Raw genomic sequence first — 122,450 nt, forward strand, 5'->3', positions numbered from 1 at the left:
GGACAACGAACGGAGCAACGTCCCCCTCCTGAGTGGACAAAAAAAATCCACTCCTGGTACCTAAAATTTTCTCCAGCGGCGGGCTGGGAGTCTAATCATTCTCCTGGCCGAGAAAAGAGCACTTTCCCTCGGACACCAAACCACGTCCCCCTCCTGAGTGGAGAAAAAAAATCCACTCCTGGTACCTAAAATTTTCTCCAGCGGCGGGCTGGGAGTCTAATCATTCTCCTGGCCGAGAAAAGAGCACTTTCCCCCGGACACCAAACCACGTCCCCCTCCTGATTGGACAAAAAAAATCCACTCCTGGTACCTAAAATTTTCTCCAGCGGCGGGCTGGGAGTCTAATCTTTCTCCTGGCCGAGAAAAGAGCACTTTCCCCCGGACACCAAACTAGTCAACGTCCCCCTCCTGAGTGGACAAAAAAATACACTCCTGGTACCTAAAATTTTCTCCAGCGGCGGGCTTGGGACGAAAATCAATCTTCCTCCCGAATTTAACCACTATAGGCGGACGCCAGCCCCAAGCACCAGCCCCAAGCGCCAGCCCCAAGCGCCAGCCCCGACCGCCACAAGGCGACCGCCACAAGTTCGTCACTGTATGTCACCTTAAATGGCGACCTTGCAGCAGTGAGAAGACCCTAAGCTATTTTTGCAGTACAGAGAAGATCTACTAGTTTCAGCAATGTGTAGGTACTTAGAATATGGAAGGGCCATTCGTCCGTGACTAGGAAGACCTTTGTCCATGCCCTTTTAAGGGCATCGGAAGTAACCAGTAGAGTGAGACTCGGACCGCAGCTGTTGTCTTACGAGGTACAAATGATGGGGGAGAACAGATAGAAAGGGGGGAGAGCGCGGGGCGCAAGGAGCGCGCAGGGCGCAGAGGCGCGAAGGACAAGAGCAGGGGCGCAAGGGGCAAGAGAAAGAACCGCGAGGGCCTTTTTGGGGCGAACATCTGTGCTGTCGAGAGCTGAAACATCTTTGCTCTTGGGGCCACTCTAACTGTTAGGGTTTGCAGAATATCTTCATCGTATGATTATGTTGGAATGTAACCTGTAATAATTTAATTAGTTTGTCCTGTCTAGACAAAATTAGTTTACCACTGATTGACTAAACGCAGAGGAAGCAATCAAAGTTGCTTTGTTTACAGAAAGTCGTAAAAGGCCCCCTGCTATGCTTTGATCAGCAGGGGACCGTCTTCACCTTATCCTGTGTTCCCACACCCCCACTTTCAACCCCACTCTGTTTCTCTCAATAAATAAGCACCTGACGAGGCCTGAGTCAGACTTCATTCGACCATCGCTGTAAGCACAGCGACGAGTGAACTCTCCGCCTGCAGGTGTCTAAAATGACTTGCTTGACTCCTGTGTGGTTCTTGCAAAATAAGTTAGAGTGAGCATCACCCTAACATTTTGGTGCCGAAACCCAGGACCCTCATACCCGCCATCTGGCTGACGGAGGAGGACGTGCTGCATTGTCGACAAGCCAGCGTCCTTTAGGGGGACCTGGAAAAGAAAGTCCTGGGAAGAGAATTTCTTCGCTGGGCCAGCATCTTAGGTCAGCCTTCGTCTGCCAGAGGTAGATTGACGGGTTCCCGCAATGCAACGGACCAGGGGTCAGGTAAGTTAAACAATTGTGTTGTTGTGAAACGCGTAAAAGGTGCACGGGAGACAGCTTGGGTTCAAGTCCCAGGGGAAGAAACAGGCTAAGAAAAGCAGAGCTTGTTTTTCGTTCATCGAAGAAGTGTGTAGATAGATCTTTGTCTGTTTTTCCAAGCTGAGGGATCTGGCTTGGGTTAGAGTCCCAGTGGAAGGAACGTGCTAAGAAACACGGAGCTTCTTTTTTGTTAGTCAAAGAAGAGTGTAGATTTTTCTTTGTACGTTTTTCCGGCCAAAGAACAGCTTGGGTTCAAGTCCCAGTGGAAGGAACGGGCTAAGAAAAAACAGAGCTTCTTTTTCTTAATTGAAGGAGGGCGTAGATTCTTTTTTTTGTCCGTTCTTCCAAGCTGTGTTGGAGGGTTTTACACCCATCTTGGATAGGCCTAGAAATAAAAAGCACGGGAGACAGCTTGGGTTCAAGTCCCAGAGGAAGGAACGGGCTAAGAAAAAGAACAGAGCTTATTTTTCTTAATTGAAGAAGGGCGTAGATTCTTTTTTTTTTGTCCGTTCTTCCAAGCTGTGTTGGAGGGTTTTACACCCATCTTGGATAGGCTTAGAAATAAAAAGTGTTGGTGTTTGTGTGGTTGAGAGAGTGCGACTGGTAGGATAAATTGACTGCAAAGAGAATTTGGTGGAAGGTCAACTTAAACCTGCATTGAGGATCCTCAAAGAAAATTAAAAAAAAAAGAAATAAAAAATTGTATAAACCTAAAAAACCGAATTAAGATGGGAAATAAGAACGGTAAATCCCTAGCTCTTGAAGGAGATGAGAAGTACATGGCAGGTGAATTTCTTAATTGTATGCAATACATGCCAAAGTGGAGGAAAAAGTATGGAGTAGAAGCAAAGTTGAAAGTGGAAGTCTGGAAGATAGTGGTTGATGTTTTGGAGGAGAGTGTGAATAGGAAGTCAAAGGGACTGAAAAATAAAAGTAAAGAGAAAGAATTGATTTGTGCTAGAATGTGGTTGAATGCTTCGCAAGAGAGAAGAGAACAAATCCAAAAGACAAAAGATAGAAAGTTGAGAAGTGATGAGGCTGCATCTATGTTTGTCAGGCCGGAAGACAATGAGGCCACAGTGCGCAGGCGCACTGTCCCGGCCACGGCTCCAGCCGCAGCTGGAAGTACAGCTCAAGCGGAGCAAGAGGGATCTCCCGCTCGTATGCAAAACTTGTATCCAGGTTTAACAGACCTGCACCCTCCCCCATATAACAGGAAAAAAAGTCAGTGTCACATTGCTAGAAGTCCTGTACAAACAAGAAGTTTGACCACTGCTGCTAGGTTTTCCCAAAATTTGGACAATGTTGATGTGTGCCCAATGATACAGGTGCCAAACCCTATTGTAGGGGAAGGCCAACCTCCACATACGTATGTTTTTCGGCCATGGACTTTGGAAGAGGCAAGAAAAGCAGTTGAAGGGGTTACACCTGTTGCTGAAGACCCAGATAAATGGGCAGAAGACATGGCTGGAATCATACATTCCTATAGACTGAATGGGCATGAGGCAGGAGAAGCTGCAATGTCTTCTTTGGGAAAAGACTGGGCAAAGGTTAGAGGTCATTATACGGGTAGAAATAATCAAGGGCCCTTTCCCTATCCCGGTGAGGGAAATCAATTGGTAGGGGAGTATGCAGCACAATGGAATGATCTTGTGCAAAGAGTGAGAACTACCGTTTTTTTCCGTGTATAGTGCGCAAAATTTAACTAATTTATTGTCCTAAAATCTGGGGTGCGCATTATACATGGGTACAAAATATTAAAAAAATTTTTTTTTTTTTTTTTTTTTAAGTCCCAATGATCGTCACACACGCAGGGAGGCAATGGGTCCCATTTTTATAGTCTTTGGTATGGTCTTAACTAGGCTGGATGTAATTTTTTTTGTTGGCGTTGATTTCTCCGACTGCCCGTAAACGCACCACCGAGACGTTGAAGAGGAATAAAAACACCCTTGGAAACCAAAACTTGCCCCTCGTCGTGACTCGGAGCCGCAACAAATGTTTCGGATTTGTGTAGGGTACATTGTGACAGACAGCAAACGAGCAGGTGATGGAGCAAGCCTTGTCTGATACGAGAGCATTGCGCTCGTATGGAGCGTGTTCGAAGTGAACAGCAGAGACGAAAGGAACAAGGCAAAGTGTTGTGAAATAAAATATTACCTGTAATACGGATTTAGGTAGAGAACTGAACTCTCGCTCTTTATATAGCTGACGTGTCTTGCGCATCCGTTCTGCGCATCTGTAATGGCGGCCTCCGTATGATATCCGGTTTGCGTGTGTGCGCGTGTGAGCGAGAGCGAGAGAGAGTGCGAGAGAGAACGCTCAACCGTAGCGCGCCGCCGACCGCCCAACTGCACCACGCTGGTCGCATTATTGTGACAGAGCCGTCGCTGAAATTTAGAAGATATTTTTAAAGTCCTGATGTACTTTCTAAAATTTAAGTGGACCTCAGTGCGCACTGTGCAGGGAGCTTAATTTGGTGCGGTCGTGCAATTTGGACTGGAGTATTGAGGAAAAACCTCAACTTCACTGGACGTTATTGCTTTCATTGTATTTTCTTACTTATGTTTGATTGATCGAGGTTGACATAATCATATGATAAAACAGGAGGGATATGTTAGGGTTTGCAGAATATCTTCATCGTATGATTATGTTGGAATGTAACCTGTAATAATTTAATTAGTTTGTCCTGTCTAGACAAAATTAGTTTACCACTGATTGACTAAACGCAGAGGAAGCAATCAAAGTTGCTTTGTTTACAGAAAGTCGTAAAAGGCCCCCTGCTATGCTTTGATCAGCAAGGGACCGTCTTCACCTTATCCTGTGTGTTCCCACACCCCCACTTTCAACCCCACTCTGTTTCTCTCAATAAATAAGCACCTGACGAGGCCTGAGTCAGACTTCATTCGACCATCGCTGTAAGCACAGCGACGAGTGAACTCTCCGCCTGCAGGTGTCTAAAATGACTTGTTTGACTCCTGTGTGGTTCTTGCAAAATAAATTAGAGTGAGCATCACCCTAACACTAACTTTTGGAGAGACATCACTTTGACATCGGTTGAATAAATCTTTTCCCAATCAGCCGTGTGTCACCGAAGTGCTTCCTTACCCGGACCAGCCATCGTCCACTGAGTGTTTTTTTGGAGACCAGCGAAACAACAAAGACCATTCACCACATTTTTGGCGTCACGAACAGGATTCGTGTTCCCCCGGGGAATTCCCGCCCGCTTCCTGAGCGAGAATCCAGCGGTCGGCCAGCGGCTGTCATTAAGGTGAGATGCTTCGCCCACAGTCGCCGCGATATGCTAGATTCTTGGAAAGGTGGGGGGTTGGCCACTTGAGGGGGGCAGTTACAACCGAATCTGATGTGGCCATGAGCTGTCCCAGGAGTAAGTTGTCTCTCCTAGTCAAAAGTCGTCATAATTCGACTTTCGAAGAGGGAGTGGCCCCCAAATAGAAACAGCAAAGGAAAAGTAAAATAAAAATAGGAAAATAAATAGAAAATAAAAAGTGAACAGTAACTTAAAACTTAATGGGGAACGTGCACAGCGGAGTGAGTGACATGTCTGGTGAGAATGATGAATGATGAAAAAGAAAGAAGCCCGAAGTAGTGTGGCTCGTGACGGGACGGGTTGTCAGGGACATCACTGTTGACCGTCACAATAAAAGAATAGTAGAAAGTCCCATAAAACGTGGACTTGAGTTTGGCGACAGATCCGATGGACGATAGAAATTTTAGCTGTGTGAATGAGGCGAAAACACAGATACGATTGAACACTGTTGCGACAAGAGATAGCCACCCGCTTAGCCCCCAGACGGTTAAAATTCCTGGGACAAGCCGGGACACTGCAGTCGCACCTAATGGCCGTACGGGCCAAGTGCGGTTGTCGAGCTGTTCGGCGGACGTAGAAGTCTCTGTCAGAGTCGTACAAAAAAGGGAGGCTTGCGCTGACCGCGTTTGGCAAATAGGAAAAGTGCACAGCCTTGGCATCCGCAACTGTGAGCATGAATGTGGAAGTGACCCGGTCAGACCCTTTTTAAGGGTGCCGAAGTGGTCCGGCCAGACCCAGTTATGGGTGCCGAGATCCGGTCAGATTTTTAAGGGTACCGAGGAAAATAAAGCGCGCGTAAGCCACGTCGTTTGAAAACTGATCGAATTAGAAGATTTAAACGCTGGTGCAAGGAAATGACAGGTAAACCCGGTGGGCTGTCATTTTTGAATACCGAGGCAGCTGGTGCGTTTTTGCGGCAACGGTCTGATCCCGATTTTACCATGCAAAACTCCCGCGCCAACTCTAACACACGAACGCCGGACTCATATTTTGCGATTAATAATTTTTTTAATTCAACCGTTTTGCGCACTACTTTCCTCTTTTCGCCATGATCAGCTTTACTGCTCCCACTTGCTTCCTTTGGAGGCATGATTAGAGTTGATGCAATCCTCAGAGTAACGAGAATGTAATAACGAACGGAGTCAGTTGGGATGCGGGTCCTCTCGGCTAATTTCGCGAGGTTCGACAACCGAAATTTCGTTCGACGTCCGAAGCAAAAAAATCTAGAATTTTTTGTTCAAATACCGATTTGTTCGAGAACTGGGACGTTCGAAAACCGAGGCTCCACTGTATTTGGGATAAATTTGGTTCCCTTAGATGGCTGTATAAGTGAGCCCTCTAAAGGCCAAACCACAACAAGCATTTTAAAGCGAGAACGGGAAATAACTTGAAGTTGTTTTTCCGTGGGCCATGAGAAATTTGCGCTTACACAGATTCAACAAATGCCTTTGGAAAAACGGAAGTACAATTGGGCTTTGTAAAATTTTAGATTAAAAAGTCACTATATTTATGGTCAAACAAAAAAAGGAGGAATGCCCACAATAATAGCATGCAGGAGGTCTTGAGGTAAATTTTGGATTCTATGCGTGTCTGTATGTCACCTTAAATAGTGACCTAGCTGCAGTGAGGAGACCAACCATAAGCTATTTTTGCGGTACAGAGAAGCTCTAGTTTCAGTAATGTGTAGGTACCGTATTTTCCACACTATTAGGCGCACCGGATTATAAAGCGCACCTTCAATGAACGGCCCATTTTAAAATTTGTCCATATATAAGGCATAGATAAGGTATTATAAGGCGCATAAAATAGAAGCTATACTGCAACAAACTGAGGTTGACTAGGGTTGCGGTATGCATCCACTAGCCAATAACCAACGAGCCCTCTGTAAACAATCGCGTTTCTCAAACGATCTCCTATAAAATGATCGGAACTGACTAAAGTTCGATCTAACGCATTGGTACTACCGTTTTTTTCCGTGTATAGTGCGCGAAATTTACCTAATTTATTGTCCTAAAATCTGGGGTGCGTATTATACATGGGTACAAAGAAAAAAAAAAATATTTTTTTTTTAATTTATTAGTATTTTTTTTTAAAGAAAGTCATGGTACAACAAAACCAACAACAGGACTGACCGACAAAGTCGTGGAACAAAAAGACAGGGTGACATTACCAAAGACAGGAACAGAATGACAGTAACACATGCAATGATCCAACGGTGAGCGAGGGGCAGACAGGACTTAAATACAAAACACGTTACATCGATTGAGGTGACACAGGAAGAGAGGGGCGACGCGAACAGAAACTATGGCAACCTAGACACATAGCAAAACTGGGGACGAGACATGACAAATCTCCCCCGAAATAAAACTCACCTTTCTTCTTGTTTGTTGTCAATCGCGCATCGCATTCAGCCATCCTGGCCAACACACTTAGTCAGTAAAATACATAATTGACGACACATCGTTTGATGCGATGGTGCAATCCTTGAGGGTGTGTTATTGTCAAATATTGTTTGTTTTTAATCTCCATCGCGGACCGGACGTCATACGGAGGCCGCCATTAGAGATGCGCAGAACAGATGCGCAAGACACGTCAGCTATATTAAGAGCGAGAGTTGTTTTCTTCCTATTAGTTTCAATTCACCGTTTAATTAGCAGTTTCAATCAGCAAATAACAAAATGCGTATTACAGGTAAAATTTTATTTCACAACACTTTGTCTTGTTCCTTTGGTCTCTGCTGTTCATCCTAAAACACAAAGGCGCTCTTTAAGCAATGCGACAGTGAGCGCCCGACGCGCTGCGGTTGCGCGACCGCACCAAATTAAGCTCCCTGCGCAGTGCGCACTGAGGTCCACTTAAATTTTAGAAAGTACATCAGGACTTTAAAAATACCTTCTAAATTTCAGCGACGGCTCTGTCACAATAATCGACCAGCCCGGTGCAGTTGGGCGGTCGGCGGCGCGCTACGGTTGAGCGTTCTCTCGCGCGCTCTCTCTCTCGCTCTCGCACACACGCGCACACACGCACACGCGCACACACGCAAACCGGATATCATACGGAGGCCGCCATTACAGATGCGCAGAACGGATGCGCAAGACACGTCAGCTATATAAAGAGTGAGAGTTCAGTTCTCTACCTAAATCCGTATTACAGGTAATATTTTATTTCACAACACTTTGCCTTGTTCCTTTCGTCTCTGCTGTTCACTTCAAACACGCTCCATGCGACCGCAATGCTCTCGTATCAGACACTTGCTCGATCACCTACTCGTTTGCTGTCCCGTGCGCGCACGGAGCGCGGTGGTGCGTTTACGGGCAGTCGGAGAAATCAACGCCAACAAAAAAAATTACATCCAGCCTAGTTAAGACCATACCAAAGACTATAAAAATGGGACCCATTGCCTCCCTGCGTGTGTGACGATCATTGGGACTTAAAAAAAAAAAAAAAAAAAAAAAAAATTAAAATTCTTTTTTTTAAAAATTCATAAAAATTGGGTGCGTATTATACATGGGTACAAGCTTTTTTCCAGCATCAGCATGCCATTTTTAGGGGTGCGTACTATACATGGGGGCGCACTATACACGGAAAAAAACGGTACTTACCTATGTTTACTTACCTATATTTAGGTTAGTCACCTAAATGTTGAACAGAGGGTGTGTTTTACCGAAGTCAAATTCCTTGTTTGGCATGCTCAAACATGGCGAACAAAAACTCTTGAATCTTGAATGTTTCCCTTCCATATCGATCCGTAGATTTACTCGAAATATTAACAGAGCAGCCTGTTTTGACATGAAATAGCCTGGTGCGTATAGCAGCTCTCGTTATAGCATTAGCCATCCGCAAATTCCCATGAGCCTCAGCTCGCAATCTCCCATGAGCCTCAGCAAAGTGTAAACAATCGCGTTTCTCAAACGATCTCCTATAAAATGATCGGAACTGACTAAAGTTCGATCTAACACATTGGTACTGCTTACCTATGTTTCCCTTCCATATCAATCTGTAAATTTACTCGAAACATTAACGGAGCAGCCTATTTCGAAATGAAATAGCCTCGCGGGTACAACAGCTATTCGGTGACGCCCCCTGACTACAGTTGCCGTAATGTTGGGAAGCGATGCGACCTTGTAATTTACTAGTCGTACTAAAACGTACTGAAACATTTTGGCAGAGCACTGTGTACAACCAGTATGGATCAACAAATTCATCAATTGATCCATATATAAGGCGCTCTGCATTATAAGGCGCACTGTGTTTTTTTTAGTAATATGTAAGTTTTTAGGTGCGCCTAATAGTGCGGAAAATACGGTACTTATTTTAAGAGCATCCGAAGTAACCAGTAGTGTTAGGGTGGTGCTCACTCTAACTTATTTTGCAAGAACCACACTGGAGACAAGTTAGTCGTTTTAGACACCTGCAGGCGGAGAGTTCACTCGTCGCTGTGCTTACAGTGATGGTCGAATGAAGTCTGACTCAGGCCTCGTCAGGTGCTTATTTATTGAGAGAAACAGAGTGGGGTTGAAAGTGGGGGTGTTGGAACACACAGGATAGGGTGAGGCCGGTCCCCTGCTGATCAAAGCATAGCAAGGGGCCTTTTACGACTTTCTGTAAACAAAGCAACTTTGATTGCTTCCTCTGCGTCTAGTCAATCAGTTGAAAAGATCTTAGCACTTTGGTCAACTACTTTTGTCTAGACAGGACAAGCTAGTTTAATTATTACAGGTTACATTCCAACATAATCATACGATGAAGATATTCTGCAAACCCTAACAAGTAGAGTGAGAATCGAACCGCAGCTGTTGTCTTACGAGGTACCAATGATGGGGGAGAACAGAGGAAGAAAAGCGGGGGCTTTTTGGGGCGAACATCTGTGCCGTTGAGAGCTGAAACATCTTTGCTTTTGGGGGCCACTCAAACTTTTGGAGAGATATCACTCTGACATCAAGTGAATACAATCTTTTCCCAATCAGCCGTGCGTCACTGGAGTGCTTCCCTGGGACAGCCATCGTCCACCAAGTGTTTTTTTGGAGACCAGCGAAACAACAAAGACCATTCACCACAGTCTTTTATTGAAAATAGTACACCACACTTTAGGCTGGTGTTGTGTATTTTTATTCTGGTATCATGCAATGGATATCTCACTAGTAACCCTAAATGTGACCGGGTCATGTTCGGGTCAGGTTTGTGTGGGATTGTTTGGTGCTTGGTCCAGGAAGGTAGACTCATTGGCGCCAGACACATCTGGTTTCCATTAACAACTGCTAAGATACACACCGTGTAGAGATAGCGAGGCGGGCTGCATAGGTCACCCAACATGTGCGCGCTCCCGCGTGGAGGTAAGCTCTTCACACCTTTTTGAATTTGTCTACACTGTTTTTGCCATTATTCACATGTCCTGAATGTTGTTAGTCACCTAAATGTTGAACAGAGGGTGTTTTTACCGAAGTCAGATTCCTTGTTTGGCACGCTCAAACATGGCGAATGAAAAACTCTTGAATCTTGAATAAGGTTTAGGGCGAGAGTAGACTGGGACTCAACATCTTGGCTAGGGCGCGAGACACTTCTCTCTGACATCGGTTGAATAAAATCTTTCCCCAATCAGCTGTGTGTGACTGAAGTTTTCCTTCCCCAAGCCAGCCACTTTTTCACCATTTTGTTTGGAAGACCAGCTGACCATCGAAGAGAATTCACCACAATTTTTGGCGTCACGAACAGTTCTCTTGACCTTCGGGGAGCCCTCGCCCGCCTGGGTGCGAGCATCAAGCGTCCGGCCGGCAGGCTGAGTTTGAGGTGAGAAGCTTTCACTCACAGTGTTGCGATGTGCTCGTGCCTGGTGTGTGTGTGTGGGGGGTGGGGGTGTGTGTGGTGGGGGGGTGGGGGGTGGGGGGACAGTTAATGGGCCCGGTGTGCCAGTGGCTGGCGAAGGGGGGGGGCGGTTTGTCTCCCCTAGCTGAATGTCGACGTGATGTGGATTTTGAAAGGGGGGAGTAGCCCCAATAGGAAAATGAAAATGTTAAGAAAAATAATAGAAAAAAGAGAAAAGGCAAATAAAAATGGAAAAATAGCATAAAACTTAATGGGGAATGTGCACAACAGTGTGAGTGACATGTCTGGTGTGAATGATGAAAGAGAAAGAAAAAGAGAGAGAGGGCACGTGTAACAGGACAGGATGTCTGGGACATCGCTGATCGGCTGTCACGAGAGAAGAATAATAGAAAGTCCCATAAAACGTGGACTTTATTTTGGCAACAGATCCGATGGAGGATGGAAATTTTAGCTGTGTGATTGAGGCGAAAACACAGGTACGATTGAACACTGTGTGCGACAAGAGACGTGCACCACCAAGCCACCGGAGGCACAATTCCCGGGGTCGTGCTGGGACGTTGAGATCACACCCAATGTGGTCGTTGAGATGTTCAGTGGTGGCATTTGTCAAAGTCAAAGTCAAAGTCAGCTTTATTGTCAATCTCTCCACATGTCACAACACACAAAGAGACCGAAATTACGTTCTTCTCTATCCCACGGTGACGAGACACATAACACGATAGACATACATGTACGCGACACAATATAAAAACAAGAAGGCAAAAATTCTAACAATCAATAGTAAGAGTGATGAATAAATAATAAATAAACAGATAACACAATAAATAACGGAGCCAGCAAGCATAGCGCAAAAGTAAAAAACATCATAAACAAAAAGGCACAAACAATAAATAAGAGTAATAACAAATAATAAATAATAAGAGCCAGTGTGCATTCAGACAGTTCAGACAGTAAAAGTACAGGACGCTACGCAGAACGGGGGAGCGAGTTCAGGATCCTAACAGCCTGGAGTATGAAGCTGTTTGAGAGTCTGGAGGTGCGGGAGCGCAGGCTTCTGTACCTCTTCCCAGAGGGCAGAAGCTCGAACAAAGAGTGAGCGGGGTGACTCGCATCACTCACAATCGTGGTCGCCTTGCGGGTGAGATGGGAGGTGTAAATGTCCTTCAAGGAGGGGAGCGAAGCACCAGCAATCTTACCAGCAGTGTTCACTATGCGCTGCAGGGCCTTCAAGTTGTAGTCAGTGCAGCCGCCACCCCAAACAGCAATACAGCTGGAGAGGACGCTCTCAATGGTGCCGCGGTAAAATGCAGTCATGACGGCCGGAGGAGCGCTCGCTCGCCTAAGTTTCCGCAGGAAGTACAGGCGGCGCTGGGCTTTCTTTGCCAGTGATGCGGTGTTGGTGGACCAGGAGAGATCCTCACTGATGTGCACCCCCAGGAACTTGGCGCTGCTCACTCGCTCCACCACAGCACCGTCGATGGTCAGCGGCAGGTGTTGGGTGTGACCCTTCCGGAAGTCCACAACAATCTCCTTGGTCTTGTCGACGTTCAGCAGGAGGTTGTTGTCCCTGCACCACGTGGTCAGAAGGTCAACCTCCAGCCTGTATTGAGTCTCGTCTCCCTTGGTGATGAGACCCACCAGAGTCGTGTCGTCAGCAAACTTCACGATACGGTTGTCGCTGTAGGTTGCAGTGCAGTCATGCGTCAGGAGGGTGAAGAGCAGCGGACTGAGCACGCAGCCTTGGGGGGCCCCTGTGCTCAGCGTGATGCTGGCGGAGATTTTGTCGCCAACACGTACTACCTGTGGCCTCTGACAGAGGAAGTCCAGTAGCCAGTTGCAGAGGTAGGTACTGAGGCCCAGCGCGTCAAGTTTGCTGATGAGGCGTCTCTATAAAGGTCGCACGAAAAAAGGAGGCTTGCTGCAGACCGCGATTGGCAGAGCGGAGGAGTGCGCAGCCTTGGCATCCGTAGCTGTGTGAACGAATGTGGGAGAATTACCGGCTGGGTCTGGGACCAGGGTGCCGAAGAGAATGATGCGCGCAGACCACGTTATTTGAGCACTGATCAGATTAGGAGTTTGTGCGGGTTGCGCGGTTCCCCCGGCTAACTGCTGGCGCGTTAGCCTCTTAGAGAGATACTCTTCGGGCAACTTACCGGGGCGAACTGGTGCGCTGCGGTCGTACCCAAAGTCGACACGGTTCGATTCCGATTTTGCCCGGGGCGAACTGGTGCGCTGCGGTCGTACCCAAAGTCGACACGGTTCGATTCCGATTGTCGAGGGCCACTGTAATAGCACACACTCCTGTCAAAGTCTGATAAATTTTACGGCTTGCAGCAGACCGCAATTGGCAGAGCGGAGGAGTGCGCAGCCGATAGAAATTGGAAAACGTGGACAAAGAGGCCTCAGGGGGTTTAATTTTGGTATACCATGTAAGAAAAGTAATTTGTGTGCACACTGAAGTTAAAAATCTGCAGTATGAGGGGAAATGCAAAGCGCTTTTAGGGGAAACAAAGACAAGAAATGAAAAGGGCATGTTTGTAAGTGCACTTGCGCACGGTAAGGAGCCACAGAATGACCGGAAGCGGTTAGTAAGAAGCTACATGAGGGATGGATTCGAATCCCTTTGTCTGTGTTCTATGTTCATGCGTAATGTCTGTTAAGTTTCTGTCAGTTGTCGTCGTTCGTCTGAGCTGTGTGCGCGCTTGGTTTTGGGCGTGCGCGCGCGCGTGTGGATGCGTGTGTGCATGTGCGGTTGTGTGCGCGCTCGGTGTGTGTGTGTTTATGTGCACACGCATGGGAAGAGGAAGACAGCATGAATCAGAAAATGTCCAAGAAAGGAGGGGGCCCGTGTGTGCTCCGAGGCGCGGAATGGCGCTATACCGGCAGGGGTGGGGGCCGGCAAGACGCACGGGCCTGGCCAGACCGTGGCGTCAACATTGATACGCTGACCCCCCCTTGTCCGGGGGCGCTGTGCCGAGGAGCCCGCAAAGGCGGGGCTGGGTCCCCCCGGGTGAGGTCAATGTCGATGAGAACTGAGACAAGACGAGGGGAGATCAAATGTTGAGGAGCAAAGGGTGCATGACCAACGGCGAACGTGCATGATTGAAATTGAAACATCACTGGCACTAATGTTTAACAGTTTGCAAATAGGCGAGAGAGCAGCGTGCTTGCAATACTCATTAAAATACTAATGTATGTGTACCTGTGGGTCTTAGGAAAATAGTTGGGCCGTGGCAGCACTAATTTACGGCAGGACGCCACAAATACGGCCCGAGACAGATAGAAAGAGGGAGTGAGAGAAGAAAGGGGGGCTAACTCGTAAATAATGAGGAGATATTGGGAGTAATCTGTTGGTCCTTTCTTTCAGACCCTTTAAATCATTTCCTGGAGTAGATAGGTTAGCAACACGAGAGATTTAGAGGTTCAACAGAAAGACAGTTAAAACAAAATAACATTTTTGGATTTGAACAGATGCAGGCTAACAGGAGCATGAGAAAGGAGAGCTGAGAAGCGGGATCCACTTTGATCGGGGAGATTGGAAATTCACAGCACCATATTCTAAGTCGCTTTTTTGAGCAAGCATGATCACGGCTAGTTGTGGGACGCAGACATCTGAGTTAATTTTGAATAATGTTACTGAAGACACAATGTACTGTCCCATTAAATTGGAACTATAGACCAAACGTAGCTTGAAAATAGGATGAGTTGCAGGATTTACAATATAAAGATGACATTGCTGTTACTCGGAGAATTTGACATGTGGTAAACAAACGTTACTAGTGAATGGATGGCAGCAGCTACATTTGGAGATAGTCACATACAAGTTTGATGTCCCAGTCTGTCACTCTCAGTGCCAGGATCCCTGAAACTCGATACCGAGACTCCGCCTGCAGCCGTGGACGACTACATAACGGTGCCTGGCTTTGAAGCACCTTTGACCTTTGGCAAGGACAAAGAAAGACTGTTGTTGTGCTTGGAGGGGGCAAGTACACTCCGGAGGAAAGACGACATCCTCGGGGACGAGAAAAGACAGTGAGAAGTGGAGGAACTCACAATGTTGAAAAAAAAAATGGACTCATTTGAACAATGGACTCATTCGAGAGTGATGGATGGGTTGGCTCTGAAGCAACAACAAAAGAACACCATCTTGAGAGGGCGAGGTGCGGCAAAAGATATGGACTTGAAATGTCAGACGGCCAAATCGCACTCCTTGCTGTGGCGTTGCTAAACTTGGTGGGGCTTGGGTCAAAGTGGACAGGAGCGCCATTGTGCACTGAGTTTGACAGAACTGAGGAGAGTTGATAAAAAAAAAAATTGAATAATGCGTAGAGCTGCAGAGAGAAGCATCATGGTCAGAGATTGAACAGATTTGAATAAAACAAATAGGCTAAACCGGTAAGAAACAAGAGCAAGATCTGATGTTTTGGCTCGTCAGGCATAAGAAGAAAAAATCGAGTGAGATAAATTTTAGAATAGGACATTTGGACTAAAGTGGATTCAGTCAAGAGGAAGCTAGGACGCTCAATGTACCTACTCAATACGATAGAAGTTTGTTGCACCATAGTGGAGGTTGGGTAGTCAGAAAGTTGGATACGTTAAATTTTTGACTTTCACACAATCATGCATAGGAGTCGCACAAGGCCACAAGTAACAAGAGAATGACTGAGATAGCGCTCAATTTCAACTGCACCGACATGGCAAAGTAGAAGCAAGAGAGCAGGGTAAGGGATTATATGCTAAACAGTCCGCTCTAGGGTTACCAATAGGAGATTCTATCAAAAGAAGTACTAAGAGGTGGAGGTGAAGATAACAGGAGGACGTAGATATTCGGAGGTTGGATAAGGGCAAACTCCATTGTCAAAGATCGGATTAGAGCAAGTAGGAACGGGGGTATTTTGGCATTTTAACAGGGATTGACAGCAAGGCAGACTGAGGATATAAGATCTGGACAGCAATGACGTAGATTACATTAAAAACTGCTCATTCGAGGGAGAAGGGTTGGCGCTCCCTGTGTGGAATTGCAGCTTTGCAGAAGGGGGGCAGACCACGCGAGTGAGTGGATGAAAGGAGTGGTAATAGGCCACGATTTAAGGCAGCAGGGTGAGGTGCTGGATGGTGTGACAGGCAGGATTTTTAGGAAGAAAAAAAAAAAGGGGGGGAGTGAGACTCGCCAAGAGGGGCAATAAAGAGAAGCAGACCGAGAAACATATTTGAGCAAGACAACAGGAAAAAGGGGGAGAACCAAATGATGACGTAAAAAGCCAGAGGGAATAGTCTGACCCATCTTTATTGCATTTAATTAGGATAAGTGTTAGAATAATTAGTTTTGCTGAAGCGCTGGTCGGCCTGAAACCGGAGGTCACATATCTTCGCTCAAGCCAACATATCTGCCAGCCAGCCTTGGGGAGTCCTTATACTCCTTTCCTTGTCTTATCTGTGAGAGGCCCTCACTAGTTATGAACAGAACACCTTTGTTCTTTGTTAGTTCAAGAGAAGTCCTTTCTCTTTTGATTGTGTTTGTCCAAGACAGTTTTTTAGTTATCCCATATTTACTCAATGTTTGTTTAAGTAGACTTCACGCAAGTTATCTCACATCTACTTAACGTTTATTGGAGTGTATGCACAAGAGGGACACGGCATCCAGGTTTGGAGATTGCAGCCGGGAACGAGGCTGCCAACCATCTAAGAACAGACTCTGCATTCCTGGGGTCACGGATCGGCCAAGGCCATGCGGCCTCGCACCACACAACATTATTAGCTAGCTGAACAGCGTTGCTACAGTCCCACTCTCCCCTCCCTTTAGTGTAGCAACGCCTCTTGTAACCAGGGCAACCCAATATAAAAAGAGGAGATGACGGTAGGGCAGGTGAGAATTGGTGGAGGACTGTGAACTGGGCCCTCTACCTAATTCTCCTCGCGAGCAAAAGAATACTGGTTGTCTTCTCCTCTTTGTTTCCAGTGTGTAAATAAATGTCTGATGGTATTTAGACCTGACAATAAGTAATAGAGATCGAGTTTGTAGGAGCATTATGAGTGTATGGAGGCTCCCTCAAAACGCGGGTCCCACAGTTAGCCCCTCAGATAGACATATATGACAATTTGCGATGAATCTGATGGGCGAGTTTATGGAAAATTGAATTGGAGATTTTACAATAGGTCATGTTGACGAGTATGTCAGAATGTGAAGAGTTACTATTAGGAGTCAATGTTTGCCTGCACACTAACATACTAACTTTGCTTGGTGTGGGAGGAGAGCTGAGTGATAGAGACGGATGAGTGTGTCTGTGAGTGTGTGGATGGGTGCATGGGCGTGTGATCGTCTATGACTGTGTGTGCACAGTATGATTGGCCAGAGAGGTCTGAAGTTGGGGTGATGTGTTTGCAGTTGAGAATAAAATTCCTCTCACCTGAAGGGGTGGTACAGATCGGAGGGACTGGAACTGGTAAGTGATGAGTTCTGACCGGAACCATGGTTCAATGATCAATCAGGGGCACCATCGACAACAAAATGGTTCGAAGGAGAAGGCCCATATGGTCAGACAAGACAGAACTAGTATCGAACATCAAGACTTTGGACGATTTGACGCGTGACGACTTTGAGCTCACCCGACGGGGTGACGGACTAGGTGGACAGTGACCAAATGTTTGACGCTTGAGCTCGCTTACGACATGAGCGAGCTCTGCTTTGTTTTTCTGTGTGACTTGATTTTTTTGCAGCATCAGCCACCATCCAAGGAGCGGATTGCGCATTGCTTGCGTAACTTGTTTTCGTTCTTGCAGGTTGTTGATTGCGTTCGTGGAACGTTTGTGTTGAATTTGCAAGAATATGTTAACCCTTGCCCTTTCGGTTTTAATGATGAACTTGTTGATGACATGGTTTTTAGGACAGGATCCGCGGGCGCCAGGATCCATTTTATGACTGTTTTTATTTTGATACTTGATGTCTGTTTTTGTGTGTACAAATGTCCGCTGTCAGCAGGGCTATAAGCTCACTGATGATTTTTGTTTGTGTTGCCGAGTGTGTGGTGGACAGTCAAGTTTCAAGAACTTGGGGTGACAGTCCCGGGACCCAGATGGGAGCTAGAGGTTCCGCGGGCCTGGCTACAATGAGTGTGGTGATGAGGGGGGACACTTTGCAGGTTCCCTTTGATACGTAATGACACATTGGGTGAATGTGTCAAAAGGGGGAGTGATAAAACAGAAATGGGTGAGTACATTGCAATTTGTAATTGCAATCCAAATTCACTTGTTTTTAAGCTTTAACAGGACATGCCAGAATTCAACTAGCAGTGATGGAAGAAGCAGAAGAAGCATCTTGAAAGAAAGGGAGTTAACGGGAAACAACAACCTGGAATGGATACGAAGCGTGGTAACAATTTAGTGACAATAAGGTTTAAGGTTTTTCAATGTCAAAGCACGAAGGACAAATCATACAGTGATTAGGGAATGGACAGTGGCACGATACACAACAGAGTTTGGAAGGTCATTGAATGTCGGAGGAAGACGGGGGCCAGAAACAAGGAATGGGGAAATTTCTGAACGCATGACTGCATTAAAGCTGCTATTGCAAGGCAAATGTTTAATTATACATTTAGGACGATTAGTTTGCATAACGAATAAGGAAAGGATTTGAGTGGTTGTACCATTTTGGAAAGATTACATGAGCGTTGTTTCAGAATGATGACTGATTTGAATAGTGAGGTGGCTCGAACATAAGTACAGATCTAGGGAACTACAGTGTTGTGAGGGGTACCGATTTGAGAGTGCTACGCATCTTTAAACCGAAGAAGGAATTTGGGGGTGAAAAATAGTATTTGGACGGGGAAAAGAGCGATTGAAGTGACATGACTGACGGGACTTCAAAAAGATGACGGTGTGATTGAGACAGTGACAATCTGCGGCAGGAAAGGCTACCAGGAACAGGTAGAATTTCCATTGTGACTGGGGGGATGTAGCAACGCTGTCGGCACGACGAGAAATGAAGGGAATGATTTATAAGTCCTGGAGTGTTTGTTTGTTTGTTTGTTTGTTTGTTTCAGGGACTGCGTAGGCCTCTGGAAAAGAGGCGTAGGTGTCGGGAGTCCTCGGGCGTTCTGATGAGATTTCGATGAGACGATTGACACAGGTTTTTCTTCGTTGCCTCATCATCGCAAAATAATTATTTGAGGGGGCCGGTAACACTGGAGCTATTGGGTTGTGTTGCCCTGCCAGCGGTGGCCGACGGGGCCGGAAGGACGTCCGGCCTGGGCTGCTGCCTTTGCCATTATGACTCCACATGTTCGCACTGTTAACGTCACTTGATACAGACAGTAGCTTTAGCTTGTCATAGGTCGCCTGGCTGCTGACCGGGGCCTTGCACGGGATTCAACGGCCATAAGCAACAGGAGGACATTGAACGGACAGCCGGCCCGGGACAGTGCTGTCTACTACTAGTGCTACTCCCCACTGACGGCTCAGTGGACTGAGTTTCACGTCTGAACGCGCTTGTGCATGCAAGGGGGGAGCGGCGCAACAAGGGGTTTAATTTTCTTGCATGCTTTGATGATTCGTTTTTATATACATCACTGTTACCTCGTTTTTTTGTCATGTTATTTACTTTGTTATGTGACCTCATTTGTTTACCCCGTGGCATGTTTACCATACGACATTGCATTTTGACTGATTTGTATTTGAGGGCCGTGATTCTGTCTATTGCTGTTTTGGGGGCTTGTGCTACGCTTTGTGGAATGTGGTGTGTGCCGGAGCTCCCTTCACCTGGCTCTCGCCGGGTGGGAGGTGTCTCTGGGGGTGTAGAATGGGCCTCCCTCTTTTTCCTCGTCATTAGATTGGCGAGGTTTTTTCGACGGCGGTCCGGCAGCTTTTTGGGGCTTCTAACGGGCCACAGCAAACTTTTCCTCTCCAAATTGATGGCGTTGGTGATACCGAAGGGGGGTGTGCGGACGGCGTTAATCAGTTATTGGGGTTGGGGGATACAATCTTGGTCAAATGTGGTTCCTGAGAGGCCTCAGATTACTGTCAGGGAGGAATTTGATATTAAATTAGGTTGAGCTTTCCTAGTTAATGTAACCTTAAGTAGCATGCCTTGAGCATGATTTAGGATGAGGAAAGTAGGTCCAAATTGTAGACGAAAACCATAAAATGGTTGGGGGAAGGTTTTTGGATGTACCGATGTCATTTCTTGTCGAGTTGTTGCCGGGGAACTTGTTGTGCCCCGTCAGGGGGGAATGTTGTGTATTTTTATTCTGGTATCATGCAATGGATATCTCACTAGTAAGCCAAAGTGTGACCGGGTCATGTTCGGGTCAGGTTCGTGTGGGATTGTTCGGGGCTTGGTCCAGGAAGGTAGACTCATTGGCGCCAGACACATCTGGTTTCCATTAACAACTGCTAAGATACACACCTTGTAGAGATAGGGAGGCGGGCTGCGGGGTCATAGGTCACCCAACATGTGCGCGCTCCCGCGTGGAGGGAAGCGCAAGAGTATAAGGTTTAGGGCGAGAGTAGACTGGGACTCGACATCTTGGCTAGGGCGCAAGACACTTCTCTCTAGGGGTGTAACGATTCATCGATTCATCGCGGGTTTTGTCACGATACGGTTTCATATCGATACAAAGAAACACGATACGATATTTGCCGATATCTTAAAGCCTGCTGTGATTCATTCACAATACATCACGATATAGCGCTCTACGATCGATATTTTTTTCTTAAATAAAAAATATAGAACAATATCCTGATTTATAACAATTCATACGCAAAATCAACAAGGTACTGCAAACTCTTTATTTAGGAAATTAGAAGAGTATTGTAGTATACAAAGTGCTTATTTTAACACTGAACTTTGATGTTGTGTTTTTTCTTTAAATATAAATATAGAAATTTGTGGTCCCTGAATATTTGATCACCGCATGGCAGGATTTACAAACTGCACGTGTCTTGTCCCTTGAGCCATCTTTTCTTTGGAATCCAGAGTGCTTCCAAACGAATGACCTGAAGCCTAAAGGGGAGCAAATTTCCTCGTCTTTTTAGACACTAGCCATAGCACCAGCCCAGGAGCCGCGTACTAGTTGTCGACTCCCCTTTCACGTGCCTGCTCTGCTCACAACACAACACGCCGCGCACTGCTTCCGGAAAAAGGAAGCAAGCAACAATGAACTGGATTTCAAAATAAAGTCGCGTCTAATATCCGTGGTCAAACACGGCGATATAAATCGATGTTTACGTTTAGCATCGATGCCAATAAATCGTAGAGCATTATATCCATTAATCGATGTGTATCGATGAATCGTTACACCCCTAGTGACAAGCCGTTTCTGTTTATAACGCGCATGCGCAGTTGTACTAATTCCGCTTTGACTTTTGCAAAGCTTCTCGCATACACGGGTGGGGATTCCCCGCGTGACAAAAACAGCTCAGCTCTTCACATGTCGTCTCTTCCCCTTCTCGCCTTGCATTGCTCATATGCACCCCACCCTGAGGAGCTCGCCCCGCTACCGGATTTCTCGACGACAGACAGCCGCTTTGCAATCCTCTCACGTTCGTAATGAGCGTCGAAACATTTGAAGGCGCCAGCGCAACACGTCACAATCGGGTAACCGAAGCTTTTAACCAACGTCTTTAGTCGTCCAGTGGCATGAAAGGCACCAGTTCTCGACTTCGGCTTTTCCCACAACCAGTGGTCTCCTCGTCCTTGGAGTCCCGGTTGCCGTCGGCGACACCCGCCACCAGCCTTTGAATTCTATCTGGAAGTTAGTCAGTGACGGACCGGGGAGATCTACAATGGCGAGCGGCGACTATCGAAAAGATGATTTTCTGGAGGAGAGTCGTGTGGACTCGGGCATTAACTCTTGCTGCTCCATACTGAAGTCTGGGGATCAGAGGCGGGAGTGCAGCGGCGAGCCCAGCGAGCCGAGGGACACATTTTCAGCCGTGGAAGAGCGCTTGGATTCGGCATATGCGTCCTCGTCACTGACGGTAGAGAGCCTGGCCGAAATCGTGGAGGGCCTCACGTTTGACACCAAGGAGGCACCAGCGACCAGCCCTGGAATTTCAGAACAGGAGGAGAACATTCTCACGTCCATTACGGAAGATGGAGATACGTAAGTTTAAAGGAAAAAGGCAAACAAGGAATACGCTGATAAATGAAGTGCAACATTTGCAGCTTAACACATGCCGTGATCAAATAAAGAGGCTTAAACATTAATGAACCATTTTACGTTTTAACGCCTTACAAAACACGTTTGCACATCATCGCATCAATCGCATGCCAATGACGTCGTCGGGTGTTTGCAAGGAGAGCCCCTGTCGCAGGTGCATATTCATATGTTTACTGAGCAATTTTTTACTAACAGTCAAAGACACAAATATAAAACGAGAAGACTGGGTGCTGCTATTTCCTACTGAGATGCGCACACTGAAATAACCAGCCAGTCCGTGTCAATCATCAGGTCACACCTCTCGAAGGCACACAGTCTTTTTTTTGTTTGTCACAACATTCAGCTCCTATTCATATTATTATTATAAAATATATTCCTTACAAGCACGTATGCTGAAAACATTGATTCTGGTTTTGAAGGGGATTTCATCTATTTAGTGGACATACTTGTCATGCATATGCCGACAGACTGCTATGAGGCTCGCGAGTGAGAAAACAGAAGTGAAAGAGAGTAGCCTGGACTTCCCCACGCACAGACAAAGCGTGCGCTGTGAGGACAGATCTTTTTTTTTTTTTTTTTCTAAATCCAAGAAACTTGTTTATCAAGATAGCACAGTACTGCTTCTGTTCATTTTTTTCTCGTTTTAAACGATTATTATCATTGGCGGATGTTATTGCCAGCCTACAAGATGGAATTTATTTGAATGGCATTTTGTCAGTCTGCACCTTTTTAGTTTGCCACAGCCAATGTTACCATCCCATGCAGGCCTCTTATGCATGTCACCGGTTGGCCTCGATTAACAAGTGCAAACTGTGTTCCAGCAGTCTAATAGTTGCAGAATTATTGATGTGCGTTCTGTGACCTCATTTGGCTTCCGCTTGTTGCTCGTCAGTTATGACGCCATGCGGTTTCACTCATATGGAGTGTCTATATTTGCGAGGGGAAGGAGACGTGTGAAGCAGACAAACAAACGCATTGCAGCTCAGAGTAAAAGCCATGTAGGCTTTAGTTTTTCCTCTGTGGGATTTCTTTCTGTACTTATTTATCCAATGCTGACTCAAATCAGGAAGTCGTATCTTTATGCAGACATTTGCTCTCATGGCTGACCCATTCATCTGTGGACTTTGAAATGTGAGCCATTAGCATATATTTGACCCCATGTGAATGCAATGCTGTATGTAATGCATTTGGAGTATTTTTTAAACCACTAATAATTTTTAAAATTTGGCCATGCACCATTGCTTAACTAATAATTGAAATGATTTTTTTGAAACAAGAGCCATTCACTTACAGTGTCAAGACACTGTCAAGTGTCACGTATGTTTTGCAGAAAAGTATTTTTACAAATGTATGTGCCAATCTTTTGGATTGTTCTTTAGTCTAAAATAAGCTTGAATGATTGGTTCCATTTCTGTCTTTCGCCCACAACACATTTAATTTTCTATGACTTCCCCTTCAGGGTTTGAGTTTAGTTTTTTTTTCTGCTTGTTAAGCGTGTGAATGAGTGGTGAGTAAATTAGATAAGTGTATTGTCTCTGTCTGCTGTGATTTTTTTTATTTACTATGTATGTATGAGTGTGTGTGTGTGCGTTTGTGTGTGTGTGTGTGTGCGCGTGTGTGCGTGCGTACGTACGTACTTATTGATTAAATAGACGTAAATATAGTATTTATTTGCTACTTGCTTAGAATCCTGCACCTGGCCATCATCCACGAGGACACATCTATTGCAAAACAGTTGATCCAACTATTCCCAAAAGAAGTCCTGGACATTCAGAACTATTTGTATCAGGTAAGTTTTTTGGGTGACTGTTTCTTATCCCTAGAAGGTTCCAGTGGGTGTCATGTGGATTGTGGAAGTTGTCCAATTTTATTTATTTTTTTAAGCGATATACTTCCAGAGAACTGGTGTTCCTCTTTTATATACAGTCAGCATCAGCCTCCCTTTGGGATGTCCCTGTCAGTGGTTCCAGTGTTGGCTCAGTAGTGACTTCTTTAGTGGAAACTCCCGTGCTCTTCCTCAGTAGAAGGGGGAAAAAAAGCCGCGCAGTGAATTGTTAGTTGTACAAGCTGTGTAGTCGGGGTTCCTGCTTGTAGTTTAAAGCTGATGTGAAAATGGAGCAAAGCGACACAACCTGTCAGTGGAAACCTCAGAAGACTCAGCAATGACTCACTTAGCCCCCTTCTCTTAGCCAGGCAACTTTGTTTGCCTAATTTCCTCTCGGTAGTCATTCAAAGACATTCTAACATTTGCACATATAAAAAAAAAAAAAAAAAATCAGTCATGTTTTTTTTTAAGCCAGCACCCACACACATTTCCTAGTTTGCAATCTTAACAGCATGATTCCAAATCACCACTGTGATTTATCTTTGTTGCTCAAATAATTGAGGAATAAATAAATCATTTGTGGTGTCAAAAGTGGCTTTATTGTTTTTTTTTGCAGAGTCCATTGCATCTCGCCACCTACTTGAACCTGACAGAAGTGGTCAAGAGTCTGGTGGACAAAAGCATCAGCGTTGAGTTGCAGGACAGCGACGGAAACACAGCGCTGCACGTGGCCTGCCATCACGGCCTGACCACGTGTGCCGTCGAAATGACCAGCGGGATGTCCCCCGGCAAGCTTGCTCTGGTCCTGGAGACCCAAAACTGGAGAGGTGAGCTACAACAACACTCGACTGCCGCACCGCCTCATGTTTTTAACCAAATCGCTAATGTAACTCTACTACTACTTGCTTTGTTGTCGTTTTGGAAAAACACCGACATTGCATCTCTTATTAAATTTCCGCATCTCAAACCACAAAAATCCACTTGCAGGTCTTATGTGTCTTCACTTGGCAGCGCTCAGCAGGCAACATCAGATAATGAAGCTGTTGATGGCAAAGGGCGCAGACCTGAATATCAAGGTTAGTGTCTTCTTGGTATGTCCATCCATCCATCCATCTTCTTCCGCTTATCCGGGGTCGGGTCGCGGGGGCAGCAGCTTCAGGAGGGACTCCCAGACTTCCCTCTCCCCAGCCACTTCATCTAACTCACCCCGGGGGATCCCAAGGCGTTCCCAGGCCAGCTGAGAGACATAGTCTCTCCAGCGCGTCCTGGGTCGTCCCCGGGGTCTCCTACCGGTGGGACATGCCCGGAACACCTCCCCAGGGAGGCGTCCAGGAGGCATCCTGATGAGATGCCCGAGCCACCTCATCTGGCTCCTCTCAACGTGGAGGAGTAGCGACTCTACTCCGAGTCTCTCCCGGATGACCGAACTTCTCACCCTATCTCTAAGGGAGAGCCCGGACATCCTGCGGAGAAAACTCATTTCGGCCGCTTGTATCCGGGATCTCGTTCTTTCGGTCACGACCCATAGCTCGTGACCATAGGTGAGGGTAGGAGCGTAAATCGACCGGTAAATTTTGAGCTTTGCCTTTTGGCTCAGCTCTCTCTTTACCACGACGGATCGGTACAGAGTCCGCATTACTGCCGACGCTGCACCGATCCGCCTGTCGATCTCGCGCTCCATCCTCCCCTCACTCGTGAACAAGACCCCAAGATACTTAAACTCCTCCACTTGGGGCAGGATCTCATCCCCGATCTGGAGAGGGCATTCCACCCTTTTCCGATCGAGGACCATGGACTCGGATTTGGAGGTGCTGACCCTCATCCCAACCGCTTCGCACTCGGCTGCAAACCGCTCCAGTGAGAGCTGGAGATCACAGCCTGAAGAAGCCAACAGCACCACGTCGTCTGCAAAAAGCAGAGACGCGATGCTGAGGTCCCCAAACCGGACACCCTCAACGCCTCGGCTGCGCCTAGAAATTCTGTCCATAAAAATTATAAACAGAATCGGTGACAAAGGGCAGCCTTGGCGGAGTCCAACCCTCACTGGGAACGAATCCGACTTACTGCCGGAAATGCGGACCAAACTCTGGCATCGGTGATACAGGGACCGAACCGCCCTTATCAGTTGGCTCGGTACCCCGTACTCCCGAAGCACCCCCCACAGGACCTCCCGAGGGACACGGTCGAACGCCTTCTCCAAGTCCACAAAACACATGTGGACTGGTTGGGCGAACTCCCATGCACCCTCGAGGATCCTGCTGAGGGTGAAGAGCTGGTCCACTGTTCCACGGCCAGGACGAAAGCCACACTGTTCCTCCTGAATCCGAGGTTCAACCTCCCGACGGACCCTCCTCTCCAGCACCCCTGAATAGACCTTACCAGGGAGGCTGAGGAGTGTAATTCCTTCTTCTTGGTATGTTGCGTGTAAAATTCTATTTTGGGTTTGGACGGGCATCAGTCGTCTAATGTGCTGGTAATAAATTGGCAATTGTATACATCACTAACGTAAACTATAAATATACAATAATGCAAACTATGATTAATAGTACAGTAATCCCTCGCTACTTCGCAGTTCACCTATTGCGGCCTCGCTCTATCACGGATTGTTTTAAGCAAATATTGTGGATAGATTCGGTGCATCGCAGATTTTTTATTTTTTTTTCCAGTCTGACACACATACATCCACACATTCTGAGCATCATATGCAATGAAGCACACAAGCCAGGCAACAAGACATGCAAGTGCCCCCCAACACCATCAGTGACTCCCTGATGGTCGCGACTTTTTGCGGCGTCACTTGGAGCGCAGTGCTTTGTCTGCCCACATGACACCAATGGCCAATGGAAACATGTTGATCCGTGTCCTCGCAGTGGATTGGCTTTGCAGTTCTAACAACATTCTATCTCAGCCTCCCGCACTTTATTCACTCTGTCTGCGTCAACATATCAGCAGCACCACAGACTTGCACTTCATTACACGCATACTATCACGTCTCCGCAGCGGAGTAGAACTGCGTGTCTGCTTGTCACTCCCGATCGGCTCATCCTGTTTGCCAGTTATAGGATTATAAAAGTCTTGTATGGAGGCCCTCGTGCTGGGCAGCGGGGGCGTGCCAGCCGGTTAGCACGGTAAGAAATAGAGCGGAGCCGTTGCACGTTTACACTGGTCAGCGAGCTCGCGTCGTGCAGGCATCTCGTTACACAGCGGGTCAGGCTAACGAGAATCAGGTGGCAGGCGTGCGTGTCAAAACAGGCAAAACTGTGAGGACTGATCGTAGCGCAAACGGACATCATCTGATCAGTTCCGTTCATAAAGGTCTTGCGCGGATATTGTATATATTTACTCTTATGTATTTTCGTTATTTTCCTATATTTATTTAAATGAGTATTTATGAAAATTAGTTTGACTTTAAAATGTTACAAAAACATTTAAAAGTACATTATACAATGTTTAAAAATACAATAGAGGTTCATAAAAGTCCTATGGAAATTGTAAGAATATATCTTCTCTACATCGTGGATTTTCACCTATCGCGGGTGGTCTTGGAACCAATTATCCGCGATAAACGAGGGATTACTGTATACATTTCTGCAAGGATCCGCTGTGTGCCTTGAATGAATTTCACCAGTATTTTGAAGTGCACCCTTGCTTCCATACAGGAGGGAACAAGTGGCAAAACGGCGTTGCATCTCGCGGTTGAAATTCACGACACCACGTTGGTGAAGCTGCTGCTCAGTGGCGGTGCCAATGTGGACGCCACCATGTTCAACGGCTGCACGCCGCTCCACTTGGCTGTGGGGCGGCAGGACACGGCCATCGCCAATCTCCTCTGCCAGTCTGGCGCAGACACCATGTTGCGCAACGTGGAGGATGAGACGGCGTTGGACCTGGCTGATGGCAATAATGATGTAAGGCGTTGTTAACTGCAGCAGATGTCTGTTTGCGCTACAATTTTACTGCAGCACTACTCTGTCTTTCAGATTCTGGCTCTGTTCCCATTTGATGACATCCAAATCTCTGGCAGGTCGGTGGTCGGTGTGAACTTTTGAGCTACTGTACAGAGCTGCGTCAGGCTGAGCGACTGTGTTTGAACTGTATGATTTGTATTGTTTTTGATTTAAATCTGTATTTATAAGTTCTATTGACAAACTGCATCACTTGGGATAAGGACACCATTCTGCTTAGCAATCCTTGACTTGAACACTGAAAAAACAATCAGCTTGATACTCTTCTCTTCATGGTCAGGTTTGCATCTCCACATCCATTAAATTTTTTTAAAAGATCTACCTCTTTCTCAATATTTTAAATAGCTATTAATCAAAATTTCAAATAACTTTATTCCTGTTTCTTAGATTTCAGTGGTGCAGAAGTCATTTCGGTGTCTTTTTTTCTTCCAAGCTCAGCTTTTTGCAATGAGACTGCATAATTCCACATGGATGAATCTATGACATCAAATTGTGTTAAGTTTCTGCTTTACTCTTTGTTGTTAATTGCACTGGCCTGTTGTTGAAAATAATTTTATGCTCATTTATTTTGTAATAAAATGATTTGAAACATAATTGGATCGTGTTTCTTTAGTGTGAATATGATTCTATGACAACTGACTGTTTTAAAGACTCATTTCCTGGAATGTTGCGCAAAATCTAAACTTCATTTCATAACACTTGTACTGGGATAACACTTGTTCAATACTTATGAGCTATAGTCATGTACAGTGGATATTAAAATAAACATCAAAATGATGAAAAAACACTTTTACTGTTTGTACCATGTGATTAATTCAAAGTTAAAATTATTTATTACATGCACGTTAAATTAGGGGGCGGCTAGGTGGAGCACTGGTTAGCACGTCCACCTCACAGTTTGGAGGGTGCGGTTTCGATTCCACCCTGTGTGGAGATTCCATGTTCTTCCCTTGCCCGCGTGGGTTTTCTCCGGGCACTCCGGTTTCCTCCCACATCCCCAAAACATGTTTTGTAAGAGGATTGAGCACTTCAAATTTCCCCGAGGTGTGAGTGTGGATGGTTGTTCGTCTCTATGTGTCCTGCGATTGGCTGGCAACCGGTTCAGGATGTCCCCCGCCCACTACCCGATGACTGCTGGGATAGGCTCCAGCACGCTAGTGATGTGCATTCCAGTTCTTTCTTTAGAATCTAATCTTTAGAATCAGTTCACTCAAAAGATTCGTTCAAAGGAATCGTTCAATGAATCCCCCTAACACACACACACACATACCGATACGTTTTTGTTTTGTTTGTTTTTTTTACATCCAGTGGAAACAACCCATACAAATCAAACAATACTACACAACTACACAACCCCCCCCAAATTACCGTTTTTTTCCGTGTATAGTGCGCCCCCATGTATAATACGCACCCTAAAAATGGCATGCTGATGCTGGAAAAAAGCCTGTACCCATGTATAATACGCACCCAATTTTTATGAATTTTTTTTTATGAATTTTTTTTTTTTTCAAGTCCCAATGATCATAGGGAGGCAATGGGTCCCATTTTTATAGTCTTTGGTATGGTCTTAACTAGGCTGGATGTAATTTTTTTTGTTGGCGTTGATTTCTCCGACTGCCCATAAACGCACCTCCGCGCTCCGTGCGCGCACGGGAAAGAGGCGTGCGGACGTGAAAAAGGCGGCTCTGTATGGGAGAGACGTTGAAGAGGAATAAAAACACCCTTGGAAACCAAAACTTGGTGATTTCAAGTTTCATTTCGAGGGACATTTGTCACGTCTCGTCCCCAGTTTTGCTATGTGTCTAGGTTGCCATAGTTTCTGTTCGCGTCGCCCCTCTCTTCCTGTGTCACCTCAATCGATGTAACGTGTTTTGTATTTAAGTCCTGTCTGCCCCTCGCTCACCGTCGGATCATTGCATGTGTTACTGTCATGATGTCTGTTTGCTTTCTGTTCCTGTCTTTGGTAATGTCACCCTGTCTTTTTGTTCCACGACTTTGTCGGTCAGTCCTGTTGTTGGTTTTGTTTTCTAAAAAAAAAAAAAAAAAAAAAAAATTAAAATTTTTTTGTACCCATGTATAATGCGCACCCCAGATTTTAGGACAATAAATTCGTTAAATTTTGCGCACTATACACGGAAAAAAACGGTACTATATCTAATAATAATTGGCTCGGGTAATTAACACAATTTCCTAATGCATTCACTCATGAGAATTAATTGTTCAATTCCAATATGAAGTTGAATATTTACATTGATAAAGTTTTCAAGCCAATCAGATGAAGCATCATGAAAAAATAAACAAAAAATAAAAACGGGGGGAGGGCGTGAACTGAAGAAATCATCCCATTCCCTGTCTTGCTGCTCTTGCTGCCTTTCTAAAAATGCACCCAGTATTTTCAACAATCATATTTGTATCATCTAAGGCAGTGGTCACCAAACTACGGCCCGCGACGTGACGTTCAGCCACATGAACGTCAACATCAACCCGTCACAGATCGAGGTAAACGGACCAACACCTCGGATCTCGCCTAAGAATTGCCACAACAAATTTTACTCCAGACTATGACGCACTAGCAAACTTTAACAAAAAAGACAGCGGTGTCTGCAAGCCTACTGGAACCTACAAAAGGATTATAAGGAAGGAACACAAGAACTTTAAGAGACTGCTCATATGTGTCAGAGAGATTCTGCTCTGACAACTGAGCTGAACTTTTATCTGTTAAGATTGTGCATGGCACAACAGAAAGTTAATGTTCCATGGCTTTTTTTTCTATGAAGAACCCAGAGAGAGTTATTTAGTTATTATTTATTTCATTAATAGTGCTATTATTTGTTTCCTGACTTTTTTTCTGTAAAGAACCTGGAAAGGGTTATTAAATAACCGTTATTTGGTTATGCGTGTAATTTTTTTAAGCTCCCCTACGATCGTCACTTTTTCTGTTACAAACTGACACCGGCCTCCCATCAGAGAAGGGAAAAGTTATGTGGCCCTCACAGGAAAAAGTTTGGGGACCCCTGTCTTAAAGCCTGCTGCGATTCATTCACGATATATCACAATATAGTGCTCTACGATCGTTTTTTTTTTTTTTTTTTTTTTAATTAAGAAATATAGAACAATATCCTGATTTATAACAATTCATACGCAAAATCAACAAGGTACTGCAAACTCTTTATTTAGGAAATTACAAGAGTATTGTGTAATGATATGTGGTTGCAGACGATCACCCACAGAGGGCTGTATAGCCTCAAGGGAACTCTGTAGGACGGAATGTATGCACAGGCAGTAGAAGAAGAGTGTTAGCATGAGACGACGTGAGTGATTAAATAAACAACTAGCTGAAGCTAGTATAAAGTTCAACTGAAGCCTTATTTAAGGAGCATAAGAACTTTACATGGTACCAGGAGTGGGGTTAAAAAAAAAAAAGAAGCAACACAATGGATGCAGTAAAACAGCCAGGTCAGTTAAAACTAACTGGAAACGTAGAGGACATTCAAGCAGCAGTTCCTGCTGTACATCGCCGCGGTCGGAGTGGATCGAAGAGCGGAGGGAAGAAAAATAGCAATGCTGCTCACCATCGCCGGCCCAGAGGCAATTGAAGTCTTCAACACCTTTGTGTTTGCTCAACCCGAAGACGGAGAGAACTTTGAAGAGGTCTTAAAGAAATTTGACGAGCATTGCATGTCAAAGAAGAATGAAACGTACGAGAGATACGTATTCCGCTCACGTGTGCAGCGCCAGGGTGAGTCATTTGATAATTTTCTCACCGACCTAAAGATCAAAGCTCAGTCCTGTAATTTTGGAGAACTCAGAGACTCTATGATAAGAGATCAAATAGTTTTTGGAACAAATGAAAAGAAGCTCCGGGAGAAAATGTTGAGGGAGACAGACCTCACACTTAGCGGTGCCATAAAAATATGTCAAGCCAGTGAGCTTGCACGACAACAGGTACTGACTTTCAGGGAGCCTGCTCACGGAGCTGCGCACCAAGATAACGAGGATGTGAACGCTGTGTTTGTGAAAGGAAAGCCACAGAGCAAATTTAAGAACAGTGACACCAGGAATAAAAACAAGGACAAGGAGATGTTCACTTGCAAGAGATGTGGTGAGCGACACAGACCAAGACAATGTCCTGCCTTTGGAAAAACATGTGTAAAGTGCAAAGGACAAAACCATTTTGCCAGAATGTGTCTCTCTAAGAAGGGACGGGGTGTGCACACAGTGCAGGAAGAATCAGATGACAGTGATGATCTGAGTGACACATTTTTCATAAAGATGGTGTCACACGATGAAGATGTTAAGACAGTGTCTTCCAGAATTAATGGTTCAGATCAGGCTGTAAATACAGTAACAGATGACAAATGGACTGCTTCACTGTTAGTTAATGGGACAATTGTAACATTTAAAATTGACACTGGGGCTAAAGCTAATTTGATCAGTGAGAAAGATTTAAATGCACTGACTGAGAAGCCTAAAAAATTCACAGAAAGAGTCACACCCCTGAAGGCTTATAATAATCAGCCAATACAGACAAAAGGTGGATGCAGACTTAAAATAATGGCAAAAGGCAAACAGCATAACCTGTTATTCACCATTGTGCCAAATGGACACGAGTCTCTTTTAGGAGACAAAGCCTCTGAGGATCTAGGTCTAGTAAAGAGGATCTATCAGATTAATACTGACAACATTAAAGTAGTCATGCAAGACAAAGGACAGGAACAAAAACAGTGTGAGGGAAGTGCAAACATAGTGGAGAAGTTTTCTTCTGTCTTCAAAGGACATGGGACTTTACCTTACACTTACAAAATACAACTCAAAGATGATGCCAAGCCTGTTGTGCACGCCCCAAGGAGAGTGCCAGCTCCACTCAGAGCTGGCTTGAAAAAAGAACTTGAAAGAATGACTCAAATGGCGGTCATTGAGCGAGTGGAAGAACCCACAGATTGGGTCAACTCAATCACGTGTGTCAAAAAGAAGAACACAGGTGCCTTAAGAGTTTGCCTTGATCCCAAAGATTTAAACGAAAACATAAAGAGAGAGCATTATCAGATCCCAAAACGGGAAGAGATCATTAGTGAAATGACTGGTGCTAAGTTTTCTAGTAAACTAGATGCCTCTCACGGATTCTGGCAACTGAGGCTTGACCCGGAAAGCAGCAAGTACACCACCTTTAACACACCATTTGGACGTTACTGTTTCTTAAGACTCCCATTTGGCATTAAATCAGCGCCAGAGCTCTTCCACAGAGCAATGGAGTCCATGATAGAGGGTCTGGACGGCACCAGAGTTTACATAGATGACTTGGTCGTCTGGGGAAAAACACAACAACAACATGATGAAAGACTGGAGAAACTCTTTCAGAGAGTCAAAAAGCATGGACTAAAACTGAATAGAGACAAGTGTCTCTTTGGTGTCAAAGAGATGACTTTTTTGGGAGACAAAGTCACAAGTGAAGGTGTGGAACCGGACCAGTCAAAAGTGCAAGCCATATTGGATATGCCTGCCCCCACTGACAAAAAAGGTGTCCTGAGAGCCATGGGGATGATCAACTTCCTGGGCAAGTTCATCCCTAATCTTACCTCTAAGACGGCATGCCTCAGGGAGTTACTACAGCACAACACAGTATTTGAATGGACTTATCGACATGAGAGGGAGTGGAAAAAATTAAAGGAAACTGTAACTACAGAGCCAGTCCTCACATTCTTTGACCCGTCAAAACCCACAAAGATCTCCACTGATGCCTCAAAAGATGGTTTGGGAGCAGCACTGCTACAAATGAATGAGGACATATGGCAACCTGTAGCATATGCGTCTAGATCAATGACAGAGACCGAGCAGCGCTATGCTCAAATAGAAAAAGAGACTTTGGGGTTAGTGTTTGGATGTGGAAAGTTTCACAGTTATGTGTATGGACTGCCAACCTTTACAGCAGAGACCGACCACAAACCGCTCATCACAATCAGAAAAAAGAACCTTAACGACATGTCACCCAGAATTCAGCGCATGATGATGGCATTGCAGCGCTACGACTTTGAACTTATTTACACACCTGGAAAATATATTGTACTGGCAGATGCTTTATCTCGAGCACCAGCACCAAACAGTGACATGCTGGTCACCCCGGTGACTGATGAGTCTGAAACACACATAAACATGGTGACTGCTTCACTCCCAGCATCGGATGGTATGCTACAGAAAATTGTACAGGAGACAGCAAAAGATCCTCTGCTGCAGAAAGTTTCACACCATCTACAGAATGGATGGTCGAGAGGAGTCTGCTCAGGGTTTTACCCTGTGCGAGCGGACTTGTGTGTGGCGGATGGGCTGCTACTGCGACAAAACAGGATTGTCATCCCACAATCCATGCGCCAGGACATGCTTCAGTGTATACATGAGGGACATCTGGGCGTGGAGAAATGCAAAAGGAGAGCAAGAGGAGCAGTTTATTGGCCGGGCATCAACAAAGACATTGAGGAGATGATACAGCACTGTGAAACGTGTCTCAAACATCATTACAAACAAACAAAAGAGCCGATGCTAATCGTAGACCCACCCACTGCACCATGGCAAAAAGTGGGAACAGATTTGTTTCATCTGCATGGCAAGGACTATCTTCTGGTGATAGACTATTATTCTAACTATCCAGAAGTTGCACAATTATCCAGTACATCAGCACAGTCTGTCATCACACACATGAAAGGTTTTTTTGCCAGACATGGAATTCCGCGATGTGTTGTCAGTGACAATGGTCCACAATATGACTGTGGGGAATTCAGTGAGTTTGCACAGGTATATGGATTTCAACATGTCACCTCTAGCCCGTTGTATCCACAGGCTAATGGACAAGCTGAAAAAGGGGTGCAAATTGTAAAGAGACTGTTGAAAAAAGCAAAAGACTGTAAAGCTGACCCTTACCTGGCTTTGCTAAGCTACAGGTCTGCAGCTCTGGAGTGTGGTGCATCACCTGCTGAGCTACTCATGCATCGCAAGCTGCGTACCACACTTCCACACATTTCAAGGCACAATGATAACAAAAACACAGATGGACTGACTGACAAACGAATGAGACTCAAGTACAGACAGAAAATGAACTATGATAAAACCGCAACACAACTGGAACCTCTTCAGGAAAGGGATGTTGTGAGGATTGAGGGTCCTGAGTCCTGGGACAGAAAAGCCAGAGTCCTCAGTGAAGTAGGTCCCAGGTCTTTTGTGGTCGAGACAGAGAATGGACAGGTATTAAGGAGAAACAGGAGGAGTCTGTTAAAGACTCGGGACATTGAGAATCAAGCTGAGGAGGTTGGATCTGAACAGCCAGAAGGTGCTACTCCAGATGTGCACCACAGTGAGCCTCCTTCACCTCCCTCAATGACTGTGACACTCAGAAGGTCGACTAGACCTAGAAAGCCCCCTGGGAGGCTCATAGAACAAGAGTGAACTGTTCAACTAATATAAAGTGAAAGAAAGTTGTTGGCACTAGGCACTGTTACATTAAAAAAAAAAAAAAAAAAGGTTCATACTTGTACTGAATTTGGTATGTTAAATGTGTTATTGACTTTTACAGTGGTGTAAATGTGAAGAACAATTCAGTGTTTGATATTCATTGGATTTGATCCAGAAAAGTTAATGGTATGTTGTCATCATATCGAGTATATGGGTTAGACGACATTTTGTGTTGCACGATATGTTCATGTTGTGTTTGCCTGTTTGGAAGGGGGATGTAATGATATGTGGTTGCAGACGATCACCCACAGAGGGCTGTATAGCCTCAAGGGAACTCTGTAGGACGGAATGTATGCACAGGCAGTAGAGGAAGAGTGTTAGCATGAGACGACGTGAGTGATTAAATAAACAACTAGCTGAAGCTAGTATAAAGTTCAACTGAAGCCTTATTTAAGGAGCATAAGAACTTTACATATTGTAGTATACAAAGTGCTTATTTTAACACTGAACTTTGATGTCGTGTTTTTTCTTTAAATGTGCGGCGAGATTTGTGCTCCCTGAATATTTGATCACCGCATGGCAGGATTTACAAACTGCACGTGTCTTGTCCGTTGAGCCATCTTTTCTTTGGAATCCAAAGTGCTTCCAAACGAATGACTTGAAGCCTATAGGGGAGCAAATTTCCTCGTCTTTTTGGACACTAGCCATAGCACCAGCCCAGGAGCCGCGTACTAGCTGTCGACTCCCCTTTCACGTGCCTGCTCTGCTCACAACACAACAACGCCGCGCAGTGCCCCCGGAAAGAGGAAGCAAGCAACAATGAACTGGATTTCAAAATAAAGATGCGTCTAATGTCCGAGGTCAAACACGGCGATATAAATCGATGTTTACGTTTAGCATCGATGCCAATAAATCGTAGCCCATTATATCGATCAATCAATGTGTATCGATGAATCGTTACACCCCTATCACACACACATCTGGGTGTGGTGAAATTTGTCCTCTGCATTTAACCCATCCCCATGTGATTTTGATCCATCCCCTGGGAGAGAGGGGAGCCGTGAGCAGCAGCGGTGCCGCGCTCGGGAATCATTTGGTGATCTAACCCCCCAATTCCAACGCTTAATGCTGACTGCCAAACAGGGAGGCAATGGGTCCCATTTTTATAGTCTTTGGTATGACCCGGCCGGTGTTTAAACCCACAACCTTCCAGTCTCAGGGCGGACACTCTACCACTAGGCCACTGAGCTGGTGTTTGAATAAAAGGTTGAAAAAAAACCCCGTTATGTCCACATCTGTTAATTTTGGGGACACCAACTCATATAACAACGTAAAACATACATATTGTGTACGTACGTACATATTGTCATATTGTCAGTTAACCAAATGTCTGATTTTTATGTTTTGAATGGCGAATATAAAAACAAGGAATAAAACACCAGACAAGTTATAACTTAAATGTTTATAATAATAATAAAAGTACATTTCAAACCAGCACTCTAATGTGGAACTGCAGTTGATATATTGGATAACAACATTTAGGCACATATATCAGGCACGTGCACTCATAGGAGGCAGGTGAGGCAGGGCCTCACCTTGCCACCAGGGGCGGTAAAGAGCTCAACATGGTTTCCTCAGCTGTCAGGTAGTGCCTCTCAGGGCGTGCGTGTGAGAGTGCGCACCACTCACACACTGTACTGAGCGCGTGCAAACGGCGCGTGCTTGCATTCAGCGGGAAAATACGGGCCTTGAGGCAGCCAGTACCTTTGCCTCAACGATGGGGCGATAGTGAGCCTGCGAGTAAATGAGAGAGTAAATTAAGAAGAAAAAACAGAAAAGAAAAACAACCAACAACATTCGGTGCTAACGCGTTGCTGTTTGACTGAATGCAAATCTCCTAGAGAGCTTCTCAACTTTTTAGCCCAGAAGGATCTGATTGGGACTGTTCCTGAAGCAGCAAAGTTACTCCAGCTAGTGCTCACTATACCTGCTACAACGGTATCTGTGGAAAGGTCGTTTTCTGCATTGAAAAGAATCAAGACATACAGTCGGAATAGAACTGACCAAGGACGACTTTCTTCCCTGGCAATTATCTCAATTGAGAAAGAGAGACTTGTAAAACTCAAAGAAAAGGACAAAAAGGAGGACTTCTACAACAAAGTCATCGATATCTTCGTCCAGAAGGACAGGAGAATGGACTTAATTTACAAGTAAAGGTAGGAATACTGCAGTGGTGTGTTTAAATGTACAGTGGTGTGTTTAAAATGTGATTAAATTTAATCAAGAATGAGATAACAACCATGTATGCTTGTAAATCTGACTTGTGAGTCAGTGGCTTAGAGTCATCCGGTACGTTTGTAAATCTGACTCTGAGTCAGTGCCTCACCAACCCTGTTGTGGCTTTACGCTCTGATACACTGTTGTAGTGTTGTCACTAACCGTGGGTTGCTTATTGGTTGTTTCTGCAATAACACACGGAGGCAAGGATGCAGTACGAGCCGATCTTTACTGCCTGCTCAGTCATGACGTCACAGACTCCCAATACAGACAGACCAACACAGTCGAGCGCAGAGTGCTCGATCCAATCTACCACATCCCTCTTTTCCAACTGAGAAGTAGCTTATCTAGTATAATTTACCTTAACTCTTTGGTATCAACATTGATCATAATTTCGACATGCATCTATCAATTACAAACAAATCATGTTTCAATAAACCAAATGGCTTTCAACAATCTTTTTTTCTTTCTCTTCGAACCTATAACATTTTATAACACTTCACGATAAACACAAAACATCCACACTTTATTTTCTCCATCCCTTTCTTTCTTAACACTGAGTAACAACATCACTTTGTCACTCAGTGTACCTGGCAGGGCGCCTAACTGCTCTGCCACTCCTGGTATAGCATGTGGGCATGCTGTCCACAGGCACAGGACAAGGGTTGCGTGGTACCGGTTCCAGTGGTGGTGAGTCCACTGTTGCAGTAGCCTGAGTATGTTGAAACTCAGAGTCCAAATGTTTATCAGGGTGAGAGTCTTTGAACAGGCTTGGGTGTATCTTTCTCAGATGTCGCCTGTTCCTCCTGCGTGTCCTCCCTGCCGGCGTCCGCACAGTGTAGGAGCGTGGTTCATCTCGCTGCCTGATGACAACCGCTGGCTCCCAGCCGCGTTGCGTCTGCATGTGTACCGTGTCTCCTGGGGTCAGCACTGGCAGTAGCTTTGCACGCTGGTCGTAGTGTTGCTTTTGCCGGAACTGCAAGTCCTGTATTCTTTCGAGAACATGCTGTGGGGCTGACTGTTTCAGCACAGCACTGGAACATGGAAGTGTGTTGCGCAGGACTCTACCCATCAACATTTGTGCAGGTGTCAGGTGTAGTCCTGTCACCGGTGTGTTTCCCAGCGACAGCAACACTAGATGTGGGTCAGTGCCAGTCTGCACTGCATTCTTCAGCGCGTGTTTTACTGTCTTTATGGCCCGCTCCGCCATTTCATTTGAAGAGGGAAAACCTGGGCTGGAGTGTGTGAGCTTGAACTCCCATGAAGCTGCAAATGACTGCATCTCATAGCTGGCGAATGGGACATGATCACTCACTACCTCCTTAGGAATCCCATGTCTGGCAAAGACAGACTTCATCTTCTGAATCACCGTGCAAGCTGTTTTATCAGTCAGGTTGAGCACTTCTGGATATCTTGTCAGGTAATCCACCAACAACAGGTACGACTGACCATGCAGCTCGAAGATGTCAGCTCCAACTTCCATCCATGGCAGTTCAGGAACCTGGTGTGGAATGAGTGGCTCAGCCTGGTGTTTGGGCTGTAGCTGCTGGCACTGCACACATTTTCCCACCATTGTCTCTATGTCTCGTGCCATGCCAGGCCAGTAAAGGACTTTTCTTGCTTTAGCTTTAGTACGCTGCACGCCTTGGTGTGCAAGGTGCAGGTTCTCCAAAATTACTCTCCTGAAGCTCTCGGGAATTGTGATTTTGTCTCCGACCATCACAATGTCATTCACGATGCTGATATTGTCCCTCATTGGCCAGTAACTGTGTAGTTTACTGTCCAGACTTTTCTTTTTCATGGGCCAGCCTTTCAAGTGTTTCTCACATACAGCTTGTAACACGCCATCTGCTGCCGTTGCTGATTTCAGTTGGCTAAGTGTTTCCTTACTCAGCGCATCTGTGGCTTCCGAGGCATACACAACTCTCTCGTCACAAGGGTTCTCATTGAGATTGTCACTGTCATTGCTCGCTGTGGCGTGTGAGAGCGTGTCCACGATGTACATGTGTTTGCCTGGTGTATATGTCACATTTAAATCATACCTCTGCAGTTGTAGAAGCATCCCTTGCAGCCGTGCTGGCGCTTTGCTCAGTGGTTTGCGCACGATGACCTCCAAAGGTTTGTGATCAGACTGCACTGTTACTGTTCTGCCGTAAACATACTGGTGAAACCTTTTAGCAGCAAACACTATGGCAAGTAACTCTTTCTCGATTTGCGCATATCTTTTTTTCAGTGTCCGTGAGCGCTCTTGATGCATAGCACACCGGGTGGCCATCCTGCAGCAGACAGGCTCCCAGTCCATCCTTTGAGGAATCTGCTTGCAGAGTCAGTGGCTGCTTGTGATCGTAGTACCTCAGCACAGGCGCTTGTGTGAGGGTAGACTTCAGTGTCTGTAGTGCTGCGCTGTGATGTGGGCACCACTGCCATGCTACGTCCTTCTTTAGCAGCTGTCTGAGGGGTGCCGTGAGTGAGGCTTCATTTGGTATGTACTGCGCGAGGAATTTTGTCATTCCCAGCAGGCGTTGGAGACTTTGTTTGTCGTCCGGGGTCGGCATGTCGACAATCGCTTTGATCTTGGCGTTATCAGCCCTCTGTCCTGCTGCCGTGATGATGTGTCCCATATATTTTACTGTGTTCACTTTGAACTGGAATTTGTCTTTGTTAAATTTCACATTGACAGACTTTGCTCTCTCCAGCTACATGTTTCCATTGCTCTGCGTAAAGTAAGTGCATTATCACGTAACAGTCTCTCTTTCAGATGTGTATCACTAATGCTGAACACCAATTTATCCCTTAAAATCACAGTTCTTGCTCTTTTGACGTAGTTCTGTGATGAATCTGTCCACCGATATTCCTGATGACATTGTGTGTGACCAAAACTGATGGCGTTCAAAAACAACGTTCTTTTGTGGACTGCAGTAAACTCTGAATGCTTTCAAAACTTCCTCCATCGTTGCTTCCCCCCCCCCTTCTGGGGTAATGGCAAGTGTATCATACACTTCCAGCGCCTCCTCGCCGACAGTGTGGAGCAGGATGGCGATTTTAACCTCTTCATTTTTATCCACCGCAACAGAAGCAACCATATAGAGCTGGAAACGCTGCTCCCACCTGCGCCAGTTTTCAGCGAGGTTCCCCGTGAGTATCAGCGGAGACGGTGGCCTGAACTGCTCCATGTCGGCTGTGTTAGCTCCCGTTAGCTTGCCGCTAATCTTCGGTCAACACGTGTTGAATACTGACCTTGACTTACTCCGTAACTCCGTCTTCTGACACCATGTTGTGGCTTTACGCTCTGATACACTGTTGTAGTGTTGTCACTAACCGTGGGTTGCTTATTGGTTGTTTCTGCAATAACACACGGAGGCAAGGATGCAGTACGAGCCGATCTTTACTGCCTGCTAAGTCATGACGTCCTAGACTCCCAATACAGACAGACCAACACAGTCGAGCACCGAGTGCTCGATCCAATCTACCACAAACCCCAACCTCACCGCACGTCACTGATATATATGCATACACGTTATTTAAAACCTACTATAAGTCAATCGTAAATCTACATTCTGGCTTCTATAGTTCACGCCAGGAGACGCAACATATTCACTGACTGATCCGTTGATGCACAAGAAGGCATTTTACTCATTGACTCGTTCGCGAACGGGAAAGCCAGGATTCGTTCCCTCACTGATCCGTTCTCGCGGTGAACTGGAAATGCGATTCACTCAGTGAGTGATTCACTCACTGAGTGATTCGTTCACTCACAGATCCGTTCGTTGGTGAACGGGAAATGCAATTCACGACTCGTTCGTGAACGGGAAGTTACATCATTTTCTTCTTCGTTTTGTTTTACGGGGAGGTAGCACCAGCTTCAATGGGCATTACTGACACCTACTGGTTGAAGTTGTATATGAAAGGAAAAAAAGAACAAATAAATTTTGGAAGTGATTCGTTCACTGAAAGGATTTGTTCTTTTTGAACGAATCGTTCACTCACGAGCCAACACTACAGCACGCCCGCCACCCCCGTGAATCCCAGAATATGGATGGAGGACGTTAAATTACCATCTGACGTCACCTTGAACAGCAACCTTCCAATAACTCCTCCGCGACGACAGGAGGCGCTAGGTACACGTAGTTTCATCCGCAACCTGTGGTGTCCGGACGAGAAGCGTTCTTTTTCTGTGCGAGTCAACACATCGGCTTGCAGCCTTCCACCTTAAATTGAAGCTAGCAGGCTAAAGGCAGAGCAAACAAACTCTGTTTGGTCATTTGCGTCTTCCAGACGTTCCGAATTTATGCTCCGTTTCAGCGTTTGAGTGTGTCGGCGCTGCGCCAGTTGTCGGGCCACACAGGAGGAAGATGTTATCTTTTGCACAAAGGTAATGTTCACCAAAGCGAAGTTTAGCCCAAGTCCGTCTTTGTTTACAAGCTAATTATACATTTATTTGGCTTTTTAGTAACTTTTGTTGTCATACATGTCCCATTTGCAACGATGTTAAGTTAATTGCCAAGGCTATTTGCTTCTGATGAAGTGACAGTAAAAACAATGTGAAGTATTTTAATTATTGATATTGAATGAGAGGTGCTGGCGCTTAAATTTTGAATAATCTTATGCAATTAGGTCCCACAGACCTGAACACCAGGTTAAACAGGTACAGATCATTCCTGCTTCCTAGTCGACCTGTGCACAGCATTCCTGCATGCAATTGACTGCTTGTTCAGGTCCAGGTCTTTGCTGCAGTGGGCTCCTGGCAGTCCAGGCCACAGCCCAGTCATGCACAAAGACGCTCTGTGAGTCAGACACGGCCACCTCACTCCGAATTGGATCCGATCCTTCTGCCACGGAGGCAAAGCTGCACAACTTTTTCATTCATGTGCATTGACCCAGGTCATCACTGATGTGCTTGGCTCATCTGAACTGAAAAATACTGAAAATAAATTTTATTTTTATTGCAGTGTTAAATGTAAGTCTAGTATTCTTCCATGTTTTCTGCATCCCATCCTGCTCTCTGTTTGTATTTTGTAAATACTTTTAGTGTCATGTCTGCTTCTGGGTCCAAATCCTGCCCCACACGTGACAATATGTTTTCACATTTTTAGTTTTGCTCTCTTTTCTGATTGCCTTCCAGGGTTTTGCTAGTGTTGCTTCTCTTTCCATCTGTGGTCGCCGCTCAAGAAGAGGATCCCTCACTATTGGATGGGTGGCGTGATGTGTGGCTATTTCGCTTCCTGATCAACTTGCTGGGATACTCGACCATCATTATCCCGGGCTATTTTCTTATCCGCTACTTCAAGCGCACCAATTACTTGGACACAGGTGAAGCCGTATAACCGGTGTGCTGCAAAGCCACTCCGATTTGAGTCGACATTTCATGTGGTTCTTGTATGTTTCAGGTAGTGGCTTATGCTCTACGGTCATCAAGACCTGTGTATTTGGAACCGAAGCCAAGTTGTTGGATGACGTGTCCGTCACATCCCGGAATGAGGGGGATTCGGGCTCGTCGCTGCGACAGGCCGTTAGCTTGATCTTTTGTGCAGCCGGACTTCAGGTGAGGATACGCCCATTAAATACACAAGACTGTATGCAGTAACTAAGGTAAAAATGAGTCGGTTATTATTCTTTGCACAGATACAGGAAGGATTGTTTTATTGTTTGATTTAGCTAAGAGTGAGCACACCAGCAGTTTGGTCTTTTTTTTTTTATTTTAAATTCAATGATGTTAATTTTATTGTAGAAAATCCTGCAAAAGAAGTTTTCCTTTCAGGGAAAATGCATTAGAATGTTATGGTAAAATACTAGACATTTGTCAAAATGATCCGCCATCGCAAACTGCGACCATGATAATGAACAGTTAAGTTGGTTCATGGAGTTTGATTAAATTTTAACGGAAGGTAATTATCAGCCTCTTTCCCATTAATTTCATGCAGTTTTTGTGCCATTGAGATATAAAAGTATTGTTAAAAAAATTTCATTGATTCGGGGACAAATTCTATGTATCAAAAGTACTAATAGTATCGGTGCTTGTTATTGGTGAATACTCAAGAACTGAGTACTTGCACTAATAGCGGTCTGAAAAAAGTTATATCGAGCATCCCTGAAGAGGGTAATTGAAAAATGTTCTGTCTATTTTTGATATGATTCATTGTCAAGCCCAAGTTCTTCCCGCCATCCACTCATTGGGCTGTTTTGGTGTGCCAGGTGTCATACCTGACGTGGGGGGTCCTGCAGGAGAGGGTGATGACCCAATCCTACGGAGCCTCAACTCCAGAGGAAGAGGGCGAGCGTTTCAAGGATTCTCAGTTTTTGGTCTTCATGAACCGGATTTTGGCCCTGACTGTGTCGGGATTGTGGTGCCTGCTGTTCAAGCAGCCACGCCACGGCACGCCCATGTACAAGTACTCGTTCGCCTCACTCTCCAACATCATGAGCAGCTGGTGCCAGTACGAGGCACTCAAGTACATCAGCTTCCCCACTCAGGTCCTGGCCAAGGCCTCCAAGGTCATTCCGGTTATGCTCATGGGTAAACTCATTTCCCAGAAGAGCTACGAGTACTGGGAGTACCTGACGGCGGCGCTCATTTCAGTTGGCGTCAGCATGTTTCTGTTGTCCAGCACTGCCGGCAAGCACTCGTCCACCGTCACCACCTTTAGTGGCGTGATCATCCTGGGCGGCTACATCGTCTTCGATAGCTTCACCTCCAACTGGCAGGACAACCTGTTCAAGTTCAAGATGTCCTCCGTCCAGATGATGTTTGGAGTCAACCTGTTCTCTTGCCTCTTGACGGTGGGCTCGCTGCTCGAGCAGGGCGCATTCTTCGACTCGCTGGCGTTCATGGCGCGCCACTCGGAGTTTGCCTTCCACGCCGTGCTGCTGTCCGTTTGCTCAGCATGCGGCCAGCTCTTCATCTTCTACACCATCAACCAGTTCGGCGCTGCCGTCTTCACCATCATCATGACTTTGCGCCAGGCCATTGCCATTCTCCTTTCCTGCTTCCTTTACGGCCACGCCGTCACCGTGATTGGCATCTTTGGCGTGGCCGTCGTATTCCTGGCTCTATTTTTGCGAGTGTACGCCCGTAGTCGGGTGAAGTTGGGCTGGCGGCATACTCAGCCTATGATGCAGAAGGTGTAGCGTTTGCACCAAACTGAGGACTGAGACCACGTTTTCGGTGGGGCCTTTTTTTTAAAACGAATGACGTCCATTGTTTATCATCTCTGTTAGGTACTGAAAGGGATTTTTTTGTTTGTTATTTTGTGCCTCCAAGCGGTTTCACAACCTGCCTCGTTACAGTCACAAGATGTTTTTCTCCCTTAAGGACAATTTGTGGCTAGTTTGGTCACTGCTAGTTGCTGAGAAAAACCTACTCCATAAAAAATTAGGGATATTCATCTTTTGGGTGTTTTTTTTGTTTGTTTTTTTAAATTGAAAATAGGTATTTTATTTTTTAAGAGTACAGGAAGTTAAAGTAGAATTTGAGAAGAAAAACAAAACTCAGGGGGCGGACATTTTAACTTGGACTGTGATGTCATTTTCAGTCAAACAGCAAGTGGCAAAATAGTCACCCCCTATATTAGAACATATTAATGAGCATACTTTTTACACAACTTCCCCTTTAAAGTAAGTTAAATTAAATTACCTGTAACGCTTATGACTACATTTTAGGTTCATCCTAAAATGTCACCCGGAAGCTAACTTTTTGTGAGTAGTGTGTGTGGGCTTTATGGCAAAAACAAACTTTATGACATTGCCCTGAATTGACTGAACACTGAAACAAGATGGTCAATATCATAAAATCATCCGTTGGTCTGTCACAGTTGCCAGATGTCCTTCCCATGTGGAACGCGAGTGGCCTTGGTGTATTTTGTACTATGAAACTGCACATATCTTTGAGTGTATCTACGCACACAATTTGGTACAATTGTGGATGTGACAAAAAGAGATGCTGCAAGTTATTTTTGTGCAGCATTAGTTTTAAGACACTTTCGAAATTTTCTTTTTAAATCATGTTACAGCATTGACTCCAAATCATGTTAATATATCTTAAAAGTCGTTTATATCCACCATGTCTGTTACACTGCATCCTGTGATCGATCTCTGTATGGGAGGAAGTGAAGTAATAATAAAGTACTTATTCATATGAAATGTGTTATCTTTCATTATTTGGAATGGGGTTCCTAAACATGCATTATATTAAGATAAATGTTAAAATGTTACTTGATGACATCTGTTTTGAAATGAAAGGACTTAAAAGTCCACCAACCTATCTTGAGTACATCAGTGGTCCACGATCACACTTGGGACTGTGGAAACCTGTTTTTAGTCAGCAGATGCATTTTAAGCATCTTTTCCAGACTTTTAAGTCAGACATTCAGTCAGCAACCAGATAAGACAGGCTACAAAAGGTCATCAAAAGGTGCGACACGGCCCACTCATGAAACCGAGTAACCCCCCCTCCCCTTACCAAATTTGCTCATTTGTGGGTGGAGAGCATATGATCAGTCAAACGTTTCCACAGGATGTTTAATTCTCAGTCATGAGGTGAAAGGTGAATGTTTTGGTGCCATACGAGAAGCCTGCACCCACTGTTGAGGTTTTATGAGCAGTATCCAAGCATATTTGTTGTACAGAACGTCATTTAAAAAAATGCCATAATGAAAAACCTCAATGTTAGTATCATAAAAAAAGTTGAATTCTGCAAGTCAATTTCTTAAGACTTGAACCAACATAATTGCTATGTAAAGGGGACGTCGACCTTTTTCGTAATATGTTTTATGCACCTGTGTCCTCCCTGCGTGGGTTTCCTCCCACTTCCCTACAAACATGCATGGTCGGCTGATTGAACACTCCAAATTGCCCGTAGGTGTGGGTGCAAGTGAGGTTGGTTGTTAGTCTGTGTGCCCTGCGATTGGCACTATAGCAATGTCAAACGTTTTCATTTAAGAAAAACCCACACATGACGATATGGGAGGATATTCAGGAAATACCTGAATAATGAAAATGGATGAATGATGGTCACAATTAAGTATGAGGTCTCCTTTGTGTCCATGTTTTTATTGAAAACAATATAGCGTTGACGCCGTACGACATCGTTTTTTCGCTTTTCAAGCAACGCGTGCGCGCTCTCGCGCAGTGGGAAACAAATGAACCAAATCAAGCACACTTGTTTAGGCTCCCGCACGCCCACGGACTCCATGGGGACAAGCAATGGATGGATGGGTGAGTGTTCTATACAGCCCAACTAGTCAAAAGACCATGTTTTGTTTGCTTTCGCTTGTAGAAGTTCTAGTGGCTCGAAAAATAGAACTCACAAGTGTGAAATTACAGCAATATAGACAGAGTACGCCAGACAAGGTGAATCAGTATTGCATGTTTATTTTTTTGCAAAACAATACTTGAATACAGACAAGCTTATAGGCAGGCAAAGGAATCTTACAGTCAGTCCTCTTTCTCCATGCAGCATTGCCAATAATACAAACTCACCTAAACCTTCAGACCCGATAACGGAATGTACCATTCCCTTGTTCACTCCCACATTTAAAACTCAGTGCAACAGGGTACTTGATAAAACAAAGTGTGCGGTCACCGTGGACTTTACAGCTAAAAAACAAAAAGCTTCTGTGTAAAGGGAGGATTCTTGCAGATAAATGTTCTACAACAAGAGCAACATTGTTCCACAAAACAACAATTTGTTTCAAAGTTACTGCAGTTTAAAGAATTAACAATAGAAACGTGGAACCAATGGATCTGGTGGGTGTTTAATCAACTTCTTCCATGCGTGATGAGTCATCTTCACAGTCACCCTCTAGTGGGGGAATCTCATCTGGGACGGATGTGGAAGTGGCATCCTCTGAAGGGATCTCGTCGTCATCAATACCTGAGGGTCAAAAAGAGATCAGAAGTCAGCTTCTAGCACCAGACATTTTTATAAACCAATTATTCAAGTAGAATCAAATTCATTGCAAATCTTACAAAGTTTCAAAATTTGAATGGCTTTGGGTTAGAATTTAACTCCCACTCTACACATTCTTACCGAGTCCAAGTTTGATCATTCTGTATATGCGGTTGGAGTGTGTCTGGGGGTCATCCAGGGAGAAGCCTGAAGAAAGCAGGGCGGTCTCAAACAGCAGGATGACAAGGTCCTTGACGGCCTTGTCGTTCTTATCAGCCTCCGCCTTCTGCCGCAGGGTCTCTACGATGGGGTGGTCAGGGTTGACCTCAAGGTGCTTCTTGCCCGCCATATAGCCCATGGCGGTGTTGTCCCTGAGGGCCTGGGCCTTCATGATCCTCTCCATGTTGGCTGTCCAGCCATATGTGCTGGTCACGATGCAGCAGGGCGACGACACCAAGCGGTTGGAAACAGTCACCTGTGCAGGCGGGTGGAAATCATGGCACTTCAGGCATGTGGCTTCAAAATGGCAAAGTTAAGAGAGTAAGTGGCATGCAACTCGGAAATGGCTCAATTTGATGTTCACTCAAAAACAAAAAGATCAAGCCAGGCAATGTGACATTTACAAGTTAGGTTATCAAAACCAATTCAGAACTATTTACAATCACAAGTTAGGTTATCAAAACCAATTTGTAACTATTTCCAACTCTAGAGGGTGGATTCACCAAAGCACAAGTAATGTTCAACTAAGGCACCTGTGTTGTAAACAACAACTAAAATTGGCAAAGACCAAATGCATTGAGGCCAATTTGTTGCGATTTCATCTGTGCCTACCTTCTCCACTTTCTTGTCCAGGATCTCTTTCATGAGGTTACAGAGGTTCTCAAACTTGGCCTTGTCCTCCTCCATCTTTTTCTTCTCCTCCTCATCCTCAGGAAGCTCCAGGCCCTCCTTAGTGACTGAGACCAGGCTCTTGCCATCAAACTCCTTCAGCTGCTGCACACAGTACTCATCGATGGGCTCCGTCATGTACAGGACCTCGAAACCACGCTTGCGAATGCGCTCCACGAAGGCAGAGTTTGCAACTTGGTCCTTGCGCTCACCTTGAGGACAAATTTGTTTGAAGGTAAGCAAACCTTTAAGCAATGACTCAAAATAACTTCAAACCAAGCTGAAGAGTCACCAGTGATGTAGTAGATAGACTTCTGGTTGTCCTTCATGCGCGTGAGGTATTCTGTGAGGGAGGTGGTCTCATCTCCTGACTGGGAGCTGTGATAGCGGAGCAACTCTGACAGCTTCTTGCGGTTCTGGGAATCCTCATGGATGCCGAGCTGTAAACAAATGGCTTCAATTGTCAAAATCCTCACAACTAGTGTAGGAGTGGGAACGTAATTTCGATTTCTTTGTGCGTCTTGGCATGTGAAGAAATTGATAATAAAGCAGACTGACTTTTTGAACTACCAAATTTTTTTTATGAATTGAACAACAGCTTTCACTAGTTACCTTGATGTTCTTGGAGAAGCTTTCATAGAACTTTTTGTAGTTCTCCTTGTCCTCAGCCAGTTCCGCAAAGAGCTCAAGACATTTCTTGACAATGTTCTTACGGATAACCTTTAAGATCTTGCTTTGTTGCAGCATTTCTCTGGAGATGTTGAGGGGCAGGTCCTCTGAGTCGACCACGCCCCGGACAAAGTCTGGGGGGAAAAACAAAACAAAAAAAAACACCTCAGCCCTGCAGAAACCAAAATGGCTCAGCAGTCCCCGGATGCTCGTCCAAAATGCAAACTTACTGAGGTACTCTGGGATGAGCTCTTCACAGTTGTCCATGATGAAGACTCTCCTGACGTACAGCTTGATGTTGTTCTTTTTTTTCTTATTCTCAAAGAGGTCGTAAGGCGGACGACGAGGAATGAAGAGCAAGGCGCGGAACTCAAGCTGACCCTCCACAGAGAAGTGCTGCAAGAAGACAAAGAACACATTATCTCCAGGATTCACCCAAGGCAACCCGCAAAATCTTAATTGGAGTGGCATTATTACCTTCACAGCCAAATGATCCTCCCAGTCATTGGTGAGACTCTTGTAAAACTCTCCATACTCCTCGTTTGTGATGTCATCAGGGTTTCGGGTCCAGATGGGCTTGGTCTTGTTGAGCTCCTCCTGGTCAATGTACTTCTCCTTGATCTTCTTTTTCTTCTTCTTGTCCTTATCTTTAGAGTCATCTTCCTCTTCATCATCAACATCTTCAATCTTGGGCATTTCTTCACCTTCCTCTTTCTCTTCCTTCTCCTCCGCTTTGTCGTCCTCTGCCTCATCATCACTTATCTCCTTGTCACGCTCCTTCTCCACCTACGTTCCACATTAGCGGTTTTGGTTAGTGGTGGCGTCGCTCAATATGCAGAATAGCAGCCGGTAATACTTACAAAGAGAGTGATGGGGTAACCAATGAACTGTGAGTGCTTCTTCACAATTTCCTTGACTCTCTTCTCCTCAATATACTCTCTCTGGTCCTCCTTCAAATGCAGGATGATCTTTGTTCCACGGCCAATAGGCTCTCCTGCGAAGTGTTGCATAATCATAATTGCACCAAGTTCCAGTTCAAGTAAACAACTGCAGGCATCGGGCCAGCTGAATTCCCAAAGCTTGCATGTGACAGTTCGTACCACTGTCAATGGCAACTGTGAAGGAGCCGCCGGCGGAGGACTCCCAGACGTACTGTTCGTCATCATTGTGTTTGGTGATGACCACCACTTTCTCTGCGACGAGGTAGGCAGAGTAGAAACCCACGCCAAACTGACCAATCATAGAGATGTCAGCTCCAGCCTGAAAGAAAATTGCCGTTCCAAAAATTAGCATGTGGGAATTAAACATTGCAATACAGCAATATCATCCACCTGTGCATCCTTGCTGTCAAATGACAAGCTAATTTAGCTGACATTTATCCATATATACCAAAAGCTATTTACCTGCAGGGCCTCCATGAAGGCCTTTGTACCAGACTTGGCAATAGTTCCCAAGTTGTTGATCAGGTCAGCCTTGGTCATGCCGATGCCAGTGTCAATGATGGTGAGGGTGCTGTCGACTTTGTTAGGAATGATGTCAATCTTCAAATCCTTGCCGCTGTCCAACTTGGTCGGGTCAGTCAAGCTTTCGTAACGAATTTTGTCTAAAGCCTGAATAATTACAAAGGCAACATTAATGCAAGGATAACTTCTACAGACCTCTCAATACCAGTCAGACTTACATCAGAGGCATTAGAGATCAATTCCCTAAGGAAGATTTCCTTATTTGAGTAGAAGGTGTTGATGATTAGGGACATCAACTGAGCAATCTCTGCCTGGAAGGCAAAGGTCTCTATCTCTTGCATTTCTTCAGGCATCTGCACAAAGAAGACAGTGTTACATTTATTTCTGTTTATTTGCAGCAATAGCAGAATTGCTCCTGGCTCAATATGCAGCAAGGGTGGTGGCATTATGAGTAATGCCCAAAACAAACACTTCCAGTCTTAGGCGAGAATACAAACTTTCTATTAAGGCTTAAAATGTGTAAAAACAACAACAACAACAACGCTCAAAAGTTTCGCAAACTTTAACATAGTTGCTCTTGGGGCCAGATGGCGGAAGTAGCCCTTAACCAACATGGCGCCCAAACACACGGACAATGGCACAAGCACGTGCTTATGCAGAAAAACGACAAATTACACATTATTTATTTACACACAAGAAAGTCCTCATTCCACCAAAAGCTCACACTATTTAAGTGGTTAATGTGACCGAGCGGGCATAATAACGCAAAGCCACACGTAGGCCAATTTTCATTCCATAACATCGTGTTAGTGTTCGTATGAATCAATAGACTTGAACTAATTGATAAATGCATGTTCAATTCATGACGACTAACCCAATCGATTGATAAAACAAACAAGCAGTAGTCGCCATTTAATACTTAAACACAATAAGACCTCCTCTTAATCTAACGAAGCAAACAAAAGCTAAATACCGACCGACCATCACTACCACACCTGCATTTATGTAACCAAAGCTCGACCCAACAATGATCTGCTGCACCGCATCCCTAACGCACTCTGACAATGCGACAAAAAATAATTGAATGACAGTATGCCGCGCTTATTCGATTTTAAAAACAGAAATATGACATAAGGGAACGGATGCCCGGGGTCCCGTCATTAATCTGGGGACTGGCATCACACTGGCACGAAAAACGTCGCCAAAACAAAATAATACGATGATGCACGAAGCGAGGTAAACGGTGTACACCAACCTTGTTTGTTGCGTTAACTTTTCCTGAATATAATGCAAATAGCTAAACGTCCCCTTCTGCTCTCTGATTGCAGGAAAAAGGAAAGGGACTTTCTTCCTATGGACCGGAATCTTTATACATATGGGTTGCGACTTGGTGCAAGTTATATCCATCCGCGGTGAACTGTGTACTATTGCGTAGGTACACCCTGTACGGTACAGGCTGTGTTTTAAGCTACTTTTACTGAGAAAGGTCAGAGAAATGACTGCAGTACTGATTTATACACACACGGGAATTATATAAACTATATAAATTGAATTTACTTAGACATATGATACGACTACATTTTGTATATCAAAAGGCAAATAACTTTGTAATGTTTTAAGTCCTCTTACGTCCTGTGGCTATACAATTTAATAGCTGTTGCCAAAGTACACCTATTTTGAAAACACGCTTATCAAATTATACTGTAATAAATATATTCATATAGACATATAACCTTGCAGTTGAAACCGCAATTATTAGTCATACGTCAATGTTTTGCTGCCCTCTTGTGGCATCACAGATCATTTAGCCTTCGAGGCCGTTTTTATGAGGTCGTACTAGTTCTGAAATATTGTCGACGTACATCACCAAAACAAAAGTATTTTTATTATAACAGGAAAGGTGCTTAAAGTAAAAAAATTCATAATGTTGTTTATATCGCAATTAACTGAAAAAACAAACAAACACTAGGATCCTTTTAACTGCACGCATGGATACTGGAAATGAAGAGGGTGTGCTTCGCTTCTTCTAGCACGTTCTACGACAAAAAACAACAAAAAAACAAAAACGCGCCTGAAGTGACGTCACACGCTTGTCAACCGCAGCCCCAGCTACCCAACTGCTACTGGGCCAACACAAATACCATGGCAACCTTTTGTCATGTTTTTACAAATTAAACATAGTATATTGAGCAGTGTTTGTTAATCTTTGTAACGACAATGCGCCAGGACATGGAATCTACACAATCTTTATTTTGAATGCGAGATTAGATGCAAAATACCATGAAATCATTTCTGATTTGTCAACACTTGGATGGATATATTTAATGTGTCCTAAACAGTTAAAGATATGTCTTAACTTATTTAATGTTTATTTGGATCCAGATTGAGTTAGTTCCGGTATGCTGCATTCAAGTTGTACACGTAAATTTGAATTTCTCATTGGAATCCAACATTTTAATGTTTCCAAGTGAACAATATTGTTCACTTGGAAACATTAAAATGTGCATATGCTATCATGAGACAGCTATATTAGGTAATGTGAATTCATCGTGGATTTCTAAAATGCCTTCAGATATACTCACGGTGCAAACGCTCCGGTTGTGTAACTACGTTTTCGGTTGGGTTGATCACAGAACATAATTTGTTTAGTAACCAGCAGTAAAGGGCGGACAATGAAACTTCAATTTGTGATGAAATTCCTTAATGACGGTTGGTAAAAAAAAAAATACGTTTAGTCTTTGTTTTGATGAGAACATGTGAACTCAGTGGACCAAGAATTAATAAAAGCATACGATTGTGTTTGTTGTTGATGGGCCTCCACGTTGATTTTTTCCGACAACGCCGATTTATCCTGTGACGTCACAGTGGTCCAGACTTCCGGGGTAATTTGCCCACATGTACAAGCGTGATTTAGTGTTCCTTGAATGTATTTTGAAAACAACCATTTATGAGCAGGTACTTTCCTCTACCAAGATTGACTCTATATAGTACAGTTAAATGTACAAACGTCACTGAGTACAACATAATAAATTTATAAGAGCATTTATTTACATGCTTAGTGCTTTCTGTGGAGTGCTGAACGGAACAAATCTTAGCTCCGCCCGTCGGCCACATCCTGAATCTACAACCACGCGCTTCTCCACCGCGATTGTGTAATAGCGGGCCGGCAGCTAGCTATTGTGCTAATTTAGCTACAGCAATTTTTGAAAGCCGTTCGCACTTTAAAGTCCACATTTAGCCGCTTTGGTACATCCAAACGAGGACAATTTCTGGGTATGTATACGCATTTTGTCTTTTGGCCTTATTGTGCACGCTAGACTGATTGGGTTTATTAGCTGTTAGTAACTTAGCGCATTTTAGCCATGCCGGGTTGCATAGCGTTGGTAATGGCCGCTTAACCTTCTGCGCTGGCAGCGTTGTTGTTGTTGTGACTGATGCAGTAAGAAATGAGCTATGCAGTATGAAATGAGCTATGCATTAAGAAACGAGCTATTCAAAAGCGACACAGCACGAGGATTCACCCAAACGCTGGACTTTGACACCTCGCTATTGGTCCATTTCCTTAGCGCAGTTCCGAGCATTTAACAGGTTGGGATTCTGGATCTTTGAACCACCATAGCAATCATTAGAGTTGCAGGTTACATGATCACAGGGAAGTTGCAGTCTCCTCTTAAAACTATATTCTGACACTCTTGTACTAGTATTAAACTTCTATGTTAAATATAGAAAATAAATCATAATGCATGTTTGTAACTATTCCTCATCAGGTCGGTCGTAGTTAGACCCACGATGTCCTTTCCTCCACATTTAAACCGGCCGCTGTTACCCCCTCCCGGGTTACCCCCTCAGTATGCTGGCTTCCCTGCAGGTAAGAACCCCAATCGGGCGGTATGCGCTCACTAATAGTTTTAACATTATCCAGTTGACAATAAAGCAGACTTTGACTTTAAGATAATGTACGAGACTCCACATGTGTTCTGCGTCTGTGGAGTACTCAAGATGACTTACATGGCTCAATTGTGTGTATGCTGATAGCAGAATGACAGCACAGCACTTACATCAAGGGTGTCCAAACTTTTTGCAAAGCGGGCCAGATTTGGTTAGATTAAATTGTATTTTTAAAATGCCTTCAGATATACCATTTGCACCGACATTCCTCGAACCATTACTATTGTAAATAAACTTGTAAATATGTAAGTAATATCCTTTGCTGTCTGCAGATAGGTTGATATTGCAAATGAGGATCTATTGTCAATTGCACTACCAGAAAAGACAAAGATTAAAATAATACATTAAATACAAATGGGGCGGCTCGGTGGCGCACTGGGTAGCCCGTCCGCCTCACAGTTAGGAGGGTGCGGGTTCAATTCCACCTCCGGCCCTCCCTGTGTGGAGTTTGCATGTTCTCCCCGGGCCCGCGTGGGTTTTCTCCGGGCACTCCGGTTTCCTCCCACATCCCAAAAACATGCTTGGTAGGCCGATTGAGCACTCCAAATTGTCCCTAGGTGTGAGTGCGAGTGTGTATGGTTGTTTGTCTCTGTGCCCTGCGATTGGCTGGCAACCGGTTCAGGGTGTCCCCCGCCTACTGCTCGATGACGGCTGGGATAGGCTCCAGCACGCCCGCGACCCCCGTGGGGACTAAGCGGTAGAGAAAATGAATGAATGAATGAATGAATGAATGAATGAATGAATGAATGAATAAATACAAATGAACAATTCTATGAAAGTTGAATGATTTTTTTTTATTAGATGTATTAAGTTTGTATACCGTAAATTCCGGACTATAAACCGCACCGGATTATAAACCGCACCAGCTAAAATTGGGGGATATTTCAGTTTTTTTCTTATATAAACCGCACCGGACTATAAGCCGCACGTGCACACGCGTTTTTTACAAAGAAAGACTGTTCACAGAAAGCCTTTTTAAAGTTTTGATAACATACTTTAACATGTCTTTCCAAACATTGCCTGTGACGCAGCAGTAGTACCACAGCAACACGGAAGTGTGCACGCGAGTTATTAACAAAGAAAGACTGGACACAGAAAGCTTTTTTAAAGTTCTAATAACATACCTTAACATTTCTTTCCAACGGGAGTTATTAACAAAGAAAGACTGGACACAGAAAGCTTTTTTAAAGTTTTAATAACATACCTTAACATTTCTTTCCAAACACTGCCCGTGCCGCGGCAGTAATACCGCAGCAACACGGAAGTAACACAAGACTAATAAAAAACTCTTGAATCTTGAATCTTCAAGTGATCAAGTCATCACAAAAATCACGAAAAAATCCTGTTATAAGCCGCACCTGACTATAAGCCGCAGGGTTCAAAACTTTGGAAAAAAGTCGCGGCTTATAGTCCGGAATTTACGGTAGTTATTGTTGTATTAATGAGAAGGGTGATATTGGTGTTTCGACTGCAGTAGACAGGCCAGGTTGCATCATGTCCGATTTTTAATCCAAATTAAATCATTCTCCATATTATCTTTTTTATTTCAACTTCATATGCAACAAATTACTGCTTCAATGACTACCGCCCCGTGGCACTTACGCCCATCATCATGAAGTGCTTTGAGCGGCTTGTCATGGAGCACATCCGATCCGTTCTCCCCCCCCACCATTGACCCCTTCCAATTTGCGTACCGAGCCAAACGGTCCTCTGAGGATGCCATCTGCTCTGCCCTCCACTCGGCCCTCACCCACCTGGAGAGAAGGGACTCGTATGTGAGATTGCTGTTTGTGGACTTCAGTTCTGCCTTCAACACCATTGTGCCACAACGCCTCATCAGCAAACTTAACACGCTGGGCCTCAGTACCTACCTCTGCAACTGGCTACTGGAATTCCTCTGTCAGAGGCCACATGTGGTACGTGTTGGCGACAAAATCTCCGCCAGCATCACGCTGAGCACGGGGGCCGCCCAAGTCCGCTGCTCTTCACCCTCCTGACGCACGACTGCACTGCAACCTACAGCGACAACCGCATAGTGAAGTTTGCTGACGACACGACTCTGGTGGGTCTCATCACCAAGGGAGACGAGACTCAATACAGGCTGGAGGTTGACCTTCTGACCACGTGGTGCAGGGACAAAAACCTGCTGAACGTCGACAAGACCAAGGAGATTGTTGTGGACTTCCGGAAGGGTCACACCCAACACCTGCCGCTGACCATAGACATTGCTGTGGTGGAGAGAGTGAGCAGCGCCAAGTTCCTGGGGGTGCACATCAGTGAGGATTCTCCTGGTCCACCAACACCGTATCACTGGCAAAGAAAGCCCAGGGCTGCCTGTACTTCCTGCGGAAACTCAGGCGAGCGAGCGCTCCTCCGGCCGTCATGAGTACATTTTACCGCGGCACCATTGAGAGCGTCCTCTCCAGCTGTATTGCTGTTTGGGGTGGCGGCTGCACTGACTACAATTTGAAGGCCCTGCAGCGCGTAGTGAACACGGCTGGTAAGATTATTGGTGCTTCGCTCCCCTCCTTGAAGGACATTTACACCTCCCATCTCACCCGCAAGGCGACCACGATTGTGAGTGATGTGAGTCACCCCGCTCACTCTTTGTTTGAGCTTCTGCCCTCTGGGAAGAGGTACAAGAGCCTGCGCTCCCGCACCACCAGACTCTCAAACAGCTTCATACTCCAGGCTGTTAAGATCCTGAACTCGCTTGCCCGTTCTGCGTAGCGTCCTGTACTTTTGCGCTATGCTTACTGTCTGCTGTATGCACACTGGCTCCGTTTTGCTCCTCTTATTTGTTGTGTTATCTGATTATTTATTATCACTCTTATTATTTATTGTTTGTGCCTTGTTTTTATATTGTGTCGTTTACTTGTATGTCTATCGTGTAATCACACGGGGATGGGTTAAATGCAGAGGACAAATTTCACCACACCCAGGTGTGTGTGTGACGATCATTGGGACTTTAATCTTTAATATGTCTCGTCACCGTGGGATAGAGAGAACGTAATTTCGATCTCTTTGTGTGTCTCGGCATGTGAAGAAGTTGACAATAAAGCAGACTTTGACTTTTACTTCATAATCACACAATAATAATAATAATAGTCTTTTTTGTTGTTTGAGATCACTGTGAGTGGGCGACGTAGTAGTGTGTAGAGTTTGTACGAAGTAGACAGCTCTCACCAGTAGTCCGTGTGTTTTTTTGCCTTTCCCTGTGCAGCGTCACTTGCAGCCTCTCTGATTTTAGCGTCGCCTTAGTCTTTGGTGTGCGGACATTTGAATGAGGAAGTCTGTGTCACTGATTATCTTGCAAACGGACACCTGTGTGCGCGTAAACTGGGAACGGACAGGGGAGACACGCTCGCAATCGATCATGAGCGCTGGCTCATGTGCGCGTTCCCGTTCGGATGAGTTTCATTTCTGTTGCTTGCAGGTCGCTGCGACAGTGCCGGCGGGCCACTTATTATTGATTTTATGACACAATGCTTCGGGCCAGTCTAAATTTAGCCCGCGGGCCGGACTTTGGACATGGCTGACTTACATGAATACGAAACATAGAACACTAATTCACAGCTTTCTTATTGCAGGAGCTCCCATGATCCCAGTTCACATGGGCATCATGACCCCCAACCCTGTAATAGTGTCATCACTACCAGTGGTCAGCAAACCTCCAATCCATAGGAAGGACCCTCTCATCCGAGCCAAAGACGACGAGGCCGGCCCAACAACCACAGTCTTTGTGGGCAACATATCTGAAAAAGCCTCAGACATGCTTATCCGGCAGCTGCTAGCGGTAAGGGACTGTGTTTTATTTTATGTGATATATTTGCTCATTATTCATAACAGTGCCAGCTCACTGGTGTAAACTTTTGTTGCAGAAGTGTGGAATAGTTTTGAGCTGGAAAAGAGTTCAGGGAGCCTCAGGGAAGCTACAAGGTAAATGTGATGAATCACTGTGGCATGTCTGCTAAGGTTGCAGGTTCATGTGGACCATTACTAATGTAGAAAGCTCAATGTTACGTTTGAAAAGTGAAATTATAGTGTGTTGTAGTGCTTTATTAAGAAATAGAGAAATGTCAGTCAGCTGGACTTTGTAAATATTCTCATGCTCGTATTTTGGCAGCATTCGGGTTTTGTGAGTACAAAGAGCCAGATTCCACTCTTCGAGCGCTGCGGCTACTTCATGACATGCACATCGGGGACAAAAACCTTCTTGTGAGAGTGGATCCCAAAACTGAAGCACAGCTAGATGAGTGGAAGGCCAAGAAGAAAAGTGCTAATGGGGTAGGTTTTTTTTTCTCCTGTACCTTTTGTTTTTGATAGTGTGCTTCAGTTTTACTAAGCTGCTGACATAATTTTTTCTTTTTACCAGAAAGTGGGCTCGGAGAATGGAGATGATGGAGAGGAGGTTCTGGATGAGGAGACCAAGAAGAAGGATCAGGCCGTCAAAACTTCTATCGATGCATTAATGCGGGAATACGCTGACGAGCTCAGCGCGCCTTCACAGGATGAAGATTCCCTGCGGCGAAAAAGAAAAAAGGACAAAAAAGATGAGGTACGGCATGTCCATCTTGAAGAATTTTAGAGTACAACAGTGGCCGAGATTGACATTTTACTTTAATCTGCAGGATGACTTGAACACAATCGATATGGAGGACGACAAGAGAGACCTGATTACCAGAGAGATTAGTAAATTTCGAGACACTCACAAGGTAAAATCACCTTTTTGATCCTCTAGTTAATATTACAGGTTTTTGGACAGCAGCTGTTCACTCGTGTAGCTTGCACACTCAGCAACAGTTGACACATTTAGAGTGCACCATGAATTGGATGTCATTGAAGTACACTTAATTTGCTTCACAGTTTGTGCATTACATCATCTTTAATGTTGAGTCACTATGAAAGAATCGTAGAGTACGACAAATATAAACATTGTATTACACACAGACACAGACACACACACACACACACACGTGCGCACAATGCATGGAGACAATGAAAAGTTACTTAAAAGCTAATCTATTGATTAAACCCCACCATTATGATAGTGATCATATGGTGACTAAAGCAAGATGAATCTCAGAGCTTTGGAAAAAGTTTCGAGGATAGGATGTAAGTATGAGCCTTCCTTTACTTTCTACATAAACTGGGTGCCCCCCTCTTGAGGACTCGCAGGGGGGGCAACTGCACTGCACTTTGGCCTACTTGACCAACATCCCCCCCTTGCCTATTCTGGCCGATTTGGGCCCATTAGTGACGACCCCCACCCCCGAAGAGTGTGTGAGCCTCTGCGAGTTTTCTGTAAACTGTTTCTAATAGTGATGGTTATGTTGAAAGCACAAGCCTTTTGTCAATAACCGCCGCAGTTATCTGTGGCCATATAGTCTTGACTCTGATGCATAAGTACGGGCTAATAAGAGAGGGGGGTGCCCTCTCCACAGCAGCACAGTGACCTAAAGACTTTGAAGGTACGTGCTTCTGCATGTGGTGATAATGTTTGAGGTGTTGTTTCCGTCTCTTGTTGTCTTTCAGTGCCTGGCTCACTCTGCCTTACTCTTTATAAAGTTATATACTGAGCATGCAAGTCGTACTTACATTCAGGAAGCAAAGCAGACAAAATCTCAGTTTTTACATTTTATGAGAACAAAGTTTGTTCATTTGATCCATGACGTCCATTAGCGTTGCGGTCACTATATAAGGGAACATATTGTCGTTTACTTCCGGCATGGATCATTGTTCCTGTACTATGAGAGGTAAGTAGCAGTAAACTGATGTGATATCGCGAAACGATGACCAACTATTTATCTGTTTTCTGCAGTAACTCCAATTGTTATCATTGTCTAGCTCTGCATCAGACCCAAGGCTTGCCCATCACAGTTTGCCAGCTTGTCTGCTCACTTTTAATCAAAGATAGTCCCGTCCAAAGCCTTGTGTGTAATGCTCTCAAAGGCAGAGTTGATGTGTGTGTGCGTGTGCATCTTGGGTCGCCAAGAGCCGCCGTAGACATCTGCAGGGGGTAAGACAGCTTCTCCAATACTTTTAATTGATCTGTGCCCAAATGTTCTTTTGCCACATTGCCAATGAAATTCTAAGGTTGTTTCTGTTGATGATGCTGAAGCAAAGCAAAACCCCATAACGTGTTTCCCTTGTATACCGTGTGACCTGCTTTCCTCCCAGGCCTAACTTAAAAGGCTTATAGGGGCAGCGAAGGGCTGAGTCCATAGTTCATCACCTGTAAGTCCCAAACAACCAAATCAAGCAAAGACTGACGTCTGTTCTTTGTTTTTGTATTTCCTTGTGCTGAGCAAGGAACTCTTGAGGAAAGAGAGAAAATGCGCGTTTTCTTTTCCTCTCCCTTGTCATTTCTTGTCTGTATTCTCCAGTTATGCTAAACATGACTATATCGCGATTAAGCTTGAGGATTCATTTGTAGCCATTGCATGGACGAGTAAGAGTGTACGAAAGCTCCTCGTCTGCCATCGCAGTCTGGAAACCACTTGATAAAGTTGAGTGCTAACGTTCACCTTGCTCCGCACCGTCCTCTGAACCTCTGTGTGCTTTGCTCCGACAGAAAAGAGAGGAGGAGAAGGACAAGCGGGAGAAGGAGCGTCTGGAGTTTGAGCGGGAGAAGCGCGAGCGGGAAAAGGAGCGTGAGCGCGAAAGGGAAAAAAGGGACCGTGAGAAGGAGAAGGAGCGCGAGAGGGAACGGGAGAGGGACAGGGAACGGGAGCGCGACAAAGACCGTGAGCGCAGGACCAGAGAGCGAGACTGGGAGGGGGACAGAAGTCGAGACAAGAGTATTGCTCGCAGCCTCTCCAGGTCAAGTATAAAAGTTCACTTTTATATGCAGGGTCTTGAAACATTGCTGACCCTAACATCCCCCTCCACAGGGAGAAGAGCCGGGATCGAGAAAAGAAACGAGACTTGGACGATGAAGAGGATCTGCACGAGCGCAGGAGGCTTGAAAGGAAACTCAGAGACAAAGAAGCAGCCTATCAGGAGGTAGGACGCAGATTCCGAGGAAGTTCAGCTGTTGTTAGTCTTTAGATTTTGTGATGGCTCATGGCACACAATTATGATGACAGCGCCTAAAAAACTGGGAGCTCAGAGAGAGGAAGAAAGCACGGGATAACGACAAAAATGCAGAGAGGGAAGATGAGCGCCGACGTGAGATGGTGAGATTTTGGGACAAACTTCAGGTCGATGATCGTCTCCTTTCACATTCTTCTCGTAGCACCATCCTCTCAGAAATGTGCTCTCGTCTGATGCGCTGATACTACGGACTGTGATATATATATATAAGGCCTGTTTTGTTGTGCATTAGAGTCTACTGTAGTTGAGAATGACTGTAAAGTGTGCCCCATTTCATTTTTGTCAGATGAAAGAAGGCAAACGGCTAAAAGGGTTCCTGGAAGACTATGATGATGACAGAGATGACCCTAAATACTACAGGTAGGAGTCACAAAAGGCAATATGACACTGCAGAACACTGCAAACTGGAACAGCAGTTTTAAAGCAGAAAATGAATTTTATGTTAGACATTTTAATGGTAGCGTTCCATGCTTATAATTGTTGTTTTTTTGTCTTTTGCTCCCCTGAGGATTTTTCACATTAAATAAGACACTCAGTGGCCTACATTTACATTCTGGTGGCAGACAGAAAATCTGCAGCCTTTGTTCTGAAGCTTGTCGCTGCTTGTGGCGGCCACTAGGGGCAGTGCACTGCAGAAGCGCTTCAGAGACCGAGAAAAGGAGGCAGAGGCGGATGAGCGTGATAGGAAGAGAGAGAAGGAGGAGCTGGAGAAAATCAGACAGAGGCTGCTAGACGAGGGACATCCAGACCCAGACGCAGAGCTGCGGAGGGTAAATGCTGAGATCTGACTACCATTATTCATGTACACGTGTGCGAGAGAGAATCTGTGTGTCTGTGAGTATGCGTGAATGCTGTCTCTGTGAAGGTCACTTTATCATTCCTTGCACATTGATTCATTCCACTGGTTTTCACCTCCGGCACATCCTATTGGTCCAGATGGAGGAGGAAGAGGAGGAGCGACTCAAACGCCCTCCCGTTATCCAAGAGCCGGAGCTCGAGGAGCCGTGGGAGCAGCGCCACAGGTCTTCACGGGAGCATCGAGGGGACCACCGCGACCACAGGGGGGATCACAGGGAGAATCACAGTGGGTACCATGACAGAGTGGAGCATCGTCCGCACCCCACCCACTCTGAGTACGACGAGGTCGAGGAAGGCGAAGACAACTACTACGAGGAGGACCACGCCGAAGTCAAACCCTGCCTCAAGCCCACCATGAGGCCCATCACGGTGGCGCCGTCTGTGTCGTCGGCCAGCGGCAACGCGTCGCCCAACACGCCCGGCCACGAGTCGCCTTGCGGCATCATCATCCCCCACGAGAACTCTCCCCCCAACAAGCTGCCTGATGACGAGAACAGACCCAAGATTGGGCTCAGCCTCAAACTGGGTGAGTGCATGTCACTACATTGATGCATAACATAAGCGGGGACTTTGAGAACATTCTAGTTTTTTTCCTTGGCAAATGAAAACACTCTCAATGCAGGTGCAAGCGGAAGTCCCAGTCAGCCCAACGTAAGCAAGAGGAAGAAGCTGCCGGTCGACAGCGTCTTCGGCAAGTTTGAAGACGAGGAAGCAGATGAACAGCCGCGGAAGAGGAAGTTGGTGCCTCTGGACTATGACGATGACAAAAGCCTGGGGGTGGACGGCACCAAGGGGTCCAACTCGGAGGAGAAACGCAAACATATCAAGAGCCTCATTGAAAAGATTCCCACGGCCAAGCACGATCTGTTCTCCTACCCTCTGGATTGGTCCATGGTGGACACTGTAAGTACAAGTCCTGTAGAAAGTACTCGTCTTAGTAACAAAGTATTTGCATTCCGATGGGGACGCTTCCTTTGATTAGATCACACCAGTCACAACGATGCTTCTTCTGTACTTCGCCGCAGGCGTTAATGGAAAGACACGTGCGGCCGTGGATCAATAAAAAGATCATCGAGTATATCGGAGAGGAGGAGCCCACGTTAGTGGACTTTGTCTGCTCCAAGGTATCAATCCCGGCCCCGGTCACTCACCTGCACTTGTCCCATGGATGCACTTACGTTGTGTCCCCACAGGTGATGGCTCACGGCACCCCACAGGGCATTTTGGATGACGTAGCTATGGTGAGTCAGTAACATGAGCAGACATTTTGTCAGCGCATCTTGAAATGTACATAGTTTATGCTAAATTAATTATTTTCTACCTGACTACTTTTTGTAGGTTCTTGATGAAGAGGCTGAAGTCTTCATCGTTAAAATGTGGAGGTTGCTCATCTATGAAACAGAGGCCAAGAAGATTGGTCTGGTGAAATAAGTACAATTGGCATTCTTCGTTACAATGTATAAAATAGATTTGGGAGAGTTTGTTCATGGCCGACAACTTGCTTCAACATTTTTGTTGTAAATAATGTCATTCTTTGGTATTTTCTTTAAAAGGCCCATTTGCTTATTTTTGAATCAGCTTACTTGAACCTCTAGTTGTGGGGAAGTTGATTGAGCAGGGTTGCCTTCAACATGTGGGTTGCGTCATTTTATGCGCACACCTGCAGCTAGACATTTGAGGGCATGCCGTTGATTTCATTCTTTCCCCTGAATACATTTGTTAAAACCACTACAAGCAAATGTTGCAGTTAAGAATCTTTCCATTTTTTTGTATTGGTGAACATTTCAATAAAAATGTAGATGTTTTATTTTATTGTGTTTTTTTGTTGACGTAAAACCCAATTTGGTGCTACTTATACATTTCCATTGAAGGGAATGAGACAGCTCATGACAGTCAGATCAAGAATTTTATTGTTGCCAAGCGAACGGACAAGAGTAGATTCTATAGGTAAAAACCCTGTAAATGTCATCACCGAATGATAGCCAAACAGCAGAGCCTGCATATTTTCCTCCTCCAAACACGTTGGGTGACAACGCCATGGATACTCGTTTGAAGATCACCGCAATGTCATTAAAAATAGAAGCATATTGTCCTTAAACGACTCAATGCTTTTTTTTTTTTTTTAAACAAGTGGGGTAAACAGAAAACTGCTGTTAAAAGTCCAAAAGAGGCACTTTTAATAGCAGCTCATATTTGCTATTGACTGCTCTGACTGTCCCCTCGTTTCTCTAGTCCTCAGTTTTGGCCTCCATCTCCTCTGTGTCGTCATCGCCGTCCACTTCGGCATTTTCCCTCTCTAGCCGCTCCAGCTGCCGGGCCAGCTCCGTCTCGTCCGTGTCCGTCACCACCTTAGGCTGAAGGGCACAGTTGTTAATACGAACACTCACATTTTTTTCTCACTTGAGTGCCTGTACATTTGAGGGCATGCTGGTAAGACCACCAATGCTTTAGCTCACCTCCATTTGGATGTTAAAGACACCCCTCTTCTCTTCAATTTTCTCCTTGATGGCTGCCATGGCCTGGTTGAGGACTGAGAGTCCCTCTGTACGCTCCAGAGTGGTGGTGGTCATCACGTAGCGGGGAGGAGCGATCAGGTTGATCTATGGTATGAAAAGAGATTGGCCTCATTCACAGGTACTACCATACATTCTGATTTGGTATTACATCACCATTGTGGCAAAATAACTTAAGACTTTTATTAATGTTGGTGTCACATAATGTGCATGGGTGGTGGTGAAGTCACCTTAATGGGCATGGCCTCTGTAGAGCAGCCCAGACCCGCCCGCAGCGCTTCCTTAACGGCGTCGATGCCCTCGTAGCCGTAACACGCGACTTCAATGTCTGCCATCAAGACGAGAGGAAGAATGTTTTTCGCTTTCTGTTGTCATGAATCCACGTGGTGTTGCAAATCTATTTCCTACAAACTAGATTCGGTTGAAGTTGGAAAATTGTGTAAAATGTAAATAAAACCAAAATACAACAATTTGAAAATCCTTCTCAACCCATATTCAATTAATACACTACAAATGTTCAAACTGATAAATGTAATTGTTTTTTGCCAAATAATAAATAACTTAGAATTTCATGGCTGCAACACGTCCAGTAGAAGTTGGGAAAGGTGGCAAGAAATACTGAGAAAGCTGAGAAAAGCTCAAACACCTATTTGGGACATCCCACATGTGATCAGGCCTATTGGGAACAGGTTGATACCATGATTGGGTATAAAAAGAGCCTCCCCAAACATGCTCAGTAGGGGTGTAAATCGCGGGTTTTGTCACGATACGATATAATATCGATATAAAAAACTACGATACGATATTTGCCGATATCTTAAAGCCTGCTGTGATTCATTCACGATATATCGCGATATAGTGCTCTACGATCGATTTTTTTTTTTAAATAAAAAAATATAGAACAATATCCTGATTTATAACAATTCATACGCAAAATCAACAAGGTACTGCAAACTCTTTATTTAGGAAATTACAAGAGTATTGTAGTATACAAATTGCTTACTTTAACACTGAACTTTGATGTCGTGTTTTTTCTTTAAATGTGCGGCGAGATTTGTGCTCCCTGAATATTTGATCACCGCATGGCAGGATTTACAAACTGCACGTGTCTTGTCCGTTGAGCCATCTTTTCTTTGGAATCCAAAGTGCTTCCAAACGAATGACTTGAAGCCTAAAGGGGAGCAAATTTCCTCGTCTTTTTTGGACACTAGCCATAGCACCAGCCCAGGAGCCGCGTACTAGTTGTCGCCTCCCCTTTCACGTGCGTGCTCTGCTCACAACACAACAAAGCCGCACACTGCTCCCTGCTCCCGGAAAGAGGAAGCAAGCAACAATGAACTGGATTTCAAAATAAAGTTGCGTCTAATGTCCGAGGTCAAACACGGCGATATAAATCGATGTTTACCTTTAGCATCGATGCCAATAAATCGTACAGCATTATATCGATTAATCGATGTGTATCGATGTATCGTTACACCCCTAATGCTCAGTCATTCACAAGCAAGGAAGCGGCGAAGTTCACCACTTTGTCCACAACTGCGTGAGAAAAACCATTTCTCAAAGCAAAGTTGCAAGGAATTTAGGGATTTCAACATTTACGGTCCATAATATCATCAAAAGGTTCAGAGAATCGGGTAAAATCACTGCACGTAAGCGCCACGGCCGGCAACCAAGACTAAGTGCGGGTTAAAACTCTACCATGCAAAGCAAAACCAGTTTATGAACAACATCCAGAAACGCCGCTGGGTTCTCTGGGCGCGAGCTCATGTAAAATGGACTGATGGACAATGGAAAAGTGTTTTGTGGTCCGAGTCCACTTTTGAAATCGTTTTTGGAAACACTGGACGTCATGTCCTCCGGACTAAAGAGGAAGGGTTATCAACGCAAAGTTCAAAAGCCAGCATTAGTTCTTATGGCATGGGTGACTTACATTTCTGTGTAGGCAACATAAATGCTACATACAAATTTAGGAGCAACATATGCTTTCATCCCTGCGACGTCTATTTCATGGACGCCGCTGACCTGTCTCCCATTATGTAGCGTAAAATACGAAAGGGAAGACTTTTGAACACCTGAAGCAGTTCATCAAGCAATAATGGGAAAGAATTCTACATGAGAAGCTAAGAATTAGTCTCCTCTCTGCCAAAAATATTTATTGAGTGTTATTAAAATGAAAGGTTATGTAACGAAGTGGTAAACATGCCCTTTCCCAATTTTCTACTGCACGTGTTGCAGCCATGAAGTTAATTATTTGAAAAATAAAAAAAAGTTTGAGTTTGAGCATTAAATATGTTGTCTTTGTAGTGTATTCAATTGAATATGGGTTGAAAAGGATTTTCAAATCATTGTATTTTGTTTTTATTTACATTTTACAAAATTCCCCAACTTCAACCAAATCGGTTTGTAGTTGTTACCTGCTCGGATCTTAACAGCCTGCGGAGTAAGTCGCCTGTTGATGTTGTCAATAAGTACGGCCCGCTCTTCCTCTGTCAGGTCCAGCTCAGACAGTATTGAAGGATCACTGCATCAAAATGCGTAAGTCACATTTCGTCACTGTTAAGCTTGTACAAATTATTGGGTCTTGTATGTGTGACAATTCACTTTTGTTATTGGAGCATATGCAACATGCACTACTGTTATACCAAAGATAGTCACAGCCTTGATTAAGTAAATGATGAGGAGAAAAAGGGCAAAGTTTTTTTGCGTGTGTCTTACGACACGGCCTGTTTGAAGACGTCGTAGGCGCCGTATCCCGGCCGCTTGTACTTCTCGTCAAAGACCCAGGCGGTGCGTTGGTACAAGCTCTCCAGCTGCTCGTCTTTGCTGTACTCCAGCACTTCGGCCACGTGTCGCAGGATGCTGTAAACCTGAAGCATGTTTGTCATCAAATTAATGGGCAAAATTTGACAAAGTTGATTAGTTCAGATTGCTGTCAATGTGACTCACAGTTTTAGATTTGGTGAATTTATCTTCACACTTGATGGCCTCTTCTGGCGAAACTCTTCTTTTTGATAGATCAATGTATCCTAATAGGGAAGCAGTGGGGGAACATGGTTGGGGCTCTTTCTACGAAATATAAACAGCGCCAAACTAACCTTTCTCTTTGTCTACCCGGATGACCACCACGCACTCGTTGCGTCCTATGCGGATGAGCTTGTTTATGGAGCGAATACGCCGACGCGACAGTTCGCTCAGGAGGATCATGCCCTCAATGTTGTTGTACTCCAGGAGGCTGACGTAGGCGCCCATCTCGGCGATGGACCTCACGTTCACCATGACCACGTCCTCCACCTCTGGGAAGCGGTGCTGATAGAATCGACAGCTGAGCCCCGGCATTGCTAATTGGGGAAAATAAAGAAATGAAAATATACCTTACGTGAACTACAGCTATGCATGATCTTTATTATTAGGTTGTACTCGTCTTTGTCAAGCAAACACACTCATATAAATAGATTTCAATATCATCGTACCAACAAGTACCGGTAGTCTCTGGTTTTAAAATTAAGGAGTTCTCCAATTTCCAAACATAACTTACATGAGTATAAAATATAGCCAAATCAAATACTGTCAACAATACTTTCATTCGCACTTTTTGTCGAACACAAGAAAAGGTCTAAACGCGATGACCCATAAAGGTCAATATGACGAAAAAAGATACGAACATTCAAATACCTACCATAAGCAGAACATAGGATTGTGTTATATTACCACAAGACATAATTGGAAAAAGAAAAGCTAACAGCACCATTAGTTTGGAGCTCGTAGCCGGTTGCTCACATGCGGCACATGCAAACGAGCGCAGCTAGCATTGCTCCTTTGCCATTCTAATGTCAGATTTGTCGGTTAAAACCCACCTGTGTCATATGTTTGGATAAGAAAAGCCTCTAAAGTGGTTCACTGCGTCTTTATATGTTTTCTTTTGCTCTTCTTGGTTTCGGTTTAGTGATTGAGAACTATCACCTGTTAGCTCGTATTCACATCCGTGCTAATATTTTTTTCGACCCGGACCCGGAAATCATCGTGTGTTTTTTTTCATCTCCGCATACGCACGGGGTCTCATCTCCTAGTCACGTGACCAGAGGTCAGCTGATCCACGCACGGCCAGAGAGACTGACATCATCTTAACCTGTGTTTGAAATCCCGCTCGAAGAGTATTTTATTTGTTTCCGGACCGCAAATAAACGCCTTCGTGATCCAAATAATCACCAGGAAACGGGCAAGATGTCTGGAAAAGACAGGATCGACGTGTTCCCATCCAGAATGTAAGCGTGTTTTATAGCTACGCTAGCTAACACCATTTAGCATAAATAACATCAATTTTATTTTTGGCCATTCATTTTTGTGTGCGTTTACCCTTTGCATGAGCGTTTTGGCTGGAATCTAACGTGGTGCAATTTTGCTTAATTTCTGCGTTCGAATTTAAAAGCGGAAGAGTCCTTGTCATGTGACATTTTCTATTAATGTGACCCAAGTCGGAACGGTTACTATTTCACGATCATTTTCTTGGGCCATGAATAGATCCCCCCCCCCCCCCCCCCCCCCATCAATGTCTTCTAAACATTATGCTATTTGGTATTCAATAATTATGACAAACTCTAATAACCATCGACGTTTTTTTTTTTTATCAAAAAGAGTACAGTTAGAAACTACAATAGGACATCATGAATCAAATATGTAGATTGTAGATTTACTTCTATTTGGTTAATGCAGTTGTTCTTAACCTTGTTGGGGATACCAAACCCCACCAGTTTCATATGCACATTCACCAAACCCCTCGTTAGTGAATATATATATATTTAAATTCATAGATTCATAGATGTTTTTTACTGGTGCTCAAAATGGGCCGTGCATAAACATCACCTTGTTCAAAGAACAAAACCAACACTACATGAACTCACGACACATTATATACTGGCAAATCAGAATTTACACAATAAATCAGGTTTGTTGGGACCTCCTCAGTAGAGGCTCTGTCGAACCCCTGAGACCAATTCACCGAACCCCTAGGGTTCGATCGAACCCAGGTTAAGAACCACTGGGTTAATGGGAGGCAAATACTGGCGGTGTTACACAGACTCCCATCTGATATGAGTTTGAATGTGGTTGGTTAATTCTGAATACAATTTTTATCAGAGTGCACTTTTATAACAGTTTCTATAAGGATTTGTTTTGTCTTTACAATTGCACAATTTCTTTGTTGTTGTTGCCTGCTCTAGTGTCATTATGCCTGTTGTGTGTTTTGGTTGGCAGGGCTCAGACCATCATGAAGGCCCGTATGAAAGGAGCGCAGACAGGCCGCAATCTGCTCAAGAAAAAGTCTGACGCGCTCTCCATGCGATTCCGTCAAATTCTTCGCAAGATTATCGAAGTCAGTGTGTGTTTTATTTTAGAATTACGACCGAAGAAGGAATGTAAAATGTTGTTTTCGAGTGTATTAGTTAACGATTTTTACGCTGTGATATCTCATTTCAGACTAAAACCAAGATGGGGGAGGTGATGAGAGAAGCGGCCTTCTCTTTGGCTGAAGCCAAATTTGCAGCTGGTGATTTTAGGTAAGAGTGGTGTTGAAAATGACTGAATGAGTGTCCAACTAATATGTGTCTTTGTGTCCACAGCACTACAGTAATTCAGAATGTCAACAAAGCTCAGGTGAAGGTGCGTGCCAAAAAAGACAATGTGGCAGGTGTTACTCTTCCAGTTTTTGAGCATTACCAAGAAGGCGGTGATAGTAAGTGAAACAATATTTGGTATAAAAATGTATAACAGGGGTCCCCAAACTTTTTCCTGTGAGGGCCACATAACTTTTCCCTTCTCTGATGAGGGGCCGATGTCAGTTTGTAACAGAAAAAGTGTGACGATCGTAGGGGAGCTTAAAATTGTTATTGTTTTCCAGAAAGCCACACATAACCAAATAACGGTTATTTAATAACCCTTTCCAGGTTCTTTACAGAAAAAAAGTCAGGAAACAAAGAATAACACTGTTAATGAAATAAATAATAACTAAATAACCCTCTCTGAGTTCTTCACAGAAAAAACAGGAAATAAATAAGAACTAGATAACTCTCTCTGGGTTCTTCATAGAAAAAAAGCCATGGAACATTAACTTTCTGTTGTGCCATGCACAATCTTAACAGATAAAAGTCCAGCTCAGTTGTCAGAGCAGAATCTCTCTGGACATATATGAGCAGTCTCTTAAAGTTCTTGTGTTCCTTCCTTATAATCCTTTTGTAGGTTCCAGTAGGCTTGTAGACACCGCTGTCTTTTTTGTTAAAGTTTGCTAGTGCGTCATAGTCTGGAGTAAAATTTGTTGTGACAATTCTTAGGCGAGATCCAAGGTGTTGGTCCGTTTACCTCGATCTGTGACGGGTTGATGTTGACGTTCATGTGGCTGAACGTCACGTCGCGTATGTCGAGCCAAATTGGCCACTCTCTTTTAAACGCTCGGCACTGTGTCCACCTTGCTTTTCCTTGGGCGACTCATTTTAATGGAAGGATTCCAGGGGAAGGTTTGTGAGTGGCTTTAGCGCAAAACTGCATCTGAAAGCTCAGCGCGCGAATTACAAGAATGCTGTCGTCACAGCCCACGCTCTAAATTCGGGACTGATACAAATAGAGCGCGAATGTGCCATGTCCGTACTACTGAGTACGTACACGCACTTGTGAGTGTGCACCGACCTTTCTGACACGGCTTCCGGTAGTAAATGCGCAGGCGAGCGCTTCCCCATCAAATGCAGTAATTGCAGGCAAAATGACCAAAAAAAAAAAAGTTTAATAATACAATTTGTTCAGGGTTGGCGGGCCGGATTAAACGGTCCCGTGGGCCGTATCCGGCCCGCGGGGGTTGTAGTTTGGTGACCGCTGATGTATAACGTTTTTTTCTTCGTCAAGTAGATTGATTGACATCTTTGTTTGTGATGGTCAGGCTATGAGCTGACTGGTCTAGCCAGAGGAGGAGAGCAGCTCTCCAGGTTGAAGAGGAACTATGCCAGGGCTGTGGAGCTGCTCGTAGAGTTGGCCTCCCTACAGGTAGGGAGCGCTGTTTCATACACTGCCTTTTTTCTCTCATCTGGACCAGGAATGGTGCCAGGCCACAGAGAGATGTAAAAAAAAAAACAGTCACACACCAAATCCTTTTTTTTTCTTTTTTTTAACCAGACATCTTTTGTCACTCTGGACGAAGCCATAAAGATCACCAACCGCCGCGTGAATGCAATTGAGCATGGTAAGCTTGAACGATTATAACACTTGATCCCAAATTGATATTTTCAAGACCAATTGTGGTCTCTTTCAGTGATCATCCCTCGAATCGATCGCACCTTGACATACATCATTACCGAGCTGGATGAGCGGGAACGAGAGGAGTTCTATAGGTCGGTGGCCTCATAAGTTTCTTTTTCGGTTATTTCTCAGTGTCGCACTGAAGCGTTTCTTTTTTTCGCCCTCTCAGGCTGAAGAAGATCCAGGAGAAGAAGAAGCAGCTGCGAGAGAGGACGGAGAAGGAGATAGCCGCCCGGGTGGCCAAGTTAGGTCCCATTGCCGAGGCCGCCAACATGCTGACAGAGGAGACGGATGAAGACCTGCTTTTTGAGTAAACACCCTGTTGCCAAGGCAATCTTCAAATTTATTTATTCCCTGCCTATCGGGGCGATGTCCAAGTCTCATGAAGACATTTTGTGTGTAGTGTGTCCTGTTGTCATACTGTATAGAACTGCAAAGAAGTTGAAATAAGTACAAATATAGAAAACATATACGTAAAAAACGATGACATTTAAAAGTAGATTTTGATTGTCTTCTCAGTTCGCATGCTGTAAATTTAAAAGGGTTGTGCAAGTTAACCTTGCCATTACCTTGTTTAAAAAAATAAATAAATATTGAGACTCTTGCTATAACACACATTTCAACCTGTCGTCAAATAAAAGGTGTACCGAGTATCTTGTGTTGGGGCCTCACCAAAGTCAAATCAAATGGATCCTGACGGCCATTTTGTACCACAATGTTGCATTCAACACATTTTGGTCAGCTATGAAGAACAGGCACATTCGTGTTGAGGCAAGTAGTTTTTGCAGTATGATATGCCGTTTAATGACAATAGATTTCTTTTGCGGGGCTTTCAATAGAACACAAATAAGATAAAACAAACAAAAAAACTGATTGTGGTGAAAGAGAAAATAAACTTAATCTATTAACAAATGGAACTGCAGCCACTTAAAGCAATGTACCATTATATCATTTTGATTTTCCAATTTAGGAGTAAAATGTTTACATTAGCCCTAGAAAATCTATATTTACAATTATAAATATTAAGATTTATCTTTCATAAATGGCTAAAGCAAAAAGGGGGAGCACAAAGGAGACGCACAGACATGACGAATTGTAAGAAAAACCTGAGTCCGTCTTTGGGGAAATGTGCAAATGAACAGTGTAGTATCTGTCTTTCAAATGGTGCCTTCAAGAACGTCCATGGGGGAGCTCAGCAGAGCCAAGAGGTGGGCACCCACTGCGGTTCGGTGTCCAGCTTCTCGATGAGCCTGCGCAGTTCAAAGAAAGCTTCGTTTGGCTCTGCGTTCACAATGGTGGCGTCAAAAACGTGGCCGAAGTCCTGCTCCATCTCGCGAGCCCTCTCGATGACCTCCTTAAGATCTTCTGGCTGTGCGGGACACCAATTTGGACTTGGTGAGTTTTCTTTACATTTAACACGATGACAAAGGTAACCAAGATGATTAAGTACCTTGGGTGTTTTTCCCTCAGTAGCCAGCAGGGTGCGCAGTCGTTCTTGAGAAGGAGGTGCAATGAAGATGACAAACGGTTTGAGGTTTGAGGACCTCAGGACCTTCAACGACTGCAGAAAAGGAGTAAGAAAGTATTATACAAAGACATTTGGTTTAATAATCATTTAGAGACATTTTTAGTAAGAAATAATATATGCAGCATGATGGAATAGTAATTTTTAAGTTTAGTGTTTGCGAGATGAACTACCCTGGTGTGCAGGCAGAGCAAGCAGATGCGCCCAGAGTTGACTACGTGTCGCACAGAGTCCGTGCTGGTTCCGTACAGGTTCTTCCCATACTCCCCGGACTCGATGAACTTCCCCGCTGACAAGTCGTCCTCGAAGCTTTGTCGATTCACAAAGTGGTACTCGCGCCCGTTCCGCTCGTGGATCCTTGCACTTCTGGTCGTGTCTGCGTGAGTAAAAAATTTGCAATGAGATCACAACCTGTTACAAAAATAAGAAAATTTGGGCAACTTACGCGGGACGGCAACGGCAAACTTGTTCGGCTCAACAACGAGTAGCCTGCGGCGCAGCTCGTCATGGCCGCTGTTCGTAGGAGCGATCAGAGCTATGGGGCGTTTGCGGTTGGCGGGCTGGTGATAGAGAGACATCTCCTCATAGGTCAGGACGTCTTCGCTTTCTGAGAAGAGAGGTTAACAAGGTTATTCGGAATATAACGACAGTTGAAGAATTTATAGATTTGAATGAGACCCAGTATTGCTTTTTCTGCGCAGGTTTTGGCCAAAGATGTGCTTGGTAGCTAGCGAGTAGGGGTGTAATGATTCATCGATACATCGATATAATGCTCTACGATTTATTGGCATCGATCCTAAACGTAAACATTGATTTATATCGCCGTGTTTGACCTCGGACATTAGACGCGACTTTATTTTGAAATCCAGTTCATTGTTGCTTGCTTCCTCTTTCCGGGAGCAGTGAGCGGCGTGTTGTGCTGTGAGCAGAGCAGGCACGTGAAAGGGGAGTCGACAACTAGTACGCGGCTCCTGGGCTGGTGCTATGGCTAGTGTCCAAAAAGACGAGGAAATTTGCTCCCCTTTAGGCTTCAAGTCATTCGTTTGGAAGCACTTTGGATTCCAAAGAAAAGATGGCTCAACGGACAAGACACGTGCAGTTTGTAAATCCTGCCATGCGGTGATCAAATATTCAGGGACCACAAATTTCTATATTTATATTTAAAGAAAAAACACAACATCAAAGTTCAGTGTTAAAATAAGCACTTTGTATACTACAATACTCTTGTAATTTCCTAAATAGTTTGCAGTACCTTGTTGATTTTGCGTATGAATGGTTATAAATCAGGATATTGTTCTATATTTTTTTATTTAAAAAAAAAATTATCGATCGAAGAGCACTATATCGCAAGGTATCGTGAATGAATCACAGCAGGCTTTAAGATATCGGCAAATATCGTATCGTGTATCTTTGTATCGATATATCGTATCGTGACAAAACCCACGAGTTACACCCCTACTAGCGAGTCACTTGTGTTTTTGTTTGTGTGGCTGAGTGAGCAGGAGCATGACATCACAGGGTCCCTTTGAGTGATTTAGCCCCCTGCTGGGCACCTGTTTGTGCTTCCTCTGATCCCGTCTAGGAGGACAAGACTAATCTGAGCCAAGCAGAGGCCAGGTCATGTCTGCTATAGCTAGTGGAGTTTGTGTTTCCACACTGACCAAAGTGAGAGCACAGAGTAAAGGGAAGAGAGTTATTATTATTTATTTTTTTTACCAGCGTTTTTGCTTTTCTTCTTCTGCTGTTTGTTTTTCTTCACATACCAACGCTTCCCTGAAAAAGAAGACAAGGATACTTGTGGTTGCAAAATCCCGCCTTGCCCATGTGCGACCTTCGCAATGCAAAGCAACACAATTATCTTACCTTGCTGCTCTGGAGTCCTGTCTGGTGTTGTTCTCTTCAAGGTCTCTCTCTGTTGCTGGAAGCATTTCCCTGTCAAACACAATGACAGGACTGATTTAATATTTATTTTCCGTGTTTTTCTTTCGGTCCAGCGAGTTGGCCCACTTTCCATTTCCACTGCTTAACCTCTTTTTGGTAGCAGGCGCAAGCTTGGGTCAAAGAGGAATCGCAAATCATTCTCAGGTGTTTGATTTAATCTGCCAGACTTGCCAGACGGGCAGGGCTTTCCTCCTGTTGAGCCAGGTTAGCAGCTTGCCATTTTTTTTAATGCCACCTAGCTTGTAAATTGACTATACTTTAACATCTGGAATTTTCGCCCGACAGCGGCAACATGCTAAGTATAATATTATTTTGAGCGTTTACCACAACTCACAATGTAAACATGAAGATGATTCGCTCTTTGTCAAGTCATGTTTTTGCATTACGAAAGACACCAGAGTAAACAAATAATCTATATGTCTGATCGGCTTTGGTCTGCTCCCAACCTGGAATGAGTCCAGCCAGTAACTGATTTTCTTCATCTCCATCCCTGTAGGCCTGCCACCAGTTGGGGTCATCCTGGCTGATGACGTGAAGAATGTCCCCTTTCTGGAAAGAAAGGCCCAGCTCCCGACATGGCACAAAAGGGTCATCTGAGGGGTCGTAGTCAAAGTAAGCTCGTACGTGCATCTGCGGGACACGGGGGTGTTTACTGCTTGTGTGCATGCAAACAGGGCACTCAGGTCCACCTTTGAGACTTACCACAGTCTGTCTGTGTGGGGCAGATTTAATCTGAGAGCTCGGGATGAGAAGGAATGTCAAAGTGCCGTGCATTTGTTGCTGGTGGACAAAATAAGATGAATGTCCATAAGTCATCATTCTCTTTGATGCTCAAGCTTAGGGCAATGATTCATTATAAATAAATAAATAAATAAATAAATACATAAAGGAAGGAAGAAAGGAAGAAAGGAAGAAAGGAAGAAAGGAAGAAAGGAAGAAGAAAAAACCTGCTCTAAAATCACACAGAATCCCCAAAACCAAATCAAAGGTGAAAATGGCAAAACCGTTCTAAGCCTGGTTCTCACCAGTAAGTCGTGAACTTCATTGACGTGCTTCCCACGAAGGGAAATGCCATTGATCTCCAGGATCTCATCCCCCTCATTGAGCAGGCCGCTGTGCTCCGCAGTCCCACCTTTCACTACCCGGCTCACCATCACGCTGTCCATGTCATTACGCACGGTCGCGCCCTGGAGGCAGACCAACGCAGTTTGGAAAAATCATGGAGGTTTGGCCTAAGTCGTTTTGTTAAACATTCAAGAATGTGGAGGGCGTCTCACCAGCGGAGTGTCACGAGTCTTATGCAGCCGCACCATTTTAACAGTTTTGCCCAAATACTGGATCACGTTGTCCTCTGCCATTTCCTGCACAGCTAAGCTGTCATGTGCTTGCATCAGCGCCTGTGCACACCAAACAAACGGTTACAATTAGGCCAGACCTTTCTGAAACGACACAAACATCAGGATTGACTTGAACAAAATTTACATTCACGATCTTCTAACCGCTGTTACTTCACTGTACATTTATCATTGTAGCTAAACTCCACCAGGGGAAGCTCTAGAGCAAAATTGTGAGTTACTAGTCAATGACTAATAATCAGACTGAGTTGAAAGAGTCACCTGACCTGGAGATGAGGATTGGTGAGCAGAGCCCTGAGCTCCAAGCCCTCTTTCTGTTGGCTGGACTGGAGGATCTTGTGGACCTAAAAACATGCACACGCGCACTACTAGCTTGCTTCATAAAGAAACATGTAAACGTCGCAAAGCACGCTTTGAAATCAATGCAATTTCACACTCCTGCGACAAATCGACTTTTAGGGTTTTCATTCCAAGCAATTTTGTGTTGTTTTGTGTTAACGAAAGATTATTTATTATTTATTTATTGTCCCATCAATGGCATTAGTTGACCTGAAAACACATTGCAGGCTTATTAAACAAGCTTTAAACAATAAACTAAATTGTCCGTGGGAATAAACGTGATAATTGGCCATAATTAAACTGCTTGTGGCTAAAAGGCAGGGAAATTATTATTTACATTTTTTTGGGTGTCCTGTTAGAACTCTGCAGTGTTACACTAATATAGCTCACCAACAAGGTGACCCACTTCTCCCACCCCTTAGTGGGCCATTAAGAGTTAAGCTCATCCAATAGCAGCGCCTATTAGGCGTTGTTAAAACGCTTCAGGATCCGTGCCCGGCGTTTGCTCTCCCACACGGGTTTACCTCACTGAGTGAGGGTGAGGCCTTGCCATGTCTGAGCGCAAAATAGATCCGCTCAGTTGGGTCGTCTCTGGTGGCCTTTAAATGAACTTTACACAGCCAAGCTCACGCCTGTCTGTTTCAGCACGGTAAAGGCTGATTCTGCAATATTGTTTTTTTTCCCTTCCATTCGTAGTCGATAAATCCCAGTGGAGAACCTGTTTAGCTAAATAGCAGCAAAGCGAATTTCAATGTCTGTGGTTGTGTGTGTGACAGGAAAAAACACAGGCTCAATTGACATAAGTCAATTACCGCCGCTTTGCTTCAGTACCGACTGGCCTGTGTTTGTGCTGACAAGATGAGATCACCTGACAGTATACTCGTGCATAGCAAGCGAAGCACGTCGGATACCTCTAGGCATAGCTCCTGCGCTTGCGCCGTGAGGGGCGAGGTGGGGTTGACTCGATTCATCTTTTGGGACACAACGGTGTAGATGCTGTAGGCGCACTTAAAGTCATCATTGGCAAGCAGCAGGATGAGCAGCTCCGCATCCTGGTGGCTCCGAGCGTCACTTAGGTATTGCTGCACCCACTTGATGGCTTGCAGAAGCTCCTCCAGGTCTGACACAAATTGCATGGATGAGTTTATTCACTTTTTAATGTCATTGGTCTCTTTTAAAATATAAATCTCTTTTTTTTATGCAGCACACACAGTGTGATTAAACTAGAGGGTTTTTTTGGGATACAGAATCTGTAAGAACTTTTGCCCCCGAGATGTGCTCACAGTGCTTCCCTGCCAGTTTTCAACTTAAATATATGTCCTGTCCTTTACCCTGCCTCCTCAATCGTCACTATTCAACATTATTTTCTTATCACACCCAATAGGTCACAACTTGCCATTCTTCTCTGAAGTCCGCATTACTCTGCGACCACACCACCCCCCAAAGACGCCCAAGATATCAATTCACGTCAACTCACCGGTAATTGCATCTTTGGTGGTATGGTCCTTCCCCTCAAAGGTAGGATTGTCAACGCCCACTTTTGGATTCTGTGCCAGTTTCCTGAGCCTCAGTGATGCATTGGGGTCAATGTCGTGCTTCCCCCGGCCATCCTCTTCCCTCCTCTTCCTCAGCTCATCCTGGTAGTGTTGGATTCTCTCCATCTGGGCACTGCAGTGCACGGGCTTGACGAGGCAACTCTCGTCGCCAGGGCAGTCCAGTGGCCGCTCCCTGTGGCTGGCGGCCTGGGCGGTGCCTTCCTGCACATAACCGTTCATGTGGGTCGTGATCATCACGGCTCCACCAGCAAATAGCTCAGACCACCTCAGTTCTGGCCCAGCTCTGCCCGGTTGTTAAGAAGAACTGGTGCAGAGACTCTCATCAGGGGCCATTTTTACTCTTGACTTTGGAGATCCTGAAACACATGCAAAAAATAAAGGCATAAAATTATTCAGATAATTTTTATTTGTTGTCTCATTAGACAAACTCTCAGTCCATTTTCAATGCTTAGGCCCAGTCATTCATATGATAGACCGCTAGGAGCCCTCCCCCTTGCCTGCGCTAATTACAATTGGCATGTCCCCCCCACCCCCCCACCCCACTCCTGCTCCAAGCTCTCAAAGCATTTATCTAGACTGGCGGGTGACAGTGGAGACTTCAAGAGGGCCATCTGTCGCCACAGCCTTAGTTAATCCCTGGATATAGTGCAGCAGGCCGAGGTACCTGAGCAGGACACGATGCGTAGGATAGAATTGGAGGTAATCAAATATGATCCAATCACATGACCAAGGCATGACAAAAACTATCTTTAAAATGTTCTACAATAACCGCAGATGAACTTCAAATAGTGTGCAAGTATGAAAAGATCTCGTGAACATGAGGAAGCATCCACACAGACTGTGGCTTGCGCTCTCTAGTTAGCATTCACACATCATTCCAAATCAGGGTATCCCAAAATGATGGGACCCAAAACGGACACAGTGTGCCAATATGGCATTGCAATTTGCATTTTCCATACCGAACAGAAATAATTCCTTTGTCATGTTGCTCTGTTTTAGCGTAGCCTTCTGCAGGATATCACTCTGTGCTATAACGTGTGGTACTGTAATGCCTAAGAAATGATGAGTGGCCGAGACGAGGTTAGCGTGACATCTAACGTACATTTTTATACAACTACTTCGGTGCTTAAAGTAACTTGCTCAGGTTTTACCACCCGCAGACACCTCTAGAGGTGAGAATGTTGCATTTAGTCCTTGCTGCTTTGCAAAGAGATTAGTTAAATAGCCTTCATGTGCAACTACTCAGTGATTTAACAAGACGTAAAAAGTCATTTTGGCGATATTACGCACAAGAAACTGCTAGAATGTAGTTAGTGAAATAGGTTATTGCAGTCTGATTGCTAATAAAAACTCACATTAGTTTTACCCCCCAGTTTAAAATGCGCAGATTAGCCTTGTGCCGCTAACTCCCAAATCAACTACGTAGCCGTATCCCGTGAACGAAGACAACGACTCACCACTGCGGCGTCAGTGAATACGGCTTAAGAAGCCAACTGCTGCCTTCTTCTTAAATCCTCCACTGCTTATTTTGCAGAATTCAAAGAGGAAAAAGTCACGGTAGAAGGTCAGAACATCAGCACACTCTTGGGGTTCCGGTGATCCACCTCCAGGCTGTTGTAGTGAGAGTTGAGTGCAGGGACTCCTGAAGCCATTGAAGACGTGCACGAGGTGGTTTTATCCCGTCTCCCCTGGCAACACTGAGACGCCACAGCGGCACCCATCGGTCAGACGCATTATTAAACGTGCTATTATTGCGATCTCGTCAACCTTAGGACGAATGGGCGAGATTTATCTAAACATTATTCACGGATATATTTTGATTGTTGACCGGCATTCTTGCGATAGAAATGCATTCAATCCAGTACATGTCTTAACATCTTTGGCAATCAGTGGGAATTTTAGAACAAACTATGGCTCCAAATATCCTCCTAATAGAATAGAATAGAATAGATCTTTGTCATTGTCACATGTACAACGAAATTTAAAAAGTGCAAACCGATCCGCGCATGAGATAAAAAATAAATAGAATAAATAGAATAAAAAGATTATGAAACAAATACAAGCTAAAACCCACAAGAAGAATATACCCAGACATAATCATTTATGTTTAGTTGCATTCAATGCGACTACTGCTGTAGGGTAAAAACTGTTGGCAAATCTGCTAGTCCTTGACCTAATTGCTCTGTAGCGTCTGCCTGATGGCAACAGTTCGAAAAGGGCGTGGCCAGGCTGGGAAGTGTCCTTCAAAATGTTCTGTGGTTTTGTTTAGACAGCGGGTTCTGTGTAGGTCTTCCAGTGTGGGGAGAGGGCAGCCAATGATCTTCTGTGGTGTGTTGATCACCCCTTGGAGTTTTTTCCTCTGAGCAGCAGTGCAGCTGGAGTACCAAACACATATACAGTACGTTAAAGTGCTTTCTATGGAGCAGCGCTAGAAGGACACCAGCAGTCTTTGTGTAATGCTGTGCCTCCTCAGCACCCTTAAGAAGTAGAGTCTCTGCTGGGCCTTTTTAAGCAGCTCAGAGGTGTTCACGCCCCAGGTGAAGTCCTCCTCGATGTGGACACCCAGGTAGCGGAAGGAGGACACCCTCTCCACACAGACCCCGTTGATGATAAGTGGTGGAATGTCCGTTTTATTTTTCCTCCTAAAATCAATGACCAGTCCTTGGGTTTTAGCCGTGTTTAGGAGCAGATTGTTCTCTCCGCACCACTCCGATAGCCGGACCACAGCATAACATTTAACAGAACACACATATGATTAAGTGAATTATGTCATCAGTAGAGAAAGCACTACAATACCCACATTTCTGACGTTTAACCGTCAAAGACGCCGTTTGAAAATCTGTTGGGTTGCACAATCTACAGTTATTTCAAAGTTATCGCTCCACTGACGACGTGACGTGCACACTCCTAACCAATTGGTGGAGAAATTTCTGACGTTTAACCGTCAAAGACGCCGTTTGAAAATCTGTTGGGTTGCACAATCTAGTTATTTCAAAGTTGTCGCTCCACTGACGACGTGACGTGCACACTCCTAACCAATAGGTGGAGAAATGCGCCACTTAATTGTTTGCCAACCGCCTAAAAAATATCTCAAAAGGAAGAAGAAGAAGCTGCCGGTTGGCTGCAATAGCACAAGAAGCGCGTGTAGACAGAAATACAGACATGGATGCAATATCGATTTTGCCCGTCCAGCCCAGAAACGAAGGTCAGAAGTTTCAACTCCTGAGGAAAGTGCTGCGACAGAACTGTGGAACTGAATGTTCCTCCACCAACTGAAGAGCAGAAAGCTGCCTTTTACAAGGCTTTGTCTGAATGCGGTGGAAGACCAGCAATTCTGAGCATTGTCCCTGACTATGCTGACAACTTTGTGCCAAGGGCAGTGAAGCGAAAGCTTCCTGTACCTCTCTCACAGCTGTACATGTACAGCGTTTCAAACTGTCCTTCAGTTCATCAAGTTCTGCACGCAAACTTTTACACTCTGCAGTGAGGGAATCCATTGCTTCCCCAGTGATATCAGTCTGTGTGGCAGTAGTCACCATGCCTTCTTTTCGAATCTCAGCGTGCACCACATCTTCACCAGTGGGTAGTTGATCATTTTCACAAGGGACAGACTGGGAAATATTGACAACTGCTGCTGCTGCTGCTGCCAATGCCCTCTTGCGGTCTCTCTTGCGCTGCTTGAGATTTTGTCTTCTCTCAAAGATCTTCATTGAACATTTGAGTTTTCGTTTGTGAGGTGACTGGGTATGCTCAAATATACTTGGCACATAGTCTGGGGATAGTGGATCTTCGCTTTTTGCACCTGAAACAATTAAACAATCACATTATTCATAATGACTACCATAAATAATTAAGCACGTTGTTGAAGGGGATATACCCAGTTCAATTTGTTTCGTAATGGCCTTTCATAACTTGACATATTAAAAAACTGAATAGAGTGAAATCATTCAGATACTGTACCTGTCTGTTCAAGTTGCTACCAATTTTATTTTTTGTTTATTTTTGCACGATGCCCCATCTGATTGGCTTGAAAACTTAACCAATAAAAATTGTAACCTTGTGCCAATGGCTTGAAAACTTTACCAATGTAGATTTTACCTTGTGCCAAATGAAGTAACAATTGTTCAAAAATGCTTCATTAAAAAAAGAAATGTTTCACAAGGTTCATAATACATATTTTTGAAATTTCCTAATGCATTCACTGATGAGAATTAATTGTTCAATTCCAATATGAAGTTCAATATTTACATTGATAATGTTTTCAAGCCAATCAGATGAAGCATCATGAAAAAATAAACAAAAAATAAAAACGGGGGGTTGAACTGAAGAAATCATCCCATTGCACCCAGCATTTTCAACGATCATATTTGTATCATCCCATATTGTATTATTTCACATTTTGTGAAACAAATCAGGGGTTTGTTTACATACCTGATATGAAGTGCTCATTGCATATCCTTGTGTAAATCGTAGGTTTCCATCGATCACGACGAATCGCCGCGATCCATTTATCGCGTTTTTTGATGTTTGCCTGAAATCTATAGAAGCTAAGATTTGGTTTATCGCCTCGTCTATTGCTACATCCAACAGCACAGCAGGTTTCCGGCATTTCCAAGCTCAAATAGCAGCAGATGTAACAAGAAAGCGTGTGTGAGTCGTTGACCCAGAGGCGTAGCCAAGCCGGGCTGAGCTTGGCTCATGAATTCACTCATGAGAATTAATTGTTCAATTCCAATATGAAGTTCAATATTTACATTGATAACGTTTTCAAGCCAATCAGATGAAGCATCATGAAAAAATAAACAAAAAATAAAAACGGGGGGTTGAACTTGTTAGGTTACGGATTTTAGCTATTGATCTGACTCCAAATTGTGATCAACACTTAACACAAGAATTGCTATGTTCTAATCCACACACTGGCGCACCTAACAATTTTGCGAGTTCGTTCTGTCAAAGAGAAGACCAGTAGATCAATCAGACCGAATTTACCAATTGTTTAATCCTGACAAAGCAAGCTAATACAGGCGCCTGGGTCTTTGGGTCCTTAACACAAAAACTCGTGTGCCTTCGTGACCAGAAAGACGACACATTCTTCCGGGTTGCCCAGTTTTAAAGAAACACAATATGAATATTCAAACATGCAAAAGATTGTGTGGTGATTGGTCGATGGTCGATGGTCATCTCCTCCTCGTTTGGGTTTTTCCCCTGCCCAGCACAGGTGTCTGGACCACAAAGACGAGTTGTTTTTCGTGTTCCCATCGGCCTTGAGATATCCTCCCTTTCTGGACCTCCTGTTCCACAGTACTTTGAAGAAAACAAATTCATGTAGCCTGCACATTCCTTTCCACTTATTAAGCGACCACACTACTACTAGAAATTATATTGATATGATTGTATGTGTCTAACGGAGCCTTAATCAAATGTGTTTGCAAACTGCCAAAAGTACATTTCCCTTTAAACTGAAGAAATCATCCCATTGCACCCAGCATTTTCAACGATCATATTTGTATCATCCCATATTGTATTATTTCACATTTTGTGAAACAAATCAGGGGTTTGTTTACATACCTGATATGAAGTGCTCATTGCATATCCTTGTGTAAATCGTAGGTTTCCATCGATCACGACGAATCGCCGCGATCCATTTATCGCGTTTTTTGATGTTTGCCGGAAATCTATAGAAGCTAAGATTTGGTTTATCGCCTCGTCTATTGCTACATCCAACAGCACAGCAGGTTTCCGGCATTTCCAAGCTCAAATAGCAGCAGATGTAACAAGAAAGCGTGTGTGAGTCGTTGACCCAGAGGCGTAGCCAAGCCGGGGTGAGCCGGGGCGGCGGCCCGGTTCGGACTCCCTGCGTCCGGGTTGAAAAAAATTCGATTCTTCATTTTCATGCCGTTTTTTTCTTTCGGTCTTGCGCGAATGTGCTTGCGCTATTCTATGTGCGCGATGTTATCCATTCACCGTTTGCCTCCCTGACCCGGATGTTGTTTTAGCGATCAGCAAACGGCGTGGGTGATGTTAGATTTTTTTTCCTGTGGGCGTGCGCCCCTACTGGAAGAATTCCTGGCTACGCCTCTGCGTTAACAGGTGTTGTGCTTGATTTGGTTCCCCCGTGAGATTTTGTTTCCCCTGCCGCGGGAGCGCGCACACCTTATTTGGGAAGCGAAAAACCGATGTCGTACGGCGTCGTACGGCGTCAGCACTACGTTGTTTTCAATAAAAACATGAAGAACTCACGTTTGCGTCAGTCAATTTTAATTTTTATAAAGGATTATTCTCATTTGATGTCTTTAAATTCATCCGCGTTCTGCCATTGAAGTGGGGGGCATTCAAAGACCAGTCGCACAGGCGGAATACTCATTCACTTCACCAAAACGCAACAATATAATTACGTGAGCTCTTTGCATAAACCTCGATGCAAAGAAACTCCTCTTTTTGGGTACAGGCTACAATGAGTATATATTACAAAGGAGACTTTATACTTAATTGTGATCATCATTCATCCATCCATCCATTTTATTTTATTACTCAGGTATTTTCAAAGCAAATTAATATTGTTGCATTTATTAATTTGCTTTAACATGACAGCGCAATATAATTAAATGCTGACACTATAGCAATGTCAAACGTGTTCATTTAAGAAAAAGCCAGACACGTTTTTTGATCAAATCTTTCATAACGAGAATGATTTGAGTGAATTGATTTGAATGAATAATTGAGAAGAAATTTCAGTTCTGACGGCTCCTTTTTCCATTTTCCACACAACCTGAAAGGACCCCCAGGAAGACAGAAAAAAAATCGCTGGAGTCCAGCACTCACTGTTCTCAAAATAAGGGGGGGGGGTAACATATTCTCACGGGGCAGCTGTGAGGATTTGTTCCCCCCCTGTAATTTGGCCTAGGAATGAGGGAACCTGTTCAAATTTTCCACACAACCTGAAAGGACCCCCAGGAAGACAGAAAAAAAAACAGCTGGAGTCAGGCACTCACCGTTCTCAAAATAAAAAGGGGGGGGGGGGGGTAAACATATCCTCACGGCTTGACATTTTTTATAGAGTTCTTGTTACAATTTTTATCCCCCCTCCCCACCATCTGTCACTTTGCTTGGGACAAAAGGAGCCGTCAGAACTGAAATTTCTTCTCAATTATTCATTCAAATCAATTCACTCAAATCATTCTCGTTATGAAAGATTTGATCAAAAAACGTGTCTGGCTTTTTCTTAAATGAACACGTTTGACATTGCTATAGTGTCAGCATTTAATTATATTGCGCTGTCATGTTAAAGCAAATTAATAAATGCAACAATATTAATTTGCTTTGAAAATACCTGAGTAATAAAATAAATGGATGGATGGATGAATGATGATCACAATTAAGTATAAAGTCTCCTTTGTAATATATACTCCTTGTAGCCTGTACCCAAAAAGAGGAGTTTCTTTGCATCGAGGTTTATGCAAAGAGCTCACGTAATTATATTGTTGCGTTTTGGTGAAGTGAATGAGTATTCCGCCTGTACGACTGGTCTTTGAATGCCCCCCGCTTCAATGGCAGAACGCGGATGAATTTAAAGACATCAAATGAGAATAATCCTTTATAAAAATTAAAATTGACTGACGCAAACGTGAGTTCTTCATGTTTTTATTGAAAACAACGTAGTGCTGACGCCGTACGACGCCGTACGACATCGGTTTTTGCTTTCCAAAAAGGCGTGCGCGCTCCCGCGGCAGGGGGAACAAAATCTCACGGGGAACAGTTGTGCTTGATTTGGTTCCCCCGTGAGATTTTGTTCCCCCTGCCGCGGGAGCGCGCACGCCTTTTTGGAAAGCAAAAACCGATGTCGTACGGCGTCGTACGGCGTCAGCACTACGTTGTTTTCAATAAAAAACATGAAGAACTCACGTTTGCGTCAGTCAATTTTAATTTTTATAAGGGATTATTCTCATTTGATGTCTTTAAATTCATCCGCGTTTTGCCATTGAAGCGGGGTGCGTTCAAAGACCAGTCGTACAGACGGAATACTCATTCATTCACCAAAAAGCAACAATATAATTATGTGAGCTCTTTGCATAAACCTCGATGCAAAGAAACTCCTCTTTTTGGGTTTACAAAGGAGACTTTAGTCTTAATTGTGATCATCATTCATCCATCCATCCATTTTATTTTATTACTCAGGTATTTTCAAAGCAAATTAATATTGTTGCATTTATTAATTTGCTTTAACATGACAGCGCAATATAATTAAAAGCTGACACGATAGCAATGTCAAACGTGTTCATTTAAGAAAAAGCCACACACGTTTTGTGATCAAATCTTTCATAACGAGAATGATTTGAGTGAATTGATTTGGATGAATAATTGAGAAGAAAGTTCAGTTCTGAAGGCTCCTTTTGTCCCAAGCAAAGTGACAGATGGTGGGGAGGGGGGATAAAAATTGTAACAAGAACTCTATAAAAAATGTCAAGTCGTGAGTATATGTTTACCCCCCCCCCCCCCTTTTTTTTTATTTTGAGAACGGTGAGTGCTGGACTCCAGCAGTTTTTCTTCTGTCTTCCTGGGGGTCCTTTCAGGTTGTGTGGAAAATTTGAACAGGTTCCCTCATTCCTAGGCCAAATTACAGGGGGGGAACAAATCCTCACAGCTGCCCCGTGAGAATATGTTCCCCCCCCTTATTTTGAGAACGGTGAGTGCTGGACTCCAGCAATTTATTTTCTGTCTTCCTGGGGGTCTGTTCAGGTTGTGTGCCAAATTTGAACAGGTTCCCTCATTCCTAGGCCAAATTACAGGGGGGGAACAAATCCTCACAGCTGCCCCGTGAGAATATGTTCCCCCCCCTTATTTTGAGAACCGTGAGTGCTGGACTCCAGCAATTTTTTTTCAGTCTTCCTGGGGGTCCTTTCAGGTTGTGTGGAAAATTTGAACAGGTTCCTTCATTCCTAGGCCAAATTACAGGGGGGGAACAAATCCTCACAGCTGCCCTGTGAGAATATGTTCCCCCCCCTTATTTTGAGAACGGTGAGTGCTGGACTCCAGCAATTTTTTTTCTGCCTTCCTGGGGGTCCTTTCAGGTTATGTGGAAAATTTGAACAGGTTCCTTCATTCCTAGGCCAAATTACAGGGGGGGAACAAATCCTCACAGCTGCCCTGTGAGAATATGTTCCCCCCCCTTATTTTGAGAACGGTGAGTGCTGGACTCCAGCAATTTTTTTTCTGCCTTCCTGGGGGTCCTTTCAGGTTATGTGGAAAATTTGAACAGGTTCCTTCATTCCTAGGCCAAATTACAGGGGGGGAACAAATCCTCACAGCTGCCCTGTGAGAATATGTTCCCCCCCCTTATTTTGAGAACGGTGAGTGCTGGACTCCAGCAATTTTTTTTCTGCCTTCCTGGGGGTCCTTTCAGGTTATGTGGAAAATTTGAACAGGTTCCTTCATTCCTAGGCCAAATTACAGGGGGGGAACAAATCCTCACAGCTGCCCTGTGAGAATATGTCCCCCCCCCTTATTTTGAGAACGGTGAGTGCTGGACTCCAGCAATTTTTTTTCTGCCTTCCTGGGGGTCCTTTCAGGTTATGTGGAAAATTTGAACAGGTTCCTTCATTCCTAGGCCAAATTACAGGGGGGGAACAAATCCTCACAGCTGCCCTGTGAGAATATGTTCCCCCCCTTTATTTTGAGAACGGTGAGTGCTGGATTCCAGCAATTTTTTTTCTGCCTTCCTGGGGGTCCTTTCAGGTTATGTGGAAAATTTGAACAGGTTCCTTCATTCCTAGGCCAAATTACAGGGGGGGAACAAATCCTCACAGCTGCCCTGTGAGAATATGTTCCCCCCCCCTTATTTTGAGAACCGTGAGTGCTGGACTCCAGCAATTTTTTTTCAGTCTTCCTGGGGGTCCTTTCAGGTTGTGTGGAAAATTTGAACAGGTTCCTTCATTCCTAGGCCAAATTACAGGGGGGGAACAAATCCTCACAGCTGCCCTGTGAGAATATGTTCCCCCCCCTTATTTTGAGAACGGTGAGTGCTGGACTCCAGCAATTTTTTTTCTGCCTTCCTGGGGGTCCTTTCAGGTTATGTGGAAAATTTGAACAGGTTCCTTCATTCCTAGGCCAAATTACAGGGGGGGAACAAATCCTCACAGCTGCCCTGTGAGAATATGTTGCCCCCCTTTATTTTGAGAACGGTGAGTGCTGGACTCCAGCCGTTTTTTTCTGATGATTTGTGCAGTGATACCATTATTACTGCACTTTATCAATTTTTTTGGCCTTATTTTGGTCAAACAACTTTGTTTCTTAATCACATAACATACATCAAAAATTATAACTTTGAACTTTATTAAGAAAAAAAAAAAGTTTTTTTTTTAAATAATAAAATAAAATGGAAAAAATACAAATTTTAATTAAAAAAAAGCAAAATGGTCTTCAAGCAAGCTTCAAATATTTAGCATTTAATTTCTGTACATGCTGTACACAAAAAAGAGCCTTCGGTTGGAGGCTCCCCGACACATACAAGATGGAACCACCTGCAACACTCGTCACACTGAATCTGGTAAACAAAGAAAAAAGCAAGATCATACAATGCAGCACATTTACAATAATTTACAACGAATGTGTAATTCAATATATTTCTTAATCATCACATGCATTAGTTAACAAGACCTGACATAATTACCCATCTGTTGTCTGTGTCATGTGTAGCTTCCCCACAAACACAGCACAAGTTGGAGTCCAGCACTCACGGTTCTCAAAATAAGGGGGGGGTTCATATTCTCACGGGGCAGCTGTGAGGATTTGTTCCCCCCCTGTAATTTGGCCTAGGAATGAAGGAACCTGTTCAAATTTTCCACATAACCTGAAAGGACCCCCAGGAAGACAGAAGAAAAACTGCTGGAGTCCAGCACTCACCGTTCTCAAAATAAAGAAAAAAGGGGGGGGGGGGGGGGTAAACATATCCTCACGACTTGACATTTTTTATAGAGTTCTTGTTACAATTTTTATCCCCCCTCCCCACCATCTGTCACTTTGCTTGGGACAAAAGGAGCCTTCAGAACTGAACTTTCTTCTCAATTATTCATCCAAATCAATTCACTCAAATCCTTCTCGTTATGAAAGATTTGATCACAAAACGTGTGTGGCTTTTTCTTAAATGAACACGTTTGACATTGCTATCGTGTCAGCTTTTAATTATATTGCGCTGTCATGTTAAAGCAAATTAATAAATGCAACAATATTAATTTGCTTTGAAAATACCTGAGTAATAAAATAAAATGGATGGATGGATGAATGATGATCACAATTAAGACTAAAGTCTCCTTTGTAATATATACTCCTTGTAGCCTGTACCCAAAAAGAGGAGTTTCTTTGCATTGAGGTTTATGCAAAGAGCTCACGTAATTATATTGTTGCTTTTTGGTGAATTATTGAGTATTCCGTCTGTACGACTGGTCTTTGAACGCACCCCGCTTCAATGACAGAACGCGGATGAATTTAAAGACATCAAATGAGAATAATCCTTTATAAAAATTAAAATTGACTGACGCAAACGTGAGTTCTTCATGTTTTTATTGAAAACAACGTAGTGCTGAAGCCGTACGACGCCGTACGACATCGGTTTTTCGCTTTCCAAATAAGGCGTGCGCGCTCCCGCGGCAGGGGAAACAAAATCTCACGGGGGAACCAAATCAAGCACAACACCGGCACTGAACTGGTGACCGGCAAGATGGCCGCCAAGCTAATCGGCATGGCTGATGACGTCAGCTGCAAAGCCTCTATTGGTGTTTGTGGAAAGTGGATGTTTCTATCGTGTGGCACAAGATTGATAGCAGCTCACATCAAGAAGGATAGGTGAGTACAGTTTAAAATGCTTGTGGTGAAACAAAGAATGGTCGCTCATTCACTTAATGCGATTGGCTAACAGGCGATTCTGTATTACCGTTTTTTTCCGTGTATAATGCGCCCCATGTATAAAACGCACCCTAAAAATGGCATGTTGATGCTGGAAAAAAGTCTGTACCCATGTATAATACGCACCCAATTTCTAAATTTTTAATTTTTTTTTTAAGTCCCAATGATCGTCACACACGCAGGGAGGCAATGGGTCCCATTTTTATAGTCTTTGGTATGGTCTTAACTAGGCTGGATGTTTTTTTTTTTGTTGGCGTTGATTTCTCCAACTCCCGTAAAGGCACCACCGCGATCAGTGCGGACAAGTTAAAAAAGCGTGCGGACATGTGAAAAAGGCGGCTCCGTATGGGAGAGAAGTTGAAGAGGAATAAAAACACCCTTGGAAACCAAAACTTGCCCCTCGTCGGGACTCGGAGCCGCAACAAATTTTTCGGATTTGTGTAGGGTACATTGTGACAGCAAACGAGCAGGTGATCGAGCAAGCGTCTGATACAAGAGCATTGCGTTCGTATGGAGCGTGTTTGAAGTGAACAGCAGAGACGAAAGGAACAAGGCAAAGTGTTGTGAAATAAAATATTACCTGTAATACGCATTTTGTTATTTCCTGATTGAAACAGCTAATTAAACTGTGAATTGAAACTAATAGGAAGAAAACTGAACTCTCGCTCTTTATATAGCTGACGTGTCTTGCGCATCCGCTCTGTGCATCGGATCCATAGTGCGCATGCGCAGTGATACTGCCTCGGTATGACGTCCGGTCCGTGATGGAGATTAAAAAACAAACAATATTTGACAATAACACACCATCAAGGATTGCACCATCGCATCAAACGATGTGTCGTCAATTGTGAATTTTACTGACTAAGTGTGTTGGGCAGGATGGCTGAATGCGATGCGCGATTGACAACAAACGAGAAGAAAGGTGATTTCAAGTTTTATTTCGAGGGAGATTTGTCATGTCTCGTCCCCAGTTTTGCTATGTGTCTAGGTTGCCATAGTTTCTGTTCGCGTCGCCCCTCCCTTCCTGTGTCACCTCAATCAATGTAACGTGTTTTGATTTAAGTCCTGTCTGCCCCTCGGTCACCGTCGGATCATTGCATGTGTTACTGTCATGATGTCTGTCTTTGGTAATGTCACCCTGTCTTTTTGTTCCACGACTTTGTCGGTCAGTCCTGTTGTTGGTTTTGTTGTACCATGATTTTCTTAAAAAAAAAAAAAAAAAAAAAAAAATTTAAAGAATTCGTACCCATGTATAATGCGCACCCCAGATTTTAGGACAACAAATTAGTTACATTTTGCGCATTATACACGGAAAAAAACGGTACTTTGCGTCGGGTTCAAATCCCGCGTTATACTGTTCTTTGTGTGTGCGTGTATTTGTATACTACACGCGCACACACGCACGCACACGCACACGCGCGCACGCGCACGCACACACACGCACACACACGCACACACCCGCACACGCCCGCACACGCACACACACGCACGCACACACGCACACACACACACACACACAGTGGTCCCCAACCACCGGGCCGTGGACTGGTACCGGTCCGTGGGTCACTTGGTACCGGGCCGCCAAGCCGCACAGATTTTTTTTTTTTTTATCGACGATCAATTAATTCAGGTCAAGACACTCGTCCCGGTCACGTGACATGTTTCCCCAGTCGAGCCCGCAAAACTAATATGTGGCGACAGGCTAACTAACCAGGCAATGAAGCATTCAAAACTGCTTCAACACATGGAGACCAAGTGCAGGGTGTGGTCATGTCTCTTGGTTGTGCAGCGTTTCATGCCACATTTCCCCCTTCCAACAGACTTTTTGTGGATGTGCTTTGAAACTGCACTCTGTGAACAGCTTGCTCTTTGAGAAATTTCTTTTTGTGTCTTACCCTCCTGTGGCGGGTGTCAATGATGGTCCTCTGGACAGCAGTCAGATCAGCAGTCTTACCCATACTGATTTAGTTTACTTGAACCAAGATGTGTTTTTCAATGCTCAGGAAGTCCTTGCAGGTGTTTCAAGTTAATTAGACGATTCAAGTGATTAGTTTAATACCCTACTAGTATACTTATGATATTTTAATATTTTGAGATAGGATATCTGAGTTTTCTTAAGCTGTATGCCATAATCAGCAATGTTAAAATAATAAAAGGCTTGCAATATTTCAGTTGATTTGTAATGAATCCAGAATGTATGACATTTTTGGTTTTTTAATTGCATTACAGAAAATAATGAACTTCACCACAATATTCTAATTTTCTGAGACAGTCCTGTACAATATGTTAAAATGCTCCCAATGGAGCACCGATAGAAGGACACCAGCAGTCTCTGTGTGATGCTGTACCTCTTGAGCACCCTTAGGAAGTAGAGTCTCTGCTGGGCCTTTTTTAGCAGCTCAGAGGTGTTCACGCTCTAGGTGAAGTCCTCCTCGGTGTGGACTTCCAGGAAGCGGAAGAAGGACACCCTCTCCACACAGACCCCGTTGATGATTAGTGGTGGAATGTCTGTTTTTTCCTCCTAAAGTCAATGACCAGTTCTTGGGTTTTAGCTGTGTTTAGGAGCAGATTGTTCTCTCCGCACCACTCTGACAGCTGCACCACCTCGTCCCTGGAGGCAGACTCATCCCCCTCTGAGATGAGCCCCATCACGGTGGTGTCATCCGCATACTTTACAATGGTGTTGCCGCGGTGGGCGGGGGTGCATGTGTGTGTGTAGAGCGTGTAGAGAAGGTATGGGCAAACTACGGCCCGCGGGCCACATCCGGCCCACGGGACCGTTTAATCCGGCCCGCCAACCCTGAATAAATTGTATTATTAAACCTTTTTTTGGGTCATTTTGCCTGCAATGACTGCGTTTCCCCAGTAGATGGGGAAGCGCTCGCCTGCGCATTTACTACCGGAAGCCATGTCAGAAAGCTCTGTGCACACTCACAAGTGCGTGTACGTACTCAGTAGTACGGACATGGCGCACTCGCGCTCTATTTGTATCAGTGCCAAATCTAGAGCGTGGGCTGTGACGACAGCATTCTTGTAATTCGCGCGGTGAGCTTTCAGATACAGTTTTACGCTAAAGCCACCCACAAACCTTCCCCTGGGATCCTTCTATTAAAATGAGTCGCCCAAAGAAAAGCAAGGTGGACACAGTGCCGAGCGTTTAAAAAAAGAGTGGCCAATTTGGCTCGACGTACGCGACGTGACGTTCATCAACATCAACCCGTCACAGATCGAGGTAAACGGACCAACACCTCGGATCTCTCCTAAGAATTGCCACAACAAATTTTACTCCAGACTATGACGCACTAGCAAAAAAGGGAGACCAACAACACTGTTCACACTGAAAATGAAGGAGAGGCTCTCAAGTTTGTTGTAAAAAAATGCATTTTGAATATGATTTGTACGCATAGCAGGGATTGAAACTAGCGACCATTCTCATTTTCAAACAATGCAGGATGCTCAAGGACATTGATGCACCACCTGTTTGCGACTAATCTTAACCTGTAAAGTTCTTTAAGGAAGTGTTTCCCGTTTCCCAGGTGTTTGTGAGTTAAAGCTCTGCTCTGATTTTCAGATACCCCTCACCGTGTTGCCGTTTTGATTACTTTATTTGGACGTATGCTTTCACCGATTCTTCAATGTTTGGTCTATTTGGTCAGAATGTTTGCCGTTTGATATGATCTCATAAGATAAACATCTTTCATTAATCTGACCTGCAGGCACTGAAGTGATGGAGACTGTTATTCATAATAACAGTGTCGTATTTTATGAGAATCACTGATAGCAGTTTTTTAGTGAACTTTTTTTTTTTTAATGCTGTTAATAAATGTATTTGTTTTCAAAAAACTTTTTTGAATATCCATGCTTTACTACCGACTAAAGGCCAAAATCTTTTATGGAATGACCTTTACAGGTCGTGTTGGGTTCACAACATTTTTCTGAAAAGAATCTCACAGAGGCAGGACATCTCTTCTTTGGCGAGCGATCATCTGCAGATGGGCTCAATCCCAGACACAGCGAGTGTGGTTGGGATCTGCGCCCTCCCTCAGTTTGGTCGTGCCTTTTATTGAGGAACAAACAATGGGGCAAGTGTACATGAATGCATAGCTTCTTTAGACAGGAAGGACATTCCACAGCACAACAATATGCTATCTCGGGCAGAAGCGGTATGGTCGGCTCGTGACTTTAGCTAGACGTAGTCTTAGTGCCTATGGGACGGATACCCCTGTGGCGTTCTCATGGCCTCTACTTAAATAGGGCGTTTGTCTGCTTCAGCTTATCGCATGACAACCTCATGTCCTGTGTATGGATAGCTAACAATGGGGCTTATTGTATAGCGCGACTCGTGACTCCAGACATGAGTTCCTTAGCCAGCCATATGTTCCCAAGTCAACATCACGAGGTCAAAATGTCACATCCTGTAGAAGATTTTGCACACATAGGTAGATACATAGAATCCAATGATAAAAGTATATTTTTCCCAACATTCCCCCCTGTTTAACATTGGAATTCATGGGAAAACAAAACATGAACTAATAACTACATATGTATATAAATGAGTACCGTTTTCTTCCGTGTATAGTGCGCAAAATTTAACTAATTTATTGTCCTAAAATCTGGGGTGCGTATTATACATGGGTACAAAAAAAAAAAAAAATTTTTTTTTTTTTTTTTTTTTTAAAGAAAGTCATGGTACAACAAAACCAACAACAGGACTGACCGACAAAGTCGTGGAACAAAAAGACGGTGACAGTACCAAAGACAGGAACAGAATGACAGTAACGCATGCAATGATCCAACGGTGAGCGAGGGGCAGACAGGACTTACGTAAATACAAAACACGTTACATCGATTGAGGTGACACAGGAAGAGAGGGGCGACGCGAACAGAAACTATGGCAACCTAGACACATAGCAAAACTGGGGACGAGACATGACAAATCTCCCCCGAAATAAAACTCACCTTTCTTCTTGTTTGTTGTCAATCGCGCATCGCATTCAGCCATCGTGCCCAACACACTTAGTCAAAAAAATCCATAATTGACGACACATCGTTTGATGCGATGGTGCAATCCTTGATGGTGTGTTATTGTCAAATATTGTTTGTTTTTAATCTCCATCGCGGACCGGACGTCATACGGAGGCCGCCATTACAGATGCGCAGAACGTATGCGCAAGACACGTCAGCTATATTAAGAGCGAGATATGTTTTCTTCCTATTAGTTTCAATTCACAGTTTACTTAGCAGTTTCAATCAGCAAATAACAAAATGCGTATTACAGGTAATATTTTATTTCACAACATTTTGCCTTGTTCCTTTCGTCTCTGCTGTTCATTTCAAACACGCTCCATACGACCGCAATGCTCTTGTATCAGACGCTCGCTCGATCACCTGCTAGTTTGCTGTCTGTCACAATGTACCCTACACAAATCCGAAACATTTGTTGCGGCTCCGAGTCACGACGAGGGGCAAGTTTTGGTTTCCAAGGGTGTTTTTATTCCTCTTCAACGTCTCTCCCATACAGAGCCGCCTCTTTCCCGTGCGCGCACGGAGCGCGGTGGTGCGTTTACGGGCAGTCGGAGAAATCAACGCCAACAAAAAAAATTACATCCAGCCTAGTTAAGACCATACCAAAGACTACAAAAATGGGACCCATTGCCTCCCTGCGTGTGTGACGATCATTGGGACTTAAAAAAAAAAAAAAAAAATTAAAATTTTTTTTTTTAAAAATTCATAAAAATTGGGTGCGTATTATACATGGGTACAAGCTTTTTTCCAGCATCAGCATGCCATTCTTAGGGTGCGTACTATACATGGGGGCGCACTATACACGGAAAAAAACGGTATACGCCTACACAATATAGTATAGTAACATCAAAAAGTATGAAAGTTTACATTCCAGAGTTTATCAGAACTACAGCTCTCCATTCGGCTTTGGCTATGTTCGTCATAATGAAATGTTCTGGACCATCAAAAAGGAAAAGAAACAAATAGGTAGGCGATTTACGCAAGGTGGTCCCACTCATCTTGTTCACGCTGGACCAACATGATATTCTGGACAGCAAACGCTGATGTCAACATCTTAGTCATCATGTGACGAATACAAGGAATGATGCATGATGTAAAAATACAGAGAAATAACAGTATGGCAACTAAAAGAACTGCGACTTTCAAGAGAAGTTGCCTCCAATCGCCATAAAGCAGCCACCAAAAGGGATGGCCATCCTTGGCTGGAGTTTCGTCCTGGGACATAGCCCTACGAAGGTTCCGAAGTCCTTGTAGAGCATACTCGATGTGGGTGTCATTTTCTCCTGGGATGTAGGTACAACAGGAGGTACCAACTATTTCACACACACCTCCTTTTTCGGCAGTCAGGAGGTCCAAAACCATTCGGGACTGCAGTGCCATTAGTCTCAGGGCTTGCAGTTCCGACTGGTAACCCGTAAGGGCCTCTAGAGTAAAATTGGCAAAGGTCTTCAACCTGTAGTCCATAGTCTCTATTCGGAGAATAGTCCTAGCCACACCCGCCTGTGGGAAGAGTGTGAGTGCAACCTTTTGTCCTGTGCTCCAAAGTTTGTATTCATCTGGTACGTCTGAGCCCCAGACACTGTCGTAGGGTCGGAAGGTGGGAGCAACAGCTGCACGTGTCTTTCGCTGATGATGTTCCTGAAGATGTGTCAGACTGACGAACACAAGTGTGATCTGACACATATACGGGGGCACATGTGCCATCCCATCGTCCTGGAAGGACTGCGTAGCCTCGGCGACCACAGAGCCACCATCCCCCTTCGATGATAGAGTGGGGATTTTTGCCTCCTGCTAGGACTTGTTTGATTGCTTCTGTGGTATTCATCGAGGTCTCGTCGGTAGGTTCTAGAAGTGAGGTGGTGATGCAGCGTTTTGTTTCTCCCACCTTTATTCCATCAACACGTCTTCGACGGAAGCACAGGGGATGTGAGATGGTTTCACTCACTTCGAGAGTCACTGGTGCGGGTGTGACGACAGAACGTCTTGACACTATTGTGAATGGCCTTGAGATGTTGTAACAGGGATAGGCGGCTAGTTGTGCCTCAGTAGTTCCCGACCGTCTGAGTCCTTTGAGGGGATTGAACCCAAAAGCCCTTAGTATTGCGAAACACCATGCATCTTTCTCTGGCATGGGTCGGGCATGTAGGACAGGCTGTTGACTTGATCGTGGCATGATGGAACATACATAACATTTAGTTTGATTGTATGTTTCGGCCAACATGAATACATACTGGTACCACATGTTGTCTGCATGGGGTATATCTGGGTTTATCTTTATATATTTTGTCAACAGTTATGGAGTGTCCAGGATCCTCAAGGGGAAAGTGGAACTTCCGCTCGAATCAAGAGAATGACAACCGAACTGTTGACAAAATATATAAAGATAAACTGAACGGAAAATGGCACTCAGAGTGCTTGTCTGTCCTGTGGCTGTAGCATGCTTACCAATGACATGGAGTGTCCAGGATCCTCAAGGGGAAAGTGGAACTTCCGCTCGAATCAAGAGAATGACAACCGGTCATTGGTAAGCATGCTACAGCCACAGGACAGACAAGCACTCCTCTGAGTGCCATTTTCCGTTCAGTTCCACAGAGCCACCTGAACCCCCAGGGAGCTAAATGGTCAGGGTTCTAAGTTCTTCACCGGTTTGAGACTGATGCCAAACTATAATTGACACCCCCTTTGTAGCCAGGCTTCGCCCTGACCGGGGCCTAGGAGCCAAGCACTCTCTGCAGCTTACAGTGGCTGAGATGTATCCAGCTGGGTCTTTCTGCAATCTTGACAGCTGTGGGTGTGGCGAGTAGGACTTGGAATGGTCCCTCCCACCGGGGTGAAGACCACGTTTTTCTTTTGATTACTTTGATGAAGAAGCAGTCACCTGGTTTCGCTGAGTCATCCTGTAGAGATAAAGGAGTGGAGGGCAGTAAATTTGCATTTGAGACTTCTTTCATTTGCATGGTTTTGATCATGTAGTCAGCTAGAGTTAGCTCTTCTGCCGCTTTGTCTAAATCATGTGAGAACAGAGGGAGCCTGTATGCTCTGCCATGAATGATCTCATAAGGGGTTAAACCCTTGCTGCAGGGCGTAATCCTCATATAGAGTTTTACCAAATCTAGACATTCGGGCCATGGTCTTCCTGTTTCTGCCATGCATTTGGTTAATCTATTTTTAATTGTTCCATTTGTCCGTTCAACAAGGCCAGCACTCGATGGATGATAGGAACAATGTGTCACAACCGTGCCAGAGCACGTGCTGCCTGCACTTCCCTCGGCCACACCCCTTTCGTTACCGTAATGTCTGTCACCTGGTTCCTCTTGTTACCCTGTGTATTTAAGCCCTGCCCGTGTATTTCTCCCTGTCGGTGTCTACTGTTGTGATCCGTCCCTGTCCGCGCCCAGTGTTCCTGTCGTTTGGTTTTCCACGGTCTGTCTGGAGGCTCACGGTCAGAATTTTATCCTTGTCCAAGTGTCCAAGTATCCAAGTGTCCAAGAAGACTTCTGTCTGTTTGCTGGCCGTGAGTCTCTATCCCGTTTGTGTCTTCGTTTCCCCACCTGACTCCCTTCCCACTCCCTTTCCCTTCAATAAATCCTAGTCCAAGCTGCATTTGGTCGCCCTGGCTCACCTCATTCCTGACACAATGATTTTTTTTAATGTAATCTGCAAATGTTCAGCCATTTTGTGAATGACTGAATTTACAAAATGTGGTCCGTTGTCACTGTAAATGGTCTCTGGGATACCATAACTGGGAATGATGGTCTTGCAGATAGCCTTTGCTACTGTTATAGCATCTGCATTCTTTGCTGGGATTATTTCTGTCCACCTTGAAAAGGCATCTACTAGGACTAAACAGTATTTGTACAATCCACACCTGTTTAGTTCTATGAAGTCCATATGCAACATTTGGAACGGATAATTTGGTTCTGGGAATTTTCCTCTCTTTGGTTTTACATTCCCTTGTGGATTATTTTTTAATACAGACGTCACACGCTCTACAAAAAAGTTTTGAGTATAAATTGAAACCATACGTTGTAAAGTGTTGTGATATTAGCTCCTGCATCCCCCCTGTCGACACATGAGTACTTCCATGTGTCGAAATTGCAGCTGCTCTAAAAAGGGATTTAGGGAGAACAGGCTTATTATTTACAATGTATATGTCTTTGTCTGTCAGGTGTGCACCTTTAGCAATTCACATTTTCTGTTCTTGTTTAGGGGCTGAATGTTGCATATCATGCAAGATCTGTGTATTTATTAGTTCCTCCTTTTCTGACGGCAATCTCAGAAATAGGTCTGAGGTTCCGTATTTGCCTATAGCAGCTTCCTTTGCTATTTTATCTGCTAAGGCATTGCCTAGTGATACCAAGTCTTTCCTCCGTGTGTGTGCCTCACATTTGCAAATTGCAAGCTTTGTGGGCAACATTACTGCCTGGAGGACCTGGATTAGAAGTTGTGTATGTGTTATTTGCTTTCCTGTTGAAGTTATCATTCCACGCCTTTCCCATTGTTTTGCAAAGTAAAAAACTGTTGAAAATGCATAGTGGCTGTCTGTGTATACAGTTAGGTCTTGTCCATCTGCTAGAGTACATGCTCTGGTCAGCGCAATGATTTCAGCTGCTTGGGCTGAGAAATGCGAAGGAAGAGTTGCTGCTTCTATTACTGTATCTGGGTTTTCCACTACAGCATAACCTGTCTGCGTTTTTCCTATTGGTGTTCTTGAGCAAGACCCATCTACAAACCACGTTTTACCTGTGGTGAGTGGTGTGTCTGACAAATCTGCTCTGGGTAGCTGCAGCTGTTCAGTTTCCTCTACACAATTATGAGGTATTCCATCATTTGGTGTAGGGAGTAAGGTAGCTGGATTCAATAATGTGCAGCGTTTAATGGTTATGTGTGGCTGTGACAGTAACAGAGCTGTATAAGACAAATGTCTGGCTGGAGACAGCGTATTCATTTTACTTTGAAGTAACAACACATCAACAGCATGTGGTACAAACAGGTCTGTGGGATGGAACAAGATGACATCTGCTGACGATTCTACTGCCATTGCAGCAGCACATATAGCTTGAACACATGGTGGCAAAGCTCTAGCTACAGGGTCAAGTCTTTTGGAATAGAAAGCTATTGGTAGCCATTTCATGCCATGTTGTTGAGTCAGTACTGATGTCATAAACCCATTTTTACAGTCCACTGTTTGCATAAACCTTTTACTGTAGTCAGGTAGGATCAAATTTGCTGTTTGAACCAATGCCAATTTCAATTTTGTGAATGCTTCTTCTGCTTCTGGTGTCCACGTGATTTTATCTTTGAGTGCTAATGGCTGTCCATGAGCTACCTCTATCAATGGTTGAGCCATCTCAGCATAGAGTGGAACCCAGGCTCTGCAGTAATTACACAGTCCTAAGAAAGACATAAGTTGTTTCTTTGTGACAGGTCGTGGTGTATCTAATATAGCCTGTTTCCTGCCCTGTTGTACTGCTCTTCCCCTTGCTGAGAGTGTGTGACCAAGATAATTCACTTCTGGTTTTATCCATTGTAACTTCTGTTTACTGACTTTATTTCCTGTCTGGCCTAGGTGTTGCAGAAGGAGTAGTGAATCACGTCTGCATGCTTCCTTTGTTTCTGAAGCAATTAAAATATCATCAACGTACCGTTTTTTTCCGTGTATAGTGCGCAATATTTTACTAGTTTATTGTCCTAAAATCTGGGGTGCGTATTATACATGGGTACAAAGAAAAAAAAAATTTTTTTTTTTTTTTTTTAATTTTTTTTTTTTTTTTTTTTTAAATAAAGTCATGGTACAACAAAACCAACAACAGGACTGACCGACAAAGTCGTGGAACAAAAAGACAGGGTGACATTACCAAAGACAGGAACAGAATGACAGTAACACATGCAATGATCCAACGGTGAGCGAGGGGCAGACAGGACTTAAATACAAAACACGTTACATCGATTGAGGTGACACAGGAAGAGCGGGGTGACACGAACAGAAACTATGGCAACCTAGACACATAGCAAAACTGGGGACGAGACATGACAAATCTCCCCCGAAATAAAACTCACCTTTCTTCTTGTTTGTTGTCAATCGCGCATCGCATTCAGCCATCCTGCCCAACACACTTAGTAAAATTCATAATTGACGACACATCGTTTGATGCGATGGTGCAATCCTCGATGGTGTGTTATTGTCAAATATTGTCTGTTTTTTAATCTCCATCGCGGACCGGACGTCATACGGAGGCCGCCATTACAGATGCGCAGAACGGTTGCGCAAGACACGTCAGCTATATAAAGAGCGAGAGTTCAGTTCTCCACCTATTAGTTTCAATTCACAGTTTAATTAGCAGTTTCAATCAGCAAATAACAAAATGCGTATTACAGGTAATATTTTATTTCACAACACTTTGCCTTGTTCCTTTCGTCTCTGCTGTTCATTTCAAACACGCTCCATACGACCGCAATGCTCTTGTATCAGACGCTCGCTCGATCACCTGCTAGTTTGCCGTCTGTCACAATGTACCCTACACAAATCCGAAACATTTGTTGCGGCTCCGAGTCCCGACGAGGGGCAAGTTTTGGTTTCCAAGGGTGTTTTTATTCCTCTTCAACGTCTCTCCCATACAGAGCCGCCGTGTGCGCACGGAGCGCGGTGGTGCGTTTACGGGCAGTCGGAGAAATCAACGCCAACAAAAAAAATGACATCCAGCCTAGTTAAGACCATACCAAAGACTTTTAAAATGGGACCCATTGCCTCCCTGCGTGTGTGACGATCTTTGGGACTTAAAAAAGAAAAAAAAAAAAAAAAATTTTTAAAAAAAATTCATAAAAATTGGGTGCGTATTATACATGGGTACAAGCTTTTTTCCAGCATCAGCATGCCATTGTTAGGGGTGCGTACTATACATGGGGGCGCACTATACACGGAAAAAAACGGTAGACCAAAACTTGACTCTCAGATGAAGGTGTGAAACCAGCCATACAGTTCATGATAGCCTGTGTGAAAATGGTTGGGCTGTCGGTAAAACCTTATGATAATCTGGTGTAGGTGTACCCCTGACCTTTATATGTGAATGCGAACCAATACTGAGAATCATCAGCTACAGGAATAGAGAGAAATGCATTACTCAAATCAATCACGGTGAAATGAGTCCTATTTGGCTGCAATGAATTTAGTAATGTGTGTGGATCAGGAACATTTGGTGCCCTGGTCTGCACTGCATCATTTACAGCTCTCAAATCCTGGATCATTCTCCATTTTGATGCTTCTGCTTTTTGAACTGGGAATATAGGTGTATTACATGGAGAGTCATTACATTTCCTAATAATTCCTGCTTTTAATAGATCTTTAATGACTGGTTCAATGCCTATAGAAGCTTCAGGCTTCAAAGGGTACTGTTTTACTCTGGGTCTGTAAGAAGATATTGGTTTAATTTCCACAGGTGGAATCGCTGTAATCAGACCAACATCTGTTGGGCCTGTGGCCCACACAACAGGATCTACACTCTTCAAATCGTTTTCATCCTCCTTGAAAATGCAATAGTTGCTGTCTGTCATTCTAGGGCATGGATTTTTGGAGTAGCTGTGAATAACATGCAGAATTTATGTCTGTACATGTCACAGCTTGGGCTGTACTCACAACTTGTTTCACAAGGCTTATAATCAGTAGCTGCAACAGCTATTTTTAGCTTCGGACCTGTGTCTTTCCACTGAATATGTTCTGGTTTCAAAAGTGACACGTGAGGCACTGATCCTCCTCTATACATGTTTTTTAGATTTGTGGGTAAGATTACTGTGGCACCTGCAAATGATCTGTGATCAGAATATATGTAGTCAATGGACACTGGAACGGAGGGCTTGTTTAGGAACTCCTCACTATATTCAACATCTGAACATGATGAAACTTTCATTTTGACATGTAATTTGGTGTACTGCATTTCATCTTGTAAATCAGAAATGATGGATTTTGCAAATTTGATCAGATCTGCCATTTCTCTGTCACAGAGGGAGTGTGGGAAATCAAGTGAATAGTAAACAGCTTCATCTCCCTCTGTGAGTAAGAGGTGTGGCACTCTGGCGGCTGTCATCCCATCTTTTAGCGGGAACACAGCTATGCCTAGGGCTGACATTAAGTCTCTTCCCAGGAGATTTACAGGACAGTGAGGTGAGTAGACGACTGGTGCTGAAATCACACTGCCTGTTTCTGGATCTTTAACCTTTAGTGGTAGTGTCATGTGTTCTAGGTATGTCTGACCATTAGCTGTTTTGACCCAAATTGATTGCTTTCCAGTGGTCAGGCCTTTAACTTTGTGTCTTAAAACTGATGTGCAGGCGCCAGAATCACACAAAAAGGTTACTTTTTGTTTATTAACAATCAAATCTATGAATGGTTTTTCTTTTAAGTGACTCAATGATTCGACTGCTGTAAAAACCTTCAATGAGATCATGCTTATCCTCCTCATCTAGTCATGCGCTCTGTTCTGGCCGTTCTGGCCGCGGTCCTTTTTTCTTTTTAGGACATTCTTTGGACCAGTGGCCTTGTCCTCCACAATGCCAGCAGGCATTGGGGTCACCAGACTAGTGGGGAGGATTTTTGGATGCTGATCCTCTACCTCTCCCCCTGAAATTTCCTCTGCGCCCACCTCGGCCTCGATAGGGCAGGTGGTTCTGATAGAAGTCAAGTCAAGTCAAGTTTATTTGTATAGCCCTAAATCACAAGCAGTCTCAAAGGGCTTCACATAGACAGAAATTGACAATTATTCTCAAAGCATCCCCTGATCTCCCAAAAGGGCAAGGAAAAACTAAAAAACCCCTACTGGGGGAAATTAAGAAACCTTGAGAAGGGACCACAGATGGAAGGATCCCCCTTTCAGGATCACCAGGTTGGAATGGATGCAGAGAGGGCACAAATGATACAACATGAACATCAATGAAATAAAAAGTGGATGTCCATGTCAGAGCAGAGGGCTGCCGAAGGAGCCCTCAATTGTCCTGGCAGTGTCTACAAGGAGGTTGAGCTGCAGTTCCCCCATCCTGAATTAACCCACGAGAATCCAGATAGCTGCTGTCAGCATGGGTGCCACCTAACCACTTCCCCGGCCGGGGAGGGAGGGAGTGGAGAGGGAGAGAAAACAAACTCCAGCCGAATCGGCCACTACAGGTTAGTTAAAGGCCATGTCATAGAAATGTGTCTTTAGACGTGTCTTAAATGTTTCTACTGAGGTAGCAGTTCTAATATCCATTGGTAGGGCATTCCAAAGCTCTGGAGCCCGAATAGAAAATGCTCTAGAGCCTGCAGACATTTTCTTGGCCCTCGGTGCCACTAAAAGGGTAGCGTTTTGCGAACGAAGGTTACGAGACGGAACATAAGGAACAACTAGGTCGACGAGATATGAAGGCGCTAAGCCATGTAGTGATTTATAGGTTAATAGAAGAACCTTGAAATCACATCTTAAAAAGACCGGGAGCCAATGTAAGTTGGCTAGTATTGGGGTAATGTGATCAAATTTTCTTGACCGAGAGAGCAGCCTTGCAGCAGCATTTTGTACTAACTGTAGACTTTTAATGCGGGACTTAGGAAGACCCGATAATAGTACATTACAGTAGTCCAGGCGCGACGTGACGAACGCATGAATAATAGTTTCTGCATCACCGGTCGAGAGGATCGGTCGAATCTTTGCAATATTACGAAGGTGAAAAAACGCAATTCTGGTTACCGTTTTTTTCCGTGTATAGTGCGCCCCCATGTATAGTACGCACCCTAAGAATGGCATGCTGATGCTGGAAAAAAGCTTGTACCCATGTATAATACGCACCCAATTTTTATGAATTTTTAAAAATTTTTTTTTAATTTTTATTTTTTTTTTAAGTCCCAATGATCGTCACACACGCAGGGAGGCAATGGGTCCCATTTTTATAGTCTTTGGTATGGTCTTAACTAGGCTGGATGTAATTTTTTTTGTTGGCGTTGATTTCTCCGACTGCCCGTAAACGCACCACCGCGCTCCGTGCGCGCACGGGAAAGAGGCGGCTCTGTATGGGAGAGACGTTGAAGAGGAATAAAAACACCCTTGGAAACCAAAACTTGCCCCTCGTCGTGACTCGGAGCCGCAACAAATGTTTCGGATTTGTGTAGGGTACATTGTGACAGACAGCAAACTAGCAGGTGATCGAGCGAGCGTCTGATACAAGAGCATTGCGGTCATATGGAGCGTGTTTGAAATGAACAGCAGAGACGAAAGGAACAAGGCAAAGTGTTGTGAAATAAAATATTACCTGTAATACGCATTTTGTTATTTGCTGATTGAAACTGCTAATTAAACTGTGAATTGAAACTAATAGGAAGAAAACATATCTCGCTCTTAATATAGCTGACGTGTCTTGCGCATACGTTCTGCGCATCTGTAATGGCGGCCTCCGTATGATGTCCGGTCCGCGATGGAGATTAAAAACAAACAATATTTGACAATAACACACCATCAAGGATTGCACCATCGCATCAAACGATGTGTCGTCAATTATGGATTTTTTTGACTAAGTGTGTTGGGCACGATGGCTGAATGCGATGCGCGATTGACAACAAACAAGAAGAAAGGTGAGTTTTATTTCGGGGGAGATTTGTCATGTCTCGTCCCCAGTTTTGCTATGTGTCTAGGTTGCCATAGTTTCTGTTCGCGTCGCCCCTCTCTTCCTGTGTCACCTCAATCGATGTAACGTGTTTTGTGATTTAAGTCCTGTCTGCCCCTCGCTCACCGTTGGATCATTGCATGTGTTACTGTCATTCTGTTCCTGTCTTTGGTACCGTCACCCTGTCTTTTTGTTCCACGACTTTGTCGGTCAGTCCTGTTGTTGGTTTTGTTGTACCATGACTTTCTTTAAAAGAAAAAAAAAAAAAAAACATTTAAAAAAAAAAAATTTTTTTTTTTTTTTTGTACCCATGTATAATACGCACCCCAGATTTTAGGACAATAAATTAGTTAAATTTTGCGCACTATACACGTAAAAAAACGGTATATTCTTAATGTGCTTTTGAAAGGAGAGAGTTTGGTCAAATATTACCCCGAGATTAGTTACAGTATTGCTTTGAGTGATAGTACGGTTATCTATAGTTATAGCGGTTTCCTTGAATAAATGTTGATAACGAGTTGGCCCAATTATCAACATCTCAGTTTTATCTGGGTTAAGACGAAGGAAATTGAAAGACATCCATTGCTTGATCTCCGCAAGGCACGCCTCAAGATTACAAGAATCCCGCGGATCTGTCATCGATAACGGCATATATAATTGGGTGTCATCCGCATAGCATTGAAAACTAATATTATATTTACGTATTATGTCGCCAAGCGGAATCATATAAATATTAAAAAGAATTGGTCCGAGAACCGATCCCTGTGGGACACCACACGTAACATTATAGAGCTCCGAGGACGCATTGCCATGGACCACTCGGTGCGTCCTGTTTGATAGATAGGAATGGAACCAGCCTAGTGCTGACCCTGAAATACCAACACAACTTTTAAGACGCCCTAATAAAATATCTAAGTCTACAGTGTCGAAGGCAGCACTAAGATCGAGTAGTAACAGTACAGACGAAGTGATAGAAGAATTCTGATTCTTCCATGCAGTCCGAGTCTACCCAAAAAACTCCGGCTGACCCTGTGGGAGTTTTAGGTTTCTTTACAATTTTAGCGGCGTGTCTAGCCCATTGCATTACGGTAGTAACACTGGCTGTGTCTACCTCTACATTGTGTTTTCGAATCCATTCACTGATTTTGGGTTCCATTCCATTTAAAAGGGCATTTTTTAATTGTTGTTGGTAAGGGTCTGCGTCTTGGTCGTCTACAGGGATTCCACTGTGAACTCTAAATTCTTTTTCAAATCTCACTCTAAAGTCATCAACATCTTCACCCAATTTTTGTTTTATCCCTGCCAGACGTCCGTAATCAGCTCGTCTCCTAAATGTTGTTCTACATCGGTCCCATAAAGCGTTTAATTGAGCCAAATAAGGACCTCTTAATTGTCCATCATTTGGGTATTGGAAAATTTCCCCTTGATTAGTTCTACCTGAGTAATCTCCCCTCACTCTTCCCCATAAACGGGGGATGGAGCACTGGAAGGCTTCTCCCGCCGCCCTACAATTTAATTTATATGAGTGTATTACACCTTCCATGTCTCTGATCCAGGACTCTACATCCTCTTGTGGATCAGGGATTCCCTCAACAGCTTCTCTGCACTCTCTGTTTGACCAAGGTCGAAACACGTACATGTGTTGATTATTAGGTCCGTCGGCATTTGGATTAGGGACCTGAATCATGGGATAATTGCCCATTATCGGGTCATCACCTTTGTCATCTGAGTATTTGTCGCGTGTTAGTTCAGTCATTTTGTCTGGGACAGCCTGCGGCTGGACCGTCATTCGCCCTGTCTTTTGTCTAGTGTGGTGAGAAACCGGAGAATAAGGTGGGGGCACACTAGCTTCAGCTCTAGCTGCGGCCTGTAATTCCCTAGTGGGATACAGACTGGAACGCTCAGGTTGTGCTTGAACTGCTTCCTTAGTCATTCCGTCAAGTCCATGTGGTGCCGCGTCATTTTGTCTCTGTCTTAGTCGTCCTTGTCCTTCATTGTCCTCTGGTTTGACAAAACAAATTGTACCAGTCATGTTATTTTGTTGTGCTTTTCGGTCTTCTCTAGCTTTTAGTCCAGCTCTGCGTTGGTTTTCAGCCTCTTTTAACCATAACTTTGCACATTGCAATTCTTTTTCCTTTTTTTCTTTCCTTTTTTCATAATTACACTAGCTTCAAGCTTGGCAACTACATTTTTCCACTGATCTACTTTAAGGTGACCAGTCACACCATACTTTTTGTTCCATTTTGTCAACCATTCGCTACTGTCTGGAAAGTTATTTAACATATACTTCTCATCTCCTGATACTTTTGTCAGTAACACTTTGACGGCCCCCCATTTTAAACAATTTAGTCCAACTGTCAAATCCTAGGGATTTCTAAAGTTGGAATGTTTCTGTAGTGGGATAACGACCTTCTGTGGTAATTCCTGCTTCGACCAGTTTCCTGGTGAGGAATTCTTGCCTGTGCTTCCACAGAAATTCGTTATTTCTTCCCACTATATTACATGCAGCACATAAGTGCTACCATTCACACACATTCACACTGCGGAAGTTTCTCAACACAACGAGGTGTATTTATGTCTACAAGTAGACCGAATTCCTATTTACTTGGAATTCACAAGGACTCCGCCGTCCTTACCCGGGTACCCTTTTTTCTGGGGACTAAAATACCCCAACCACGCAGCCAACGAAGAGGTCTCACCGAGTCTGCGAAAGATTCTTGAAGATTCCGTCAATCGTCGCCGCCGAGAGGTGCTGAACTGGGCCGGCCTCGCGGATGAACGTTGCTCCCCAGGGCTTTCCTTCAGGCGTCCTTTGACCCCTGCCGTGCACGGATTCGGCGTCTTCAACACTCCTCGGATCAGCGAGCAGATTTCCAGGAATCCCCGTACGGGCCACCACAAAATGTTGGGTTCACAACATTTTTCTGAAAAGAATCTCACAGAGGCAGGACATCTCTTCTTTGGCGAGCGATCATCTGCAGATGGGCTCAATCCCAGACACAGCGAGTGTGGTTGGGATCTGCGCCCTCCCTCAGTTTGGTTGTGCCTTTTATTGAGGAACAAACAATGGGGCAAGTGTACATGAATGCATAGCTTCTTTAGACAGGAAGGACATTCCACAGCACAACAATATGCTATCTCGGGCAGAAGCGGTATGGTCGGCTCGTGACTTTAGCTAGACGTAGTCTTAGTGCCTATGGGACGGATACCCCTGTGGCGTTCTCATGGCCTCTACTTAAATAGGGCGTTTGTCTGCTTCAGCTTATCGCATGACAACCTCATGTCCTGTGTATGGATAGCTAACAATGGGGCTTATTGTATAGCGCGACTCGTGACTCCAGACATGAGTTCCTTAGCCAGCCATATGTTCCCAAGTCAACATCACGAGGACAAAATGTCACATCCTGTAGAAGATTTTGCACACATAGGTAGATACATAGAATCCAATGATAAAAGTATATTTTTCCCAACAGGTCGCTTATATTACTTCACACAAACACTACGTCCATCTGCTCCTGGTTCGGCCCTCCGGTCCAAATTTAGAACCCAGTTCGGCCCGCAAGTCAAAAGGTTTGCCCACCCCTGGTGTAGAGCGTGTAGCGCAGTGGACTCAGTATGCAGCCCTGTGGGGAACCGGTACCAAGGCTGAGAGGTGTGGATGTATGACGGCCCACTCTCACTCTTTGGCTGCAGCCTGTCAAGAAGCTCTTAATCCACATGCAGGTGTTGTGTGCAAGTCCCAGGTCCCCCAGTATGTCCCCCAGTCTGTGGGGGAGGATGGTGTTAAAAGCAGAGCTGAAGTCCACGAAGAGCATCCGCACATAGCTCCCAGGCTGCTCCAGGTGGAACAGCATGGAGGGCTGTAGCTACTGCTATTAGCCCTGTAGGCAAACTGGTGGGGGTCAAAACCTCAGAGCAGGAGCGATGTGATCTGACCCCGGACCAGCTTTTCAAAGCACTTCATCACCACCGGTGTGAGTGCGACTGGCCGGTAGTCATTAAGGCTGGTGATATGGCGTTTCTAGGGCAGGGGGACTATAGTGGAGGATTTTAAACAGGATGGGACTGTGGACTGGGTAAGGGACTGGTTGAAGATCTTGGTGAAGACCCCAGCCAGTTGATCTGCGCAGTACTTCAGGACACGCCCAGTGACGCCGTCAGGACCCGCAGCCTTCTTCGGGTTGATGGTCCGCAGCGTGCGCCTCACCTCATGCTCTTCCACTGTCAGGGTGAAGCTGCTGTGGACTGTGGGATGCGATGTGGCCGCTTCAGGTGGGTCAGACTCGAACCGGGCAAAGAAGGTGTTAAGGGCCAGTGAGGCGTCCCCTTCAGCAGCTCCAATGGTGGTCCTGTAGTTAGTAAGATGCTGGACTCCCTGCCACACCTGCCTGCTGTTGTTGCTGTCCAGGTGATCCTGAATCGTCCTCTTGTAGTCCAGCTGGGCCTCTCTGATGCCTCTCCTCAGGTTGGCTCTGGCTGCGCTGTAGAGAGCCCCATCCTCAGATCTGAGGGACAGAGCGGTGTCCCTCTCCTCCAGCAGCCGAAGGACCTCCCGGGTCATCCAGGGATTCTGGTTGGGGTATATCCGTATAAGTTTGTCCACCGTGACAGTGTCTGTGCAGTGCTTGATATAAAACAGGTCCCGGTGTTCGAAGATGTCCCAGTTAGTCTTGTCGAAACAGTCCTGCAACTGCCGAGAGGCATCATAAGGCCAGGTTTTAACAGTTGTAGTGATGACAGGAGCAGATTTCCTGATGATGGTATATGCAGGGATTAATAGCAGTGATATGTGGTCAGACTGGCCGGGGTGAGGTAGCTGTTTTTCCCTGTAGCCTAGCTTGATGTTGGAGTAGACCTTCTCCAGAGTGTTAGCTCCTGTAGTGACACATTTAACGTGCTGGTGGAATCTAGGAAGTACTGCTTTCAAGTCTGTATGATTAAAGTCCCCTGCTATGATGTGGCCTGCGTCAGGATATCTGCTCAGCTGGCTGCTAATACTGCTATGTAATAGTCCAATAGCTATCTTAGCATTAGCCGCCGGAGGTATGTAGACAACAGTCGTCATGACTACGATAAATTCACGAGGGAGGTAAAAGGGCCTATATTTAATAGTCGCAAACTCCAGGGTCCGGGCAGCAGTGACTGTCTACAGCAGGGGTCCCCAAACTTTTTCCTGTGAGGGCCACATAACTTTTCCCTTCAGTTTGTAACAGAAAAAGTGTGACGATCGTAGGGGAGCTTAAAAAATGTATTGTTTTCCAGAAAGCCACACATAACCAAATAACGGTTATTTAATAACCCTTTCCAGGTTCTTTACAGAAAAAAAGTCAGGAAACAAATAATAACACTATTAATGAAATAAATAATAACTAAATAACCCTCTCTGAGTTCTTCACAGAAAAAACAGGAAATGAATAAGAACTAAATAACTCTCTCTGGGTTCTTCATAGAAAAAAAAGCCATGGAACATTAACTTTCTGTTGTGCCATGCACAATCTTAACAGATAAAAGTTCAGCTCAGTTGTCAGAGCAGAATCTCTCTGACACATATGAGCAGTCTCTTAAAGTTCTTGTGTTCCTTCCTTATAATCCTTTTGTAGGTTCCAGTAGGCTTGTAGACACCGCTGTCTTTTTTGTTAAAGTTTGCTAGTGCGTCATAGTCTGCAGTAAAATTTGTTGTGGCAATTCTTAGGCGAGATCCGAGGTGTCGTTCTGTTTACCTCGATCTGTGACGGGTTGATGTTGACGTTCATGTGGCTGAACGTCACGTCGCGTACGTCGAGCCAAATTGGCCACTCTCTTTTAAACGCTCGGCACTGTGTCCACCTTGCTTTTCCTTGGGCGACTCATTTTAATGGAAGGATTCCAGGGGAAGGTTTGTGGGTGGCTTTAGCGCAAAACTGCATCTGAAAGCTTAGCGCGCGAATTACAAGAATGCTGTCGTCACAGCCCACGCTTTAAATTCGGGACTGATACAAATAGAGCGCGAGTGCGCCATGTCCGTACTACTGGGTACGTACACGCACTTGTGAGTGTGCACCAAGCTTTCTGACACGGCTTCCGGTCGTAAATGCGCAAGCGAGCGCTTCCCCATCTACTGGGGAAACGCAGTCATTGCAGGCAAAATGACCAAAAAAAAAAAGTTTAACATTACAATTTGTTCAGGGTTGGCGGGCCGGATTAAACGGTCCCGTGGGCCGTAGTTTGGTGACCACTGGTCTACAGTCACCATATTAGTACACTAGTTGTTATTGACGTACATACAGAGCCCCCCTCCCTTGCTCTTGCCGGAGTTCTCAGTCCTGTCATGACGCTGTGTGGCGTAGCCTGCTAGCTCGATAGCAGAGTTCGGTATGAGTGGATGAAGCCAGGTTTCCATGATCAGCAGCATGCAGCAGTCATTCACGGTCCGGTTCGCTGAGATCTGTAGCCTTAGTTTATCCATTTTGTTAGTGAGAGCGTTGGTGAGAAACAGGCTAGGGAGCGGTGGTTTGAACGGCCGCTTCCATACCCTGGTTAGCGCGCCGGCCCTTCAGCCCCGCTTTTGCCTCCTCTCTCTGCGCTGCCTTTGCTTCCTTCCAGCGGGGATGGTGATCCAAGGGGAGGCGGGGCGCCTGATGATATCCTCCGGTGTGTTTTGAGAGTGGTGGAACTCCGCTGTGACACTCGAATCGCAGCAAACTCCTATCCTGAGGAGCTCCTGCCGGTTGTAGGTGGTGTATGATCGACAAACAGAGAGTACAAACACTAACAAAAAACAAACTGCGTAGATCGGAGAGCACTGAGCCGCTGCAACTGCGTGCACCGCCATAACAGTCAGCTGCACTGCAGATTTGGAGGTGCTGACCCTCATCCCGACCGCGTCACACTCGGCTGTGAACCGCTCAAGTGAGAGCTGGAGATCATGGCTTGAAGAGGCCAACAGCACCACCTCGTCTGCAAAAAGCAGAGATGCAATGCTGAGGTCCTCAAACCGTACACTCTCAACGACTCGGCTGCGCCTAGAAATTCTGTCCATCAAACTTATGAACAGAATCAGTCAGAAAGCGCAGTCCAACCCTCACTGGGAACGAATCCGACTTACTGCCGGAAATGCGGCCCAAACTCTGCCATCGATGATACAGGGACTGAACCGCCCTTATCAGTTGGTTCGGCACCCCGTACCCCCGAAGCACCCTTCACAGAACTTCCCGAGGACACAGTCAAACACCTTCTCCAAGTCCATAAAACGCATGTGGACTGGTTATGCGAACTCCCACGCACCCTCAAGGAGCCAGGACGAAAACCACGCTGCTCCTCCTGAATCCGAGATTCGACCTCCCGACGGGCTCTCCTCTCCAGCACCCCTGAATAGACCTTACCAGGGAGGCTGTGATTCCTCTGTAGTTGGAACACACCCTCCGGTTCCCTTTCTTAAAGACGAGAACCAATACCCCAGTCTGCCAATCCAGAGGTACCGTGTCCGATGTCTACGCAATTTTGTAGACACGCGTCAGCCAGGACAACCCCACAACATCCTTCAGCCTTTAGGAACTTCGAGCGGATCTCATCCACCCCCGGGGCCTTGCCTCCGAGGAGTTTTTTAACTACCTCAGTGACTTCGACCCCAGAGATTAGATGGTCCACCTCAGAGTCTCCAGGCCCTGCTTCCACTATGGAACGCGTCGGTGGAATTGAGGAGGTCTTCTCCCCACCGACTCACGACGTCCCGAGTCGAGGTCAGCAGCACGCCATGTCTATCAGCTTGATGGCATCCCTTACCACCGGTGTCCACCAGTTGGTTAGTGGGGTGCCGCCATGACAGGCACCGACCACCTTACGGCCACAGCACACCTGCGTGAAGCTGGCCCCCCACCCCACGCAAAATTTAAAGAAAATAGTTTGTGCTTCGTTTGTGCTGGTTTGTGCCGTGGAAATTTTCGTTTGTACTGCAACGTTTTTTTAGTTACGAAAGATTATTTTATAGGTCATCCTGAGTTCACCCAGCCCCCCATCTGTTTGCGCTCAGTGAATCATTCAATTTGTCATTTATTTAATATTAATTTATTTTCTAGAGATGTCAAATCCTTGCTCCATGGATCGTTAATTAACCATTTGTTTGTGCCATTGCAATTTTCCATGATTAAAATCATGGATCTTCATTAACCCCCTGTCATGTATTTTATTCTAACAATTTTTCACTTGACATCCTGATACCTCATCAATTCTTACAAATGTATTATCCAACTAATTACCATGCAAAGTTACCTCTGTAGGCCGGCAAGACATATCGCAAAAAACAAAGACGTGCAACTTTTTCAAGCGACAAGTGCACAACTAACTACTATCTCCGAGTTCAGGATCCTGTTTAGGATCCTAACAGCCTGGAGTATGAAGCTGTTGGAGAGTCTGGTGGTCCGGGAGCGCAGGCTCCTGTATCTCTTCCCAGAGGGCGGAAGATCAAACAAAGAGTGAGCGGGGTGACTCACATCACTCACAATCGCGGTCGCCTTGCGGGGGAGATGGGAGGTGTAAATGTCCTTCAAGGAGGGGAGCAAAGCACCAATAATCTTACCAGCCGTGTCCACTATGGGCTGCAGGGCCTTCAAGCTGTAGTCAGTGCAGCTGCCACCCCAAACAGCAATACAGCTGGAGAGGACACTCTCAATGGTGCCACGGTAAAACGTAGTCATGACGGCCGGAGGAGCGCTCGCTCGCCTGAGTTTCAGCAGGAAGTACAGGCGGCGCTGGGCCTTCTTCGCCAATGATGCGGTGTTGGTGGACCAGGAGAGATCCTCACTGATGTGCACCCCCAGGAACCTGGCGCTGCTCACTCACTCCACCACAGCACCGTCGATGGTCAGAGGCAGGTGTTGGGTGTGACCCTTCCGGAAGTCAACAACAATCTCCTTGGTCTTGTCGACGTTCAGCATGAGGTTGTTGTCCCTGCACCACGTGGTCACCACTAGCGACCATTCTCATTTTCAAACAATGCAGGATGCTCTAGGACATTGATGCACCACCTGTTTGCGACTAATCTTAACCTGTAAAGTTCTTAAGGCTTACTTTAAGGAAGTGTTTCCCGTTTCCTCACCTCTGTTACCAGGTGTTTGCGAGTTAAATCCCTGCTCAGATTTTCAGATACCCCTCACCGTGTTGCCGTTTTGATTACTTTATTTGGATGTATGCTTTCATCGATTCTTCAAGATGATATATTTGGTCAGAATGTTTGCCGTTTGATGTGTACTCATAAGATAAACACCTTTCATTAATCTGACCTGCAGGCACTGAAGTGATGGAGACTGTTATTCATAATAACAGTGTCGTATTTTATGAGAATCACTGATAGCAGTTTTTTAGTGAATTTTTTTTTTTTTTTTTAATGCTGTTAATAGACGCATTTGTTTTCAAAAAACTTGTTTGGAATATCCATGCTTTACTACCTACTAAAGGCCAAAATCTTCTATGCAATGACCTTTACAGGTCGCTTATATTACTTCACACAAACACTACGTCCATCTGCTCCTGGTTTGGCCCTCCGGTCCAAATTTAAAACCCAGTTCGGCCCACGAGTCAAAAAGTTTGCCCACCCCTGGTTTAGCCTGTTGTTGCTCGTTCATGTCTGTTCTTGGTGTTGGATTTTGTCGAATAAATTTCTCCCAAAATGCGACTTATACTCTAGAGCGACTTATATATATATATATTTTTTTTTTCACGTTATTGTGCATTTTATGGCTAATGCGTTCTATATTCCGGAGCGACTTTTAGTCCGAAAATTACGGTAATCTTCAGAATATTTCGTACTGTGAACGAGCTCATGCTGCTTCGAACGCAAATGAGGAAATGCATGCAATTTTTATCAGAAGTGACTTACTAAGAAACTTTGTTTGAACCCTGTCAATGGTAACTGAGCAGGGACGTGCGGTCAGAGGAGGCAAGGGAGGCCGTGCCTCCCGTGCCATCATGAAAAGGGGAAAAAACAAATTCAATTGTTTTATTATAAAGTCATTTTCCTTTTAATTTCAGTAGTTTTATATAATTTTGAATCAAAATCGCTGAATTTTTATCATTATGTTAAAACCGAAGATGAGTCGCTCGGAGGAGCCAATTCCTGCCTTGCCTCCTCTGAGGATTGCGTAATCACACGGCTGCCTATGCTGACAGGCTATGCAGTTAGACGGAACTGCTGTCTGTCTCTATGTCGCTGTTTAAGTGTTCAAACACTGTGGCTATATTAACTAATTTCCGTAGTTAGGCTGATGTATATAATATCTAGTGTTTTTTCTCATCTGTCTGTAATGTCGTGTTTCTTTTCAGTGGTGTCAAACTCAAATTCACAGTGGGCCAAAATTTTAAATTGAACAAAGCCACGGGCCAAGGTTGAACAAATGAACCTTTTAATATGAAATCAAACAAGTTTTGATTTTACAATGAATATTGAACAAGGAAGGCTTATATAACTTAAAAGTGCAGGCGTGCAAAATCAAGTTGATAATAACACTAATAATACGAATACATAATAACAATAATAGTAATAATAGTAATAATAATAATAAAACATATCATGGGCATATTAAATAAAATTTAAATAAAAATTGAATGCCTCCTTTCTGTTTGCAGCCTTCTGAGGTAAATGTCAAAATTAGCTTCTTACACAGGCTAATAAATCTGAAAATAAAATAACATAACTATGAATAAATCAACCATTCAGGCCTTGGAGTAGCAAGAAAAAGTGCATAGAAAATGTATTTACTGCTCATTTTGCGACACACTGACCTACTCTGATGCGGCCAAGCCAGATACCTGGCATCTTTTCTTGGATGCTTAGGGTTTGAGCTGAGGAAACCGTCATTATCAAACAAAGGTGTTCATCAGTCAGACGTCTTCTGTGAGAAGTTTTCGTCATCTTCATTGGGAAAAAAGTTGCTCACATAGGTAAGCGGACTGCTGCTCGGAAGCCAATAGTATCGAATCGAGGCAGCGACATCTTGAAAACCTCAGGTGCATTCTGGGAAGAAATTAACTACTTACTACTTATATGGGCATGAGGCGGAGTCATGAACGGACGTATGGGCGCCAAAGCAACAGCAGAGCATTATGGGATTGGTAGTACAAGTGATGAATGCGGTGTTACAGCGCTGCCGCCGTATAATACCGGCGGGCCAACTCTAATATTAATTTGAAATTGCCTCGCGGGCCAAATATAATTACACTGCGGGCTAAATTTGGCAAGCGGGCTAGAGTTTGACACCTATGCTTTAGATGAATAAAATGGCTTTGAAAAGAGACCCAACGGAGGCAACAAAAAAAAGTTCTCTAGCCTTATGGCAGGGAGCGCTAGTGATGCCAGGATGCTTCATGCGCCCACCTGTAGAATAAGTGATCTCCAATTCAAATTTACAGTGAACAACAGAGGAGCAGTCGTCCATTTATTTCATTTTACATTGTTTTTTTCTCCATCCTCCCCTCACTCGTGAACAAGACCCCGAGATACAGGCGGATCGGTGCAGCGTCTGCAGTAATGCGGACTCTGTACCGGTCCGTCGTGGTAAAGAGAGAGCTGAGCCAAAAGGCAAAGCTCTCAATTTACCGGTTGATTTACACTCCTACCCTCACCTATGGTCACGAGCTATGGGTCGTGACCGAAAGAACGAGATCCCGGATACAAGCGGCCGAAATGAGTTTTCTCCGCAGGATGTCCGGGCTCTCCCTTAGAGATAGGGTGAGAAGTTCGGTCATCCGGGAGAGACTCGGAGTAGTCGCTACTTCTCCACGTTGAGAGGAGCCAGATGAGGTGGCTCGGGCATCTCATCAGGATGCCTCCTGGACGCCTCCCTAGGCATGTCCCACCGGTAGGAGACCCCGGGGACGACCCAGGACGCGCTGGAGAGACTATGTCTCTCAGCTGGCCTGGGAACGCCTTGGGATCCCCCGGGATGAGCTAGATGAAGTGGCTGGAGAGAGGGAAGTCTGGGAGTCCCTCCTGAAGCTGCTGCCCCCGCGACCCGACCCCGGATAAGCGGAAGAAGATGGATGGATGGATTGTTTTTTTCTATTCGTTTTTACATTTCGTTTTACAATGGAGGATTACCTATCCAAACTCAAACAATTTTCAACTTTGGATTTTCGGTCGAAGCGGGAGGTCATCAGTAAAGCAAGACCAACTCCGGAGTTAAAAGGTTTGATTCAGACAACGGGACTTTGGACCATGTCTTTTCAAACGGAGTGGTACGCACGATCAAAAACAAGTTTTTGATTCCATGTGGTTTATTGTTTATTTTAATTAAAATACCGTTTTTTTCCGTGTATAATGCGCAAAATCTAACTAATTTATTGTCCTAAAATCTGGGGTGCGCATTATACATGGGTACAAATTTTTTTAAATTTACATTTTTTGTTAAATTTTTTTTAAGAAAATCATAGTACAACAAAACCAACAACAGGACTGACCGACAAAGTCGTGGAACAAAAAGACAGGGTGACATTACCAAAGACAGGAACAGAAACCAAACAGACATCATGACAGGAACACATGCAATGATCCGACGGTGAGCGAGGGGCAGACAGGACTTAAATACAAAACACGTTACATTGATTGAGGTGACACAGGAAGGGAGGGGCAACGCGAACAGAAACTATGGCAACCTAGACACATAGCGAAACTGGGGACGAGACATGACAAATCTCCCTCGAAATAAAACTTGAAATCACCTTTCTTCTTGTTTGTTGTCAATCGCGCATCGCATTCAGCCATCCTGCCCAACACACGTAGTCAGTAAAGTTCATAATTGACGACACATCGTTTGATGCGATGGTGCAATCCTTGATGGTGTGTTATTGTCAAATATTGTTTGTTTTTTAATCTCCATCGCGGACCGGATGTCATACGGAGGCAGTATAACTGCGCATGCGCACTATGGGTCAGCTGCGCAGAACGGATGCGCAAGACACGTCAGCTATTTACTAGGGGTGTAAATCGCGGGTTTTGTCACGATACGATATCATATCGATACAAAGGACCGCAATACGATATTTGCCGATATCTTAAAGCCTGCTGTGATTCATTCACGATACATAACAATATAGTGTTCCACGATCGATATCTTTATTTTTAAATAAAAAATATAGAGCAATATCCTGATCTATAACAATTCCTACGCAAAATCAACAAGGTACTGCAAACTCTTTATTTAGGAAATTACGAGAGTATTGTAGTATACAAAGTGCTTATTTTAACACTGAACTTGATCACATTCCTATATTTTTTCTCATATAAGTAAAGAAAAATGAATATTATTTCTTTTTTTTGTAATACTATTAACTTTAAAGTGCATTACTGAACTATTTATTTACAATATTTTTAATTGTCCGTTGAGCCATCTTTTCTTTGGAATCCAATGTGCTTCCAAACTAATGACTTGAAGCCCAAAGGGGAGCGAATTTCCTCGTCTTCTTGGACACTCGCCCAGGAGCCGCGTAGTTGTCGGCTCCCTTTTCACGTGCCTGCTCTGCTCACAACACAACTCGCCGCGCACTGCTCCCGGAAAAAGGAAGCAAGCAACAATGAACTGGATTTCAAAATAAAGTTGCGTCTAATGTCCGAGGTCAAACACGGCGATATAAATCGATGTTTACGTTTAGCATCGATGCCAATGAATCGTAGAGCATTATATCGATTAATCGATGTGTATCGATGAATCGTTACACCCCTACTATTTACTAATGAGCGATGAATGTGATAGTTTAATAGAATCAACAAATAACAAAATGCGTATTACAGGTAATATTTTATTTCACAACACTTTGCCTTGTTCCTTTCGTCTCTGCTGTTCACTTCAAACACGCTCCATACGAACGCAATGCTCTCGTATCAGACGCTTGCTCGATCACCTGCTCGTTTGCTGTCACAATGTATCCAACACAAATCCGAAACATTTGTTGCGGCTCCGAGTCACGACGAGGGGCAAGTTTTGGTTTCCAAGGGTGTTTTTAATTCCTCTTCAACGTCTCTCCCATACAGAGCCGCCTTTTTCACATGTCCGCACCGATCGCGGTGGTGCCTTTACGGGCAGTCGGAGAAATCAACGCCAACAAAAAAAAATACATCCAGCCTAGTTAAGACCATACCAAAGACTATAAAAATGGGACCCATTGCCTCCCTGCGTGTGTGACTATCATTGGGACTTAAAAAATAAAAAAAATAAATTGGGTGCGTATTATACATGGGTACAGGCTTTTTTCCAGCATCAACATGCCATTTTTAGGGTGCGTATTATACATGGGGGCGCATTATACACGGAAAAAAACGGTAGTTTAAAGTTCATACACCTTTTACACACAAAAGACAACTTTCTATGATATGGCCTTTAATTAACCTGTAGTGGCCGATTCGGCTGGAGTTTGTTTTCTAACTCAACTTCATACATCAGTGTCAGCAAACATTCATCACCAACTGTTGATTGAGCACAGATTGGAGAACCTTTCTGACAGATCAGTGAGAACCAGAGGGTGGGTTGAATAGTCACTGGATTCCTTTTTGCATAAGGGAATGTGATATCTTGGACTGATTCCACTCTTGAATTGCTGTACAAAGCTGACGCTCAGCAGCCACTCGATTTGTGCCATTATTTGAGAATGATTGACACCTGTCGTCTTCTGCACACAAACCGTCGGATGGCATTCAGACAAGAATCAATGTCCAATGTGTGCGCAATCCCGATGTGCACTGCTCTCGTGAGACAGGTAAACAGTACACTGTATCTTTTTAACTGAACTGTGGCCTTGTCTTACATCACATGGCCCAAAGTACTGTTTTTTTCCGTGTATAGTGCGCAAAATTTAACTAATTTATTGTCCTAAAATCTGGGGTGCGCATTATACATGGGTACAAAAAAATTTACATTTTTTTTTTTTTAAATTTTTTTTTTTTTAAAGAAAGTCATGGTACAACAAAACCAACAACAGGACTGACCGACAAAGTCGTGGAACAAAAAGACAGGGTGACATTACCAAAGACAGGAACAGAAACCAAACAGACATCATGACAGTAACACATGCAATGATCCGACGGTGAGCGAGGGGCAGACAGGACTTAAATACAAAACACGTTACATCGATTGAGGTGACACAGGAAGAGAGGGGCGACGCGAACAGAAACTATGGCAACCTAGACACATAGCAAAACTGGGGACGAGACATGAAAAATCTCCCTCGAAATAAAACTTGAAATCGCCTTTCTTCTTGTTTGTTGTCAATCGCGCATCGCATTCAGCCATCCTGCCCAACACATTAGTAAAATTCATAATTGACGACACATCGTTTGATGCGATGGTGCAATCCTTGATGGTGTGTTATTGTCAAATATTGTTTGTTTTTTAATCTCAATCGCGGACCGGACGTCATACGGAGGCCGCCATTACAGATGCGCAGAACGGATGCGCAAGACACGTCAGCTATATAAAGAGCGAGAGTTCAGTTCTCCACCTATTAGTTTCAATTCACAGTTTAGTTTGCAGTTTCAATCAGCAAATAACAAAATGCGTATTACAGGTAATATTTTATTTCACAACACTTTGCCTTGTTCCTTTCGTCTCTGGTGTTCACTTCAAACACGCTCCATACGACCGCAATGCTCTCGTATCAGACAAGGCTTGCTCGATCACCTGCTCGTTTGCTGTCTGTCACAATGTACCCTACACAAATCCGAAATATTTGTTGCGGCTCCGAGTCATGACGAGGGGCAAGTTTTGGTTTCCAAGGGTGTTTTTATTCCTCTTCAACGTCTCTCCCATACAGAGCCGCCTTTTTCACGTCCGCACGCCTTTTTCACATGCGCGCACGGAGCGCGGTGGTGCGTTTATGGGCAGTCGGAGAAATCAACGCCAACAAAAAAAATTACATCCAGCCTAGTTAAGACCATACCAAAGACTAAAAATGGGACCCATTGCCTCCCGGCGGGTGGCCTCGGCCGACGCCAAGCAGCTGGCTTAGAACTGGAACGGACCAGGGGAATCCGACTGTTTAATTAAAACAAAGCATCGCGAAGGTCCACGGTGGGTGTTGACGCGATGTGATTTCTGCCCAGTGCTCTGAATGTCAAAGTGAAGAAATTCAATGAAGCGCGGGTAAACGGCGGGAGTAACTATGACTCT

At 44.5% G+C, this 122,450-nt stretch overlaps 7 protein-coding genes and 1 long non-coding RNA gene across 9 annotated transcripts; 5 read left to right on the forward strand and 3 right to left on the reverse strand.

Annotated features, from left to right (window-relative positions):
• Positions 1-21,144: 21,144 nt before the first annotated feature.
• On the forward strand, positions 21,145-28,343 carry nfkbie (nuclear factor of kappa light polypeptide gene enhancer in B-cells inhibitor, epsilon). The gene is made up of 6 exons (XM_061270572.1): positions 21,145-21,902; positions 23,646-23,748; positions 24,401-24,611; positions 24,772-24,860; positions 27,444-27,692; positions 27,765-28,343. The coding sequence occupies exons 1-6, from the start codon at positions 21,583-21,585 to the stop codon at positions 27,831-27,833; spliced, it is 1,041 nt and encodes a 346-aa protein (XP_061126556.1). The 5' UTR covers positions 21,145-21,582; the 3' UTR covers positions 27,834-28,343.
• Positions 28,344-41,264: 12,921 nt separating this feature from the next.
• On the forward strand, positions 41,265-45,602 carry slc35b2 (solute carrier family 35 member B2). The gene is made up of 4 exons (XM_061269773.1): positions 41,265-41,838; positions 42,589-42,776; positions 42,854-43,008; positions 43,659-45,602. Exons 1-4 carry the CDS (start codon positions 41,819-41,821, stop codon positions 44,589-44,591), a joined length of 1,296 nt encoding a protein of 431 aa, XP_061125757.1. The 5' UTR covers positions 41,265-41,818; the 3' UTR covers positions 44,592-45,602.
• A 1,214-nt stretch (positions 45,603-46,816) lies between these two features.
• hsp90ab1 (heat shock protein 90, alpha (cytosolic), class B member 1) lies at positions 46,817-51,786 on the reverse strand. The gene is made up of 12 exons (XM_061270543.1): positions 51,625-51,786; positions 50,588-50,722; positions 50,310-50,516; positions 50,007-50,166; positions 49,767-49,900; positions 49,384-49,692; positions 49,137-49,302; positions 48,850-49,040; positions 48,530-48,677; positions 48,181-48,449; positions 47,491-47,824; positions 46,817-47,334 (listed from the first exon to the last, which is right to left on the reverse strand). The coding sequence occupies exons 2-12, from the start codon at positions 50,720-50,722 to the stop codon at positions 47,216-47,218; spliced, it is 2,172 nt and encodes a 723-aa protein (XP_061126527.1). The 5' UTR covers positions 51,625-51,786; the 3' UTR covers positions 46,817-47,215.
• A 1,696-nt stretch (positions 51,787-53,482) lies between these two features.
• Positions 53,483-64,077, forward strand: rbm25b (RNA binding motif protein 25b). 2 transcript variants are annotated; one of them, XR_009711401.1, is made up of 17 exons: positions 53,483-53,642; positions 54,137-54,237; positions 57,908-58,113; positions 58,199-58,256; positions 58,444-58,604; positions 58,693-58,875; positions 58,949-59,032; positions 60,892-61,139; positions 61,211-61,322; positions 61,406-61,495; positions 61,699-61,772; positions 62,032-62,182; positions 62,349-62,796; positions 62,893-63,173; positions 63,253-63,394; positions 63,464-63,511; positions 63,609-63,700. XR_009711401.1 is itself a non-coding variant. In XM_061270541.1 (17 exons), exons 2-17 carry the CDS (start codon positions 54,159-54,161, stop codon positions 63,699-63,701), a joined length of 2,415 nt encoding a protein of 804 aa, XP_061126525.1. In that variant the 5' UTR covers positions 53,483-53,642; positions 54,137-54,158; the 3' UTR covers positions 63,702-64,077. The 2 variants fall into 2 exon arrangements, 1 of the variants encoding a protein (XP_061126525.1); XM_061270541.1 differs by having other exon boundaries at positions 63,296-63,394; positions 63,609-64,077.
• Positions 64,078-64,157: 80 nt separating this feature from the next.
• On the reverse strand, positions 64,158-68,807 carry eif2s1b (eukaryotic translation initiation factor 2, subunit 1 alpha b). Its single transcript, XM_061270545.1, has 8 exons — positions 68,638-68,807; positions 67,879-68,121; positions 67,730-67,809; positions 67,499-67,650; positions 67,198-67,304; positions 65,014-65,111; positions 64,727-64,870; positions 64,158-64,624 (listed from the first exon to the last, which is right to left on the reverse strand). Exons 2-8 carry the CDS (start codon positions 68,117-68,119, stop codon positions 64,499-64,501), a joined length of 948 nt encoding a protein of 315 aa, XP_061126529.1. The 5' UTR covers positions 68,120-68,121; positions 68,638-68,807; the 3' UTR covers positions 64,158-64,498.
• Positions 68,808-68,833: 26 nt separating this feature from the next.
• atp6v1d (ATPase H+ transporting V1 subunit D) lies at positions 68,834-72,712 on the forward strand. The gene is made up of 8 exons (XM_061270546.1): positions 68,834-69,045; positions 70,034-70,151; positions 70,256-70,335; positions 70,399-70,511; positions 71,706-71,809; positions 71,939-72,005; positions 72,075-72,153; positions 72,231-72,712. Exons 1-8 carry the CDS (start codon positions 69,005-69,007, stop codon positions 72,373-72,375), a joined length of 747 nt encoding a protein of 248 aa, XP_061126530.1. The 5' UTR covers positions 68,834-69,004; the 3' UTR covers positions 72,376-72,712.
• A 125-nt stretch (positions 72,713-72,837) lies between these two features.
• Positions 72,838-79,011, reverse strand: pals1b (protein associated with LIN7 1, MAGUK p55 family member b). The gene is made up of 13 exons (XM_061270544.1): positions 78,699-79,011; positions 78,133-78,341; positions 77,149-77,226; positions 76,805-76,924; positions 76,553-76,714; positions 76,230-76,307; positions 75,974-76,157; positions 75,450-75,518; positions 75,303-75,359; positions 74,032-74,193; positions 73,760-73,962; positions 73,512-73,622; positions 72,838-73,430 (listed from the first exon to the last, which is right to left on the reverse strand). Exons 1-13 carry the CDS (start codon positions 79,009-79,011, stop codon positions 73,254-73,256), a joined length of 1,923 nt encoding a protein of 640 aa, XP_061126528.1. The 3' UTR covers positions 72,838-73,253.
• LOC133146646 (uncharacterized) lies at positions 76,024-78,992 on the forward strand. Its single transcript, XR_009711402.1, has 3 exons — positions 76,024-76,139; positions 78,606-78,739; positions 78,853-78,992. It is a non-coding gene; the product is annotated as an uncharacterized LOC133146646 (long non-coding RNA).
• Positions 79,012-122,450: the final 43,439 nt, after the last annotated feature.

The sequence above is a fragment of the Syngnathus typhle genome, linkage group LG22, assembly GCF_033458585.1.
Source record: "Syngnathus typhle isolate RoL2023-S1 ecotype Sweden linkage group LG22, RoL_Styp_1.0, whole genome shotgun sequence".
Classification (NCBI taxonomy): Eukaryota; Metazoa; Chordata; class Actinopteri; order Syngnathiformes; family Syngnathidae; genus Syngnathus; species Syngnathus typhle.

Excerpts from the sequence above, each read along its gene's own strand:
- rbm25b (XM_061270541.1), top strand. The coding sequence starts at position 54,159 with ATGTCCTTTCCTCCACATTTAAACCGGCCGCTGTTACCCCCTCCCGGG. Across the intron at positions 58,605-58,692 it reads AGAAGAAAAGTGCTAATGGG|AAAGTGGGCTCGGAGAATGG; the intron begins GTAGGTTTTTTT and ends TCTTTTTACCAG. Across the intron at positions 61,496-61,698 it reads ATGAGCGCCGACGTGAGATG|ATGAAAGAAGGCAAACGGCT; the intron begins GTGAGATTTTGG and ends CATTTTTGTCAG.
- nfkbie (XM_061270572.1), top strand. The coding sequence starts at position 21,583 with ATGGCGAGCGGCGACTATCGAAAAGATGATTTTCTGGAGGAGAGTCGT. Across the intron at positions 24,861-27,443 it reads GCGCAGACCTGAATATCAAG|GAGGGAACAAGTGGCAAAAC; the intron begins GTTAGTGTCTTC and ends GCTTCCATACAG. Across the intron at positions 27,693-27,764 it reads TGGCTGATGGCAATAATGAT|ATTCTGGCTCTGTTCCCATT; the intron begins GTAAGGCGTTGT and ends TCTGTCTTTCAG.
- slc35b2 (XM_061269773.1), top strand. The coding sequence starts at position 41,819 with ATGTTATCTTTTGCACAAAG. Across the intron at positions 41,839-42,588 it reads ATGTTATCTTTTGCACAAAG|GGTTTTGCTAGTGTTGCTTC; the intron begins GTAATGTTCACC and ends ATTGCCTTCCAG. Across the intron at positions 43,009-43,658 it reads TTTGTGCAGCCGGACTTCAG|GTGTCATACCTGACGTGGGG; the intron begins GTGAGGATACGC and ends TTGGTGTGCCAG.
- hsp90ab1 (XM_061270543.1), bottom strand. The coding sequence starts at position 50,722 with ATGCCTGAAGAAATGCAAGAGATAGAGACCTTTGCCTTCCAGGCAGAG. Across the intron at positions 50,517-50,587 it reads TGATCTCTAATGCCTCTGAT|GCTTTAGACAAAATTCGTTA; the intron begins GTAAGTCTGACT and ends GTAATTATTCAG. Across the intron at positions 49,303-49,383 it reads AGGATCATTTGGCTGTGAAG|CACTTCTCTGTGGAGGGTCA; the intron begins GTAATAATGCCA and ends GTCTTCTTGCAG.
- atp6v1d (XM_061270546.1), top strand. The coding sequence starts at position 69,005 with ATGTCTGGAAAAGACAGGATCGACGTGTTCCCATCCAGAAT. Across the intron at positions 70,336-70,398 it reads TTTGCAGCTGGTGATTTTAG|CACTACAGTAATTCAGAATG; the intron begins GTAAGAGTGGTG and ends TTGTGTCCACAG. Across the intron at positions 70,512-71,705 it reads TTACCAAGAAGGCGGTGATA|GCTATGAGCTGACTGGTCTA; the intron begins GTAAGTGAAACA and ends TGTGATGGTCAG.
- pals1b (XM_061270544.1), bottom strand. The coding sequence starts at position 79,011 with ATGATCACGACCCACATGAACGGTTATGTGCAGGAAGGCACCGCCCAG. Across the intron at positions 77,227-78,132 it reads CGCAGGAGCTATGCCTAGAG|GTCCACAAGATCCTCCAGTC; the intron begins GTATCCGACGTG and ends GCATGTTTTTAG. Across the intron at positions 75,360-75,449 it reads CAGGACTCCAGAGCAGCAAG|GGAAGCGTTGGTATGTGAAG; the intron begins GTAAGATAATTG and ends CTTCTTTTTCAG.
- eif2s1b (XM_061270545.1), bottom strand. The coding sequence starts at position 68,119 with ATGCCGGGGCTCAGCTGTCGATTCTATCAGCACCGCTTCCCAGAGGTG. Across the intron at positions 64,871-65,013 it reads CAGAGGCCATGCCCATTAAG|ATCAACCTGATCGCTCCTCC; the intron begins GTGACTTCACCA and ends TTCATACCATAG. Across the intron at positions 64,625-64,726 it reads TCTTTAACATCCAAATGGAG|CCTAAGGTGGTGACGGACAC; the intron begins GTGAGCTAAAGC and ends TGTGCCCTTCAG.